The sequence below is a fragment of the Cupressus sempervirens genome, chromosome 2, assembly GCF_028749045.1.
Source record: "Cupressus sempervirens isolate cs-2001-9-10 chromosome 2, ASM2874904v1, whole genome shotgun sequence".
In the NCBI taxonomy this organism is placed as follows: domain Eukaryota; kingdom Viridiplantae; phylum Streptophyta; class Pinopsida; order Cupressales; family Cupressaceae; genus Cupressus; species Cupressus sempervirens.
Genome location: NC_143119.1, coordinates 728,156,488 through 728,286,078, shown reverse-complemented (window position 1 = coordinate 728,286,078; position 129,591 = coordinate 728,156,488). Strand labels below are relative to the sequence as shown.

General features: G+C 34.8%; 1 protein-coding gene across 1 annotated transcript; it reads left to right on the top strand.

The window, feature by feature from the left end:
• Positions 1-12,204: 12,204 nt before the first annotated feature.
• On the top strand, positions 12,205-57,355 carry LOC149575444 (2-oxoglutarate (2OG) and Fe(II)-dependent oxygenase superfamily protein). The gene is made up of 4 exons (XM_089815195.1): positions 12,205-13,018; positions 56,076-56,251; positions 56,648-56,718; positions 56,837-57,355. Exons 1-4 carry the CDS (start codon positions 12,275-12,277, stop codon positions 56,908-56,910), a joined length of 1,065 nt encoding a protein of 354 aa, XP_089671321.1. The 5' UTR covers positions 12,205-12,274; the 3' UTR covers positions 56,911-57,355.
• Positions 57,356-129,591: the final 72,236 nt, after the last annotated feature.

Here is a 129,591-nt window from a genome sequence, read left to right as displayed (position 1 = left end):
ATGAAGGAGACAAAAACACAATTTCTTTTCATAATAGTACCTTGCAAAACAAAGCCAAAAGTAAAATTACAAAAATCAAAGACCCTCTGGGCACTATCATAGAAAGTCCAAATAAAATAGCTGAGACCTTTGTTAATCACTTTCATAACATTTTAAATAACTATGACTGCTCAAATATGGTAGTACAAACAAAAATGCTTGAAGCCATTCCTAGGGTGGTCTCTTCAGGAGACAATAATTTCTTAAATAGCCCTATCTCCTTAGAAGAAGTTAGATGTGTGGTTTTTGACATGAACCCAAATAAATCCTCAGGTCTGGATGGATTCCAAGCTTTCTTCTACCAAAAATGCTAGGACATTATTGGTTTTGACATGTGGAAAGCCATCGAAGCATAAAGAAATGGTGGATCTATTTTATCCGAAATTAATAACACCTTTCTCACTTTGATACCCAAAAAAGAGGATTCTGAAACTCTAGGAGATTTTAGAGCTATAGCCCTTTGCAACACCATTCATAAAGTATTATCTAAAATTCTAGTGAATCATCTTAGACCTATCCTCCCCAAGATAATATCAGAAGAACAAACTAACTTTGTTCAAGGCAGATCAATCATAGATGGCTTACTCATAATTCAAGAAACGCTCCATTCAGCTAACAAAAACAAATTGGCAAGAATGTTCATGACATTGGACATCCAAAAAGCTTATGATATGTTTGATTGGAGGTTTTTATGTAACGTTTTAGAAGCCTTTGGATTTTTGCTCCAATGGATTAATTTCATCTACCAATGCATCTCTACAACTAAGATCTCAGTTCTTATTAATGGAACCCCCAAAGGTTTCTTTGGTACCTCAAGAGGTATCAAACAGGGAGACCCACTTTCTCCATTCTTATATATTATTATGGCAAAAGCTTTTGGATAGGCGTTGACCAAATCTCATATAGAAGGGAAAATAAATGGTATCATAGTTACTGGTAATGTCCCTAACATCACCCACCAATAGTATGCAGATGATACCATCTTACCTAGCAAAAGTTCATCAAACGAGGTCCTTAGTATAAAATCTATCATCCAACAGTATATGGAAGCCTCTGCTCAAAAAGTGAATGTTGCAAAATTAGAAATCTTTTTCATCCACACCAAGCTGAAAAGGAGATGCAAATATGTAACATCATGGGCTACAAAAAAAGGTACATTTCTATGCAAATACTTAGGAATTGAACTAGAAAAGGGCAATAAATCCAACAAGGCATGGCACAATATTATTAATAAATTGGATACTCGGGTAGGAGTTTGGAAAGATAAATGGCTTACAAAAGCCGAAAAGTCACCAAAATTAGAGTAGTTCTATCTGCTCTCCCTACCTAGCCACTTTCTTGTCTTCCTCTAGCTAAACATATCAATAAGCAATTCGAGACCAAATTTAGAAATTTTCTTTGCAATGACTCAATTGAGTCTAATAAACTAGCTCTCATTAAGTGGGACAACATATATAAACCTAAGGATTTAGGAGGATTAGGCATACAAAATTTAAGCTGGCAAAATGACGCACTTGGCACTAAACTTTCTTGGCATCTCTTTGTAGAAAGAGAACAAAAATGAGCAAAAATTATTTATAATAAATACCTTAATCCAGTAGACCCTTATTTAATTTTTAGGATGAAGTCCCTTCCTAAAGGTTCCGAGAGTTGGAATTTTATAGTTAAAAGTAGAGCACTCATTAGCAAACACCTTACCTGGGATGTTGGTAAGGGAGATGAGGCTCTATTCTAGGAAGACTCTTAGGATGGGCACCCCCTAGTAGATAGTATGGAGATCCTAGAAAATCTTAAAGAGCAATTAGTAATAGCTTGGGGGTGCAAGGTCTATGATTATAAAACTAAAACATGTATTGATGGAATTACAAGATGGGTATGGAAATCAGTGGAAAATCTGAATATAGATCTAGTTGCAAAAAAGCTATTCGAAAACCTAATTCGGAATAGGAAAATCAAGCAATTAGAGAGTAAAGATAAACTCATATGGGCTGCATCAAAAGATGGGAAGTATAGTGTCAAAAATGGTTATAGAGTTATCACTCATTCCCATGAATGGGGAGAGGTAAACATTCCTCTTAATCTTTGTTGGGAAGCATCCTGCTTGCCTAAGGCAGGCTTCTTTTTATGGCTAGCATTTCAAAATAGGATCCTTATAGCTAACAAATTATGCAAGATAGGTGTTGAAGGCCCTTCAATATGTGTGCTCTGTAGGCAAGAAGGTGAAGATACCAACCATATCCTTTATAAATGCTCATATGCACATCTATGTTGGGAATGGCTTAGACAAAAGTTAGGTTGGATAACCCCCATGCCATCATCCCTTATTGAATTCCTCAAGGGATGTCCTACGGGATATTGTAAAGGTGTATACAATAAAATTTGGAACATTAGTCTATCTATCCTTATGCGGGAAATATGGAAGGAAAGGAACAGAAGAATTTTTCGAAATCAAGATATGCTGACAGATATAATCCTTAATAAAATCGAAGCCTACATAGTTGAGTCCTTAAATTCTCACCTTAGAAAATCCTAGAAAGATGAGAGATCATTCTCTAGCTAGTTGGGATGGGTTAGTGAAGAAGAATTGGAAAAACCTAATCAATCCCCTACTCACGTATAATAAGAAAAATAAAGAAGCAAGGGAAAAGTGCAGATGGACCCACCCACCATTGGGGTGGAACAAGTTAAATTTTGATAGTACCTCAAGAGGTAATCTTGGTACTGCTGGCATTGGGTGCATCATTAATAATGATTCAGGTAAATGGATAGCGTGAAGAGCTAAATCCATAGACCCTACTATTAAAAACCTTGTGGAACGTAGCCCTGCAAGAAGGACTCCAAATATGTCTAGACTTAGGTGTATCAAAGATTATTATTGAAGGTGATTCTTAGATCATCCACCATTAGGAAATGCTCTATGCCAAACTGGGTCCTAAATTCAAAATTAGAAGAAGTCCTTAGAATCCTGGATTATTTCACAAACACTCAAATACTACATATATATTGGGAAGGAAACAAGAAGGTAGATCAGCTAGCTAACAAGGATGCTGATGGCGAAGATTTTTAAATTATCAATAATTTATAACTCCCTTAGCTACCTAGGATATACAAGTATAGTCCTTATACTTAATCTAAAATAAATCAATTAATAACCAAATTCAACCCCAAATAAAATTGGAAAAGACTTATTAAACCTCCTGGTAAGAGCAAATCTGGGTATTAGGATTTGAATATATTGCTTCTCCTTATCTTGTTTTATTTCCCTGTCCAGGCATATAAATTTTCTATATGAATAATCATGTATTTTAGTATGCTTGGTAATCGTTGGGGGAGATAGAGTATTAGCAGCTAGGCCCTAAAGACAAATAATTTAAAAACACATTTTAAATCTCTAATTTAGTAGGAATCCCTTATTGTTTCCTTTCTTATTATCCTTTCTTAAACTATAGGCCTCGCTTATTAACTTATTCTCTTAATCAGGTACTAGTCGAGCTTTTATGACCAATCATTTCAAGGTAGTATTGTTTACAATCATCTTACAACTCCCCCTTCTTCCACTCCAATCTTTCCATCATTAGGTGTCACTAGGCATCTTTTAGCCTCATCTTGAGTTAGCGTCATCAATGGTTGACATCATTGCTTCTAGGTTTCTCTAGATCCTTGTTCAGTAGTAATTTTCACATATATACCTAAGTTGTCTTTTGTTCCATCGTTGTCAATTTGAGCAATTTTAAACTTCAAGATGGATTCAAACATCAACCATTTTCACGTGACAAAGGTGGGGACTATGGCATTCCGAGGAAATGTGAAACCTGAGAGATGGAGCTAAGTTTTGAAGCTTGTTGATGATGTGACCAAGATTGTGGTTAGTTGGGCCATTGGAGAAGGCACTTTCAATTACAATTATACCTGGTAGACCAACAGTGATATTATAGGGACTTTTATAGGTTGTTTGGCCAGAGCTAGGGTGAAGTAGTGGGCTATAATTAGGCTCTGTTGCAACATCTTTGACCTAGTTTGGTGTGTGGGTCTAGAAGAAGCCATCAAAAGCATTGACGAGAAGCTCAAGATTCCTCTTCTTGAAGTGTACATGGCACATCCACTTGGTAGTTTCGACTTGGCTATTGTGATTCAACGCCTTTCTTTGGTCATTCGTGAGAACGTGGCTTTTTACAAGGAATGGCTGAAAATGGAGGCCAGCATCCAGTTCCTTCTCTAGTGGAGAGGGATTGTTGAAGACAACATTAAAGATTGGCTTTAAAACTATCTAAACATTTTAAAGTCATATATCCATCCAGGTGTGGTATTGGACAACCTAGAGGCATTGAATTTTTGCACCCTTAACATGGAGAAATCCAGCATGGAGAAAAATGCATTCGAATTCCCAATGACATTACAGATATCATTATGGTTTACTAGAAGTAGGCGTTCGAGCTAGGAGGGTTTTCTTGCATTGTGCTATTGGTTTGCTTCTATTTAGGCTCCCCTAATGGTTGGTTAGCATATCCCCTGTTTTAGTTCCCCTATTTTCGACAGTGTTCCCTCCTTTTTAGTATGTAGGCCTTTTTTGTTTCCTTTCTGGTCTTATAGTTCGTATGCTTTTACCTTATATGTTTTAGTTTGTCTTTATCCAGGTTCTCATGAAGTCTATCCTGATTTTGTATCAAGTTAATTATATAGTATATGAAAGGATAGTAGATATAGGATATACTATTTGCATCCTAGTCTCTCTTCTAGAAGGTGGTCTGTATATATGGCAATTTATTAATCTCACAAATTAACAATATGTAAATCTTACCCTCTTAATATATATGGCTATTTATATCTTCATTTTTGTGCTTCGATTAATCGATTATCCTTATCTTTTCGAACGTTGATGCTTGTGAGAACAAAATAATATCCTTTTTGTCATGCTCAATTTCTTTCTTTTCAGCAGTAGTAAAGGAAGTGGTTTCCATTTATCAATAACTGAAAATGAAAGCAAATGAAGCAAATGTGAAGTTCCTATCTCATTGTGGTTAAAGTTTAATTGAACTTTTCACACAACATCTTTCAGAGGAATCTTGAATAAGAACTAAAGTAGAATCAAATATTTACAGAAGATTTGCCTTCTCTAAATGATGCAGTATAGCTAGACTAAATACGCTTGGGAAGATTATCACTTTTTGTCAATAATTTCGAGCTATGGTTACAACAGTGATAGAAGAAATATTTGATTAGAATTAGACTAATGAAGATAATAAAAATAAATAGTTTTAAACGATTCAAAGTATCCTAGAAGGGTAATTAAGTTACTCTACAAGACATCCCACAAATACAAATCAAGAAAGAATAGTATATTAATATGATGTTATTGAATGACATTATTGGTATAAGTAAGACTAAAACCCCCCTTTTTCATATGTTAGAATTAATCACTAACAACTTAGTGGAATTTAGACTGACATATTAAAACCCAATTTTTAAGTAGGATTCTAAATTATCAAGCTGGTACCTGGTTTGATTAGAGAATGTTAGAACTATGTGAATATTTTTAATCAAATTCGGAAATGATCAATATTTTTGGATTGTTCTTGGTTAGCAAAGCTTGTTAGTGTCCCACCAGGAAAGCAATTTTCAATTACTCTTAACTAACAATACTGATTATTTCTTGTTAGTGGCTTAATGACCAACAAAATAGTAAGGCATGTGAGTTTCAAACAAAACAACAAAGAAGGGGTGCCTACTAAGAGTCTAAAAGCTCTGGCTAAAACGGTTCTCTTGGAACAAGATTATGTTTGGTTGGTGTAGGTTCCATCAAAATTGTCAGAATTCAGATTACGACTCTTGTTTGCTCCCTTGTAATAAAAATCAAATTGAAGTATGATAACTGGGGTATGCCCCTTTCATAATGTAATAATAAAGGACTATGGTCCCGAACGAGACTGGAGGTTTTCTTCTCCGTTCTTTCCTACCAGTGCCTATTTGAACAGAGATACGTTTGTTGTATCTTTATTTAAAAAAATATAATCAAAGGCTTCAGCCATTTATCGTTCCAAAAAAATAAATTATTTATATAATTATAATAAAAAATACTTTATTACTACAATTATAATTATAGAAAATTATAACTATATAATATTTTTATTAATTAAAATATTTCATATACTATAATAAATTTATTAAAATAAAACTAAAAACTAACGACAAGTACTAATAAAGTAAAGTTCCGAAGATTTTGTGGAGAATCTAATATGTAGGCATGTTCATTTGGGTTTTATTCATCACATCTCCACATAGTATAGAGTCTAGAGTAGACTAGGGGTGGAGGTAGGGCTATCAAGGGTAGGAATTCATTTATACAATAGCACTATCAGAATTTAACTATATAGTTTTGAGTCAAACTCATTGACCCATGTTTAATGAGTAGTGATTCAACATGAACACATCTGTAATAAGAATAAATAGAACACTTGGCACTCATTGGATCTAGGTGATGCTCAAAGAGGTGAAGTACTGGATGGGCCGGGACTTCCTGGAAAGTCAGATATCCCATTACTAGTCCCACTTGAAAGCACTTAACTATGGAGCTTCCTCCATGATTGATATGATATGTTATGATAGATTTCAATGACGTCCATGAGACTAAAGTAGTCTATGGGACCCATGCAATCACCCTCCCGAGTCAGGAGCAGAACTAGTTAGTTGTAAATTTTTGGTTAACTTGTCTCTCCTTCTCTAAAGTTTGGTAATCAAGTCCGTTGCTCTCTTCACTTGATCTTCCTCGAATAAATAGTTGAAGTCCTTGTTCTGCAATATTTTTGTATAACTAGATCTGATATCATTGTAAGCCAGGCACTCATTAACAAAGTGCTGCTCTATCTCAACTATTCCCATATTACAAAATAAACATGTTCTGTCTGCCCACTCTTCCTTTGGAACTTGCCATCGACCAGTTTCACATCGCAGCTAATGTGAACTAGTTCTAAGTTGTGCCATCAACATTTTTGCTTTCCAGTTAATAGGTGCTCTTATATAGGCCTTTTCATCATGACTAGAAGTGGGATTAAATTCTTTAATGTAATAAGATTTTTTTCGCCCTATGTGTCTTGTCCACAAAATATTGCGAAATTTTTCATTGACAATTTTTTTAGTTTCTGTAATATTATCCGGGCAAGTTTGGATGTTGATATCCCATTTTCAAATCCATTCGTCATTTTGCTTCATCCATGTGCTTTTCCGCCTCACAAGTTTTTCCTCAATGATCAACTTGGGCCAACAGTGTGTTTCCAGACCTTGGGTTTTCTTTAAGTAGCTTATCATCCGGACCAAAGCAACGACTTCTAATGGAAAGGAACCCACCTCCGCCAAAAGGATCTCATACGGAACTGTGGTCTTGACTTTAAGATTGCATGTGATGAAGTGTTTTTAATTCTTTCTACTTGCCGCCATTTCTGTTCAGACATACTACCTCCCCACACTTCACATCCGTATAGAATAACCGGAGTGACCAGCAAACCAAAAAGAGTTTTCATGGTCACCCAATCCTATAATTCTACGTTCTTGCACTTGTTTTGTAAAGAGTATAACGCCTTCCAGCCCCCTTGGATCCTTTTTGATCTGCAGGTATCCCAATTGAGTTTGTTATGAAAATCGATGCCCAAGTATTTGTACTCTTCCACAATCTCAAGTGGGCTATTTTCAAACAGAAACTCGTCTTGTATGCCCCTATTCTTCTTCAGCGAGAAGATCATAATTTTAGTTTTGCTAGTGTTAACTTGCATTCCTACTTCATGACAAAAAAATTCTAGTGCTGTCAAGTGCTCTTTCAAACCTTTAGCTATTCTAGCAAGAATTATGAGATCATCTGCATATAAGAGAAATCTTATCACAAAGTGGGCCAGCTGCACCCCCTCACCATTGGTCTTGTTTATCCACTCTTCTAACTTGTCAATATAGAGCCCGAATAATGTTGGAGATAGCGGACACCCTTGCTTAACCCCGATGTTGCTGTCAAAATCTTCTGATAGCCCTTCTGTCGTTCTGATTTTAGCTTTGACCTGCTCATATAATCTGTAAACCGCTGACCTAAGTTCTTTAGGAACTTCCAACTCTTCCATTCTATCCCATAATTTATTACGTGGCACTATGTCGAATGCTTTTTTAAAGTCTACGAAACAACAAAAAGCCTCGTTCCTCGGAGTGTCCCAAACTTTCTCAATCAAGTGTCTAAGAGTGTTGCCATGATCTATAGTAGAGTGTTTCAGTCTAAAGCCTGCTTGCCCTATTGCACCTTTGCCTTCTGTTTCAGCCCAGTTGTTTATTTTTTGTTCTACCAAGCTGCCAAATAACTTGCCAAATAGTGGATTGATCATGATGGTTCGGTAATTAGAAGGATTATTTATATCTCCACTTTTGTGGAGTGGGATCACCACACTTGTCCATTTTACAGGGAAACCTTCTCTATTAACACTGTTGAAAATTTTAGTGATGTGTGGTGTGAGGGTTTCAAAACCCCATTTTAAGTATTCAGCTTGAAGCTTATCTATATCTTGCGCTTTACCGGCAGCTAACCTCCTTATGCCTTGAATAATATCCTTTTCGCTGAATAACTCCCTTGTAGTCTCTGTTTCCATGGTTCTATGTTCTCCTAGATCACACTCATAGAGAGTCTTGGCATATTCCAACCATTTGGTTCCTATTATGTTGTTCTCTATCTGAGTTTTTCTCTGCTGAAGCTCTTTCCAAAACTTTTTGGGGTTGTTTTTACCAAGATTAATCAACTTGATTCTTCTCTTGTTTACATACTCTCCTTTCTTCTTTTTAATCAGTTGATCATACTCCTTTCTACTTTCTTTATTTATGTTCTTTTTCCAATTTCTTTTTGTTGTTTTGCATTCCTCATCAAACCACAGATTGGCCGAAAAAGTGTTCATGGCTTCTCTTGTGGCCCTAGATCTTTTACACTCCTCCAGTGAATGATAGTAAGAACAAGATTATCCTTGTCCATGAAATGTTGTTTATCAAACTCGGGATGGTTTCTCGGAACTCTAGACAACCGCAAAAGAGAGTTTTGGAAAGTAGCATGGTTTTCTTGTGTCATTAAAACTTTGCCAATCAGAATCATCTTCCTCTTTTGTAAAGGTTTTGGGACAATATGTTGATCTTTAAAGTGAGTGGCCACCCTTATCAAGATGGGGTTATGATCAGATTTTAGCTCCATAGGGCAATCCTCTATCTCAAAGTTAATTATCTTTGTTACATATTCTTGCGAGCATATTACATAGTCAACAACACTTTGTCCATTGTATCTTTTGCATGTGATTCCACCTGATTTAGGCCACTTTTCCAAACCATTACATATGACCATGTTATATAGGCAGCATAAACCTAGTAATTCAACACCAAAATGATTAATCTTTCCCATGCTATCCTGTGAAGATCTTTCCCATTTTTGTGTCCCTTCTTCTTCAAGCCAAACTGGGTCTCTGCTTTCATTGTAACTCTCCTTAAGATTGAGAGTTTGGTTGTTTGCTGTTCTAGCATTGAAATCCCCTATTATCATTATTTCCCCTAGAGAGCTAAAGGTTGCTATGTCTTTTTTGAGTGCAGCGAGTGGGTCTTCTCGATCCAATCTATGCTTTTTATACATTTTTGAGCCTTTTGGGGTGAAGTAACATATAGCCACCCTTGTAGAAATTTGATTCTCTGTTATTTTAATCCAAATATACTGCTTGTTTACATCTTCTTTCTCTAAGTTTACAAATCTACTCCAAGTTTCTTTTATTAGAACGGTGATGCCTCCATGCCCCTTACCATTATCTATCTTCTCATTCCACAGTGATACCTTCTTATACCCTTCAAAATCTGGAACCCTACATCCATCATGCTCATGAGTCTCGGTAAGCATAATGATGTCATTATCTTTAGCTATCGGCCCTAACTCAGGTCCTCTTCTCCAAGGATAACCTCTACAGTTCCAGCTAACTATAGTTAAATGTTCTTGGGTGGGCCCGAGTTCCTATTTATTGTGTGTGATTTTGTCGCTGATTTGAGCTTTTCCATTTTGTAGCCACGCCCACTTGCCATTTTCTCTTGCTATTTTCACTTTTTCCCATTCCTTCCTCCTTTCTTCTTGCCGAGTTACGGTGAGGTCATCATCGAGATATATGTGTGTGCCTCTAAGAAACTTCCTCTTGCTGAAAATGTTGTTTTTATCTCCTGTATTCCTCATTGTCACTCTAACATCTCTGTCTTTGCCTCCTCTAATCCATTTTCCGATTCTTTGTGCTTGTATGGTTGTTCCATGCCAGTCTAATTGGTCTTTAAAGAAGTCTTTAACTAAATCCATTGTTTTCTCCTGTTCTCCATAGTCTCGTAGCCCTTTGATGACTATATTTGCTGCTTTCTCATTTTTTTCTTTTTCCTCTCTAATCTATCTCTGAACTTGTTTTTCTATGTTGTCAATAGGAGTGTTTGCTGGTCCCTTTACTATGTTGGCCCATGATCTAACTTCTTCGATTTGTTCTCTGAGTTGATTCTCTTTTATTTCCATATTGGCCATGACATCTTGTATATTTTTCATTTGCAGATTTTTGTCTCCTTCCGTAGCCTCTCCTTCTCCCGTAGTACTTGCTGCTGTCCTCTTTTCTCCTGCGTCTTTATTTAACAATATTAATTCATACTCTCCTTTTTCCATATTAAATTGCAATTTTTGAATTTGTTCTCTAAGTGACTTGACCTCCGCTGCCAATTTCCAGTTATCCTCAGTAACTCTTTTCATAGTGATACTTTCTATCTGGCTCCTCTCTTCAAGTGCCCACACCCTTTCCTTCATAGCTACCAAATCGTTCACAAAGATGTCTGGATACCACATCATAGGTGTCCTTGTGGAGCTGTAATTATTTGGTAGCCCATCTTCCACTATGTCTATCATCTGAGAATTATTTGTATTCTCTTTACCGTTAATATCTCTGATATTATCAAACCGCTTAATTATTTCAAAGATTTCAGTCGGCCTTAGATTTATTTCTCCCTCCCTTGAGCTGTTTGAGGTATGTGGAATCGGTTTTGGAAGTAAAGCTGCTAACTTCTCTCTTTTTGCATTTTTAAACTTTCGTATCTTTCTCCGCCTAATTATTCTTTTATATTGCTTAGCATTCACATAGGTGTAGTTTCCTCATGTGGGTGATCCACTGCCTTGTGAGAAGCTCAAAGTGTTTGTGGGTAAATTACCATTTGTCCCTTCAGGATTGATTGAACTCACGTGTCTGGCTGAGGGCCCTGGAAGAATGAGGAAGCTCCCTTGATTCCACTTGATGATGCTGCTGTGCATTAAACTATCCTCGTATGTTAGGACCAAGCCACTGTTACCAGAGATGTCATTGTGTTTCGTAGCTTCTCCCAAATTAGTTTGTTGTTCTGCTGTTACAGGTGCCCTGACTATCAGATTCTCTGCCACCCTGTTACTGACAGTCCCTGTGTTTTGCAAGGTGGACCCACCTAGTTCTGGCTATGCCTCTATTATCTTTGGTTGATCAATCAATGATACTTGTACAAGTATCTTCTCTACAGATGTTTATGTGATTTCTTCGTTTGTTCCTTCCATGAGGACCATATCGTACCCATTGGTGCCTTGTTATAGATTCTTTATGTTGTTTTACCGTTGTAAATTTACCAAAGCCAGAAGAAGTAATAAATAAAGGAAGCCTGAACAGGTACAGACTGAAATGTAAGAGGTAAGAATAAGGGAAAAGGCATACTTGGGATCCCTGTCTGCCTATTGAAGTGTCTTCAAATGGAACCGGATTGGAGCCCACTGAAAGAGAAGAACACCATAGCAGACAAAATCATCATCTGGAAGCTCGCAAATATGGATCCACTAATAATAGCAAAGCCTTTAGCACTGGATGACTGGACCCATTGGTTGCCAAGATTGCCGACCAAACCAAATCTGCGCCTGCATTGATTGTCGCTGTTGCCGGCCCTACTGGCTGTTGCAGGCTCCACCTTCGCTTTTTATCATAAAATACTCTCCGACAGACAAAAGGTAAATCATTGTTGACAAGGTAAATCCGTCAACACGGGTCCAAGGTTCGACTCTCCCCTGAGATTAAACCACTTTGATTGCAACCCCATTATACAATACTTTCACATAAGAAGTCCTTGCACCTACTTTTACATAAAAGTGCCAGTTTAACAGTATTCCAACCTCCTCTTCTACGTATATATCTCTACATCCCCCCTTCTTGACCAAATGGCAGAGGCCAACAGTCTCCACCAGAAATTCAGCAGAGTTGAAAACATTTCCAGAGAGGGAGGAGGAGAATTGGGTCTAGTAAAGCTATGGGATGAGGTTCGAGACCTGTCTCTCGGGGCAGGTTCTCAGGTGGAGCGGGTGCGCGGACCACTTTCTCCCCTTAACTTCCTCCGAGATTATGTGATGCCCAACAAGCCTTGCATAATCACGGACTCAATTAACCACTGGCCCGCCCTGAGCAAATGGAGCAACCATTATCTCTCTTCCCTCTTGCAACACCAAACAGTAAGTCTTCACTTCACTCCAGACGGCCGAGCCGATTCCCTCGTGAAAAATCCTGATCAACACAATGACAATGGATGCCCTAGTTGCTTCGTATCGGCATACGTCGAGCGCTTGCCCTTCCCCGAGGCGCTGCAGCACATCTCGGGTTCGAAACACGGGGAGAGGGGCGTGGCCTACGCCCAGGAACAGAACGGCTGTTTCTTCTCGGAGTACAGTTTACTGGCAGGTGATGTGGAGAAAGACATACTTTGGGCCACGGAGGCGTTGGGTACGAAACCCGAGGCGGTCAATTTGTGGATAGGGAACGAGAGAGCCACTACATCATTTCATAAGGATCACTATGAGAATCTCTATGCCGTTGTCTCGGGACAGAAACATTTTCTTCTGATGCCCCCAACGGATGTGCATAGAATGTATGTTGGGGATTACCCTGCTGCACATTATACATTATCGCAGGTACCGTAGGCCCTAAATAAAATAAAGCAATTACATTACTCGGGATGTTGCGGCTTTGTGGAACTGAAATGTTTATGTCGATGGATTTGCAAATTATAAGTGAATCTTCCAATTTATACAGCGCAACATATATTTGTGGTACAATTGTCTTATACAAGAAGTCTATTTGAAGGTTTTCTCTTTTTATTTTCAGTCTGTTTGAGAGAGGCTTTCCATTTCATCTCTCTGATCATGTAAGGCTGATTGAGTTCCTTGAATTCGATGGGCAGCAGCTATAGTTGGAGCTACCCGGTGAGAAGTCAGGAAGTCCCATTATTCTATAGGCCCGCCCATCCGATATGCTCGTTGATCAAATTGATACTAGGATAGGCCCAACGCCCGGGAGGGTGGCCCTACAATAATCTGTCTTATACAAGAAGTCTATTTGAAGGTTTTCTTTTTTTATTTTCAGTCTGTTTGAGAGAGGCTTTCCATTTCATCTCTCTGATCATGTAAGGCTGATTGAGTTCCTTCAAATTTGAAAGAATAGATCGAATGTAGGTAAATTTCGTTTCTTAGGACTTGAGCCAATCACTAAACACGGCTTTTTCCCCTCCCCATATTTCCTCGTTCTTCCTTAAAGAGGACTTAACGAAACACAGATTTTTACAGTTAAGACATCTATCCTGCAAGGTTTCTGTTATTTTGTGGTCTTCAATTTCTGGGTTACTTGTGGCATACTCAACCCATGTTAACCCGAATTCCCTATCCTATTGATATATTTTGTGTGCTGAACACTTCAGAATCGTCTGCTGTTCAGCTTTCTGTTTTTTTTTCTGAATTCGAGTGTGCTACATTCTGCAATCAAAGGCAATATTTTATAGTTCATAGTGCTCCAAACTTGTGCCTTTAAACGCAAGCGCGTGATACCTTCATCAGTCTTAGTCAAGGCAGAATACCTTAAAATAGCTGCAGGTTATAATTTCTGATTTTGTTAGCATCATTATGATGGCGTTCGTATACCTGAGTCGGAAGACAGGTTTGTAGAATCCCATTTCATTTGTTTTGCATGATGAATGAATAGTTCGAGTCAGACATTTGAATATTTATGATGCAATACGGAATGTCCTCTTGCAAAAACACAAAGCTCAAACACTAGACCGTTAACAATGCAGAAAGACTCTGCTGGCAAACAGAACTCAGGTTGCAACACAATACAAAACAATTTTTTATTTAAGCAAATTTCTATTTAACGGTTGCACTAAAAAAAATAAAAATGCCACCCATATCGACCTCTGGTCTGTCCCACAAATCGTAATCTTCAACTTTCAATATCTTCAACACATCATGTCTCAACCATGGGCAAGCTTTTCTTTGTCCACCGCTGTAGCCTCCCACGCTTTTCTTCCTTTGCTGATACTCAGGCTCTTGCTTAGTTGAAACCTCACCACTTATTCCAGCAACCACCTACCCCCTCTTACCTGTCTTGCATCACTCCCTTCTCTATACAGCTCTCAATATTTTTTACTTTGGTCCTTGCTTTTATTCCTTGGATCAACTCAAAGTAAGCAAGAAGTCGAGAGATTTTGTAAAAAAATGTGTTACCAATATTCTTTCTTCTTAACTTTCAAGAAAGAATCCATTTACTCGTGGAGTGAGTAATGGACAGGTGAATCTCTAACTACACTTCTATCTAAAGCTGGAAACGGTGATACCAATAAACTAACACTAACTCAAAGGCTAGCTGAAAGCGTACTAGTTTGGCTCTAAGTCCGATCGTACTTTTATATGAAAAAACTTCACAATTAGGGCACAAAGGCTCCTAAAAGTTAAAATAATTTAATTATTTTGCGAATTAAGAAAGAAGTATAAGCTACAGACATTGCTTCTAGCTATATATTTCCACAACTGCTCCTATTCAAAGCTTCAGCTCCAATCGTTTTTTAACTCTCTTATATTCAATTACCAAGAACACAAGATAACATGAATCAAAGATAACGTATATGAATTACAGACAAAGCTTTTAATTCAGACAAATAAAAATCTAACTCAATTAAAGTTAAGTCTAAATTGATCTTTTGTATTCACTTTTGTCTCAAAATAGCGCTACACAAACAAAGTTCTGCTGGCACAATTTCTTCAGAGCTCTCTTGCATACAATAAAAGATGATTTTTACAAAGAGGGGGCACTCCTTTACATAGGTACAGGAGTTGAGAAAAAGATGGAGGAAAAAGTGGAAGCAACTCAACCAACTTTGACCCAGTCTAACTAGAAGAGAAATTATAGGGTTATATGCAACTGCACATGCAGCTCGTATTACATCTTTTCATGCATCGGTAACTCGCATTACATGTAATTACATCTTTTTGCATAGTGCATCCTCTTAGACTTACAAACAGAAATAAAAACAAAAATAACAATCTTAAAATTGTTTCTCAATGCCTTGTACTTGACGATGATATCACACACTGTAGAAAGATCAACAATCTCCATTCTCTTTGATATAGCGTCAATCTTCATTGCATCTGCATACGCTGATTGTACAACCTTGGAATTTGTTGCCAGAGAATCTAACAAGCGCTTTGTCGAGGATTTATACAAGATAAACTTGTTCATTGTGTGCGAAACAAACTCTTCAGAATCCACATCAGCATTGATTTCGATTGTCTATTCTGAACTTATCCTTTCAACTGCTATAAGATTACCATGTTCATCAAGAACTTGGCATCCCATTTATTCCAAATCACAAGTAACACTTGTTTCAACTGCTTGACAATCTCCAAGGGTTTGCAACTTTGTAATCAACTTCCTCAATGTTTTTTCTTTGTAGCCAATAAGTCTTTGAAATTTGAAGAATATTTCACATGACGAAAGAATGTCACATGAGACCAAGGCATCTAGATCAAATTTTGCCATTTCATCCCAATCATTGAGGATTTCCTTCAAATCATCTGCTTCTCGAGTCAAAGAAGAGATCAAGTTTCGCTCCATTTCATTCATCTCGTTGACACACTTAAGAACTGCAAATGTTTCCATGATGGCTCAAACTCCTTCAGAGATGGTTTCTCCTATCTAAGACTTGGTAGCTTTAATCAACTTTCTCTCCTTGGATGTCTAAGACATAACAATTGCACTCTGAGAAGATTGTTGCCGGATGATCTCATTCAGGTGAGAAACCTCCTGTTTGAGTTGATTTTTCTTCTTCCATAGTTCATGATTGCTTTTTGATACATTAGCTAATGCATCTTGAGCATCTTCTAAACAACTCAGGCGTGACTGTTTCCCTATTTCAACCCTAGTGAACTTGTAATCAGAATGAGTAAGTTCTTCAATAGGTTTGTCCACTAGTGGCTCAACAACTTCTACAAATTTGGTTTTTTCCGAATCAACCGAAATCTTTGAAACAATCTTATCCTTCAGAGATTTAGATTTGGTTTTCTCGACAGGGAGATTATTCAGAGGTACAACCACTTTTCTTCTCTTTGTTATGATTCTGCTCAACTATGCAGGCAAGCTGAAACTTTAATTTGCAGAAGCGGGCACAGTAGAGACCATTGGCATTGATCTAGATTGTATCTCTGTCATGACTAGACAAGATTCAGTTTGCACAATTGAAGGCATAGGAGCATGATGAGAGGACTCCGTCGTGAAAAGCTCAAAACCCATCAAAGATGTATCAAGTTGGGAAACTTGACCACTTTTAAGAGTTAGAAAATCCTCAAACACATTTCCCAAATGCTCATATTGTTCATTTGCTAGGATGAGAGGAGCAACAGAAGAAATATGAACAACCATTGTATTGACTTCCGAGACTAGGATAGAAGGTGTGAAAACGCTGGAGAATGAGTCCACATCATCATCTACTTCATATAGAAAGGGTGCCTCATCTATGGACGGTGCACGAGTTTGTGTGGGCGTTGGGGGAGATATGATCATGACTTCCCCTTCTTCATCCTTATCCTCTTCATTCGATTCTGTCTCCAATTCTTCCTCCGATTCTTATGACTTTTCTTCATCTGATTCCCACATTAAGGATCAACATAATGTCTCAAAACCTTTGTTGAAGAGGAAGATGCTCCCGACCAACAAAGTTCTAATGACGCAACAAAATCATAATATTTTCTGAGACTTTTATGGCTGTCTAGTGTTCAGGGAAAATATCTCAAGCCTTCTAAACAACATTCCATGGACAAGGATAATCTTGTTCTTACTATCAATAAAGCCTTGGAGGAGTGTAAAAGATCTAAGGCCAAAAAAGAAGACGAGAACATTTATCTAACCAATCCATGGTTTGATAAGGAGTGGAAAATTGTAAAAAGGAGTTGGAAAAAGAACATGACCAAAGAAAGTAGAAAGGAATATGATCAACTGATTAAAAAGAAGAAAGAGGAATATGTGAACATGAGAAGGATCGAGTTGATTAATCTTGGAAAAAGCAGCCCCATAAAGTTTTGGAAACAACTTCAGTAGAGAAAAATGCAAATAGAGAACAACATTTGAGGAACCAAATGGCTCGAATATGCCAAGACCCTCTATGAGTGTGATTTGGGAAAGCATAGAACCATCGTAACCGAGAGTACAGGTGATTTATTTAGCTAGAAGGATATTATTCAACGCATAAGGAGGTTAGCTGCTGGTAAAGCTCAAGATATAGATGGGCTACAGGCTGAATACATAAAGTGGGGTGCTGAAACCTTGGCACCACACATCATTAGGATTTTCAGCAGTGTCAATAGAGAAGGCTTCCCTATAAATTGGACAACTAGTGTGGTGATTCCACTCCACAGAAGTGGAGACATAAACAACCCTTCTAATTACCGAACTATCATGATCAATCCACTCTTTAGAAAGTTATTTGGTAGCATGGTAGAACAAAAAGTAAGTAAATGGGCTGAAACAGAGGCCAAATGAGCAAAAGGGCAAGTGGGCTTTACACCGAAACACTCTACTATAGATCACGACATCACTCTTAGATATTTGGTAGAGAAAATTTGGACACTTAGGGGGCTGAGGCATTCTACTATTTCGTGGACTCTAAAAAAGCATTTGACACAGTGCCACGTAACAAACTTTGGGATAGAATGGAAGAGTTGAAAGTTCCTAAAGAACTTAGGTTTGCTGTTCATAGATTATATGAGCAGGTCAAAGCTAAAATCAAAATGACGGAAGGGCTATCAGAAGATTTTGGTAGCAACATCAGGATTAAACAAGGGTGTTTGCTATCTCCAACCTTATTTAGGCTCTATATTGACAAGATAGAAGAATAGATAAACAAGACCAATGGTGAGGGGGTACAGCTGGCTCACTTTGTGATAAGATTGGTTCTATATGTAGACGATCTCATCATACTTGCTATAACGGCTAAAGGTTTGAAAGAACACTTGAAAGTGCTAGAAAGTTTTTGCCATGAGGTGGCAATGCAAGTGAACACCAACAAAACCAAAGTTATGATCTTCTTGCTGAAAAAGAATAGGGGTAGACAAGACAAGTTCCTATTTGAGGGTAACCCTCTTGAGATTGTGGAGTACAAATACTTGGGTATAGATTTTCATAACAAACTCAATTGGGATACATGCAGATCAAAAAGGATTCAAGGGGGCTGGAAGGCGTTATATTCTCTTCAAAACAGGTGTAGGAACGCAAAATTATGGGATTGGACGACCAGGAAAACTCTTTTTGGTTTGCTGGTCACTCTGGTTATTTTATATGGGTGTGATGTTTGGGGCGGCTGAATGTCCGAATAGAAATGGCGACAGGTAGAAAGAATTCAAAAACACTTCATTACATGCAATCTCAAGGTCAAGACCATGTTGCCCTATGAGATCTTGTTGGTTGAGGTGGGTTCCTTTCCGTTAGAAGCCATTGCATTGGTCCGGATGCAAAGCTATTTAAAGAAAACCCAAGGTCTGGAAAAACATCGCTGGCCCAAGCTAGTCATAGATGGAAAACTTATCGTGTGAAAAGGCACATGGATGAAGCAAAATGACAAGTGGATGCAAAAATGGGATATCAACATCCATACATGCCTAGATAGTATTAAAGAAATAAAGAAGTTTGTCATGGAAAAATTTCACAATATCACATATGGGAAAGACACATGGGGTGGAAAAAATCTTACTACAGTAAAGAATTTAACCCCACTTCTAGTCATGATTGAAAGGCTTATATAAGAGCACCTATTAATTGGAGAACAAAAATGTTGATAATGCAACTCAAAACTAGTTCACCCTAGCTGTGATGTGAAACTGGTAGATGGAAAGTTCCAAAAGAAGAGTGGGAATACAAAACTTGTTTATTCTGTAATATGGGGGCAGTAGAGATGGAGCATCACTTTATCAAAGATTGCTTGTCATACAGTGACATTAGATCTGGTTATACATAGATATTACAAAACAGGGACTTAGAACTACTTATTCGAGGAGAATCAAGTGAAGAGAACAGCGGCTTTGATTATCAAACTTCAGCGATGGAGAGACAAGTTAACCAAAAGTTTACGGCTAGATTAGTTACTCTTCTACCTTAGGGGGGTGATCATGTGGGTCCCATAGGCTACTTTAGCCTTGCGGACATCATTAATATCTATCATATCATATCGTATCACAAGTCCTTCACCTACTTTTACATAAAGTGCTAGTTTTAACGTTATTCCAACTTCCTCTTCTACATATGTATCTCTACATCCACCCCTTTTGCCCAAATGGCAGAGGCCAACAGTACAACTGGTCTCCATCAGAAATTCAGCAGAGTTGACGGACACATTTCCAGAGAGGGAGGAGGAGAATTGGGTCTAGTAAAGCTATGGGAAGAGGTTCGAGAGCTGTCTCTCAGGGCAGTTTCTCAGGTGGTACAGTTGTCTTATACAAGAAGTCTATTGGAAGGCTTTCTTTTTATTTTTAGTCTGTTTGAGAGAGGCTTTCCATTTCATCTCTCTGATCATGTAAGGCTGGTTGAGTTCCTCAAAACTTGAAAGAATAGATTGAATGGTTAGGACTTGAGACACTCACTAAGCACTGCTTTTTCCCCTCCCCATATTTCCCCGTTCTTCCTTAAAAAGAACTTAACGAAACACAGATTTTTACAGTTCAGACATCTATCCTGCAAGGTTTCTGTTATTTTGTGGTCTTCAATTTCTGGGTTACTTGTGGCATACTTAACCCATGTTAACCTGAATTACCTATCCTATTGATATATCTTGTGTGCTGAACACTTTAGAAGTGTCTGCTGTGTAGCTTTTTGTTTTCTTTTTCTGAATTCGAATGTGCTACATTTTGCAGTCAAAGGCAATATTTATGGTTCATAGTGCTCCAAACTTGTGCTTGTAAATGCAAGTGCGGGATGCCTTCATCAGTCTTAGTCAAGGCAGAATACCTTAAAATAGCTGCAGGTTATACTGATTTTGTTAGCACTATGATGGCGTTCGTATACCTGAGTCGGAATAGAGGTTTTTAAAATCCCATTTCATTCGTTTTGCATGATGGATGAATAAGTCGAGTCAGACATTTGAATATTTATGATGCAATACGAAATGTCTTCTTGCAAAAACACAAAGCTCAAACACTAGACTGTTAACAATGCAGAAAGACTCTGTTGCCAGACAGAACTCAGATTGCAACACAAGACAAAACAATTTTTTATTTAAGCAAATTTCTAAACAACAGTTGCACTACAAAAAAAATGCCATTCATATCGACCTCTGGTCTCTCCCATAAACCATAATATTCAACTTTCAATATCTTTAACACATCATGTCTCACCATGTGCAAGCTTTTCTTTGTCCACTGCTGTAGCCTCCCACACTTTTCTTCCTTTGCTGACACTTAGCCTCTTGCTCAGCTGAAACCTCCCCACTTATACCAGCAGCTACCTACCCCCTCTTACCTCTCTTGCATTACTCCCTTCTCTATACAGCTCTCAATATTTTTTACTTTGGTCCCTGCTTTTATTCATAATCGCACTTTGATTCCACTTTACTCAGCAATTTTTTCCTAATACCTTATCTTTCCACTTGTTCAGGCACTGCCTTAAATTAAATTTAGCTATTGCTTTTCCTGGGCATTGGCAGAGGTTTTGGAATTGGTGTTATACCTGTCATTCAGTAAATGTCGATGCTCTATTTCAATACTCACCCTTGCATGGTCAGAAAAGATGCTCCTACATTAGACATACCCGGCAGAAAGCTTGTGAGCACAACCTCTCAAAGGAGGAGTTGAGTGATAGAATAACCCTTTGAGATTGCAAAAGTCTCTGTGACAGTTTCACATGGAATTTCTTTTTTTCCCCTTCTTCCAACATCTTCTTGGAGCACTCTTCATCAGTCTTCACAAAATCTGCACTTCGCTCTTCTTTACCACTGTGGAATTTGACCCTCCTTCAACCACCTTCATATAGCATACTTCTGCACTACCTTTCAAAACACTTGCATGCACATCTGTACTAGCAAACTCGTTTATTGAAGACTTTATTTTTCACTTCTTTGCACACATCAAATTTTTTCTTATTAAATTCAAGAAAATAAGGTATTACCTCCAATACCACTGCTACAATTTCTGTTTTACCTTCTACCATAATATCCTCACTTCTCACATCCTCCGCTTCATTATTCAAATCTTTCCCTGTTTGTAAATCAGCACTAACAACATCCATATGTACCATCTCTTTTGTATTCACTACCCCATCGATCCTAACATGTAAATCATCTTTCACAAATACAAGAAAGTATAGTTTTACTTCATTCACTTGTTTCTCTACTACTGCTGCAGCAGCTTTCTTCAAATTATCCACTTCATTCTTTTCATCTATACAACCTCCTCTCTCTTGTTTTCATCATAATAATTAAAAATATTATGCATACTTTCTTTCATTGCAATCTTTTTATAAAGGGTGAGATCCCATGGAGGGCAACTTCTAAATTTTTGAGTGGGTGCTGCAGAATTTTTTTAGGAATATTTTAAACCTGATGGCCCCATGAATTTCTAATCAGCCCAGCTTTAAAATTTAAACTCTAAAATTGAAGGAAGTTTGGGGCTTATGAATTTTCCTTCTAAAATTTTATTGGTGGAGGATTTTAAATTTTAGAAATATTTTCGTAAGCTGGTGGAGCTAATTCTGGTCCCACCATTATTTTTATGCTCAAATAAGCAGCCCTATGCTATAGGAGTTCCTATTTTCAGGGAGAAGATTCCAAATGATCCTGTAGCAATTGCTTCTTCTTCATGAGACCTCTTCTTCTTTGAAAATAGAAACTTAAGCCCCTCCATGGGACCCCACCCTAAGTTCATCAAATTTAGAACCCTCAAAGTCCATCATCCTTCTTGGCTTGTCACAAAAACTCCCATATCTTCTTTGCATTTAACTCCAGGAATTTCTTTAATAACATCTTCATCGTCAAATGCATGACCAGATATAGTATTGTAATCACTCTCTACTACATTGCTTGAATCATCAACACTCAATGTTGTTACCTCTTGAAGATAACTCTCAGTTTCCTCTAAACCAAGCTTTGAAATTCTAATCTTATTTCTGTCTAGCTCGGTCAATATGGCCATTCTGTCATGAGAGCCTTCATCTCATTCTGCACCAGCTCTTTCATATCTGAAATCTTATTTTTTTCACTGACATTCTTCTCCTTTTTCCCAAAATAACCGTGCCTTTTTTTCAATCCTTCAAAAAGCCCTTCCATTGTTTCTTCTATCTCATCAAATCATTAGGGCTATTTTTCTTTTTTCTATTATCTGTTTCTGAAGTCTATTGAAATCGATTTTTTATTCGGTGGCCAGAATTTGGACCTTTGGTTCCACATATATTCGGTTAATTGTGTAACAACAAATGCTTACTTTACCTTGATCTTCTTTTTCTTTTCTCTTTTCTTACACCTGATGTGTAAGTTTCTCAGTGCAAAGCTGCTTCAAATGGACAATTCTACTTTCACTTCTAAATTCGTTATCTCAGTTACAGACTGCCTCTCCGCTTGGCAATCTACTTGCAGACAGAAGATACACTTCCTTTAATTCATTCCAAACAATCCCTTGCAAACTGCCTCATGTTTGACATCTGTTTACATGTTTTAGGGACTTCTCACAACTCCACCTTTAGGTCTTGGTGCAAATTACCTCCCTCTGACGAATCTGCCTGAACCCTCAGAATCTTCTAGCTCTGATACCACCGGTGCAATATGGAATTGCCTCTTGCATTTAAAACACAAAATTCAAACACTAGACCATTAACAATGCAGAAAGACTCTGGTCTCAGACAAAACTCAGTTTGCAACACAACACAAAACCACTTTTAGTTAAGCAAATTTCTAAACAACAGTTACATTACAAAATTAATGCCATTCATATCGACCTCTCCTCTCTCCAACAGAGTACAAACCATAATCTGCAACTTTCAATTTCTTCAATGCATCATGTCTTTTCCGTGCGCAGGCTTTTCTTTCTCAACCAATGTAACCTCCCACATTTTCTTCTTTGGCTGATGATACTCAGCCTCTTTCTTAGCTGAAACCTCCCCACTTATTCCAGCAGCTACCCACTCCCTCTTACCTCTCCCTCTTACCTCACTTGCATCTCTCCCTTCTCTACGCCGCTCTATATTTTTTGTTTTGGTTGCAGCTTTTATTCATATTCCCACTTGATAGCTCTACCTTAACATTTTTCTATCTGACTCCTAAGTCCTAAACCTTTCACTTCCCTTAGGCAATGTCTTAAGTTTTGTCATTACTTTTCCTGGGCATTGGCAGAAGTTGTGGAATTAGCGTTACATTTGTTATTCAGTAAATGTCCATACTCTATTTGAATACTCCCACCTTGGGACGGTTAAAGAAGACACTTCTGCAGCACTTTATATGAATGCTTGACAAGTAAATCAGATAATATTATTTTGTTCAAATAAACTGTGTGGAAGCATGTGCATGGTCTGTTGCGTAGAGATTTGATTTGAGAAAATTAAAGCAAAGTCAGCATTATCAATTTTACGTTGAATAGAGAAAATCACTGGTTTCATTTTGTTGTTCCACAACTTGTTATATGTCAATGGTATCAGAACTTGGCCTCCTGCAAGCCTGAGGGTAATTGATGGGTGAGAGAGAACATCATTGCTAGTTGTTTGAGAAAAAGGGAACTGCCATGGCTGACAAGGAGGATGATAATAATGAAGTGCTAGATCAAATATCCTGAACTATTGTTTCAAATCTGATTTGGATTTTCAATCTTTACCATGCTTTGCTTCATTTGATTGCAAAATAAAAACAAGCAAACATGCAAAGAAAATGATAAAGATTTCCAAAGAAATAAGCGATTACAAACACAAATATAAAACATGCATGGCAGTTACATCATATATACTGTTGTTATAATGCATAGACATGCATAAATTTTCCTCCAAATCCTGTTTAAAACGATGGAAATCTGCTCAATGATGAGCCCTGAGTGAGCTCACCTCTCATTTAATGTTGGGTCTCCATCCAACCTCCTTACATATGGCTGCTACTGTTAAACCAACAACAAGGGGAAATTATTAAGTATGAAATCAATGTATCATAATGCTTGGAGAAGGAAGGAAACCCCTTAAATAGATTCTCTAAACTGTCTTTGGACCTCTTAATAAACTTTTTCTCTACTTCAAGGGGTTCATCCCACTTCTAGAAGGCTTAATAAATAAAATAAATTCATTTTATAACTTTGTCTTCATGACAAAATCACTTTTTATTTTATTACCTTCTTAATAAAGTCACTCTAGGACTTCATTTCATAATTTAAGTCATTTTATTTTTATAATTTAATAACATAACCCAAAGCAAATTTTTTTTCCTTATAATATTATTTTATAGGCTCAAAATAATATTATTTATTTCTCCATCACTTAATAATTGACAATGCCCGCTCCTTATCCCTCATATCTCTGAAGTATCCTACCAAGATGACAAAAAAATAGGGTAATCAACACCTGAATGATCACCGAGCAGAAGGGGACATTACAGTCTTACCTTCCCAGGATTGCTTGCCCTCAAGCAATCTGCATCTGCATGTCTAAACCAAATACCATCAACCTTAGGAACAGTGCTCCACCAAAATGCTGCACTGTCTGATATCAATGCCAATACACCATAAACCGTGCAACTACATAGTGGAATCCATGTGAAACAATACACCCAACCGATCAATACTTGGATCCAAAACATAGAACCTCATGTGTGAGTTTTAGTAATCTAATACCAAAGAATCATCGTCAGTCATCCAACCACACGTGTAGACCAACCAAAGAATGTGATAAGCAACTCTCATATTCATATATTAAAAAATCAACAGATTAGGCCTCGAAATATTGCTGTTATATCTCAGACCAGCAACAAATATGATGGCAATGATGTCATCATACCAGGCAAAACTAGAAGCTCATGTCATGAGCATTTCCCATCAAGTAAATGTGTTCCCATACATTCCAATGCATAGTCATAGCTAATGTAGACCTAAACAAGTTTGAAAATTCAGTGAGCAACCATGTAGGACAGTCACTTGCCACAAAACAACCCATGTCATTTGGCTCAAAGACCAACTAATACGCAGCTGCACCAGCAAACTACGTGCCAATCAAATTTGGAATGTAGATACCATCGCCAACAGCCAAAGTCAACTCATGAGTGGCTGGTCCACTAATCGTAACTTCCATAGAGTCATTATGTTTGCCAATCATAGCAATCTCATGCAGGGAAATCTTGGCTTGTTGGCTATCAAATTAGCTTCCTTTGCTTTCTCAATCCAATTCTGAACCATTTCTTGGGGGATTGATTTGGTGCTGTTGTTCCAATGCAAATAAATTCAGGTCTCTTGGAGAATGCATCATCAACCAAAGGCTCATGTTTGTCTTTTAAAACTTGACCGCATTAACTTCTCCAGGATCATGGGCTGCGTTACTTCGAGGATGAAGAGATATATTAGTGCTATTATAATAATCGGCACAACTGTCATGCATTTGTGTCATGCCTTCAACTTTTACAGTCACCTCTTTGTTGGAAACTTCATTCTTAACACTTGCACTTTGAATGCCATGTTCTGATTTTTCTTCATGCGTATGAATTCTGTCATCATTGGAATCAACTAACACACTAGAAAATGCATTGTGGTCACTCAAAGAATCCATATCAAACTCATGTTCAACATCAAGAGAAGTCAATGTTTATCTCTCTTCAAGAATCCTCTTTGCTTAACCTTTCATATGTCTGAGGTGAACTCCTGGCTTCTTCTTCAAATGAATTCTCAGCATTGGGATAATCTATATGCTCATCATCAGTGACTTTGATGTGTTCATTGTTATTATGCCTCTTATCCATTTTTTATCTTCTTCCAAAAGCAATTTCTATAACAATAATGACATATCTGATTGATATTTTTAAAATGTTTGAAAGAAGACATTCATACAATTCATAACTTTTTCCATGTGTCAAGCATTTCTTTGTGGACTTTAACTATTTTTTCTATCCCTTTCTTTAGCTGGCAAGTCAGGAAGGAAAGTAGATAACAATCTCTTATTTTTAATTTTAGCCATTGATGTAACCTTTTATACCCCTATTGTAGATGTCTGAAATAAACATTGAATTTATTTCCTCTGTTCCTAGCAAAATACCTCTGAGTTCATTTACTATCACACGAGTTCAAATACTAACATGCAATGTAAACCCACCTTTTGGAATTGTCTAGAATTGCCATGCAATCAAATCCTAAGAATTGCACTGCTTGAAAATGGCACGCAAAAGAAAACCACTTCATTAAACTGTTTCAAAAGTAACATTCAACCATCTGGTTGTCCACCAAACTGTCATGCAACAGAAATCCACAAACCAGGACTGTTTGGATTTAACATGCAATTGTATTTATAAACTGCTTCTAAATTGGCATGCAATCATCTGGGTATTCACCAAATTGCCATGCAATAACATTCAACACACATGCAACTGCAAAATTTGACATGCAACTAAAAAAGCTGACAGGCACTACTAAAATCCTAGCAAGCTGGCAAGATCACTATCTCTCATACCATTGAAATATCCTGAACTAGGATATTGTTTCAAATCTGATTTGGGTTTTCAATTTTTGCCATGCTTTGCTTAATTTCAATGCAAAATACCAACATGCAAATGAAACGATATAGATTTCCAAGGAAATAAACGATAACAAATACAAATCTATTGATAATGATTCTGATATAAAACATGCATGGCTATTACATCATGTTGTTACATGCTAGAACATGCATAAGTTTTCCTCCAAAACTTGTTTAAAATGATGCATATATGCTCAATGATGAACCCTAAGTGAGCCCACTTCTCAAGTAGTGTTGGGTTTCATCCAATCTACAAATATCATAGGGTTTCCTTCATCAGATATGGGCTACTGTCAAACCAACAACAAGAAAAAAATATTAACTATCAAATCAACATATCATAATATACTTGGAGAAGGAAGGATTCCCCTTAAATAGATTCACTAAATTACTTTTGGACTTCTAATTACAATGTATGATTCTTAATCAACTTTTTCTGTCTTCCTAGAGGTTCATCCCACTTCTAGAAGGCTTAATAAATAAAATAAGTTCATTTCATAACTTTGCCTTCATGACTGTCACTTTATATTTTATTACCTTCTTAATAAAGTCACTTTATGACTTTGTTTCATAACTTAGGTTATTTAATTTTTATTATTTGATTTTATAACCCAAAGTGGTAGTTCCCTTATAATATTATTTTATGTTTATGGGCTCAAAATAATATTATTCTCTTCATCAATTAATAATTGACAATGCCAACATCTCATCCATTATATCTCCGAAGTAGGACTTGGAGTTGATCTAAATCTTGGAAATGACTTGATAAAGAAGAAAATTGTAGTTTTACAAAACAAAAAATTAATGCATTAGTGAATATAAGAGCCATAATTTAAACATTTCATAGAACCTCTATAGTTTACTACTACTATATATGATAAATTACATACATGGAATAATAATAAAGATGGCTTGCATACCAGATATGGAAGTAAAAGATACCTTTGGCTTTATTTGCTCATGATTAACAATGGGTAGAGTCTAGAAAATGACTCATACTCGGCAAACTCAAATTGGGTTTTTGGGGCAATGCCCCTAGTGGGATCAAGGGGTAGTGCTCCTTATGGGGCTTTGGGGGTAGCTCCCACAATGAGGGCAAGGGGCAGCTCCCCTCTTACGGTCCTAGGATAGTGCCCAGGGTGCGCCAAGACAAAATTTGACCTTGATAACCACATTGAACTCCATGGCGCACATCATTTTCATGACTACAATCTACATATGGCCTTCTCGGCAATAGATAATTGGCAAAAAAACCTAAAAGAAAATTGTGTTTTAAAGCTGCCTGGGTGTCTTCTGCAACATGCTAGAGTTTTTGGTAAGGACTTGCAAGTCTTGACGCAAGGCTCACGCGTGTCCAATAGAGACTCAAAAGGTCTCAAACTAGGACTTGCCTGGACTGGATTTGTGAGTCCATGGCAAGTGAACTCGACCAAGGGTAGGACTCGTGAATCTTGTTGAGTCCATGGTGAGTCCCACTAGTTTTCCAACTATGATTAGGAGAATTGAAGAATTCTAAAATAGCATGGTGAAATCCATAAAAGAGAGTCCCACATTTTGACTGATTATGATGTAGTTGACAATTTTGCTAGTTATGATGCATTTTGTTGTTGCCAAAACAACTTCTTTACTTTAATAATGTATGATTTTCATCTAATAATGAATTACATTGTAACAAATGGATTTTCATAACAAAATAAAGGTAATTTAGAAAGAGTTTTCCTCAACTAATTATTGAAATAAAATATATTGAAATAACTGTAATAATGATTATTTGAAATAACTATAATAACAATCAACTAAAATAACTGTAATGATGATCAACTATAATAACTGTAATAACGATCAATTGATATAATTGAAATAACGATTTACTATCTTTCCTTGCATACAAGTAAAGTAAATGCATAACATGAAATGGAAAGAAGAACATATAAGAAGTATCTGGTGAGTCTATAATTGATTGTGCAAGCCTTGACTTTCAGTAAGAGGAGAAGCATTGACTTAGGCTTAACCTCCCAACCTTGGACCATATTCATCCCCACACAATCTATTGAATAGAAAGGCCCTCTCTACCCCAGGATCAGGCTTGAGATACTTCTAGTCTAGCCACCTGAGCATTCCGGTGTTTAGATTGTCTGTACAGTTATGGACGGACATGTTTGAATAACTAACACTCTTGACATCAAGTTATCATAGATGGAAAACATGCCTTTAACGACCTTGGCCAAGGTTTTCTGATGGGTTCAATGACCCGATCACCATCACTCGACTTGACAACAGGGAAACAATAGTATGAACAAGCATGAGCTATTAAATGAAATTAATTTAGAATTATTATGTCATGTTTGACTTTTATTTCCATGTTATTGCAGATTCCATCTCACCTCTTCACCTTTTCCATGGCTATATAGCCGGTGAGTCCCAAGTGTTCGAATCTCAAAGCAATCGACTCTATCTTTTGATCCTCAACTAATATAACAATATTATATGTTTCCAACTTATCACATTCTGTGATCTGAGAAATGTAACTTTAAGACTTGCAGAATAAATATCATTTGATTCTGACTTTCAACGACATAATAAAGATATGATATCATGTCGTGGATACTTGGCTTTTACTCATCATAAACAGTTCTGTCTTAAAGAGGGACTAACCAATGATATTTTAAACAAAGATGATTTGCATCATAATCTGGAACTATATCTTACTGCTATAATATTCAAAATGCAGTAATATCTGATAATAAAAACATATTGCAATGCCTGGGATATGGACAACCACATAAGCTAGTAACATCTGGAAATAAAATGGAGTCTTGCTAGATGCTATCAATCAGCCCCGCCCTTCACGGAAGAAACTCTGAATGTAGACTTAGCGCGGTTGCAAATCTTATGCTTCAACAAGGAAATATATGGTGAATTGCTAATTTGCAGCTAGGAAATAAGTAGAGGGAATTTGGTTGTAAAATGTAGAGATATGCCGTGTGATATGTGAAGGAAATATCAGGTGATATGTATTTATACTCATGGTCTCTCTCGGCTTCATAATGTAAGAAAGTATTCAAAATCTCTTTGGCTTCCAAGAAGCCGTAACTCGTAAACAAGAGACTTGGCTCCTGATCGCCAATAAAATATGCCAAATGTGCATCTCAGTTTTTAGCAAGAAATTGAATAAATAAGGAAAAATATTTGGAGGTTATAAATCAAGGATAATTATAATATATATCTATCTACTTGCACGTAGATGTACTTATGAGGTGGCATCATATTATTTATTTTATAAAAATAATATTATGGTGTCACTTTTATTTCTATATCTATGTGCACGTAAATAGGTATACACTATAATGATGTGGTGGAAAAATCAATCAAAAACCATTTGAGGTACGCATTATTTTTAATTAAAATAATTAACGTTTTAAATGTTTATTTAATAGCGCATGTGGGTCCATCGATTATATCTTGATGTTCAAGTTGTTAGGTCCTTACCAAGGCAATTAAGGGTCATACTTGTCAACCTGATAATTGGAGTAAGCTATTATCCCATTTCATTGTTCTTGTTTGGCAATGCTTCTCCCCTTCATCTTCTCCTGTAATCACCTGTGCAACATTTCCACGACAATAACAAGTTCCATAATAATTCCATAATAACATTTAATATAGATAAATAATTTAATTATTAACCATAATTCCAAAATCAAGCAATTACTAATCATCACATGACAATTAATGGATAATGACCATCTTCATTAAACAGTTAACATAATGAATACAACGGATATATTTAACTACCCTCTTCACATGATTATGAAAGAAAATCCATCCAATCTAACGGCTATAAATAAATTTAAAATTTGGTAAAAAATTTGGGATGTAACATACATTGTATTGATTTAGATAATTGATAAGGTCGATAATAGTTTGTATATTCTAAATGTAGGTTTCATAAGACCAATATTTTGGATTTAATTTTCATACTTGGAGCATGAAAATAGAAATGCAACTAAGGAGTAAAAAATTATGGTGAATGGTGAGGGGAAAGGAAAAATAGCTTACTGATGTAACTAAGTTTATTGAGGGTATTGTTGGTCTTGCTCTTTCTGATTTTGATCTATACCATATTGTTTTAGATAAGTTATATGTAGAAATTTAGAATAATCTTACTAAACTGTTTGGACCAAAAGTAGTCAATGTGAATTTGATAAGATGTTTGGCAAGTGGTGTATTGCAAGGTCGATGAGGCATGTGTGTTGTTAGCTAGCCTTTTTGTTCCATGATTAATGATGTACCTGATTTCAATGCCCTTTTGGAGAGTTTGAAGGAGTTTTTAAATTGTGGTTTGTTCTGTGAAGCGAGTTGTAGAGTTTGGAGTTATTCATTTGGTGTTTGGGTTGAACAATAGAGGTGAATTTTTCTTTGAAGACAAATGACCAAATTCCCTCATTCATAGGTCCATTTCTGTAAAGCCATTGGGGAATGTTTTCAAGTATGACGAAGATGTCTTTTGGGAGGCTGTTTGTTTGATATTTGGCAAGTACCTAGAGAAAGATTGGCATTCAAGGTCGAATTTGGACATTTCGTCGTTGTTGTGGCTTTGGCTCTGTTGGTGGGTGAGAACAGGGCTAAGGTGCTCTGCGCTGCCAAGGCCTGTCTTGAGCTAAAGTAGGCTCTTGGGTTGAAGGACATTGTGGCTCGAGTAGAGGCTGGAGTCACTTTGCATATGGCTAGAGGACCATGGTGGTTGAATGGGGTGGTGAGTTGCAACCATTGGTTTTTTGGTCATCTTCTAGTCCAGAGTAGCTGCATTTGCCGAAGGTTCAGGAAGGGTGGAAAATGATTTTGGATTTCTTGGTTTCCCTCGAGCAAGCGTGGGGGTTGGTTGTGGAGGTTGGAGAGAGGTAGTGCAAGTCCACTCCTCGAAAGTCCTTGGCTCCAATTGGAGAGGATAGTTGTCCTGTGATTTGGCAAATTCTAGTTGCCTATCATGGTGGTTGTCGTTCAATGACTATTGGAATTGCAGGTGAGGGGTTGAGTGTATATCTGTTTTCGGTCCAAAGACGTGGTGTTGTGGTAGGTGTTGATGTGTCGTTGTTGGATTGCTCTGTTGGTGTGGAGGCGAGTGGTGGTGGTAGGCTGGCCGCATGCAGCTGATGGTGAAATTCCAAACGTCACATGTGAGGAGGTGGTTGGTTGGTTTAAAGAATGATGTGGCATGGGTCCCTACTTTTTTAGCATTTTTGGTTTGAATATAGTATGTATTGCTTAGCCAACATGACAACGGGATGTATGGGGGCATTTTGATTGTCTTTTTGACCAATGCACTGAGTGGTCTTTTTGAAATGTAATATTAGATTTAAAACCTTATTTCGAATATTAATAAAATATATCAATTATCGATGAAAAAAAAATAGTCAATGTGAATTTCTTCCTAAAACTTCAATTATTTAGGTTCAAAATGAACATGGAATCAATGCTGAATCATATAAGTAATTTGAGGTCTCTTGTTAGGCAACTAGTAGAAGTTAAGTCTCCAACAGATGATAATGATGCTAAAGCTAACTTGCAAAACGTTTTGCCTACAAAATACATTAAAGCCATGATTACAATCAATCAAATTACTTTAGATTGCAGCTCTTATAGTAGAAGAAAAGAAAACAAAAGATTATTCTTTGGATAAAGTACTCTATTCAATAAACAACAATATAAGATCAGAAGAAATGAAATGTTTTTATTGCAAGAAAAAGGGTCGCACAGCTTGGGCTTGTAGACCTCAAGCTAATGATGTTCTTAAAAGAAAATTGAAAGAGCAATCTAATAAAGTAAATTTGGATTGTGTTGAGGTTGAAGATACATAGGATGATAAAACTATCATTAATGATTCTTATTTTGACCCTAATCACAATTTTGTACTTTGAGCATTCATATTTGAAGGCTGGTGGTACCAAAGGATAAAGGAATTTCCATCAACTTAAGTTAGCTTCTCATGTTGAGAGTTGTCTTGCTTGAGAATTTTATCGTGTTTTCCATTTTTTAGCTTTTTTTGTTTGTGTTGACAAATTTGAAGAATACGTGTATTGTGAAGGCTATGTTTTAGAGGTAGGTTAGTGGTAGTCATGGATAGGAGGGACCTGAAAGAGATCAATCCACTTCATGGAGAAAGAGTCACACAATGGAAACAAGAAGAATTTATTGAGGGACAAGCAAAATCAGCCTTCGCATTATCAAAAAATCATTGCAGTGGGTCTACAACATGTAGTCTTAGATTCCATGCATTCATGCCTGATTATAGAATTGAATCCTTACTATTTACCATATGAAAACTTCAAGAGGTTATCGATTTATCATTTATTGCGAACTGCCTTCCTAAGGATCATTATATCAATATGTACAGCCTCACATATATTGAGTTGACTGGAAAGATCACATTCCCCAAGATATGAAAATCATATTACAAGATATAGGTCAGGACCCAAGTCATGAACTCCATCAACTATGAATGAAATGACATGCGATCCAAAGGACATGTCGGCCAAGGATCTAGAAACATCGTGATGTGTGCCATTAAGCTTTGTGGATTAGGTAAATGTTTTACAAGATCGGAAAACACAAATGGGCCATGAATTGTAAAGAACGAGAGTGTTTCACAAAGAATCCCAGAGATCTCAACCCATAAGCAATGGATTGAGGTGTGAAACTAGGTCAAGGTTCACCATGATGCTAGGAACATGCTACGAGGGACGCCTTGCCTACTCCTCACAGTGCTCTGCATGTTGAGGATTCCACTCCTATTTAGACTGACATCCTCAATGCTAACATTTCTCAAACTATGGTTTTTGAGAATTGGAAGGCCGTGTATTTGGAAAAGCTGAAGATAAGGGCTGCAAGTGACAAGATTAATTTGGCCATCAATGCTAAGGAGAAGGGTGATGTGAATTTGGATTAGAGGATTGACCCTTCCATGCTCATTCTTAGTGATGTGGACAGAGATTGTGGGCTTGTTGTTCTCCTTACTGCTAGGATTGGGGTGATGGATTTTTACATAGCTATTAAATGGTCCTTACATGAGTTCAAGGACGTTAATTTGAAGATCAGGGCTTCGGAAAGTAAGGTGGACATTCTGGAGGTGGCTCCTATTGCTAGGGATTCGGTGGAAGAGGCCAACTTGAACGTGGGGGACAATGCTGGTGTGATTGGGTAAGGGAAGGACATCGCTGGTTTTAAAGGGCTAGAGGATAGGATCTTGGCGCTAGAAGGTAAGGTTTCCAACATTTAGTTTTCTTTGAAAAGCATTGCTAATCAAAGCCACAAGATCTTAAAGGCTTCTACCAACCATATTAAGATCATCCTTGGGAAGTTGGGGAACCACAATATGGGAAGAGCTATTATTCACGTTGCAGATGATAAGTAGTGTCCTATTGATACTCCGTTTGGCCCTAGTAGAAGAACCATAACAAACACTAAGAAAAAGGATTCTACTGTTGCTGATGAGGCTAAAGAGATAAGGAAAGTTGCTGAGGTGATGGATAAGTTGGAGCTTGAAGTTGCCAAGTTGCTGAAGTGCTTGGGGTAGTTGTGTTTTGTTCTATCCCTCTGTGTTTTGGTTGCTGGTCCATTTGGTGGGCTTTGCCTTTCTTGTTTGTGCTGTTTTTTGTCTTGGCTGGCTTTTGTTTTTTGCCATGCATGTTTTTAATTTGTTAATCTTTTGTTATTGGGCTTTAATGGTCTCTATTGTTAGTTCTATATTATAAAGGGTTTTAGGGCCCCTTCTAAACCCATTTCACTAAATAAAAAATACGCCACGGGGTGTGCAAGGACTAAAGATCCAAATTGAAGGAACACCACAACAAACATTGCAATTAAGAGAACATGAACAAACAACAACAATCTGAAAGAAATGTTTTTGGTTGATACAAGATTGTCTAGAACCCAAGATGCTCCTACGTCATACTTTGAGTTATTGAAAAGTGAGCCTCTTACTTTGGTCTGGCTAGAGGAAAACCAAGATGATTAACCTCAGCGTGAGAAATCCATGAAGAGTCTTCTACTGGTTTGTCCTTTCTTTTGACAAGATATTCTTTGTACTACTTATTTTTGGTGCTTCTACTAATTATGCTGTCCCAAATCTCTTCTATATTGTTTGTCTACTTCTTAGGATAATGCCACTCAATATCTGATCCATCATTTTCATTGAAACTTGCTTCATGATTAGGAGGCTTGCAACACTGAGTGTAGGTGATATATCCATGCTTTTTGTTAGCTCCACTTCATATGCATTCCCAGAATCAAATCTCCTCAAGATCTTATACAGTCCAAACTTCATCTTAATTTGGTGTATGTCCCAAAAGGAAATATACCTTTTTTTCAAATATACCATCACTTAATCTCCTACTTGAAATTCCTTATATCCCCTCTTTTCATGTTCTCTCCTCATACTCCAATTCATTTGCTCCATATGCTCTTTCGCTTGAACATGTAATGCTTTCATGCATTTTGCAAACTCTTCTTTCGCACTCCTTTTAATCTCATGAAGGGTATCCCTCAATTTTGATACTTCTTTAGGACTCATACCTGTTACAATCTCAAATGGTGTCTTCCCTGTACTCCTATTCACTGAATTATTATACACAAACTATGCTTGTGCTAAGACTAAATTTTAATTGCTAGTCTTCTTTCCAACCAAACATCTCAACAAGTTCAACAAGCTTCTATTTACTACCTCTGTTTGTCCATTTGTTTGTGGATGAAATGTAGAATTAAATTTCAAATAAGTATTTATCTTCTTCCAGAGTGTCCGCCAAAAGTAACCAACAAACTTACTATCCCTATCTAAAACAATGGTTTTAGGTAACCCATGCAATCTCACCACATCTCTGAAAACAAGTTAGCTACATGCACTGCATTTGTAGTCTTCATACAAGGTATGAAATGAGACATGTTTAAAAATCTATTTACCACCACAAATATAGAATCATTAACTCTTTGTGTCAAAGGAAACCCAAATACAAAATCCTTGCTAAAGTCTTCCCAAGTTCTAGTTAGTACTACAAAGGTGTATACAATCTCACATTCTAGCTACTTCCCTTATCAACTTGACAGACTTTACAACTTTGAACAAACGTTTTGACATCCTCACGAATTTGGAGCCAAAATTATTTTCGCTTGCCAAAGCCACTATTTTGTCAATGCCAAAGTGTCCAGCTAATCCTCCATAATGCTTCTCCTTAATTGGATTATCCCTCATTGAACTCCTAGGTATACACAATTGATTTTATTTGAATAATATATTATCATGAGTATAAAATAATTTAACCACTTTCTTTGGCCTACTACAACTAGTTCCGTACAAGCTTTCTAAGGTTTTGTAAAATCAAGTTCTCCCTCATACAATGCCTTCAACTCATCAATTCCCAACACTTGAACTCTCATCTCATCTCTATCAACAACTTTCTTCTCTTATTCAAACCATCAACAACTCTATATGATTTACGGCTCCTGTACTTCAACACAAAAATATAACTTCGCAAGAACTCTACCCATTTCACGTGTCTTTGAGTCAAATTACCTTGACTATACAAATATTGTAACGCTAGATGATTAATGTACAACACAAACTCCTTAGGTAATAGATAATGTCTCTGCTCCTTCAAGGCTTGAGCTATGACATAGAATTTGTAATCATCAACTAAATACCTTCTTTTTGCATCATTCTAACTTCTCTTTGTATTATTCAACTTCTCACTGAAATAAGCATCGGTCTACCTTCTTGACACGACCCTGCTCTGATTGCATTCCCAACTGTATCACGATCTACTTGAAATACCTTAGTGAAATTAGTTAATGCTACCATTGGTTGTTCAATAACGTTTTGTTTCGACATCTCAAAGATCTTATTTGCTTAATTTGTCCACTTGAATTCTTTCCTTCCTCCTCTCATTACCCCATTCATAGGATTACAAATTGAATTGAAATTTCCAATAAACTTTCGATAGAAACTAACCAATCCATGAAATGATCTTACCTCTCCAACACCTTAAGGTTTAGGCTAGTCAACAATTGCTTTGACCTTCTCACGATCCATCTTTAATCCATTTGCAGATATCAGAAATCCCAAGTACATTATCTCCTCTTTCATAAAAGAACACTTCTTGATGTTTATCAACGACTTTTCTTCCCTTAATCTTTGCAACACTTGTCTTAGATGCAAAAACTGATCCTCTGTTTCTTTAGTAAATATCAGAATGTCATCTAGATAAACAATCACGAACTTACCCAAGAATTTCTTCAATACCTCGTTCATCAATCTCATGAAAGTACTAGGTGCATTGGTCAAATTAAAAGGCATTACTTGCCACTCATACAAACCTTCATTCGTTTTGAATGTAGTTTTCCAGTCATCTCCTTCTCTAATTCTAATCGGATGATACCCACTCTTTAAATCAATCTTTGTGATATATTGAGCTCCACTTAAACAATCCATTACATCATCTATCCTAGGCAAAGGAAACTTAATACTTCTTGATGATCCTATATATGGCTCTTGAATTAGTATGCATTTTTCACTCTCCATTCTTCTTAGATGCTAAGATGACGAGTATTGCACAAGGACTCAAACTTTCTCTAATCAAACCCTTCTTTAACAATTCTTGTACCTGCCTATTCAATTTTTCATTCCCTGTAGGTGTCATTCGGTGTACTTTTTTATGGCAAACTAGCTCCAGGGATTAGGTCCTTGCAATGACTAATACTCTTCACAGATGACTAATACTCTTTAGTAACCATTAAATACGTTATCTGAAATTATATCTTCATACTTTCTCAGTAACTCCCTTATCTCCTTAGGTTGTCCCTCTTTTGGTTCTAAATCAGACTTCTCAGGGATCAAAGCATAACACATACTATTACTCTTCAAACCATCCAAGAACACTCATCAACGAAGCAATCTCTAACACTAGCACTGTTTTCACACTGAGGGGTTTCAACTAAATGAAACAATACTTGTTTTATTACTTTTGCAAAGATAGTATACCTATTCTTGCTGCCATCATACAAAGCTTGTCTATCATACTTCCATGGACTACCCAACAAGATATGACACACATTCATAGGCATAATATCACGAAGAACTCCATCATGATAAGATCTAATTTTTTATTTTCACGAAACATTGTTCACTTACCAGTATCTTATGATCATCTTTTATCCATGATGCCGAATAGGGTTTGGGATGCTTTAATCTCTGCAACTTCAACTTGTCCACCAACTCCTCAGAGGTTAGGTTATCTAGACTAGCACTGTTAGTGATCACTTTGCAACATTTACCTTCAACTTTACATCTTGTCTTGAAGAAATGCTTCCTTTGCAATGGTGCTTGATCCATCTCTTCATCACATAGGGCTCTCCTTACCATAAATGCTTCTACATCTGTAGGTTGGTTCAAAGATTTAGTAGGCTCTTCCTCCATAAAAGCATATCTACCCTTGTTCTCTGTCCTCTCATGTGAATTCCCTTGAGTACATTGAATGGCTTGATGTCCTTCACATGCAAAACTAATTCCTGTAAACACTCTTCTGTTGTCTCTCCAATAGCTACTTTGTCCACTACCTCTATGGTAACTTCTGTCCTCCTTTTGGTATGAACACTCTTCCTTGAATATTGCCTTGCCCTTATTTTGATCCCCATAAAATCTTCCTCCTCTGGCAAATGTACACCCTCTCTGGAATCTTCCACCTCTTCCTCTTTGTCTTTGTTCTTGTCTCTTGTTCAACTGTTCCTCAGCTTTTAGGGCATATTTGTAAGCCTCTTCCACATCCTGTGATTTGACCAAACTGATCTCATCTTGTATTGACACCCCCAAACCGTTCAGATACCTTGCAATCCTTTCAACATCATCATATATATGATCAGATCTGATATCCAATTTGTAGTACTCCTTAGTATACTCCTTCACATTAAGATTTTTCTGTTTTAGGTTCTGGAACTTCCTAAACAAATTAACTTGGTAATTAGTAGGTAAGAACTTGGCCTTTAATTTATCTGCCATCCCTATCCCACAATTTGATTTTCTCCTTGCCTCTTCTTTGCCTATCAATCTGCAAATGTTTCCACAACAAGGATGCATGACCTCTCAACTTTGTGCAGGCATCTTTCACTTTCTTATTTTCACTCGTGCCTTCCAATTCAAAATACCTTTCCATCTCTGTGATCCAATTAAGCAACTCATCTGAATCTAACTTGCCATTATAGTCAGGTGGATTAAAGTGGGGATTTGTATTTACCCTAGTTAGGGCTCTCATAAATCTTTCATCTCTGTGCTCAAACAATGATTTTGCTTCCTCCTCTACTTCTTCATCCTCATTCGCATCATCAATCTGCCTACCTCTTCTTTCGGCTGTTTCGGAAGCTTCTAATTTTGCTGCTATTTGTCTCAATTTGTCCATGATGGTTGGATCTGCATCTCTCCTTGCACCAACCATCTTGTGCAAATCCTCTCCAATTGCAGGTTAGATCCTCTGCCAACTCACAGCAAATAAATCTAGGGCTTCGCAACCTCTGAAATAGAGATCAAATGATATTAATTGGTGCAGTTACAATGTAATAAGGGTGGGAGTGTTGGTGTAAGAGTGGTTTTACATTGCTAGTGATTATGATGTAGTTGATAGTTTGTTAGTTATATGTGTTCAGTAGTTATCAAAGTAACTCCTTCACCTTATATATGTGTGACATTTAACAAATAATTTGCTTTTTCAAAATAAGGCTGAAGGGAGCCATTTTGATGGAGCAAAGGTGTTAGCTAGTGGTGAGATTTTATTTTGTTAACACTAGATCTTTCAAGGCTGAATTCTTGGCAAGAGAAGGAACAAGTAGCAGAGGAGAACAGCCACCCAATTATGTAAATCAAATAGATAGACTTCATGATAAGTACAATGCCTAAGCATTCCCATATACAGTTATATGACCTTCAATAAAATCGATAAGATGAAAACAACTGGTGGGCAATTGTAGGTGGAGGTACGAAGAAAGGAAAGCCATTCATCATCATTTGAGGAAAATTGCTACTGCATTTTGATGGGATTGGTAGTTCATTAGCAAGGGATTGATTACATAAATTGGACACATACTTTTCAGTAAAGTTAAACTCAATGTTTGAAGAGAAGGCTATAGTTTTTTTACTTCACACCTTGAAGGGACAGCCCACAAATGGTGGTACAGTGGTAGATAAAGTCAAGGGAACAATTTCACAACTACCATTGAGGACATCAACCAGGGGTTGACTAAAAGATTTAATAGGAAGGATCCAAAAATTCACTTCAGGAATTTGGTACAATTGAAAAAAGAAGTTAACGTGGAAGACAACATTGCAGAATTTGTAATGGTTCCTGATGTAATCAAAAGATGACTCATGGTCCTAGATAAGGTTTAGTTGAGCCTCTCAAATGTTTAGTAAGGGCATTTTGCTAGACGACATCACAAGAGCCCTTAATTTGGAGGATTCAATGGTTAAGGATGACTTTATTACCAAAAGGGTAATGCCTCCCTTTTTGCATAATTGGTCTTTTCAGAAGAATATACCACTTGCAAAGGCACCACCTTCAAAGCCACCTGATGGCGCTCTAATTTTGCAAAGGATTAGATTCTCCATTTGAGAAATAATGTTGGAATTAAAAGCTTAAACCAGTATTTTGGCATTAGAAGTGGTGTATATCTATATCTGGAAGCATACACATGAATAAGAAGAGTGATAAGTGTAATGGTCCAATGTGTAGATTTATTCTGATGGAAGACAAGAATAGAACATCAATACAGAGAAAGTCAAATAAGAAGTCAGACTAGCAATAAAGAAATTGCTTCATATGTGAGCAATGGATATGATGACAACCAGGATATCATGAACAAACCATGGATAGCAGGGATAGATGTTTTACTATTGCATTGGCTTCCATTTTCTAACCTGAATGCAGATAGAAGTTCACTTGGTAAAGCCCCTTCTATGTTTCCTGTTCTAGAGACATGTCACACTAAAAATTATGTCCCTATTCTCTTAGATTCATTGGGTATGGCATGACTCAAATGACTTACCTCAGCATGTGATTGCACTGTAATAGAGGTGAAGGTTGACAGAGAATCAGTCTGATTGAAGGAAGTAATCAGAAGAATCTTTTCCACACGAACTAGAGACTGGGCCTCTCATTCGTCTTTCACATTCAACCTATAATATAATACACTAAAAAGTAGAGGATGTGAGAACCTATAGCACCTAACTAACAAGCCACTTCTCAAGAACATTACTTGTTTGCGGGCAGTAGTCCAATCTTCAATATAGCAATAGGAATTGATCTATATGGAAGCGATAAAAAGCACAAGCATGGTGGAAAGTAAAAAGGGAAGTCAAAGTTAGAGAAGTTGAATCTATTACTGAATATGGCGTCATGAATCTCCATGGTATCATGCTAATCTATTGTGTAGGCCTTGGACATGGCCCTAGACGTCAAGAATAGGCTCTTTCGAGAACCATGGTCTTGCAGCGAACAGACTCGCAGATGTTTGGAGGCCACAAAGGAAGTAATATCAATAGCGAATACCAAATATTGAGGGATTGACGGGACCATGCAAGGATGGTATTGGTCTGAAGATGAGCAATCTACCTAAGATGCACAACTCAGTGAATCTGAAGCAAAACTTCTGATGTCAAAGAAAAGGAGAGTGCTAGAGTATGAACGGCAATAGAGAATCGGGTCTATACAAACAATTATGTGTGAACATGAATTCTAGAGCTTTATTAAAAAAAAAGGAATTCGTGTGTCCGTGTGTAGTAAAAACTAATACGGGCATGCTATGTTTCCATATTCTATACGCGACTTCTGCTGGTTAAGAAGATGATATTGGTGATGGATGTGAGGTGGTTTCTTTCCCAGGCAATCTTTGACGAGAAAATACATACATATGCGCTATTTTGGAAACCTTTCTCTTCGACATTCATACCATTCGGAAGTACAATGTGCCCACATTTTAGTGATATAATATTCTTGCAAAAGGTCCGCTTCAGGGAGGAAATGTTTTAATTTACTATCCCCAATAATAATCAAGGAAAATAACACTAACAAAAAAGGAATGTGATTAATTAAAAGGAAAGCGACATGGCTTTTCATTTTGAAAAGTCACAATTTCAAACTTTATATATATATATATATATATATATATATATATATATATATATATATATATATATATATATATAAAGTAGGATATGAGAACATGATATATTCAATATTCGAACACTCTACATCGAGCAAAAAACATTTTATATCTACTTGTATGGAGGAATAAGGACTCAATATGGCTTTGTAATATGAATTCTATTATTTTATTTTTATAATAAAATAAAATGTCTTTTGTTTATTTTTAAATGGCATGCATATTTAAACTGCAGATGAATCGTCCTTTGTAAATTTTTTTGGAATTCATTATACAATTTAAATGTCGGATAAGTGGACATGGTCATTTAACATCTTGAATATGATCACCATAAATATAGTGGAATATATAATTATTTCCATATCTGTGTACAGTTTGTCTTCCTACCAAAGGAGTTAAAATTCAATCTAGACTAATTTAAGATTGCATAATATTTGGTCTGTTGCATCTTGATTATTTAATTGTTGGCATTATAAGTACTTAAAAGCTTTATGAAGTTGTACGTGAAAATTCATTGAAGTTGACTCTATTTCTGGGATGTGCAAAGACATTCGTCTCTCTATTATTGTAAGTCAGAAAATCTATAACTTCTTTCCTACAAGCATCAAATCCATTATTTACAAAAATATTATACAATTCAAACATTCAACATTCAATCCTATTTTGATCAAGTTCAAGGACTTTGCTAGCAGAAGAACTCCAAAATTTAAATTCGCTTTAGAAAATCTCTGAACCAAGGAATTAGGTTCAAGGAGAAGGTCTACTCGCCTATGTGTAGTGGAGCCTAAAGTGCAGGGGAATCAATAAGTATTCCCATTCGTTGGCCAGAATTGATTGTGGAATCCTATCAGAGAAGTGGTAGGCTCTTGGATTTCCACTCTGTGGTTTTGGGAACCAACACCACCGCAAGAAGAGGTATTCAAGAATGAGCTACGAAGGAAGAAGTTATACTTTACATGCAAAGAACCTTGGCAAGTAGGGCATAGATGCTTGGGCAGAAGGATAATTCATTACATAGAGGTAGTGTCCTAGAATATGAGAAGTGATTGAGCTGTATCTGAAAAAAGAGGTAGAAGTGATGGAGTAAGAACACCAAGGAGAGAGCATTCAAGAGGAACACTTGCAAAACTTTCAGCAGCACCACAATATAATGTTTTTTGTGTTAGAGAAGTCTTGAAGGGACAAAACATAACTGTAAATATTGATAGTTGGACTATTTGTAATTACATTGATGAAGAAGTAGTGAATAGATTGGGCTTAGAAGTAGAAGACTTTAAAGGATTGATCTTAATGTTGCTAGTGGGACCTTTGTTCCTTGTACTAAGAAAATTTCCTAAATGGAGTTCACGATGGGGGAATATAAAATGAAGGATGATTTTTATATTATCAACATGGATATGGAAGTGGTTTTAGGAGTTTAAGAGCTATACTTAACCGATAATACAAATAGAGCTATCAAGTCATGAAGTTCTCATTCCAACACAATGGAAAGAAGATAGTTCTAAATGGCTTATCCTTTAAGGGGCATATCAAAGTTTCAGCCAAGAGGATAGAGCAAGCTTTCCACAAGGATCAAGTGGCATAGGTAGTTGAATGTCTCATTTCAGACTTAACTTTGAAAGGAAAGGAGATCCTATGATGTTAAAACTCAGTCTATTTGGGTAAACACGCCAAAGTACTCAAAGACATTCCTCCTGGATTTCCACTTGATAGGGGTTTTTGGCGTGTAATTGAGCTTGAGGAAGGAGCCAAACTTCATGATTACTTCATATCGTCACCCTAAGGTATATAAGGAAGAGATTGAAAAGTAAATCAAGGATCTATTGGATATGGGGCATATAAGGTCGAGCTCTAGTCCTTTTGCATCATTAATAGCGTTCGTTAGGAAGAAGGATGAATCTGTGAAGATGTGTATAGACTATAGAGCACTCATGTAAAGGACAATTAAGAACTGTTATCCTATACCAAGGATTGATGAGCTTCATGGAGCCAAGTATTTCTCCAAGATTGATTTGCATTTTGGGTACCAATAAATCAAGATGAGACATGAAGATGTGGACAAAACACCATTTAGGTGTCATTTTGGGCATTTTGAGCTCTTGGTCATGCCATTTGGCCTAACCAATGCACCAATGACCTTTAAATCTGCACGAATCAAGTATTCATTCTAAAGGAAACTTGATTTGGTTTTCTTTGACAACATTTAAATAGTAAGACATGGGAGGATCCTTGGAAACATTTAGATGAGGTGCGAGGTATACTTGGGCAACATTCCTTTTATGCTAAGATGTAGGATGCACAACCTGTAGGCCAACTTCGGGTGTGGATGCACGCTTGGTGCGCTCCCAGCCCCACATCCCATCCGAGCTCACCCTATGCACAACTAGCCCACATTGGGGAGCATTCACATGCAGGAAACCAAAATATAAAGTAAAAACTTAATAATGAATTTTTTTTTTTTTTGGTGACGACAACAACGATGATGATGATGACCTTGAATTTGCTGCTGCTGAAAATCCAGTGGACAATGATGTTTTTAATAATCCTTTTGATGATTGGTGAATATTGAATCATGTTTCATGAACTAAATTTTGTAGTTTGGTAATTGTAATGATTTTCAGTGGAGTTGTGAACATAGACATTTATAATTTTATTTATATGGCTTATTTGAAAAATTTTCAACTATTAATTGGCATTGATCGAAGATCAAGTATCATACAACGAAATGATTTAGTTTTACACTTTGTATATTTCTATAATATTTTTGTATGTATAATATGCACACGTGCACACCCAAACACAACCAAACCCCTTATTTTTTTTTCATGTGTCCACATATTGGATTCACATATCGGCATCCATCCTCACGCCCAAACTGGTAACTTGGCTTTTATGTCGAAATTTCCGAGTGTGAATTTGGGTTGACTGAAATTTTGTACCTGGGATGAAAAATAGTGCAAAAGGTGTTAGTGCAAATGAGGAGAAGATCAAAGCAATCCAAGCTTGGCCTAGGCCAAGGAATTTGACACAGCTAAGAGGATTTGTAGGCCTATGCGGCTACTATAGAAGATTTATGAAGTGATACTCACAACTGGCAGCGTCTTTAACAAATTATATTACAAAGGAAGCTTTCTAATGGAGTACAACAGCTCAGTTGGATTTTGATAAGCGTATTTGGGTAATGATCCACAATGCCAATTGATTAGGAAGGGGGCAGTAAAAAATATTTGCCATAATCTGAAAAAAAGAGATCATAGATTGAACTGGTGTAACATGGGAGACCAAAGAGGAGCCATACCTTGAAAATCAGTTGGAGCAATAATGACTCCCTCCTCAATGTTTTGAAGATAGAACATCCACATCCTTAACTAAAGAATCAAGATTAGTTACTTGAAGAAAGATAATATGGGATTATGTTGTCGAATAAGATCTTAGGTGGCCTTTTGTCAAAGGCATTGCCCAGACCCCTAATTTCAAGAAATCACTATTAGTTTGCGCGGCAAAAAACTGAGAATCTAGTGTCTTAATGACACTTTATTCTGCTAGTGGTTCCCCTATCATCTTCACATTCTCTTGATCTCTCTTTCTCCCTAGTTTAGGGAGTTTATTTGGATTGACCTTATTGAGATTTTTTTAGACCTAAGGGAGGTGAAGCTTTCTTTTTAAGATCATCATTGACATCAAATTCTTGAGAAGCTTCTAGCATGCTGCAATACTCGACCGGCATAAGCGTCATCTCGAGCCTCTAGTAAAATGGGAAGAGCTAAAAAGATCTTAGAATTAATAGTATTAACATCTTGAGGTGTAACGGATCTTGCTATAGGATTGGTAAAGGTGGAAACCCACTATTTAATAATATTGATATACCAGTTGAGCTATTCATTCTTGTTGGGTCAGACAAGGCACCAAAATTAGGGAGATCCAAGTCTTGGCCAAAAAGAGGCTTTTCAAACATGGTAACCTCTTGTTTAGCAGTAGAAGTTTCGAGGATTTTAAACCTACGATTAAAGTTGCCTCTTGGGAGATCTTTTCTTTGACGGTTCCATTCTTTGCTTTAATCTAAGATTTCAATCTAATACATCCATTTGAATTTGGCTCCTCAACATTGGCCTGATCTTTCTCCTTAGTATTGACTGTCGTCGTGAAATTCCTTGAAATTTCTTGAGGCCTTTATTGAACAATTTATGTGTAAACGCCCATATGCATGGCGACATCTAAAAAGAAGAGCCCGATAATCTAATTGTTGAATCCATTGATTATTCCCTGATCTAATCCTTAAAGGATAAGCCAATGGGTAATTTAAAGTAATTTCAATCGGATAGTGTATAGGTAGTTATCTTTCTTTCAAGGGTTGTAAAGTTTTTGTGAAATTCTGATTTGAATCAAACTTAGATTATACCTTCTATGTGCTTGCTGTAGATAATCTTCAATGTTCAGTCTTGAATGAATTGAGAGATATAAATCTAGAAATGCTTTTCACTTCTACAAGTTGTCTTAGGGCAGTATTGATTAAGGAGCAGACTTTATTGTTTCTTGTGTGTCCTTAGACTTCAACCACACCCTTATTAAATATAGAGATCAAGGGGCATGTCCTTGCAAAGGACATGTCCCTTCCAAAGTCTCCTTTGAATCATCTTTTAAAGTCGGCGACTTTTCATGCAAATGTTAGTTTAGTATCTAAACTAACCAAGAGTGATTAGTAAGTTTGTAAACTAGTACTCCATGATAGACACCGATATCTATGAGGATAGTACAATAACTTCAGATCAATTTAATGCTAGACTAGATCAGTACGATCTATACTCAGACTGGCATGATTGAAAGTTACGGATTTAACATTCCCTCTTAACTTGATAATCATATTGAGAGATATCATATCTAGCAACATCAATTAAGATGAACAAGCAAGGATTGATACTTTATATCTATCTGAATCTTCTTAGCATGTGGTATCATTGAACACAGGATACAATATCATATTACTAAACCTGTGATATGACATATTACTGATACTATTGATAACAGTATTGCAAAGTATACAATAAGCAGGATAAATCCAAAGAATAATTAAATTCTTCATTTATTCAAGTTGTGACTCGTAAGTACTGGTATTCCTATATCACAACATGATCTTGAGTTAAGACCTACCATAACACATGATAAACTCCAGAGAATAATAAAATTCTTCCTTTATTCAAATTGTGATTCATAGACATAGCACTGCCCACTTCACAATGTGATCTTGAACTCATCTAGATCTTACAGTAGAACTCTACTGTTTAGCACATTATCTTAAGAGATCATCATCTCTTATAATGTCGTTCATACAAGTGTTCATTATCTCAGAGATCGTCACCTCTAAAATAATGAATACAAATGGTGGAGCCCATAACGGTCAATAGCTTGATAATAAAATTATTTTATTAATAATTTAAATAATACAAATGAATTACAATTCAACCATACCAAGTCTTTTCTTGAAGTGATCTATCTTCACTCTAGAGAGAGGTTTGGTGAGAATATCTGTTGTCTAATCTGTAGTGCAAATGTATTCTAATTTTACAGTATTCTTGTCTACCATATCTCTTACACAATGGTAAGGAATTTCGATATGCTTGGACCTGTCATGGAAAATTGGATTCACTGAAAGCTTGATGGAACTTTGATTATCACAATGAATAATCGGAGGATTCATGACTTGACCAAATAATCTTACAAGTAACTTTCTAAACTAAAATACTTCTCAAGAGGCTATCGTTGTTGCAATGTATTCGACTTTTGTGGAACTTTGTGCTACTAAAGACTATTTTTTGCATATGCAAGATATCATTGCTGATCCTAAACTGAAACAACATCCTAAAGTACTTTTTCTATCTTTAACACTTCCACCCCAATTTGAGTCAGTGAATCCATGTAAATCCAAGTCAACTTTCTCATATTTGAGCCCAAGGTTAAGCGTGCCTTGTGTCTCATAATGTGTTTGACTGCAACTAGGTGAATCTCCTTTAGCTCACACATAAATTGACTAAGGCGTTGACAACATAGCATATATTAGGTCTTGTATTTAACCAAGTATATAAGGGACCCAATCATCTGTCTGTAGAGAGTAGAATCTATGGAAGGTGATTTTCCTGCTACTTCTTTAAGTTTATGTAGATTAGTCTTCATTGGAGAAGACATAGACTTGCAGTTCCACATTCCAAATCTCTTAAAAATATCTAATGTATACTTCCCTTGATTAAGTACAATGCTGTCAGAATTTTGCCGTACTTCCAATCCTAAGAAGTAATGAACGAGTCCCAAGTCTTTCATCTCGAATTCTCTAATTAGATCTTTCTTGCATTGATCTACGAGATGATCGACATCTATTATTAGTAAATCATCAACATACAGTATCAATATTACCATATCATAGTCATCCCTTTTATGATATAGATTTGGATTGGCTTCATTTTTGGAGAATCTTAAGCCGGTGAGATATTTGTCAATTCTTTCATGCCAAGCCCGTGGAGCCTGTTTAAGCCCATAGAGAGCTTTCTTGAGCGTGCAAACAAAAATGTTAGGATCATGAGTTTTAAATCCTTCAGGTTGCTCCAAATATACCTCTTTTGTAATCTTTCCATTCAAGAATGTTGTTTTTACATCAATCTGATGTACTTTCCATCCCTTCGATGTTGCAATAGCTAGGACTGCTCTTACAAATCTGTATTTGGCAATAGGAGCAAAGGTTTCTTCATAATCAATCCCTTCTTTCTGAGAGAATCCCTTGGCTACAAATTTGGCTTTATATTTTTCAATGCTACCGTCAGCAGTATGCTTAATTTTAAATATCCATTTGTAAGAGACAACAGATTTTCCTTGAGGTATAGGAACAATTTCCCAAACATCATTCTTCAGAATGGATTGGTATTCTTCTGTCATAGCACCCTTCCAAGTTGTATGTCTAATAGCATCTGAAACATTGGTTGGTTTTGATTTAGACAAATTGTTCATGTTTGTTGTGTAACTAGATAAACATTTGGGTCTTTTGCTTTCGCTAATTGTTCCAGATGGTGCAGCGAAGTCTTGTGCTTCCTCTACTGTCTTAATGGCCCAAAGTGGTCTTTTCTTAGAATTTTGAGTTTCTTCAAGATTAATATTTTGAATTTCATCTTCAATTTCTTCAATGTTCTCCCTCTGAGACTCAGTTTCAGTATTTCTTTCAGAACTAAGTAAAGGGGAGGGTTCTTCAAAACTTAAGGCTTTTTTGAATGCTAAATGTTCTTCAAAAATTACATCCCTACTAAGTTCAATATTTTTCGGACCAGGTATGAAAATCTTATATGCTTTAGATGTTTCACTATACCCTACAAAAATACCTTTCCTCCCAGAGGGTTCTTAGTTCTATTTTCTTTTGGAACATGGATATATACAGGGCAACCAAAAATCCTAAGATGACTTATATTGGGTTTAACCTTAGTAAAGACTTCTTCAGGAGTTTTATCTGTAAGGTAGGAGTGAGGACTTTTGTTTTGAATATAGACAGTAGTACAAGAGGCTTCTGCCCAGAGATAATATTCTTGATTTATCATAGCTCTTGTAGCTTCTATAATTGTTCTATTCTTTCTTTCTGCTACCCTTTTTTGTTGTGGGTTATAAGGAGTGGTATACTCCCTTGTAATTCTTGTTTCTTTACAAAACCTTTTAAACAAATCTAAGGTGTATTCCCCTCCATTATCAATTTTAAGAGTTTTAATTTTATGTCTTGATAGGTTTTCAATTAAGGTTTTAAATTTTTTAAATCTCTTTAGGATTTCTTCTGATTCTTTGCATTTTAAGAAGTAAATCCAAGTTTTCCTAGAGAGTCATCTATGAAAAGTATATAGAACTAGAATCCTCCAAGAGAAGGAACATAGGTCCACATAAATCTGTGTGGATTAATTCCAAAACATTGTTAGTTTTTCTAGTGCTATCATAAAATGGACTTTTGGTGTTCTTATCTAGAGCGCATCCTTTGCATATGCTTGAGTGATCTTTATTCAGTTTAGGTAAACTAGTAACCATCTTTTCCATGGTTGATAAAGTTTTGAAATTTAGATGTCCTAACCTTTTGTGCCATATTTCATTTATATCCTTAGCTTCATGAATTAAATAGGTCGACTATGTTTTGAATTTAATTCATACAAATACCCTTTCTTTGACCAATTAATTTTGCTTTCTTAATTGAGGAGTTCTTAGCCTAGGTTATGACTTTACCGTCCATGAATGCAACATTATGTCCATCATCTTCAAGTGCTGTAATCGAGATTATATTCCTTTTTATTCTTGGTACATAGAGTAATCCTTTGAGAAGAAGAGAACTACCTGACTTTAGTTTCAAGGTGCAATTTCCAATTCCTTTGACGAAATGCGCTGAATTATCACCGATGGTGACTTTGCCATTAACCTTTTTTGATACAGAGTCTAGTGCTTCTTTGTATCCTATAATATGTCGAGATGATCCACTACCAATCACCCATGCTTTACTTGAGACTTCATTTGATAATGCCGAATATAATACACGATTCTCAGGATCATAGCTATCTTCTTCCCTAGTAATGTTTGTATAGTTCACTTGCTGTTTAGAATTCTTAGGGCAATTAGATTTGTATTGTCCAAACTTTTCGCATTTGAAGCATTTTATTTTGGATAGATCTTTCTTAGGTTTGTCATTCTTTTGATTACCCCTTTTCTTCTTGAAATGCTTCTTCTTGCCTTATAGGAATTTGTATTAAGAACATGAAGTTCTTCATTTTCTGTTTTCAATTTTTGTGCTTTCTTAAGTTTTTTGGATTCATATTGAAGACAATCTCCCTTAAGTCTATTGAAGTCAGGAAGATTATCTCTGGCACTTACTCCTTGTGGGAATGTTTGCCATGAATCTGGTAATCCATCTATAGCCATCAGTGTTAGTTCCGTGTCATTAATGATGGTTCCTATACTTGCAAGTTCATCTCTTAGGTTAGCAACCCTTAAGAAGTAAGATTTTCGTTGATTCTCCCTTCTTAATTTGTATGTGATTTAGTTGCCTTTTTAGTGCGAGAACTCTAGTTGCATTGTAAACCTCATATGCATTTAGCAATGCATTCATTATATCAAATGCTGTTTGATGTTTTGTTAGCACGAGTGCTATATCATTTTTTGCTCCATCTAATATAATTTGAATGGCTTTCCTATTTCCTTTACTCTAGATAGATTTATGAGGTTCAACAGTAGGTTGTCCAGATGCTGAATCAACAAATTGTTTTACATCATTTTCTTCAAGAATCATCATGATTTTGAATTTCCATGCGTCGAAGTGTTCTTTCCCATCAAACTTGTCTTGAGTCTAATTGTGTATGCCATTGAAGATAGGAGAATGATGCTAGATATATATCAAGTCTGATTATTTAGTTTGCAGAGCCTAGGTTCGACTTCCAGAGCTCTGATACCATGTAAAGTTTCTGCAAAATTCTGATTTGAATCAAACTTAGATTATACTTTCTATGTGCTTGCTGTTGATAGTCTTCAATATTCAGTCTTGAATGAATTGAGAGATACAAATCTGGAAATGTTTTTCACTTCTGCAAGTCGTCTTAGGGCAGTGTTGATTAAGGAGCAGACTTTATTGTTTGTTGTGTGTCCTTAGACTTCAACCACACTCTTATTAAATATAGAGATCAAGGGGCATGTCTTTACAAAGGATACGTCCCTTCCAAAGTCTCCTTTGAATCATCTTCTTAAAGTCGGCGACTTTCCATGCAAATATTAGTTTAGTATCTAAACTAACCAAGGGTGATTAGTAAGTCTTTAAACTAGTACTCCGTGATAGACGCCGATATCTATAAGAGGATATTACAATAACTTCAGACCAATTTAATGCAAGACCAGATTAGTACGATCTATACTCAGACCAGCATGATTGAAAGTTACGGATTTAGCAAGGGTATGATGTGAAAGACCCAAGTTACCCAAGGACAACATCAATGGATTGTAGAATGGCAGGTCTCCCGAATACCTGGGGAAGCCAAAGGAGGTGGATCTGAATAGGAATCTTAGACAAGAACACCTCCATCGGATCAAAACCGACATGTAAGGGTTTGATGAATAGGCTTGGTTGATTATGAAAGCATGGACTGGCCCAAGAAGCCATATTCTGATCAGTCATTCTAGAAAATAACCCCCAAGAATTATGCATTTACAACTGGAATAATCTCTATATCTCCTTCAGGTTGCCAATTTTAGTGAGCCCAAAATTCCAATCAAGGCAGTGAAATTCGAGTATGCATAAACCTGAGAATAATATTCAGAAATATATAAGACAGCATCAGCAAATTAGATCCTAGTTGATGTCGAACATGAGCCTATCGACACTCTTCTCCAGGCAGGCATTCAACTTGATACAATATTCAGATTTCTGATTCACCTTTGACTTTTCTTGTTGTGAGCACGCTAAAGACAACAACAATGTTATGCTCAGATGAGGAAGGCCCTTCCAGTCTAAAGAGCATCATGGTAGGAAAAATGATGACATCCTCCACATCCCCAACTATTGCCTTTCACTCAGAAATAAATGTTGATGTTTGGTAGCTTCAGTCGGATAAACCTATGACTACGTATAATTATATCTGCTATATATATATATATATATATATATATATATATATATATATATATATATAACTATGATTATATGTCAATTTAACGAATAGACATGTCCTGTTAAGGGACATGTCTCTTCTTAGCCTTTTCTCATTATAAATAAGAGGTCATTGTCATTTGAAAAACACAAACAAAATATTATGGCAGTGCTATTACATTTGCAGCGATCCGGAAAAGAATCATGGTATCAGAGTCTAGTTGCAAATGTAGAAAAAATAGTAAAAGAATGGTAGAAAAATTCCTCTGAAATATATACACTACAATCAATGTTTATAACACAATATTTTCTCTTGAAAAAAAAAAAAAGATTTATAACTGTCAACAGTTTAGAAAATCCCAAGGGAAAATAAGAAATAAACGGCAGCGAGAACCTCATCTCTAAGAACCTCATATGTGAATGTTAGTGTAGAGTCGGCAGTAATGCCAAGTTGGTCGAATGAAAGGATAGGGGTGGTTTCACACTGGCTGGGGCATAAGGAAAAGTCTAAAGGAGTGACACCAAATTAAAGGAATTGTGTTAGAAAATCGACAAATTACATTATTGCACATGCTGCCAACCGAAGTCACGGTATAAATGAGGCATATATGAAGGAGACGAGCGACATGCCATTAGGCAAGTGCTCAAAATAGAATCCATTTACTTGGCACCCACATAATTTAATAGACATGCGGAGGACTGAAGAGTGAAGGGAAATATCAATTCTCTAAGCGAAGTGTTTTATCGACACAATGTCAACATTCATTAAAAATTTCTCAAGGCACATGAGACTGAAAAAGTATACAATAGAAATAATGATTTAAAAGGGTGAAGCCCATATAATCGGTTTCAATATCTCATAAATGAAATTGACATTAGCAGTCGAATGTAACAAAGAAAGGAACAAATCATATGCGTTAGAACCATAGTATTCCATATGATCAGAAAATCCATCCTATGTGGACTCCACCGAACGTAGAGAAGGAAAATGATTGGAAAAGTGTGACAGCTAGTTAGTCGACCCTATTGCACACATCGAATGCCGATTTGGGGGAAAATACGCAAGTTACTTATCCCAACATTACCCTAGCAAACAAACAATACCAAGACACCATCCACATAGACAGTTACAAACAAAGGGTGTGTGACACATAAGAAAGATAGTGACATATTCCACCCAACATAGAAGAGGAAACATAAAAAAATAATATTTTGGGGAGACAAACATTGATAAGACCACCAAAAGGGACGTGTTTCTAACGCAGATCAAGTCCGAACACACTATAGGTACTAAGAAAGGTATGAATGTTACTTTGTGAAACAAGGTAATATATGAATGTTATTTTGTTTACATTTAAAGTATGAATCTTTTGGTGGTGTGATATACATTTAAAGAAGGTATGATATATAGTTAAAATTCTCGTTTCTATTATTATTAGTTATTTGAAGATATTGTGGTGTATATATATATAATTTTATTTTGAGATCTGGATTAAGTTAAAAGTTTTTTATGATTAATAATTAATAAGATTATTTCTTATTGTGATTACATATTTTTTAGGATAATTCATGTAATCGAAGAAAATTTATAAATTATTATTATTGAAAAGATGATTTTTATAATCTATTTAAATGGAATATATGTATATATGTTCAAAATATATATTTTATCTATGTTTTATTGGAAAGGTCTTATTTTGAGAACTACATTAGTCTCCCTCTTATTTGTATTTCACTATGTACTATAAGAGATATTTGCCTTGATCTTTTCCTTTGAGTATGTTCTTGCAGGAAGAGGAAGATTGAGATTCAGAGCGAGTTTGACCTTGGATTAGAGGCAACATTGGATGAGGAGCTCTGAAGATTGATATTCAAAGGGAGTTCGAAAGTTTGTGATTGTATGATTTTAATGGGCTACCCCCTATGTACATCACGATGAAGTGACGATTTCCAAATGATGTCACCTGTATTTGTAGAAGTTACTGTAAGGTGATGATCTTACAACAACTTGTATTATGAGATCAAACAAATTGAGTATATGGTAAATGTCTTGCATCTCAACATTCTGGAAGGCCATGACTCAATGAGTACTTGGTGAATATCATTGATATTGTGGGAGGTCAATACTCTTGATATCAAATGTGATATCAAAACCTTATTTTGATTACTTGGTGATTATCATTAATATTCTGGGAGGCCAATACTCTTGATATCAAAAACTTTTGAGTATTTGGTGAATATCATTGACATTCTGGGATGCAATACTCATGATATCAGATGTGATATCTAGCATTTTTTAGAAATGAGTGAATATCATGTTTTCTAGGAGACCAATACTCATGATATCAAATGTGATATTGAACCTTATTGAGTATTTGGTGAATATCATATGTTGATATTCTGGTAGATCAATACTGTTGATATCAAATGTGATTTCAAAATGATGGATATCTTCTGATCAAATATATCCTTAATCTTGCTAACTTGATATTACTTTGAGGTAATACGTGTGTTTATCCTCTTTGGCTAAGAGGGAGTGTTGATGTTTGGTAGCTTCAGTTGGATAAACCCATGACTATAGATAATTATATCTGAGATATAATTACATATGAGGTATAAGTTAATTATATGAGAGAAATAGACACACACACACACACACACACACCTATGATTATATTTAATTTTATATTAATTGTCAATTTAACGAATAGACATGTCCTGTGAAGGGACATGTCTCTTCTTAGCCTTTTCTCATTATAAATAAGAGGTCGTTGGCAAGCCCCACATAACAGCATTGTTTCTCAAGTAACCAAAGCAGGCCTGTGGAGGAAAGCAGGTCTGCAATCACCAGATAGCTGCACAGGGACACACAAAAACCCCTGCTGCATTGTAAATCCATAGCTAAATTTTCTTCCGCCTATGCTTGATATTCACTTTTTGGACAAGGATCTTTACTCTTATGCTTTGGTGCTTGTTATTTTTGCAACAATTGGCTATGATATATGGATTTTGAAATTTTCCTATAGACAACATGATATGAAGATTCATCTTTGCTCTTAATAGTTGATTCAGGGATGGATTACACATTACTTTGTTATGTAAGCATGTAGCCAGCAGGAACTTATATTGTAGTTGACTCCAATGCATTGCAGGAAAGTGGGGAGTTCAGCATAGAGTTAGATAATCCCCCGCAATATGTGCCATGGCCTAGTGTTGATCCGTACCCACCATCCTCAGAAGCTGAACAAAGCAGAATTTTGTTTCCCAGCTACTTTAATGGCCCAAAACCATTTGAATGTACAGTTCAAGCAGGCGAGATTCTTTATCTGTAAGTCTTTTCAATCTTATCACCATAACCATTTGCTTTGATTTGATCTGTGAGCTTCTGTTTTGTGAAAATTAAACACTCAGTCGAGATTTGATTATGCAAGGCAACATTCCAGTATGTTTATGCAGCACACAGCAACAAGTAACCTTTTATTTCTAGTGACTACAATTTTAATCTTCTCTTGTTTTATAAACCTGATTTCCCAACAAAGGGAATGCTCAATCTGAGGCTGTGATTTTAGTCTAACGATACAAATAAAAAGAATGGAGGTCTAGCAGTGTATGATTTTTAAAGCTCTTTTTGGTTCATTTCTTATGGGTAAGGAAGATTTTTTATTGTTCTTAAAAGACTTTATAACAGTGTATAGCACAATTGGACCATCATCTGTTATTCCAGGCCAAGCTTGTGGTTTCACCATGTTAGGCAAACTCCTGATGCTGAAGGACGCACAATAGCAATTAATTATTGTAAGTTCAAAACTACTGCTGCATGTTATATATATTTTTCTTGCATATTTTTTAATTTGTGAATGTCATTATTTGAACATTGTCAGCTCCCATCTAACATTTATATCTTGTCCGGCAGGGTATGATATGCAGTTTGACATTAAATATGCCTACTTCAATTTTTTGCAGTCCTTAAGTTTCCCAAATTTATGATCATCAGCTACTTTTCTTATTCATTAAGAGAAATTTGTGTATCAATTCATGTACTTTAAGAAAATCTCTATAGCAATCAATCAGTAATTCACAGGCCTTTCTTCAGGTTATGTTTGTAATTCTACAGAGATATTCTTTATGAGGTTGCTCTTCATGAGCCCCGATGAAATGAGCTCGCTTGAAAATTTTGCTAAATGAGCAATTTAATTCAATCCCACCAAGAAGTTTAGTCTAATGTGCATTGGATCAACCTCAGAAACTCTCATGTCTGTTCAATCCCCTAAAACAATTCCAGAATTCTCTGGCATTTTGTTACTGGACACATATCAACTATTCTTGGAGATGGCATTGTTATGGTATAATTGTTGAGGCTTATTTATTGTTCGAATTCTTATTGCTTCAAGAAAAGAAATTTAGGGGAGTACCCTGGTTTAATATAACCAAAGGTCTTTGGATCACTTTTTAAATGTCCCCCAATGATTTGATGGGGGTCCATTACTGTCCTGTTGTTTCTTTCCTGCCTTTCTTTACTTGGTTAGGAGTTTCCATGATCTTTGGATTAGGTTGGTGTAAGGGTTGCCTTGTTTCTGGATGTCTCCTTGCTGTTCTGTAGCTGTTGTTTGCTGAGCTTGTTGCTCTCTATTTGTACAAGGGATCATGGTCCGTTCAGAAATTGTACTTTTCAAATATAAAACTAGTGGGGGCCATAATGGAATAATTAATATGATATTTATTTAATTATTTAATAATAAATGTAAATTCAGGGAATATAAATCTTACCTGGGCAAGATATAGATAGGATGTTTGCCTTTGGATCTCATTTCCTAGGAGTTTGATAAGAAGGGATAAGAGAAGTTGGTAGGACACGGTATATGGATTCATATCTGTCCTCTAGCCATCTCATGTAATGAAGGCAAACCTCTTTCCTTAAAAGCGTACAAATATAGAAGATGATCTCCCATTTTTTATTGTTTCTTATTATAGTATGATGTAAATGAATTTCTTTTCTGGGTTATGGCGGAACCTTTTAAACATGCATGATATTTCCCGGCAGAATGAGTGGAAGAAACACCTCTTATTGGCAACGATGATGTTTCACTTAGCTTAGCAGTTATCAAGTTAAACCAGAATACCCTACCATTCTGCAGCACTAATATAATATTATCATAAAATAACTAACACATATTTTGGTGAAAAAGAGTGTCCTACGCTACTGAAATCACTGCTTAAGCTATTTTCCTAGTAAATGCTGACCAATTGTTTTATGAGAGGAAAACTGCCCAATTTTGGAAAGTACTTCAATACTTTTCTTTGGAAATCAAAAAGTAAATCAAATTTCTTTGCAGAAAATATTGAAAAAATGCAAGCTGGGTTTTATTTCTTGTTTATGTGAGTCTGCAAATGAAGAAACAATCAGAGAAGGCTGACAAACAAACTAATGCTAAATAATAGATTAATATGGAGACTGATTGTTTGTTTGTCAGCCTTCTCTGATTGTGACCAGTGAACGCTGGTGTGACACATCCTCCGGTACCACATGGGCTTGGGGAAGACTGGACCTCTTGACCTCGTGCGTCATAACAGGAAGGTCTTGCCAATTGAGCCCAGCCTCCAGCTCATCTTTATCAGTTCTCCATTTTATTATTTAGTGTGTGTTTGTTTTTTAAATCATGTATTGACAAGAACCAGAATTCAATATGACCTCCAAGGTATTCACAAATTATCAGCAGTTGAATACTCTAGGTACAAAGTTTAATTGCACACACAACAATGGAATGAGGTAACTGGTATAGAGTGAGAAGGATAGAAGAATTGCTTGGTAGATCACTCATATGAAGTATAGGAGCCAATTACTCAACAACTGTTACTGGTCATAGCATTTCATTAGGGCTGGATGTGTGATAAGAAGCAGAATCATATGAAAGTTGCGTACAACAATTTAGGCAGGTTTAATAGAGTTACTGCTAGAAATACCCATTATACTATTTCCATGACTATGCCTGTTTTGAGACGTCCTTGCTTTGATGAGATAAGCCAACAAATTTTTTCTTTTCTTCTGTCCATTCCCGAAATAACTCATTAAAATTGTGATTGAAGACACTTTTTCTCCTTCCTGTCCATCATCTACAATGTCTGCTTGTATTAAACTTATATTTGCAGGAAAAGGTGCAATGGTTATACCTATAGCAATTTATATATCTATGTGCATATACTTATATGATTAAAATGATTTCCACACCCAAGTGGGCAATGCAGTTAAGCTTTTTATCCTTGGTTTAAAATTCTAGCTCAAAGGACACAACAAAGTTTAAATTCTTATGAGTTTGGAATGATGCTAAATCTTGAAAACAAACACAGGATGGTGGTGTCAACACACTGTGATAGACAGGAGAATTCAAATTTGAATTCTTCCTAATGAGCAATATAGGGACATAGGAAACCAGTTTTTCTCCATTAACGGAAAGTATGCCTGACACACACCACCTGTGGAAATGACGTAAGTCAGAAGAAGGAAGACACAAGATGGATACAACTAAATTCAAATTTTAAATTCACAGATTAAGGTTGAATGCTGAATGGGCAAGGATGGTATATAGGCCTTAATTTCAAAGAAAGCCATGTAGATTGCAAATTGAGGGGCTGTGAAACGGTAAGTGTGAAGCTGTGTGCAATCTCAAGTGAAAGGTGAATAGAGCGAAAGTAAAGACAAAGTATGATAGAGAAGTGTTTAGAATTAAGCTAGTAAGCTGAGCGCACAGAGTGTAGGAGTGGAAAAGACCAGAAAACTGAACACGCAAGGGACTGTGTTAGAATTGCAAAGCCAACGAGGAGCAAAGCAAGCTGCAAGCTGACCAAATAAGCATAAAGGTAATCTAAACCAAGCTAAGTCTACAAGCCACTTTTTTGGATCAAACTCTTTGTTATTTTCTCACTACTACAACAACAAATCTTGTTGAGGGTGGTTTCTATCGAGTCCTATTTATTAAATCCCTTAACAAGGTGAGACATTTGTTTGTGTTTTAAGTCTTTTAATTAGGTTATCTATAATAGGATAAAGACCTTAACAAGTTTTCTCAAAATCCCTTAATCGAGTGGCATTTGGCAATGTCTTTGTAATCTTTTAACAGGGACAAGCTGTTGACCGGACACATTTTAGAAGAATGCAAGCTTTGTAAGCATTGCCCAACAACCATGGTTTTTGCCTTTATTAGGTTTACATGAGATAAACCTTGTGTTATGTGTTGTTACCTTTGTGTTTGAATGGTTTGTTGTTTATCTACTAACCAATGACCTTGAAGATAGGCATATTAGTAGAAAGGAGAAAGATGAAAATCTGAAGATGTAAGCATTTACTGATTCATCCCCCCTCAGTATAATCACTAGTGTGTGGAACAACATGTTTTATGTCTATTTTTTTATATTAATCCTATAGTATTTCTAGATTGAGCCTTTATGTATATATAATTTTGAATGCAATATTTCAACAACAACAATAACTCAGGTTTAGAGGATAGAAGTGGATAAAGAAAGAAAATATAGAGCGAGTTTGGCAGAATAATTCTTGATTATTTGAATCTCCAAAGACCAAACCCTAATGCATGAATCTTTAAGTCAAGATGTAAAATAAAATTCAGCTGTCACCGATGCAATGTGACTTTGCATCAATCACACAATTTGTTTGCACTTCAAATGATTACCACAAGGAGCCTCCAAAAGCTTTCTGATCCCAGAAGTCACAAGCTTGCTACCTTACAACCTATGGAGGTGAATTTAGAAACTATGTTCTTGCCCATGTTAAGTAGAACCGTGTTTGAGGAATGAGTCCTAATTTGACAAAGAAAGCAATAAATTTTATAGGTATTCGTTAAAATTGTTGGAGGATGCATAGCTATGAATTATTGAAGTTCAATTAACCTCCTGCTTGATGATTAAAGTGTTTGAATCTTTTTAACTTCTCTTATTCTTGGAGGTTAGAAAATTAAATTGAATAATAAGGGAATAATGAGAATATTTAAGTATTAAGAACACAAAGCTAAAAGTTGTGTTACTTGTATTATTAAAGGGGTCTATTTAAGTTATGTCAAACTTCTAGAACATTAAGCATGGTGGGCACTTAATTAATAAAAGGTAATATTGTTAAATGCGTGAGTTTAAACATAATAAATATTGAGGAGGTCAAATGCTTTTTGGGTGTAGATTTATTAAGGCACGGATGGGTTTGAATAATGCTTATGTATATTTTGAAGTTTATGTTCTTTGGAAGAAATTGAACCCACTTGCTTTTTTAGGATATAGCCGTTGGAACCTTGAGCTTGGACACAACTAAATTTAATGGTAGTTAAGTCCAACTTAACACATCAAGGGTTCGAAGCTCAAACCCTAAGTTCATAAACATGACCTTCAATAAAAATAATAGCTCCCAATTTATGCATTGGGAATTACATCTACAAGCAACAATCATTCAACTTTTTTGGTTGTAGCAACTCAAAAAGTTGATGGATTTCTTTCAAAATTATGTTGATCTAGCAACATTCGTAATCATCTCTTCAAAACCCAAGAGACTAATAAAGGTTAGATATTTCTACTTTATTATTTAGATACAAATCTCTCACATATTTCAATAAGAAGTTTGTATTGTGTTTCTATTGCAAAAAAACAAAAAAAAAAAAACAAAACCAGCTCTTATTATAATATGCACTCATCGATTATGATTCAAAGCAAAGTTTTGCAATTAATTGAGCGAAAGACAAAATAAAAATTCTACTAAACTTGTGGTTAGATAATTTCAATGGTAACAAAGCCATAAATCCTGCCAACTCTAGGGATTATCATCGCATGTTATTTTCAAGCACTCCTTATTAGTGTATTTGTGTTGCATGTCACTCTGAATTGATTCTACGTAACCTGGAGTGGTAGGAACACATTACACTAGGAGCATGCTACGACATAAAGTAGAAGGCGAGGATAACCCCATTGTTGAAGAAATGGATGAGAGGAGAGCAAAAATCCCACCAAGGAATATGAATAATTAGCTTAATGAATTCTTAACCACATTTGCCCAATAATAGTGGCAAATGGTACAATAATTTTAGGATTGTAGGATCACAACCATGAAGTAGAGTGTTATAAGTTGTTCCAAACACCAAGGAGTTGAATATCATTTGAGAATGGATTGTACTAGATCAAGCTCAAGCAGTGAGCAATGTGAAAAAAAGTGACAGCGGACATGAAAATTAAGGTCGATCACTATGTCCTACATTTTTTTACCTAGGCAAATGGGAAGAACAATTCCAAAGATGGACGAGGAAAACACTGATATTATAGTGGATGTCACGATGACCTATGATGAGTACAAGAACCCCCCAATTGATGTAAGATAATTGACGAATTTAAGTCAGTTTATTAATTAGCAAAAAGATAAGGCAAAGAAATGCAAGACAAGAGGCTTAGGGAGCAACCAATCAAGGTCCTCAACTTGCAAAGTTTAAGGATATAGTAAAAAAGGATTCTCTATTGATATTTGATGGAAGTCGAAAAATAACAGCTAGGTCATCAATACATAAATTTGATACATTCTTAGCACTAAAGCTTATGGAGGAAGATAAGGTTACACGGTTTGCTAAATGCACCTGGAGGGAGGGGCGTATGACTCGTGGCACTAGAGATTAGTATCTCACGAATATGCCATGATAAACTCTTATGAAAATTTTGTTAACAAGTTGATTGTCCATTTTGACAGGAAAGATGTATAGGTTTATTATTGGAAATTAACTTAATTGAAATAGGTGGGGCATGTGGAATCACACAGTAACGAGTTCTTGATGATTTCATACATGGTTCCTAATATGTCACAAGTGAGTCACATTGATTTTTGTAGCAGATTGTAAGCACTGGTCAAGGCTCATAAGGCTAGTACACTAGATGGTGCCATCGGGTTAGCTATTGATCTTGAGGTTATAACCTCTTACTATCAACATAAGAAAAGTTTTAGCTCATGAAAATTTGATAAAGAGTGTTGATAAACACATTTTCTAAAGTCTATCAAGAGTCAAGGAATGAACTGAAGAGGAAGCTATGCTTCTCTTGCAAGGAGCCATGAGAGCTTAGACATTGTTGCCTTGGTAGAGGCAAAGCACATTAGATTGAGGTATTATCTGATGATGAGGATTAGGATGATTGAGATGCTCTCTCTGATGAGGATGATGCACAAGGGGATCAACCCCAACAATTAAAATCGAAGGATACAATCGCCAAAGAGACTCTCAACATTGCCACTTTATTTGGAGTTCCTTGTAACCACCCTTTCCAGTTGAAAAGTGTTCTTAAGAGGTAATTGATGGTTTGTTTAACAGATAGTGGAGCCATACATAATTTTTATTAATGAGGAACTGGTGATGAAACATGCACTTCAGGCTAAGAAGTTTCTAGGATTAAGTTTATAGTTGAATATGGTTTTTGTTGAGTTGAACTATAGTGGTTTGCCAATTGGATATATAGATTAAAGGTTACATATGGACAAGTGATTTTTGTGTGCTTGGATTGAGCTTCGTGGGTGTCATATTGGGACTTCAGTAGTTATAGTCACTTGAGCAGTGCAGTTGGAATTCATGGTTGATGGTAAGAAAACTGTTTTGAAGGCTTTGATAGATGGTGTTCCTCAATTGGTTTTAGCAAGGGGGATGGAGCCTCTATTAAGGCATGATAATATGTGGTGGACAACCTAGTGTTTTGTATCCAATGAATTTTTCCCAATAACAAGCTATAGTATCATGTTGATATCTAGATAGTATTGGATAAACATAGTATAATATTTGGATATATTCTTCGTGATCGTCCACTTGATTTTGGGTTTGAGCATGTCACTGAGCTTGAGGAGGCTACAAATCCAATAATCGGTACACCCTACATATAACCACACCATTTTAAGGAGGAAATTGCAAAAATACAATTAAGGATTTATTGATTAATAGGTTGCATACATCCTAGCTCCAACCCTTTTGCTTCACCTATTTTGGTTAAAATGATGGATGACATTTTGTGTATGAGCATACACTATGAAGCCTTGAACTTGAAGACTACAATGAATCGATACCCTATACCCAAGACTGATGAAATTCTTGATAAGTTATATAGGATCGTGTATTTTTCCTGAAATTGATCTTCATTTAGGCTATCACGAGGTTAGTGTCATGCCATTTAGACCCACAAATGCTACAATAACATTTTAGTCCTACATGAATAACACATTTGTTGATCAGTTGTGGAAGTTTGTTTTGATTTTTCATGATGATATCTTGATATACAACAAGACTTGCAATGATTATCTACAACATTTGGATGCAACCTTGAGTATCATGGAGACATAATCACTATATGTGAATGCCTAGAAATGTGAGTCTTGGATGACAAATATTCCTTTTTTAGGCATGTGATTGGAGTTGGTGGTGTAAAGGTACAATTAGATCGTCCACCTCTAAGGAAAATATGTAAATTGAGAGGCTTCTTGTGTTTGTATTGTTACTAGATGAGATTTGTGTCAGGGGTCTCACAATTGGTATCAAATTTGACAAATCTCTCAAGGGTGCATTCGTTAGTGTGACGAGGCACATGGGACATTTGATAAACTCAAGGAAGTCACGAGCACATGCCCAATGTTGGCATTATATGACTTCACACATCTGTTTGTTGTTGAGTGTGATGCACTAGGTTAAGGAATTGCTGTAGTTTTTGTCTAGAATAAACTCCTTATTGCATTCAAGAGAAGAAAAATCAAAGATTTGAAGAATTCCATTTCACTTATGACGAGGAGATGCTAACTATCATATACATGCTAGCCAAGTTCAGATAATATCTAGTAGGTGCAAACTTTATTGTCTATAGTAATTAGAATTGTCTAGAGTAATTAGAATAGTATTTTCTAGAGCAAGATGATTTCAATGAAAGACAACAAAAGTAGGTAAGTAAAAAGCATGCATATGACTTTGATGTGAATTATTTTAAAGGGAAAAAGTATTATTGTTGATGCTCTTTCTAGGAAACCTACCCATGCTCTTACAGTGAGATTTCACTTAATTGGAAATTTCATTTGCTAGCTAAATATTCCAAAAGCACTTCTACCCATGATTAGTTTGATGGACGAGTACAAAATGATAGGTATTATGTTGTTGATAATGGCATTTATTATAAGAACAAATTGATCTTCTACTAGGTTTCAAGTTAAAAGATAAGATTCTAAGGGGGATAAATGATAACCCTCTAGTAGAACATCTAGCTTTCTTAAAAACACAATGTTTGATACGAGAGAGATTATAGAGGAATTGTTTACATGTGGTGTATTACAACATGTTAGAGTGTTTGTAATGTTAGAAAAATATGTCAAAACATATTTTTTGTGCAAGCCTACTTCAACCATTGCCTATACTTGATCAAAAGTGGGAAGAAATATCTATGGACTTAAATATAGGACTTCCACAAGTTTAGAAGAGAGATTGCATTTTTGTAGTTGTGGATAGGTTAACAATTATGCACATTTCTTTTCCATTTCTAAGATTATTTTGTACCTTAAGTTGCAAATTATTTTTCAAAGAGGAGTTGAAGTTGCATAGAATCCCGAAGAGCATAGTTAATGATCATAACATTTAGATTTCTTAGTATGCTTTGGTGAGAGTTGTTATGAAATGTAACATGTCTACAATGTATTCTACCTCAACAACTTTTTAGAGATACATAATTGACACCAAGCACCAACTATAATCCTCAAATTGATGACTAGAGTTAGATGGTAAATAAATGGGTTGAGGGTTTCTTTGTAACTACATTTCAAGCCAACAACATGCTTGGATTTGATGGATTCACTTAGGTGAGTTTTGTTACAATACCACCTTTCATATGTCGATTTGCATGTCTTCATTTAGGCCCTTGTATGGAAATGATGATCTATGGTTGGTGGATTTGGGTGTTGATGATAAGATTCCTCATGTGAAAGAAATAATGTAATTATAGACGCATCCTTAGGACATTGAAAGTTAACATTCAATATACCAAGAATTAATTGAAAGCACATGAATTCCATCATCATGAAGATAATTGTAATAATCAATAATCATTAATAATCCACAAATATAAATAATAATATCATTTCCTAAAATATTAATTCCAATGTCATGAAGATAATCGTAAACACTGAAAGCACAAGGTATAACATCATCATGAAAATAGCTCTAATCATTAACCAAGAGCATGTGACATATCACCATTTATAAGCAAGTAATCATCACTATTTGCTAGCATGATAACATCAATCACTCTATATATCAAAGTATTGTATTCCAAATATAACTAAGAAACAAACATGTTGAAAGAAGGGTCTAGTGGGCTTTAACAATAAAATTTGTAGTGATGGCAAAGCGACTGGTACTACATCAGTGCTAGTGAGATTGAGAGTGACTATCTCATAGAAGTAACCACTTATGAGGACAATAATCACTTTATTTCTAAACAAAGCAATCAACCTTTTGACACATGGGATGATGTTCACATTTTTTTTAATCATAGTGCAAGTATCAAGGATGGCATTGATGATTGTGATGAAAATCTTGAAACAAAACTTGATTTGTCTTTGTATTGGGTTGGTTTTGAGCAAAATTTTAGGAACTTTGATGATTTGGATTCATAATAAATTATTGGAAATGATAATGAGGATGCACGAGAGAATTGGGACACCTTAGCATTGTTGGTGAAAGGTATAATAGTTTTGATTTTGATATTCATCAGAGCAATAATTGCCTTGCATAAATATGATTGGAAGAATCAATTGTGGTGTTCAATGATAACCTATTGTCTGAAGTGGGTATAGAGAAGACACATAACAACCTATTCATTGAGTTGGATGATGGAATCTTGGTTGTAGCGTTGCACTTGGTGAAAATAGTAAGATGTGGGATCCAGGAGAAGATTCAAGGATATGAGTGGGAGTTTGGTTTTCTACTTGCTATAGAACTAGGTTTACATTACGAGATGATTGGTTATTTCCTAGGGAAACCAGTAGATATGAGACATGCAAACAAGGAGACAAGCTGAGAGTGTATACAAAGTGTTATTACACTAGGAGACGTGATTTCTTCATGAGATGTATTGACTCTTGGAGACTTCAATGTATTAGATTTTGAAAAGTTTCCAAATCTTATTCTCGAGCTTGCTGAAAATTTTAGAACAACAGTAAGTAAATGTAGTTTTTGATTTGTTTCTTATGTGCATTTTGGGAAAAGACATAAATATAAATATCTCCATACTTCGCAATTCATCATTTGTATTCAGTGATGTTATATATCATACTATAATCTTTCATTGGGATTGGATCTAAAGACCACTTTTGGTCCTTAACTTTAGTTTTAGATGCTTTCATGGATAGGCTACTAAGTATTAATGATAATGATGTCCATGTTGACTTGGATGACACTTTGAGTCTTGGTGTGCAACTTCCTAGATATGCAAGAGATTATTTTTGGTTGAGTGCCATGTTTGAGATTCTAAAAAAGAATTGGAAAAGACTATTTGGAGTTGATTTGATTTGTTCATTTACTAATGGACCAAAGAGAGATTTTAAGTAGAGATTGGAGCAATTGTAGTATGGCCTCTTCATAGTAATCTTCAACAAATAATATCACTTTTTTAGTTTCGAGCTTTCTTTGGGGTTGCAAATCAATCACTTCACTTTATGTTTTTCTCTCATTTAGCAGGTAAACTTTATTTTGTCAAGAAAGTAAAGATTTTCAATTGGAAGTTGTTGCGAGGATTTTTTCTAGCCACTCCCAAGTTGTGTTTGAGTATCGCAATGCTCAACTTTCATTTTTATACTTGGAGAATTCATTTGTATTACTAATGTCCTTTGTGTAGAATACTTAAATCATATTGTACTTCCTAGATTTTTGTCATATGCAATAGTAGTTCTTATTTTTTTCAGAGCTTCCAAACTGATTGGGTTCACCCTATGAAGATTCATGTTGTAAGCTTTAACATTTCACCTTTGAAGTTGGTGAAGGAGAAAAAAATTTCATGTTGTATGCATGAAAACCTAATATGTTAGGAGCACGTGTAAACAAGAAAACATTAGTTGTACATATATATCAAAGATTGAAGTAAATCGAAATACAACTAGTTCTACTTGAGTTCTAAAACTAGTGCAACTGAAAGATGAGTTACATAGCAACCTCAAAGCAACTCAACAAGGGTGCCCACAAGAGGCCTTGTTGGTGTGCTCAGTAATAAGGGATGTGGATGTGCTCTCCTCAAACACAACTATAAATGAATCCCTTCAAAACAGTTCAAATGAATGCCAATATGAATCTATACTAAATGTATATAGAATACCTTCAAGAAATGGCTATGAGTAAGCCAACCTCAAAGGATTCTAAAGGATGTGAATGTGGAAATGGGATGCGATGAAATAAACTAAAAACGCTATGCTACCATGAAAATGTTCAAGAACTAGTAATTGAAACAATGCATACTAACAACTACCAAAGGTTAGCTCTAAGCATAAAAATCTCTGAGAAAGCTCTAACACTATACTAGCATGATAACAATGTAATGGAGGAGATTGAAAAATGCTTGAGACAAGGGCTCTGTTTATAGGTTTGAGGGAGACCTTGAGGAGGTGACATCTATGTGGCATCTACTTAGGTGCCACAAGGGAGACACATGGGCTAAGGGACAAGCCATGCAATAGTCAACATAAGTATTTTATGATTAAGATGGCTCAAGGTGTGCTCACACATATGTGAGTAACCATGGGGAAACAAATAGGGGGACAAGGGTGTAAGAGGCTTTTGAAGGAATTAATGAAAGGGGGGCTTCTTGGGCTTTGAGTTGCTCAAATGTGTGAACAACCACTTACGGGCTAAAATGTGTTTAAGAGGATATTTAGGATAATAAAGTGAGATTAACTAGTGGGTAGGCTTACAAGGATGAGAGTGATGGGTGGTAGACTAGGTTTTAGGTGGGATTAGGATTAAATTAAATAGGATTAAATTTAATCATAGAATTATAGAATTTAATAGTGTAAGGAAATTAAATAAATTGAAATTTATTTAAAAGTGGATTTATAAAGCACTATGCATTAAATAAATTTAACACATTAGGGGGAAGTATTCAAATTAAATTTAAATACACTAGGGAAGTGAACCTATTTAATTAAATAAGTAGAAGAATGTGATAAAATATAATTAATTAATAAAAAAATTAATTAAAGTGTCAAGGGAGATATTAAATTAATCAATATATTGTTTAGGACAATTTTAAGTGTCTACACATGTCATGGTTCATATTTCATAAGACTTCAGAGTTGTAAAAATAAATGTTAGCATCATTGTCCATTCTTTGGTAAGATTACATATGAGTTCAAGTTACAATTTGTAGATGTGTGGGATAGTTTCTTTAGTCTAGAAAATAAGTAGCCCTTTCTTGAGGATTGATGGTAAATGAGATTTGATCATAAGAGATGGGTTTTTAGTTACTTCAATATTCATGAGTTCTATGTATCTAGCAAGATTTCTGTGTGTTCACTACTATCCTAACTTTTGCACATTGTTTATGTTGACCTCAATATTAGGGTAGTTTGATTTTGAACACTTGCAAATTTGAGTGTAACTAATTATGTTTGATCATCTAGGTATAGCTCAATTGTTCTCCACTTCTGCTTAGGAGAGTTTAGGTCATTGCAACAACTTCATGATTTTGGTATGTATGCTTCTAGATAAAAAATGGTTGATTACAGTAAGTTAGGTTTGTTGGTGTACTCAAGCTTCTTATCTTGACACTTCAAGGTTATATGATTCCAATTGTTGATTAAAAATATAGTATTTGGTTAGTTTCTTTAAGGGTTACTTGTATAAACATTTTTACTAGTCCCTCATTTGTAATAAGCCTGTTTCTTATTTGGGATTGAGATACACTAGAATTATAGCTTTGGTATGAGTAGATTTAAATTCCAATTGGCCAAGATAATGTTAGTTATTGCGATTGCATTTATGGATCTAACTAGAATGACACAATATAAAATGTAGACACACTGAGCAAACTTTGGCATGAGCGTTTTGGCCATGTCAACTACAAATATCTACAATAGATGAGTACACATGAGCTAGTGATTGGGTTACCGAATATCTCTTGTACTAACAATGTTTGTCAAGGTTGTGCACTTGGCAAACATCATAGAGATCCATTTCCATCAGGTAGATCCACATGTGCTAAGGCACCATTGGAGTTGATACACAATGATCTTATGTCATTCCCCACTCCATCCTCTTTAGGTGCTCAATATGTGCTTACCTTCATAGATGATTTCTCTAGACGCACATGGGTATACTTTTTGAAGTACAATTCTAATGTCTTTAATTCATTTCGAATCTCTAAGACATTTGTGGAGAAGCTATTTTGTCTTTTTGTCAGGCGTATATGCACTATCAATGGGGGGGAGATATGTGAATCAGTGTTTTAGATATTTTTGCATTAAGCATTGTTTACAACATCAGTTCACAGTTCCCCATACCTTAAGAATAATGGGGTTGCAGAGAGAAAGAACAAGACATTACATGAGATGTCCAATTGTATGATATAGTGTCGAGCTATGAGTTCTTCATTTTGGGTTGACACTATCTATTGTGCCGATTATATTAAGAATTAGATGCCTCACAAGACATTGCGACAAATGACTCCTGAGGAGGCTTGTACTCATATCAAGCTAGATGTTTCTACTTTTTGCATTTTCGGTCGTGAGGCTTGGACATTTATTCCAGATGCTCAGCGAAAATCCATGGAGAAGGAGAGCCAACTAATCATCTTTGTTGGCTACTGTGAGGATGTGAAGGCGTACAAGTTATTTGATCATGATTCCAGAGATGTCTTGTTTCAGTGATATGTTCAGTTTGATGAGCGTTATTCTCAGATGGAGCCACCATCACCAGCTTCTCCCTCACTACCTAGTACTTCCTCTACTCCTCCATAAGATTATGCATCCTCTGAGGAAGCTTTTGATATTGATCCCGCTTTACCAACTCCACCAGTTGTTTCGTGAGTGCCCAAGTGGGCTCATGATAATGTTGATGCAGTAGGACCTATGGTAGGCAATCCTGCAGATTCTCATCGCACTTGTGCTCAAACCACTAGTATTGGTCTCTTGAGTCATGCCATTCAGATGATCCATAAGTTTTTCACAAGCGACAAGACACTTAGAGTGCGATAGGGCTATGAATGAGGAGTGCTCTTCTTTGACGAAGAACCACACATGGGATCTTTGTCCTCTTCTGAAAGGAAGAAAGTTGGTTTAGTGTCGGTGGGTGTACCGTACCAAGTATGTTGTAGATGGTTTTATTGACAGGTACAAGGCACCTCTTGTTGTAAAGGGCTTTTCATAGGTTAAGGGTATTGATTACTCCGAGACCTTTTCTCCTGTTGCCAAGATGAATTCTATTCACCTTGTACTCTCTCTTGCAACTTCACAGGGATGGACAATTTTTTAGATGGACGTGAAGAGTGCCTTTTTGTATGGAGACCTTCATGAGGAGATTTATATGGAGCATCCTCATGGTTTTGTGCAGGACTCTTCATTGGTATGTAGCCTTCAAAGGTCTTTATATGGTCTCAAACAGACCCTTCCGACTTAGTCTGAGAAGACAAATTCCTTCTTGCTTGCTTCACAGTTGACTCAGTGTCATTCCGATCCTACAATTTACATTCAACGTCATGGGGTTGACTTATCGATACTTGTCCTTTATGTACACGATCTCATAATTACAGGTAGCTCACCCTCCATGATACAATATTCAACAAGCCTTGAGAGATTAGTTTGAGATGACAGACCTTGGACTTTTGCACTATTTTTTGGGCCTAGAGGTTGTTCAGTCTTCGGATGTGATAGTCATACTCCAACAGAAGTATGCTCTTGATATGCTTTTGAGATTCAACATGCTTGATTGCAAGCCTACTCCCATACCTTTTTAGTCGGGTGTTGTTTTATCTACCGCTTGCACTACTCCTATAGTGGATTCCACTTTATATAGAAAACTTGTAGGTAGTTTATTGTACCTAACACACACACACACAGACATCCTAATATTTCCTTTGCGATTGGACTTCTCTCTCAATTCTCACATTATCCACATGAGATTCATTGGCAAGCTTCCAAATGTATCTTGCGGTACATTCGAGGTACTACATGTGATGTCATTCACTACACATCAAGGGATCCTCACATTGTTGGTTACATATACTTAGATTGGGCTGGTGATATTGATGATCACAAGTCGACTTCTAGATTTGTCTTCTGTCTTGGTTCTGGTCCTATCACATGGTCTTGCAAGAAGCAACATCATCTACAAAGGCAGAGTATAGGGCAGTTGTGCTATCTAGTCAGGAGGTTTTTTGGCTTCGATAGTTGATGAGAAGGTTTGGATTTCCTCCTGATAGTCCCACCTTTCTGTGGTGTGACAATAAGAGTGCTATACACATTTCTCACAACCTAGTTGAGCATTAGCGGTCCAAACACATTGAGCTTCACATGTATTTCGTTAGGTATCTGATTTAGGATGATGCTTTGAGCTTGAAGTACATTCCCACTATTGAGCAAGTTGCAGACATCTTCACTAAACCTTTTGCATCCCCGCAGTATCTTCAACTACGTTCTATGCTTGGGGTGAAGGAATTTATCCTTGGGGGGTCTCAGTGATGAGTTTGTCCTTCCTTCTTTTCTTGCTATCTCTTTTTAGAGTAGGGTTTTTCTGATTGGATTTTCTCTATTTCTCCAGTTCATAGAGATTTCATTGTGATTGAGTACCTCATCAGGCCTTGTTATCGGGTCCTAAGTTTGCTTTCAAGATTGCATTGTAGTTTCCTTGCTCTTTCTACATTGTTTCTCATCTTAAGTGGGGGCGTTAGAGTAAAGCGTTAATTTAATTAAATGGGTTAAATTACCTTTACTCTCTTCTTAAGATTTCACTTTATGCACTTCGCATTTCAATTTAGTAATTAATTAGTAATTATTAAATGCCATTTACCTCTTAGGGTTTCCATTTTAGGTTTTTCGATCTCCTTCTATAAGGATTGATCTTTTGTAAATATCTCTCATTCTTTTCAGTCCAATAATACAGTTTGCATATTCTCAAAGCAAAATTCTTGCCTCTTCTTTGCTTTTTTCTTCTCTATTATAGGTTCTTGCATGCAGGTTTTCTTCGGGCTTTGTGGATTTGTATTGCTCAAATCCTTCACTTTCCACATAGGTCCAATTGCTACCAAATTTGCTTGCTATGTATGACTTATAATATAAGAATATAATGAACATATAGTTGAAATATTAAAATTATATATTTTTTATTACACAAATATTCATAAACTTTAATAATCACTTTAAATTTTAGATTATAAATAATATAAATTATACATATAAGAAAGCAAATATTTTCATTCCTTCTAAAAATCACATTATTTCTCTTAGTAAAAGAGGCCTAAGAAATTAAATACTTTCATTCCTACTTAAAAAAATATTATTTTTCTTGGTGAAAGAGGCTTACAATACACCTTGAGACCAAACGATAATTTGTTTATTATAATTTAATACTATAAATTATACATATAAGAAAGTAAATATTTTCATTTTTGTGCAAAATCATATTATTATTTTTGGTAAAAGAGACCTACAATCCACTTGAGACCACAAGATAAATACATGGTGTTTAATCAAAATGCAATCCATGATACTATATTTAAAAACTCCATATGATTTATATAGGTGTTTATTGGGCGTCCACACAAGTTCTTATAAAACTTGATTATAGTAAAATAAGCAATATTTTTCTTCTCAATAAACTCCATTTTAAAACAATATATTTTTTAATCAAAACAATATCCTAAACTAGAGGGACATGCCTGAGTGGGACTGATGGTCAAATCTTTGCATATGTTATGGTGGAGGTATGATCTAGAGGGACATGCCTGAGTGGGACTGATGGTCAGATCTTTGCATATATTATGGTGGAGGTATGATTTATTTTGGTCAAAATATTTTGAATAATGATTATATTATAATATTTAAAAAAAATAATATTTAGATTTTCTTTTAAATTTTATTATATTGTAAGTGGATATAATAGTAAATTTTTTAACATTTATTAATACTACTATTATAAAGCATGCTTTATTCTATTATCTACTAAATAGACTCCACTCAAATGATGAACAAGCAAAATGGGCCCCCTTGATTATCACTTTATTATCCCTTGAAAGACATGAGTGAATGTCTCGAGTGATCAATGCAAAGTACTTCACTTCACATCTCCCATCCCTTTAAAATATTGTTAGGTGAAGACTCTTAGTCATAGGAGGGTTCCAAGGAAAGAGAACACCCCACTTTTAATATCAAGAAATCAAAATAGATGTAGCTAAATATGAAGACTTTTAGTTGAAGAAGAGTTATAAGGAAAGACAATATGCCACTTTCAACAATTATAAATCAATACAAAGAAAATAAAACTTATAAGAACAGGTAAATTAAAGGACCGAACTTCGAATCTAGAACCCTTTATATCTTAAAGACGCTAGATTTCCACAATCCATATTGATAAGATTCAATTGTGTGCATATTTTTGTATCAACTTTTAGAATCTTCCTCTATTTAGTAAGGTTTTGGTCTACAATTTATTCAACCTCACTATCTTGATGTTGAAAAGACAAGAATCACAAAGTATGATTCAAAAAGTTGTATAGAAATATATACATAATAGACATAATTTCATGACAACAAGGTAAACGAGCCAATTGCCGCCCATGTTTGTATCACTGCCATGTCTACTTATACCTTTCCCCCCTAATTACCACTCATAAAAAGCCCCAAAAAATATCGCACATATACTAATAGCCAATCACACGTGTACTAATAGTTAATCATTTTTTTGTTTTCTTAGTTATTGATTGGTCCATTTGTGCAAAAGGTACTATTTTTTGGGTGAGCGACTATTGGGGGGTCTTAATGGCGGGGTTTGGGTGAAAGTTTTACAATGGAACTTCTAGACCACTTTGCACTTTACGAGTTCTACAGAGAACTTCTTAAATGTAGGAAAGCCAAAAGGTTAACTTAGAGCTCTACACTCACATACGAAAATTCATCGAAACAATTGGCAAATTTTGACAGAAGGCGTGAAGTTAGCTACTAGATCATCTTCTTAAAACTATAATTTTTTTATATAGTTCTTAAAATTAGTTTCACGTTTACCTCACAACTTTATGATTATATCTAAAACATAGTTCCATACCTCAACTATAGCTATATAAAAAGTATTATCTCTAATTTTAAAGCTAAATACTTGTCATATGACCTAACTAATTGAAAATAGTAGAATAAAAGAATTAATAAAGTTAGATGGAGGAAAATGCCGGACTACTTACGTGTCACATAATGTGCTTTGATGACATTAACATTTAAAATAAATAAAATAAATATTAGCCGTCTTTTCACAACCAATGAGAAGGCAGGATTTGTGGGCCTGACGGAGATTATAAGGTTTGCGATAATATTGGATATGGATGACAGCGACATGTTGTATCGAAGTGCTGAGCTGTCACATCAGTCATTTTCCAAAGATCGGATTGGAATGTCATTTATACAAACTGTAATTTATAACGTCGGCGAGTCCGCCGGTTGTCGCCGTCAAAAGATGCGTTGTTTTCTGCATATGCTTTTTTCAGAGTAATCCTTATCTATTGTACCATGGTTTTGGATTTTTTTTTTCAAGTTTTAAAATAAAATAAAAATAGATTTTTAAAATATTTATTTTATAATAGAGTAGTTATTGTTCCAAAGTTTAGTAGATCTTTATGTTTTTTAAAGAAGTAAATAACATATATTTTAAACTGGATTAATGTGAATGATGCATATATTTTTGTAAATATGTGTAAGATTTGATTGTGGAATATAAAAGGAGAGGAGCATGGGATTGGTCAAAGATGTATAATTATTCTATGTAGAAGTTATTATCTTTTAGTTCTTTATTTTATTTTGTTTTTATTTTATGTTTTAATGGGTATGACAAATCATACTATTATTTGTTAGATTGAAATTTGAAAAGGTATCGACGATTAAGAATAGCTAAACCTATATGAGCTCATGAAGGAAACCTAAATTCTGAATTAATTAATTAGATAATACATTTATGAAGAAGAAATTAGAAATAAAATATTTTTTTAAAAAAGAGAAAGAACCACGTGGTGTTTTTGGCAATAAGCAACGACACATATTTTCATCCCCCCTTCTTTTCGCATAGCTTATTTTCAATTGCTAAATAATAGCTGCTCCACTTAAATAGCGAGAGATTCTAAAATATCCTTTATAGACACTTTTACATTTCAACAAGAACACTTAACTGCTTAAGTATAAGCACAAAATGTACTTAAGAAACTGCACGAAAACACAAAGTAAGTGTGTACTTTTAATTGCCTTCATCATATCTAAGAAATATCTTAAGAGAAACAATATTACTACTTATTTATGTACACATATGTATAACCCAATGATATGATATGTGGGATTATGTGTACATTAAAAAGTATATATGAAAGTTAAGTCCTTCGTTATAGGAGTAAAGAAGTGATGTATTATATGTTTACAATCTATCATAGGAGATTATGCATCACATAGTTGAAAATAAATAAAGTACGCAAAATATTTGATATTAATATATTTGTGAGTCCATCTTCTATAAAGAACCTTCTTTGAACTATAATTATGTTGGATTTCCAAGTCCTAAATGATATTCAAACATGTATTATTAATACAATATTGAACATGACCACGTGCATTCTTTACCTTGTTTAAATCTTCAATTTTGTGTCTCTTTAATTGATCTACCTTTGACTCTTTCAATTAACAATTGCAAAAATAAATATAACAAAATAAATGGTTTTGAACAAGAATAAGAATATTAACTTGACTAAGAAGCATTCGGGCAATCAATATTCAACTGTGACAATTTTTTTTAGAAGTTATGTTGATATTTATTAAGAAGTAAAATATCATTGTACAAATTAATATGCCTATAACCTTGACTTATTTAGAAAAGGACACGAGGGAAATAAAAATCAATTGAACCCTTGGAAATGTTACTAGTTAAGAAAATAAAGCTAGATCTTGAAAACAAATTACATGACAATAATAATATGTACATAAAATATATACTATTATATTAACTATTTTTTCTTTTTATTTTATTATATCTCAATGAAAATATACTTGTGCTACTACTACTATTCGGCTCAAACATTCTTAATAAAAATATACTTGTATTACTATTCAAATAAATATTGTGTCACTATTGACATCAAAATTTTCTAAAACAACCTAATATTATATCTATAATCAATTTTCCTTTTCAAAGACACAAAATTCCACAAAGTGGTGGCTAATCTCCTAGATATTATTAAAACCTTCTCCATTCAACCTTTAGAAACAAGTCTTCAAGACCAAAGAAATGGTTTTGAACAATTATAAGAATGTTTAGGAAATACATCAAGGCTCTTAATGCATGGATATTTTTTAATATATGCCCATTCGAATGTATATGTAAAGGCCATATAATGCTATATCTAGTTACTAGGTTGATTTAGAGTGATAGAGATTTTAGTGAAAATGAATATCTTATCAGATAATTTAAATGATAATCTTTTGCACCTTCATATTAATATTATAATGACTCAAAACTTGAAATACATAGAAAATGACAATATAGAATTAAAAATCTATTTTAAACTAACTAATTATTCAAATGATCTAATTTTTTAAAAATAAATTACATAAAAACTACATATATAAATATAATCATATATTAATTATTATTTATCTTTATATTCAATCAAACATTGTCACTGGTGATAGCAATATCACAAATCCTAATAGCAATATCACGAATTGTCACTATTGACATCAATTCTTATGAAACAATCTGTATACTACATAATAATTTGTTTTTTTAAAGAAAACTAGATTACATATACTACCCATAAACTACTTAATGAGACCTTCTAACCAATGTTATTAAAATGTTCTAAATAATCTAGATATTATATAATCAAATGTTTATTGAATTCCATTAACTCCTTAATCTGGTAAATATTATTAAAACCTTTAAACCAAACAAATAATAAAATATTTAAAGGTCGTTAAACAGCCACCACTTAAAGGAGAAGTACAATCTAAGATAAGCTTTCCCTTTCCCCACCTAAATTATATATTAAAGAAGAAAAAGAGGCAAAACTGACTAGAGACCGTCAATTTCAAAGGGCATTGACAATAGTTATAGTTATCTGATTTAGAGAATAAAGTACGCGGACGTTAACGTACAAGGTTGACAGAGAAAGTTTTTGACGAAACGTCCAGAAACGTTTATGGGCCGTACGATTGTATCACGTGGGCACGTACTTTGCATCGAAATAAGCACACGTGGTATTGTGGGCCCGGAAAATGGATCTAGGGAATATTCTGTTGTCAGCCTTAGCGGAAACAGCGGCCTGTTTTTAGTTCTTCTGTTGTCGGCTTTGGAATTTGGGACAATGTCTATCCGAATAGCTGACCGTAAAAACTATTGATTGATAGAAAATTAAATTCTAGTAGTTTGGACCTAAAATTCTAGACAAAATAACTTATAATATTTATGCCACTTTAGAACAATTGAATTATAAAGCTTTTAAATATAGATGAGAGATATGGGTAAGTTTGGATTATATTATTATGGAGGAGTGTTGGTAAAGTTGAAAGGTTCTAAATAAGGCTATAGGTCTCGATGAGTTCTATGCTCTCACATCAGAAAATGAATAATCATCTAAGAGGTTAAGACTCATGTCCGCGCTTGTATTAGATAGCTAAAATAATTTTGTAAATATGTATCTTCCATAAAAAAAAAAGTAACAATTTTTTAACTATGTTGTTGTTATAAAGGGAATGACTCCATCGAGGAATCATATATGTTATAATCATATTCTCAAGAAATTTGAATCTTAATGAATGACGTCAATGAACATACCCTCATTGTCGTCATCACTGTCATCGTCATTGTCATCAATTGCATCTAACCAATTAAAATGTGACTATTTGATAACAAATTTTAATTTAATTGTTAAAAATACAATATTAAATGATTTGATTAACACAATTATAAAAAATTCAAGTGAAAGACCAAATGTTAGATGATCATCTTTGCCATTTTTTTGGTTTGTGATGAAATTAAATGCTTAATATAAACAATTCATCCATAGATTTAGGATCCAGGATTAAGATAATCAATGAATGTATAAAATTGTAGAATCTAAATGTAATCTTTAATTTGAATTTTTAATGGGGGAATATGTTATTTAATATGGTAGAATTAATTTACCATTATTTTTAATATTGTAAGGCTTGATTAGAAAAATATTTTATAATAAGTAAATTTACAATGCTATGTATTTTGTTTAATGTCTTGCTTGCAAATTGATCTCTACATGTTTGAAAATGATTTGACATGTAAAATTGAAATTGATTTATGAAATGAATTTGTAGAATTTTGGTAATTGTAAACTACTTGCCTAAATGTCTATATGATGAATATGGTGAAAAAATGTTTATAACATTGTTTGGGAACTATCTAAGCGAGTCACTCATGTTCTTCTTAGTCAACTAATTTAGTGACTTTGGAAGAACAATCAAAGATAATAAGCAAGTATGCACGACATTTTAAGATGATGCATGCTTTGATAATATTAGTATAGATGCATTGTAAAGTCTTATGATAATGCCTTGCTTAAACATTTGATGTGCTTTTATACATGAATGATATTGTTTTGTAAATGCAAGGTATCATAACACACAAACTTATACCAATGAGTTCTAGGTTGGCTCACAACAAGTGTAAATGTTGGCAACATTTAGAATTAAATTTTAACATTTAAAAACTTAAAACTTAAAATTATTGAGAACTAAAATGGCTTTGATCAATTTTGTATTGATTGTGTACTTTATCCAAGTCGGCGAATAGGATATCTAGAGATTTATATCAACTTATGGTAGTAAGTGACGACAAGATTAAGATAAAATGATGTCATAAGTTGATGCAAAAACTATTTCCACTTGCACACTTGTTATTGTAAGAAGGAGCGTTTGACTAGAGGATCCATAAATTAATGTGAACAAGTATGGGTGTGCTATTTTCACCATTATGTTTCACCCCTACATGTGAACCAAAATGAGGATGACAGTCAAAATTTGTGAAGTACATACTTTCAATAAAATAATTTCTTACAGTTCAATTCAATTTCAAACAAAAAAAAAATAAAAAAATTTCGTTCCTCTTCCACAATGTGGCATTTTGAAGAATAGTTGAAAACATCGGAGAAATGCAAATTTATATAAAACATGATTAGGTTCTAATGTATTGGCTTTGCTTCACTATTGCAACATTGTTCTTCTTATGTTGATATAAGGGTTTGGCCACATGATGCACACAATATTTTAAGTTTTACAAAACCCAATAAGGTCTTGTAAAACTATAGGTTGGTTATCCTCTTTAAATTTCAACTAGGTTTTAAATAAGTTAGGCTCGGTATTCACCAAGCTATAACTCAATTGGTTTATTTCAAATTTTATATACCCCAATCATGTTGCTGGTTTTTAGATATTTGTTTGACATGGTGGCCACTTTTTGGTACAACTTCTTTGTGTGTTGGTTGAATAATGAAAACAAAATTTTATATTTGCAATAGTTTTGCATTCAAAATTTCATGATGTGGATATGGGTCAGTTGGATATCATTCTTGGTAATATTCAAGGTTATAATCTTTGGCGATAATGAAAATCAACATAAAAAGTGAATTTATGAAAATTGGTGTAGAAGGAACAAATTTATAATACATTATATTATGTATGCAAAGAAGTAAAAAGGAAAATCAAGGAAGAGAAAATTAAGGAATCTTATGAAGATTGTAAAAATGAATTAGAAGAAAAGAAAGAGGGTCAAGATATTGAGATATGAGGCTCAAAAAATTATTTTATTATAGAATTACTAGAAATGGATGATAAAAAATGATGAAGAACCAGAGAAGATCCTGGTGATAGAAAATAGCGTAATATATAGGTATCCACATTATTAGGGGAGGAAACAATCATGGAGTAATGATATGGAAAAAATTAACAAGCTAATCACTATGGATCTACATGGAATCAAAAGAATAATTACAACAACTAGTGCTATCGTAGAATTAATGGCTACTCAAAGAAGAAAATGAAGGATTACTATGATAAGGAATGGAATCAAATAGGCAATGAGAAGATCAATACATTGTCAAGAAAAATTAAAAATCAATGATCAATTACAGAGGATCATATGATTGGTCATGACATCATATATATAATAACTTGGGACAATCATACTATTTGGCTTCTTCTTCTATTTCGACAATGAAACATGTCAAGGAGGGTTAAAATGTTTTTCTATTAAGGAAACTAGGGTTTTCAAAGTGACACATTTCTAGGATGGATAATCTCCAATGGAGATGTCCAACTAGGAAACAAGAGTAACACAAGGAAGAAAATAACACAAAGGAAGAATGAACAAAAAGATTCAATGACAAGTAACTTATAATATACCGGGAAACAAGGCCAACTCAGTTGCAACCTCATAACAACTGCACGTCCAACAAGCAGTCACTATGCTCACAAGATCTTGATTTCAAGTTCTTCCTACTTTCAGTCTCTTGTAGTATTTTACTAATTTCCCCTCATTGTTCTTCTTTGATACATGAAAGGTATTATATATCTATTCACTTTGATGCACAAGTCGACCTAGAAGTTTCACACTTCCCTATGATTAGGAAACATATTACACCTCAGAGATTGAACCCCAAAGATAGGATCAATAGTCAACATAAAAAATACATAAGAAGAACCCATCACAGATACAGGTCCTCACATGTTCCAAGAATCACCACAAAGAATCTCGAATGACCGCATGAAAGAATCACATAAAGCTTGATAGAATCCAATCAATCTATGAACACACCAACCAAGGACCACTACAATCATTAGACACAACAATCAAAGAACACTGTGATTAGTGAATACAACAATCGAAAAATACTACATGAGAACAAAAAATAATAAGAAAATATGGAAGATTGTGAAGAACCTTAGATGCTCCTACATCAAATGCCTAGGGTTATTTAGAACTAATGTCCACATCTGGGTCCATATCCAACCTGAGTGAAACCAAATAAACCCAACAACTATCTTCAACTGGTCTATTCTTCCACTGAACTAAGTACTCCAAATAATCCTTTCCTCTAGTACTATTCCAAATTCTTTTGTCCAAAATCCTCTTAAGATCATCCATCTACTTCTTAGGATAGTCTAGTTCCATGACTGAATCATCAGTAGGCTCATGATACTCATATAAATAAGAAATAGTGAAGATCGATAAAATATCCATGTCAGTATGAAACTCAACTTCAAAAGCATTACCACTATCAAATATCTGTAGAATCCTACATGGTCCACATTTCTTCATCTTCATTTTTCCATATGTTCCAATAGGAATTTTGGTTTTCTTTAGGTGAACCATAACCTCATCACCCATTGTAAACTCCCTTTGTATCTTAGTTTTGTCAACAAAATCCTTGCATTGCTGATTTCTATGTTTCAAGTCAAATTTGACTTCATCATGCAAAGTATTCATGAAATCTACATAGCCTTCTTCCTCAAAACTTCTCTTCTCCTCTTGGCTAATATACCTTAAATCTGTAATCCCTCTAGGATGCATACCAATAGCAATCTCAAAAGGTGTCTGACTAAATTATTGGAAGAAAACTCATCTTGAGCCACAACTAAATCCCAATCACCTAGTTTGTCTCCAACAAGGTATCTCAACAAATTACCCAACCTTTTGTTCATAACCTCTGTTTGTCCATCAATTTGTGGATGAAATGTAGAACTAAATTTCAACTAAGTATTCAACCTCTTTCAAAGTGTCTTCCAGAAGTAGCCAACACGTTTATTGTCTTTGTTTGAAATAATATTCTTTGGTAACCCATGCAACCTCACAATTTTCCTAAAGAATAAGTCATCTATATGAAAATGTCTTCTAGTAAGGTATAAAATGTGCTATCTTGGAAAATATATCAATAATAAAAAATAGAATCATTACCCATTTGAGTCTTAGGCAACCCAAGAACAAAGTCCATGCTAATATCTTCCCAAGATCTGCAAGGTATATGTGATGGCTTATACAACCCCACATTATGACTAACTCCTATAGAAACTTGAAAAACTCTGTGACTCTTGACAAATTTCTATACATCCTTATAGATTTGAGGGAAAAATAATTCTCACTAACTAGGCTCACAGTCTTATTAACACCAAAACGTCCAACAAGTCCACCACTATTCTTTTCCTTGACTACATTCTCTCACATTGAACATCTAGGTATACACAATTGAATACCCTTAAATAACATACCTTCTTGAATGAGATAATCATCCCATTTATCTTGATTACTGGTCATTGGGCCATCTTACAAACTTTCCAAGGTTTTGCAAAGTCTGTATCAGTTTCACACAAGGTCTTCAAATCATCAAACCCAAACACTCCCACTCTCATTTTAATCATTGAATTCTCCTACTCAATGCATCAACAACTCTATTAGATTGTCCACTCCTATGTTTCAACACAAAACCGAAATTATGAAAATACTCAACCCACTTCATGTGTCTCAGATTCAAATTACTCTAACTTCCCAAATGCTATAAAGCTTTATGATTGGTGTACAGCACAATTTTTCCTAGGAATCAAATAATGTCTCCAATTATTCAAATCTTGAATAATAGCATAAGATTCCTGATGATAAACAAAATATATTTTCTTAGCATCATTCAATTTATCATCGTGGAAAGTAGTAGGTCTACCTTCCTAACTTAATACTGCTCCAATTGTATTCCCACTTGCATCACAATCAACTTGAAATACCTTGGTGAAATAAGGTAAAACCAACACAGGTGATGTAGGGGCATCTAAGGTTCCTGAAGATTTTGATAGTTTTCACCAAGTTTTTGTGTTAACCTGCGGTGTTAATCGAGTTGCAATGTTAACCTGCAGTATTAACCAAGTTGCAATGTTAACTGAGTTGTAGTGTTAACCAAGTTACAATGTTAACTAATAGTGTTAACTGAGTTGCAATGTTAACCAACAGTGTTGACTAATAGTATTAATCAAGTTTATAGTGTTAACCAAGTTTTAGTGTTGATCGAGTGCCTATGTTAGCCGAGTTTTCCTTCATGTGCCAAGTGAACTTGATAGTTACTGATACTTGAAAGTGTTTTTTTGATGCTCGATCATGTCTTGGTTCTAGATTTTCTTGAGTTGTCTGTGTTTAGTTTCTAGTGTGAGCCGACCTTGGCATTTAATTTTGTTATATTTAATTTTTTTTTCTAAGTCAACTTGTGGCTTAAATGTGCATTTAATGCAAGGGTTTATTTAATTTGTAACATACTAGGCCGACTTGTGGCTTAGTTAGGTATAAGTAGGGGGTCTTGTGGAGTATTGAGTCATTATTCAGATTGGGATCCAACATGGAGAAGATCGAGTAGCTAAGTGAGTGAAGTTTTCCTAAGTGTGTGGACAGAGCAACGAATGTGAGCAGTTTACACCTGGTTCTTGGGTAAAGTTTGAGAAGGGCTAGTAGCTGAGGCTTGGGAAACAAGGAGATTGCTTGGTGGGCTTGCGAGCACAATTTTAGATCTTCCTTGGAGGTTTCTACCAGGGTGTGGATTTGGACTAGCTAGGGTTTGGAGTTGGATCTTGAAAAAAAATTGTTGTAATTGCTAATGTATTTGGTTGTAACCCGGAAGGCCTTACAGTTGGGCACATTGCATGTAAACAATTATTTAATGAATAAAGTGTTGTGAATTGGTATCAAATATTGCATTATTTTTGTGTTTCTATTATGTGGTTATTTGCTAGGATCTAGGACATCTCCTTTGGGGATTCTCCTACCTTGGAGTGCATTAGATGGCATTAGAGAATAGTTGTTCCTGAACGTGTAGTCAAATCATCGAAGTTGAGGCAATTTGTACTAGGACCTTGGGTTGGGAGAAGTTGGTCTGGGAGGATCTTGATCTTGTGGTGGATTTTTCTTTTTGGATTCCTAGATAACTTGGTTGTGAGGTGGTAGATCATTGTTCTGACTTGCAATTGTAGAAGAATTGTAGATGGATTGATGGATGCAAAGATGTAAGGTTGATCTTGTTGGAGCATGATCATAGAGAGTTTGGGTGATTTATGTTACATATCTGTTCTTGGACTTGTGATTTGTTCTTGGTTGTTCATGCGAGGTGGCAGGTTGTGATCTGACTTGCAAACAATTTGGGTTGTCACAAGGTGTGTAGGAAAGATTTGTTGCAAAGGTTTTGTGAAGATCTTGGAAGATGAATCTAAGAAGATTGGACCCTGAGATTGTTTCAAATCTCCATGATGTGGTGGAGAAGAGGTTTTTAAAGGCATCTACTTGGTTGGAAGCTAGTTGGACTAATCAAGTTAAGGAAGGGATCATTGAGTTGTCTGACTAGTTAGAAGACTTATTCAAGAACAAAGACAACATGGAAAGATCAAGGAAGAGGTTGTTTTTTTTGATAAGTTTGTGGAGTCTGATGCGAAACCTTTAGAGAAACTTGTGGTTGCTACTGAAGAGGTTCCTAACCTTGTTGACGCTAGGATGGAATTTTTTTTTCATGATTAGTTGGATGGATTTGACATGGAAATTGTAGAGTGCTTGGTCATGGATAATCAGGTTGCTATGGGTGATGATTTACATATTGCAAAGCATCTTGTGGTGAGCAATGAGATTTTTGGTGTTGAGAGTTTGGCACATGTTGGAGAGGGCTTTCATATTGCTATTGATTTGGATTTGGTTTTGGATTTTCCTATTGGTGTTGCGAATGTGGAGTTTGATGCTCTCATCACTGAGATGGATTGTGGTGATAAGATGCATAAGGATTGGTTGGTTGAGATTTAGGAAATTATGATGTTTGACAGAATGATGCAGATGTGGGTGATTTGTGTATTTTTCTATTGTCCTTGATGGAGTGGAAACCTGTGGTGAAGATGAAGATGGTTGCAAAACTTTCTTTGGGCATCAAAGTGTGGGACACACATTTATTTGTACCCTAGAAGTCTGATGCAGGGGCATCTGAGGTTCTTGAAGATAATGATAGTTTTAACTGAGTTTCTATGTTAACCTATAATGTTAACTGAGTTGCAGTGTTAACCTGCAGTGTTTACCAAGTTGCTATTGTATTTGGCTATAACCCAGAAGGCCTTACATCTAGACACATTGCATGTAAAAAATTATTTTATGAATAAAGTATTGTGAATTTGTATTAGATCTTGAATTATTGTTGTGTTTCCACTATTCAGTTATTTTTTGGGGGATAGAACATCTCCTTTGGGGATTTTCCTGCTTTGTAGTGCATCAATAGTTAATTCAACTACCCTTTAATTTGAAGTCTCAAAACTCCTATCAGCTCTACGTGTCCACTTGTATTGATTCTTATCACCTAATGCACAACCATTTGGTATTCCACTTAAGGGGTCAAATCAAATTAAGGGATTCAAAAAAAAGATTTAAACATTAGTGAACATACTTTTGAATAAGCTTATTTCCCAATTCTCACAATGGTTTGTCAGGGTCCACAATTGACTCTAACTTAGATACATGCTTCAATCAGTCCCTCTTCACCTCTCCTATCCATTCAAGTAGAATGAGTTTTAAATAGTCTAAAGATAACTTCCCCAACTTATTTTTGAATGATCTAATTGTTGGGTAATTTCCATCACTATTTTGCTGACACAATTTCAAGGGATAATGAAAAAATGAAATTGACATAATAGTTATTGCTATTTCACAGAGACAATTTAAATTGCAAATGAAATAGAGAAATCCTTCACATTGGGGTCCCAAACCATATAAAATCACCCTAAATGGGCTCTAGACCCATTCTATGCAAGTTTGCTAGTTCTTTGACCAAGTTTGACTAAAGGGCTTATAGTTTTGTTGCCCTAGAAAATTACCTTATAGTTGAACCTTATTACAACTTAATTTAGCTCTTAACTTTTCCAAATGACCAAAAAAAAAAAGGGTGTTAGAAAGTAAAGTCCACCGAGATAAATAAGATGAGGGAGGGCGGGTAAATCAATTATCAAATCAATATAAATTTTATCAACCTTATTAAACCTTAAGCATGTGAACAATATAATCAACAACCATAAGAAGATACACATACACAATAACACCATATATGTTAACTATGGAAACCCTTAATCAGAGGGAAAACCTTTGTGTGGATGGTTCCCACAAAATGATGTACTAATATAAAAGTTCCTTGTAAGAGGATGGACTTTATTAGGAACCAATCAAATACATTAAGTACATATCAATCCTTGTTAGGAGACTTTGAATCCTTTTTAGGAGTTTTAAAAGGCAAATGGACCCACTATCCAAACAACTTGAGGGGCAAGACCACCGAATGCATTGTCCAACTGGCCTTTGTATTATTCCTTTTAGAATAATAGGATTGAAATTGATCTTCACAACTCAAACTCTTTCTCTGTCCTCTTACTGTACTAATACAACACCAAATACCTTTCATATCTCAATACCAGATCTTTGAAGTCACATCATACTAATCCCTTCAATCACTTACAATCATTTATCAACTTTGCATATCACTTTCTCAATACACAAATATATTCACACTTCACACACACATCACACAAGGAAAATAACATTCCTTTATAGAATATCCTAAAATTAATTTACTGTTTCACCCTTGAGGCTTTCCCAATTAATTATAATAGGACATTAAGATATTACAATTCATTACATCTTTCCACAATTACACAACACTATCGGTTCACTATAATTGCAAATTCTCACATGTGCAACCTTGAACCTCACACACTCACTGATGTCATCATTAGGCTGTCTACTTTCATTGTCTAGCTTTTCTCATCACAATTCTATCCTTGTTAGGAGATATAACCCAAACATTATAAACCACTTTTTAGGTACTTTGTTTGCACACTATCTTCTGTAAATCACAATTAACTTTCACATGTCTTCTGTTCTTTGCACACACACTTTTACATATCATCAGGACATACTACAGAACATATCCTCAACCACGCTTGACCTCATCATCAATACATAGTCTGTACAACTTTGTTCTCTATCTGCTACTCTGCCAGTCTTTACAGAAACAATACTATGTTGACATCAATGAAAAACATAGTCATGAGTGCAACATGTCAATCATGCTAATAATGGGTGTTCAAAATACCCTTTTGGGACTTCTATCTAATGCCACAATATCAAACTTCAACACTTAATACAAGTACCTAGGTGTTACTAACTTGCAGAGACCTAATAGGCCCAATTATATCAATTTTGTGAAGCAATTCCTAGATTGAGATAATACTTACCAAAAAAAAAACTTGGAGCATCTTAGGGACATCAAATAACCTCTAAATCCAAAGTTTGGGCCTTCAATTCAATACCCATTATGAGTTATGGACTATAATAACTCTAAACAATAGGTGGCCACATAGAGATGTCCACTTAGGGCATCAATTTTCAACCATTTCCCTACATATATTCACAAATGGTTTTCAAAATATTAAAATAAATAGGCCAAAATTGAGATTCATCAAGAGTCATTGAAAACCAATGGTAACAATTCAAGATCTATGGCCATTTCTTTGTAAAACCCTAGCTATAAGAGTAAAACTAGACTTGTTAGCACAAATACTTGGTTATCTCTCGACTCCTAACACTTGAAAAATCTAAACCTAATACAAATTAAATATAATAGGGTACTCTAACTTAATCAACTAATTTTAGGTTGACACCAATCTAAACACGCACGTGTGGTGGCTCTGTTACTACAATTTTGTAGAAAATAATAGTTTTTCATTGTTATTTCAACTCCGAAGAATCCAATGTACAATTGAATCTTCCCCAAATCCATTTGAGTTACCACCTAAACAACTGCCTACTTGGCTTCCATCAATTACACTTGACATGACTGTTGGACTTCCAATTTTTCTCATTTTGAAAAAAAATGTCAAGTTGCATTTTTGCAACTTTGCAAAATTGACAAGAAAAGTTCTTAATGACAACATAATTTTTTAGATCATAAATTAGGCACTCCTAAGGACTCAAAACACCAAAATAATGAAAATTTCAAAAAATTCTCATACCTAATGCATCAACAACTCTATTGGACTGTTCATTCCTATGTTTCAACACAAATGTGAAAGTCTACATATACTCAACCCACTTCATGTGTCTCTAGTTCAACTTACTCTGACTTCCCAAATACTATAAAGCTAAATGATCAATGTAAAACACAAATTCCTTAGGAATCAAATAATGTCTCCATTTCTTCAAAGCTTGGACAATACCATAAATTTTTTGATCATCAAATGAATATATTTTCTCACTATGAAAAGCAATAGGTCTACTTTCCTGACTTAATACTACTCCAATTTCATTCTCACTTGAATCACTATCAACTTGAAATACATCCGTGAAATCAAGTAAATCCAACATAGGTAATTCAAATACCCTTTCCTTAAAAGTCTCAAAACTCCTATCAACTCCATGTGTTTACTTGAATTACTTCTTATCATCTGTCATTGTCTTTGTCATAACATTACAAACTAAATTGAAATTCTTAATAAATTTCTTGTAGAAAATAGCCAATCCATGGAAAGATTTAATTTCACAAAAACTCTTAGGTGTAGGCCACTCCATAATAAACTTATCCTTCTAATTTCACAAACAACATTTCTCCCTTTAGGAAGAAGATATACCAAATACAAATGCAAGAATGCTTTCAATTGTGGATAGGAAGATGGAAGGAGAAGAAGTATGTTGTCTCTAAAGTCTAAAGATGTGTCACCATGTCCTTGAATACTGAAGATGTCACAAACCAATCAAGAGCAAGTCCAATAGAAGAAGGTGATAGATAAGGAACCAATGGCAACTGCTCCATATAGGAATGTGGATCAAACTTCCAAAGACCAAGATGCCTCCTTAAAAGAAAAAGTAGGAAGAGAAACAAAGAAGCCAAAATCACAATTAGAGATGCAACAATCTTGCTCCTCACAACAAGTAAATTCTTCTTCTTCCAACAAGAAGGGAAACAACAAGAAGAAGGATAAGCTATTTTGTGAATATTGTAAGATACCAAATTCTTACATGGTATTAGAGCTATACCAAATTATTACAGGGATGAATCAAGAACAAATAGAACTTTATCTTTCTTCACCAATTAATTCTTCAGATAATATTGTGATTTAATTGCATGCATGAAAGGAAAGCAATAAAACATTCATAACACTTTGACACAAGATATGATGACCCAAAAACCTTCCAATTAGAAAGTAAAACTGGGGTGGGGATGATACCGACAAGCTTTATTACTACAATATAAAGTTAACCTGTTAAGACTTACAATTGACCACTTCTGGTGATTTGCCTTGTTAGGAGCAATAAGGACTGTAAGGTCCACATTGTTAAAGGATTTACAAACATATAATGAAGTATGCACTCAGTTAAGAGATTTAACAAAAGACTATTAAGTCTACCCTATTAAAGGATTTGATTGATACATCTATTAGGATGAACTAGTGGCTGATCTTTGATTTGTAACTTTAATTTGCTAGTTGAGATTCCTTCAATTACAATGATCATCTGATTGTGAGAGATAAATCTTTGTTGTCCCTTATACTGCCTGCTCATCATATATATTTTTTCATTCATATTTGGATATGATACAATGCATTACATATATAATAATCCAATTCACAACTTATAGGAGTCGGCTACAATACCAATTTCATCATAATTCAAAAAGTTGGCCCAACTATTGTAACTCGGGTTCTAAAGACAAACTCAGTGATGTTCTGATACATGACAAAAATTGTCAGTGCTCGACAAACTTTGGCACTTAGTTGAACTTGAAGCTTAGTCCATACTAATCACTTCCAAGAAGCTCGAACTCATTCAACATTGTGTGACTTGGTGAATACTGAGAAACTCAGTAGCTATTGAATCACTTGGTTGACACTAGATGACTCGATCAACACTAGATTCACATTGTTAACACTATGAGCTCGGTAGACACTGTTGGACTTGGTTAACAATACAGAGCTCGTTAGACACTATTGGACTTGGTTAACACTATAGAGCTCGGTTAAGACTACGATCTTCTTCACTTTCACTTAATCGCTTGGTAGCCTCTACTATGCTTGGTTTGCACTGAAATTTTCCTTTGAAGCTCGGTAAGCAATGTGTAGCTTGGCAAATGTTGCAAACTGACTCAGGTGCTCGGTAGACATTGTATTCCGACTACTTGGATTGAGAACAACTGAATCACTTGGTTAACACTTTAAACTAAATGATAAGCTCGATAGCAACTGTAAAGCTCGGTAGCAATGTAACCATTTGACTAAGTGTTGAGTCACTGATAGACAAATTGACCTTAATGTCAACAACCAATACATACTAAAACGTCTCGTAAGACCAAAGATGGACTCCTAAGACCAAATTGGCCATGGATTTGGCTAATTTTAGACATCTTAAGGGATTATAGAGATCATTTCAAATTAAAAATATATTATATAATTTCAAATTAAACATTGTATCAAATATAATAATAAAGGTTGTTAAAATGTTCTTCACAAATTATTGCATTTGAATCAAATATAAAAAACATGATCAAAATTAATGATATTCCATAAACATGAATAATACACATGATCCATGATAAATTGAACAATACTATAATAATTAATATGTATATCCTTGTGCACATAAATGACAATATATATATATATATATATATATATATATATATATATATATATATATATATATATATATATATATATATATATATATATATATATATACTTGTATCCATAGATAAATTATGCAAATATATATCAAAGTTCATTTATCCATGGACAAATTACATAGATATATATCAAATTACATAGATCAATATATAAAATGTGGCTGATCATGCCATTGAAATGTGTATAATATTAATGTTTCTGTATACAATGTGGCATATGCCATCTCAAAATGTCTCATGATGCATCCTATAACAACTCTACTATCCTATGCTGATGGTGGATTATCAAAATGCAACCTGTTCATTGAACTCGGTGGATCAGATGCCACCTACATAAACAAAAAGGGAAAACCCAAAGTTAGACTACTAAATTTATATGATTCTATGTATCTAACATTGAATTACTCGAATGCATAATGATCCTTTTTTAAATGGAGATTTATAGTTTTAAACTGTAATCATAAATACCTCTCTCATCGACCTCCTACAGTGATCATGAGTCCTCTCATATGTCATCAGAAATGCTGGAACCTCATTGATTGTGGTATGTATATGTTCAAGTATGGTTGTCATATGGATCTACAACTTAATCTATAATATTATAATTAATATCATACTAAATTTATAACATATAATCAATAATTCAAACTAAAACTTACCTCTGTTGACTCCTCCTTTGGATATAATGACTATGTGAGCAAAGATACAAAACTTTGACATCTAGCCTCATGTACACTAGGTGTTTCCGATGAGATACAAATGCCTAGTTTTCAATATCATGGAAATTAGTTTTAAATTTTCTTATGAAAATAAGGAAAATAACAAATAAATGATACTTATACATATGATGGGGCTCTCGCTGCAAATGGAAATTCTAGTGGGTTTACGCTGCTAAATCTTCTTAGACTCATCATCAGTAGCCACACCCTATACAATAAAGAATATAATTAAATTTCATTAGCACAAACATTTTACAAGAATGCATTGATATTTAATCACTTTAAAAGCACCTAATACCTTTCCCTTGTTAATAAGTTGCGTCTCACCCCCCACACTCTGCTCCCCACTGATAGGTGATACCTGCAAGAGAAAAGAAAGATTACAAACCATATATGTTCCAATATTGAATAAAAAACAATGAGAACACAACATGATGTATTGTAGATGTCTCAAGGCCAAATGAATTAGCTGAGAGCATGACATCATCAACCTATCATAGCTCCTCCCCAGTCATCAACTAAAAATGAATGAAGAACAGATACATGTATAAGTCAGTATGGGTTAAAATTATTCTATTATAAAGATTAATTTTAAATCATATATGCTGTAACAAAAACATGTATACATGTATTGACATAGAAGGATCCCATAGCTCTGCATGCCCCTCCTCTCTCATGTCAGGGTATGTAGTCTTTGTAGGTTTTTTTATTGTATCATCCTCATCAAATAGAAACTGATACTCAGAAAGATCACTTTTGGGACCCAGAAAAATATTCTTGCACATTATGCAAGTATATGGAACACAAGCATGTGATGAGCCCACTAATGATGATCTCATGCTAGTATCATCAACACAAGGAGGCAACACTGGCCTAGCCTAGGATATCAATAGGCTACTCAATCTATTGATGACTCTAATAGTCTGAGAGCTAGCCTCTGTAATGATATCAAGATGCTACACTAGATAAGGGGGGGACACATCAGTAGGGGGGTCAAAAATGCTACCTTTCTTCTGCTAGGAAAAGGGTCTATCTTGAGGAACTCCTCCTCCTACATCCATGTTGGACCTCATGCTCTAGTAGTTCACCTTGAAGCCCAACACAAATTTAGCATACAAATTTGTAGTGAAATAGAATGGCACCTCTAAATTGCTATGTGGAGATTTTTCAAAAACCATCCATCAACAATCTCAAAAGTTCACACACATAGCCTCATTTGTGCACCATTTAATTGATAATATGGGCTTTGTGCGGTCTACTTCTTTACCAATTTTTGGGTTTGCAAAAAAGTTAACTATATCATCTTTACTTATGTTTAGGGTCGTAACCTCATCATAGTCCAACCCATTATCAAACATGGCATGCATTTTCTCACACTAGTGAAGAGCAACATTTTGTTCATCAGTAAGTGTTTGAATATTATCCACTATAGTGTTTAACATGGATAACATGGGAGCCAATGCAGGTATAGTGTAATATTTGGTTAGCAAACCCTTCAGTTTGGTAAGGTTTTCTTGTGTAAAATCAATTCATGGAGAGTTTTGAGGGGGTAGGGGATTGTTTGGTGGACAATTTTGAGGAGGTATTGGATCATTTGGTGGAGGGCAAGGAACATTGATAGTACTCAAATCAACTAAGTAGTTGTCTTACCAGCAAGTAGCAGGTTTGACATCAATGACAAAACAATGATTGGAACACATTATCATACCTGTATCAATCTATTTTCAACAATCTCCCTCTTTGACATTAATGGAAAACCAGTACAACCAAAAATAAAATAATTCTTTGTATTGAAATATCTCCCTCTATCAACAACTTTCATCTTTTGTAAAGGTTACAAAATTCTATTATGATCAATGGAGAATCAACTCATCCTTATGACTCCCTCTTGATTACTTCTTATATCTCCCTCAACATCATCTCCTTCTTACTATGTAGATGTAATCTTTTAAACCATTTCTCTGTAGTAATCATCAGGTGCACTATCTCCCTCTCTGTAGATATTCCATGTTTCTTCTTTTCTAGATTGTTGGATTTTTCCCTTTTTCTTTGTCTTTCTCTTTGTGTCTTCTATCTTCCTATTTGACAAAAATGCCAAAGAATTATCATCTTAATATGTAGATATGATCATTTTCCAGTTTCTCCCTCAGTCACCTAGCCTGTGACTGATCTGTAGTTCCAACTCTTTGATTACTTTAGGCAACTCCTAAAGTAAGATCCACTGCATCAATGTCTAACATATGTCAATCATTTGAGTTGATGCAGGGCAGCTCTCATGCTTCTTAAATAGCCTTGGATAGGGGTATCAACCCTAGTTTAGCACTTAGATACTCATGAGCATCCTTAGGTAACGCTTTTGTGAAGATATCAACTATTTACTCTTTTGTATTCACATATTCCATCTTCACCTCTTTATCTTGAACTGACTCTCTCAAGTAATGATACTTGATTGCAATGTGCTTAGTCTTTGTATGCATCACAAGATTCTTTGATATATTTAAAGAACTTGTATTATCACAATAAAGTATCACAGGTTTAGTGATTTCCTCCTTCATAACTTTGAGTAGTTGTTTGATCCATACAATGTTTGTATAATTTACTATAGCAACAACATATTCAGCTTCAACAGTAGATTGAGATATGCAGTTTTGTTTCTTGGTAGTTCATGTAACCAACCTTTTTCCTAAGAAAAATGCTCATCCACTAGTGCTCTTTCTGTTATCAATATTTCTAGCCCAAATTATCATCAGTGTAGGCTCTCAATTCAAACTTTTCATTTTTCTTGTAGTATAGACCATAGTCTTCTATTCCTTTCAAATATCTCAATTTTCTCTTAACAACCATCAAATGATTCTCCCTAGGATTTATAGAGAATCTTGCAACTATCCCAACAGATAATGCAATATTAGGCTTGTTATGTACTACATATTTCAATTTGCCAATCATAGACTTGTACAATGTTTGATTAACCTTAGTTGAATCATCATTCTTAAACAATTTGTGTCCTGTCACAATAGTTGTGCTTACTGGCTTGGAATCTTCCAATCCAAAAGTTTTCAGTATCTATTTTACATATTTTGACTGAGTAATGCATATACCATATTTCATCTGATGTACTTGCAAACCCACAAAGAACTTGATCTCTCCAAACATAGACATCTCAAATTCTTTCTTCATTTCATTTGCAAAAGCTTTACATAAAGTATCTTGACCTCCAAATATGATATCATCAACAAAAAATTCAGATAGTAAAATACCTTTTCCATTTTTTGTCTTCAAGTATAGATTGCTATTATCATCAGTCCTCTCAAATCCAATCTTCACAAGATAATTGTGAAGCCTTTCATACCATGCTCTTGGTGTTTGCTTCAAGCCATATAAAGCTTTGTGTAGGCTACATACCATTTTTGTTTTTGTTAGCATGAACAAATCCTTCTGGCTACTCTATATATACCTCTTCTTCCAATATGCCATTCAGAAATGCATACTTAACATCCATTTTATAAAATTAAAAACCTTTGTTTGCAGAGAAAGCAAGCAGAGTTCTTACTCCTTCTAATCTTGCAACAAGAGAAAATATTTCTCCATAGTTTATCCCTTCTTCTTGTGCATACCCCTTGCAAACTAATCTTTCCTTATTCCTTGTGACTTCACCATTTTCATCTAACTTGTTTCTGTACACCCATTTGGTGCCAATCACATTTTTATCTTCTGGTCTAGAACTAGAGTCCAAGTCTTATTCTTTTCAATATGTTATATCTCTTATTTCATGGATTTACTCCAGTCCACATCTTCTAAGGGATCTTTCACTAATTTAGGTTCATGCATGGTAAGAAAATATGTATAATTTCTCAACTTGTTTCTTTTCACTGGTCTTGCATATTTATCTCCAATAGTTTGTGCAGTAGGGTGATGTCTATTTTCCTCATTAGGTCTATCATCTTTTGAATCACCATGTACTTCTCTATCAGGTAATTCAACATCTCTTTCATGTACACTAATCTCAGAATCAAAATGTGCCTCGACTTCATTCTGTAACTTGGCACTTGATTGTTGCTCAGTTCCTAAATGTAATTCGACATTTATTTTATGTGACTTGACAGTCACTGAAACTTACTATTGATTTGCAACATCTTCATCAACAAGCATATCTTCATAAAAGAGTCAAAATATTTGTATTCCTCTAGTTCCTTCATAGGTTCAACCTCATGTACTTCTATTCATCAAATTTCATATTTTCACTTTCCACAACTTTGTTAGTGTTAGTATTTAAAAACTTATAAGCTTTACTTCTTGTGGAATAGCCAAGGAATATAACTTCTTCACTTTTTGCATCTAATTTACTATTTTTGAAATCTTTAAGAATATAAAACTTGCTTCCAAATACCTTAAAATATTTTACATTGGGTGAATATTCATACCATAGTTCAAAAGATGTTGAATAAGTAAATTTCTTGACTTGCACACGGTTCAAGGTATAGACACCTATACTTATAGCCTCTCTCTAGTATTTCAAAGCAACATTTTTCTCCATCATGAGTGTCCTAGCATAGTCCATTACAGATTTGTTCCTCCTTTCAGCAATTCCATTTTGTGGAAGGATTGTAGGGGTAGATGTCTGTCTTTTGATTCATTTGTCATTACAAAACATCTCAAACTCATTTGATGTAAATTCTCCTCCTCTATTAAATCTCAAATATTTTAGACTTTTATCTATTTCCTTCTCAACTCTTTCTAAGTACCACTTAAACATATGGAAAACATCATATTTCTATTTTAGAAACAAAACTGTCATCATCCTAGAACAATCATCAATAAATAGCATAATGTACTTATCTCCTTTGTAGATTTTCACATCAATTAGTCCACATAAGTTAGTATGAAAAATCTACATAATTCCTTTAGAGGTATGGATCTTACTCTTAAAACTAGACTTTGTCATTTTGCCCTAACTGACATTATTTTCAAATTATATTGTCAAGTTTCTTCAATTTAGGAAAACCTCTGACTCTTCTCATGTTACTAATATTAACCAAGTTATCAAAATTAACATGACATAAACTCTTGTGCCATAACCACACATCATCAAATTCTACAACTAGATCGGTAACATCATCCATATCAAGGTAGAATAGAATACCTCTAGTTTGATGACCTTTTCCCATAAGTTTTCCATTAGTATCATATATCTTAGCAATCTTGTTCTCAAACTCAACCTTGCAACCTAAACTGTTCAGTTGTGACACACTCAACAAATTATAGTTAAGTCCTTTAACATAATAAGCATTGTCACATAAAATCTATTATGTGAGTTTGATAGAACCTTTTCTTTTTTTCAGATAATGTGCATCATTACCAAACCTTGTACTATTTCCATCATAATAATTCAAGGTAATGAACTTACTTTTATCTCCATTCATATAATGTGAACACCCACTGTCAATGATCCATTTGTCATTCTTGTCCACACAAGAAACTAGTGCAATTGCCTCATTCTCATTAGAATCATCCTTCATTGTAACATACACCACTTCATCATCCTGATCAACATATCCATCTTTGGTTTCCTCTTCTGCAATGTAGCAAGACTTCTTGCCTTTTTCTTTGTCATCTTTGTTGTTTTCATCTCTCCTAATTTTATACTTGTCTCCACCTCTGTAGTTCTTCTTCTCTGGACATCTAGTAGCAATATGACCAGCCTCATTGAAATTAAAACACATGATAGGTAACTTACCTTTGAATTTTCCTTTACCTTTATGAAATCTCCTTGCTAGTAGTGCTTCAAGTTGCTCTACATCTTCCTCATCTGTATCACTATCACCAAAAACATATTTTATGTTTTTCTTCTTCTTCTCATTAGGGTCCTTCAATGACAACTTGGATTTGAAAGCATATTCAACATTGTTAAATTTGAAGTTATCAAAATTGGATAACTCAAAAGAAGTGAGCCTACCTTTTGGACCTTCAAGAGTCAGATTAGAACATGGTATACATCTTAGTTCTTGTATTGCAGAAACTCTAATAGCATAGATGGGAAGAAGTGTTTTCAAAATTTTTCATAATACAGTCTCATCATCTATCTTACTAGTAGAGCCTCTTATAGAATCAACAACATCTTTTATCCTAGAGTAATATTGAGCAACATTCTCACCTTCTTGCATTCAAAAATCATCAAACTTGCCTCTAAGACTTTCAGATTTGGCTCTTAGAACATTTGTGTCTCCTCCATAAATGGTGTGAAGAGCATCCCACATTTTATTTGCATTGTCACAACCCTTGATATCATTGAACTTGGCATAGCTTAAGGCAGAGGCAATATCCAACATTGCCTAGTTGTGTTCTTTCTTATTTTTAGATTTTCAATAGTTAGGGCTCCAACAGGATTGACATGCTCAATGATGATGGTAGATTGTGCATGATCTCCAAGACCTCCTAGGTTTAGCTTCATTAGACTTTTCCATGTAGGAAAGTTATCTCTATTAAGCTTGGGTACCTCTCTTTTTGACATCTTGATCTTTTCCTTAGAGTACCTTCAAACTACTCCTCTTAAGAAGACGACTCTGATACCAATTGTTAGAATTCTTTAGAATAATTGAGAGGGGTGGGGGGGTGAATCAGTTATCCAAGGTCTAGATGTAAAAATAATTTTTTTTAGAGCTTAGTGAACCCATATCCATAAAACATATTCATGCATGCATACATTAGATCATACAATCACTTAACTTTGTCAGTTTTTTGTCAAATCAACTTTGTAGAAATGTAAGCATGAAACATAATAGATTCAATAACACATTTGACACAATGATTTTACATGGAAACCCAATTTGCAAAAAAACACTAGTAACATGCTACTCATTCTCACTCTTCTGAAGTGATGCTCTGTGAAAGGCCAACCCTTTTAAAGCTTAAAATGCACACTGTAAAATGTGACTTGCTTAGAGGATTTCAATCACTTGTTAGGAGTGAGCCTTGTTAGAGGACTTTAGATCATTCACTTGGAATGCAACCCAATTAAAGGTTAATTAATTGTTAGGTCAACCTTAATCCAAATGATTTACCCTAGACTGGTATAGTGATTATAAAGTAACAGTAAGGCTTGATATGATAACAAATTAACTTATAACTCACTTACAGATTATAGATCTCTATTTCAGTCCTGCATTCTACTTGACTTTCACACACTTCAGCTCTGATAGCTTGTTCACCCTTCAAGCATCCACACCCTTAAGCCTTCTTGCTTTTATTGCCAATAGCAGTCTCTTTAGTCTCTTCTATTCGGTCTTTAAATGAAGAAATACCCTAGACTCCTTGTCTTCCTTAAGTTCTCACACGCAAAAACCATTGATTCTGACAAACCATCTCTATAAATAGAAAATTAACATCTTTTTCTGTTCATCCTCTATCGTCCATTTTAGGGTTAGGTAGGATTAAGTAGGATTCAATGAATCTACCCATCTTTTCATTTTAATCCCCTCTAGAAAATTCTCCTTCAATCCTCTTTGAATTCACCTCAAAATGGTTTACCATGAATTCTGTGCCATCAACTCATCATAGTTATCTTCCACACACTTCACAAAATTCAAGAAAATAAAATAGTCAGCTCAAATTTGTCAAATCCATGATTTAATATGAATACTGGCACTCAAGATCAATATGTTGTCACTCGGCTTCCATACTATTCTTTCACTTGGCATCAACTAGATAACTTGACAAACACTAAAGTTTACTGGTGCTCAATATGACCTAAACTTTACTTAGCTTACATTGTATCACTCGACATACACTAAACTTTGACATTGCCTGGCTCCAACTGATTTCCTGCTTGGCTTGCACTAACTTTTCTTGGCACCTACTATCGACTTGGTCAAGCTTGGCAGACTCAATTTTTCTTAATTGTTCTTCTAGACTTAATTAGTTTATCCAACCTTTGCAATCTTAAGTAGATAAACAATGCACTATACCATCACTGTCTTAACTGATCTTTGTACTCCTTTTACATAACATAACTCTACCTTTTCTCTAGGTGCTTTTGTTATCTCATTTGATCAAAACCTCTTCATCAATCAAACAATTGATAGTACTTAAATTAACTAAGTAGTTGTCTTACTAGAAAGTAGCAGGCTTGACATTAGTGACAAAACAATAATTGAAACACATTCTCATATTTGTATCAATCTGTTTTGAACAAATAACTCAGATACTTGTCCTATTTTCTAGGAAAATTGGCTTAGGATTAGGATTTGGACTCAAGAACTATCTCCCCTCTTTAACATTGAGATACTATGATAGGGCACACTCATCTTTACAATTTAGGGAATTTGATGCTCGGTACTTTTAATTTGCATAAAAGCCAAACATTTACACATTGTTAGAAATAGATGATACTGAGAGGGGGGGGGGGGGGGGTGAATCAATATTCTACAAACTTTTTCCCACAATAGAATATTATTACTTACTTTATAACTTGCATATGAAAGTAAACTAGTAATGCTGAACAATAAAGATAACCATGCACATAGATAACTCATAACATCATTATTTGTTAACTAGGGAAACCCTCAGCAAGGGAAAACCCTGGTGGGGATGATACCCACAAGATGATTCACTAAACAATAGGATCTTGTGAAGGATATTGACCTTGTTAGGAGTCTATGAAATACATATAGTGTCTCAAGTCCCTGTTAGGAGACTAGGCCTTGTTATAAGCCTCAACCTTATTAGGAGTTGGTAGAACAAATACAATGTATGCAAGAAGAGCCCATTGCCCTAACATGCAATTATACAATTCAATTCTTCACAAGATAGGTATACATACAATACTTGCTTTACTATTGTAATTCACACTTTCTCTAATCAAACATCAAATCTTGTATCACATAAGGCTTGCAAACTTAGTTTGCATCACATCTATAACATCTCATGACTTTGCACCACTACTCAATAACTACACAATATAACATCTTACTTATACCTTGCACATTCACAAAACTCTGCTTAGTCGGCCTTCATGTGTTCACATGCTTGACATAATGTAAAATAACTTATGGATTAATATCCACATAGTCATCTCATCATAACTTAGTAATTATTTTGTAACCAAAATAATTCCTCAAGTCGTACAACTCTATTTACTAATATGCTCTATTCTACTTTGTTAAATACCCACACTGGTATTATAATCATAACTTGTGTTGTACTATCCATACACATTTGTACACTTAACCAAATCATCATGAAAATGTCACAAAGCTTTCTTTAACTATGCATAAGCTAACTCCCAACAAGTCATCCATACTCTGAAAATCTGTTCTTTGTATTGTTCTAAACTATCTAACACTTGGACAATTTTCTAACAATAGATGCATAAATGAAATACTGAATACATGTTGCCATAAATGAAAATAATCAAGACATCTACCTAACCATATTTACAAAAATCTCCCCCTTTGGCATTGATGGTAACATTTGGAAAAATTGGCTAAGTCCCAAAAAGATGTCATACATAACAAAAAATAAAAAATAAAGTAACTATGAAAAATGCCTTCAAAACATAACAATTTTATTCATGTTTTGATGGATTATACATTCCTTATCACTCCTTTACATTGATACATACATAAGCTCCCCCTTAGATATACATTTACATCTATACAAATTTCTCTACATAATACTCCCCCTTTGACATCAATGACAATGGTGTCAAAAACTGTATCACAAAACTTGCTGCCTGTTGATGATCAACTTGTCATTCTGGATATACAATCTACAAAATCAATCTTCATTCTATCTATGTCATTCTTCCAGTTTCCTTGGACTATATCTTATATATTGATGAGTGTGCAAAGTGCATAAGATGCCACCTCAAATGTGCTCAATTTAGTATAGGAAATTTTTTCATAGGTTGTCTTCGCTGCAAGACACTTCTCTAACTGTCTTTGCAAAATGACAACTTTGGGTGTCAAATATTCTCTAAGAAAAAGAATATCCTTATTATCTTGTCCTTATTAGACTCAATGCCTTTGATAGCTTTGAATCTTCTCAATTTCAATTCTATAATCTTCAATTCTGACCTCTGGTTGTTGCAATCTAGTAGTGAGTATCTAAAGCTCACTCATATGGCCCTTGATCTTTGCATCAAAATCTGATAAGTAATTTTAAGACACTGTGCCCTGTCCATACAACTTCTTACCAACATCTAATTTCTTCCTTATCTCCTTTATGAACACATCTAAGGTTTTCATATAATTCCTTACATTTGTGCATATTGTGTCAAATAGTGATGCATCATGTCTGTTCTTGCATTGCTATTACTTCAACTAAAGTTGTGAACTCCTTATCAAAGGTCTTCACCAACTCTTTTGCCTTAACCTGCAAGTCTAGATTTGCTACGGATGTGGAAAATATCTTCTACATTTGCTCCAAGACTTCATCAAGAGTCTTCTCCAAAGAATTTATAGATTTGTTTTTCTCAAACAACTTTCTCAAGGTGCCCATCAATTCTTTTTGATCTTCATCATTAGAAGGAATAGGTATTGCTACTAATGGTCCAATTGCTAATACTACTGAAGGTACAATAGCTTTTATTTCCTCAACTTTCTTCTTTTTCTCTTCCTCTTTTATTTTCTCCTCCTCATCTTCTTTCTTTTTGTTATCTTCTACATTTCTCTTCTTCTCCTCTTCTTCTTTCTTCTTATGCTCATTTTTTTTCTTTTTCTTTTTCTTTTGTTTCTTGTTTCATCTTTTCTTGTTCTTGCTTCTTCTTCTTTTCTTCTTCCTCATGATTTGAGCTACTGTATGTTGTGATATTGCCAACAATAAATTGGCCAAATACTGCAAAGGGATTTTCTTTGACATCTACTGTTATGTGCGTACTATCCACTTGCATGGATTCAATGCTCATAACAATGTGAGGCAGTGAAAGTGCCCATTGTATCTCCTCTTCATCTTCTTCTGTCTATACATATACTAGACTATTAGATTTGGTCTATTCACTAACCTTTGGTACTGAGGACATATATTTTACTATAGCCTCCTTTGTCTCTTACCTAACATCCTCATAATTGCCTCCCATTAGAAGAATTGCTCTTCTTTTTTTCCTCAGCAAGGGCTCAATACCCTTCAAAACTCTTTCTAATTTATCTTTTGATCCAACATCACATACCATGTTTATTGATGTGATCCTCATGTTCAGATCTTCTTGTAATACTCTTTTCTTCCTATTTACCAACCTATTGTATAGGTCTTCAGGAATCTTATTTTGTATATTGTCAAACCTTTTATTCTTCAAGATCATATTTTTAACAACATTATCTAACTGTCTTCTATCCATATTACTATACACATAATGTAAAATTTATTCAACTAAATAAAATTACCATCATTATTAATCTACATATTTAGATTTTCTACCTTTGGTTTCCATGCTTTCTTGCCTGCTGTTGTCCTTGCTTCCTGTACATCTTGTTCACTAGGTTTGTCTTCAGCATCATCCTATGAACTCTCAAAAATGCTTATCTACATGGTCTTTCTCCTCTTTCCAGGTCCACTATCACTCTACTTGACCATTTTCTTTGCTTGCGGTGTAGGTTCTTGCTTAACCTTCACCAATCTACTAGACTTCCTCTACAGAGAAGGTGCTTCCACCTCTGGCTATCTCGTTGTTTGATCATGTCTAACTCTTACTGGTTGCACTTGTGCAACTACTGCATAAGGTGCAATAGGATCTTGCGCACAAGGTTGTGCCACATTTACTCCTTCTGAAGGTCCTGCTACAAGAATGAGAGTGGCTGCCAACACTTTAGCTTGACCATTTTCTTTGCTTTCCATTTAGGTTCTTGCTTAACCTTCACCAATCTACTAGACTTCCTCTGCATAGAAGGTGCTTCCACCTCTGGCTATCTCGTTGTTTGATCATGTCTAACTCTTACTAGTTGCACTTGCCAAACTACTGCATAAGGTGCAATAGGAGCTTGCGCACAAGGTTGTGCCATATTTACTCCTTCTAAAGGTCCTACTACAATAATGAGAGTTTCTGCCAACACTTTAGTTTGACCATTGGCCTTCATCTCCAACAGAATCTCTTTGATTTCATTAAACTCTTCCCTTGTCATGCCAGATTCCTTGAGAATGGAATCTATCTCCTCTTCAACCTTTTTATTTCTCTCTTTTCTATGAAGTTCAAATTCAACTATTCTTGATCTCTCATCATAGGTTCCCCATCTGGGACATTTTGTATCCTGCTTAGATTTGAGTATGATCTACGCATACCCTTCTATAAGCTTTGGGCTCATCTCATAGCCCATAGGCTTAATGAATTTCACTCTGGGAATGATTGCTTCCATACAAGTGTTGTTAGTATCCACCATGAAGCATAAATCATCCTTGTACTTCTCCACCATAGAAGGAGGTGTCCTATACCTCAATTTCATCTCAGATTGGAAACTCTTCATCATTTTGTCTGTCATTGTCTCTAACACTTTTTGGCTTGGATTTGTAGCATTGATTCACTAAATTCATTGCACACTCATTGCTATCCCAATTAATCAATCCAAGAAACTTCCTTGTAACATAGAAAAATAAGTGAGTCAATAGGGACTCAAATCTAAACACTGCGCTCTTAATTATCTCGATCTTTGCAATGTTGTCCAACAATTGCAATCTAATAATGTCACAAAAATTTACTTTCCTTCCTTTAATATCCATCACATATGCCACATGAAGAAATCTAGCTGGTATTGAGTTAACCCTTGATCCATGGTTCAACTTGTACCCCAATATCTTATTTAACAACTTAACTCCTTTATTCAGATAGGTTAAACCTTCATATGTCTTCCATCAAACTTCATTTTTAGGTTTGTCTCAACCATTTTTATGATATTTTTCTTGTTTTGATGTGGAGCCTAATTAGACTCAGAGGTTTATTCGGTGTGATTTCCCTCCATATTATTTCTATGGGGGTTTGGGGGTAGCACCTCCAAGACATGGTCAAGGGGTAGTGCCCTTGTGGTGGTTTTTGGGGGCAACGCCCCCAAAGCCAAAAATGACCTTATATTGTAAAAGGTGCCAGCGACTATTTTTCTATTATTCTAGCCCTGATTTTGTAAGTGGCAAAAAGCTTGTATAAAAAGGCTTAGGGTTAGGGATTTTCATAAGGTGTGATGCAAAAATTGGTTCTTGTGGAGGTATTGAGCTATAAGGGATTACAAATTGTATTTAGGTTGTAATCACTAGATCATAATAATATTGGACTCACTGTTGGTGGACGTAGCCCAAGGATTGGGTGAACCACGATAAATTTTGGTATCTTGTGTTCTCTTTTATGTGATCTACTATTTTTTGGTATTGGTTATATTTGCATGTAGCTGTTATTTCTATCTGAGGTTAATCCTAACAAGTGGTATCCAAGGTAGATGGTCATTGTTTTTTTTTAAGCCAGATCGTCGTCATTTTTTTTTTGGCAACCCTCTACAAGAAGGCCTCACAGTTGAGTGGGAGTCTCACAGTTGAATGGGAGCTATGGTAGACGAGGGTAAGCTAAAGGTGGTGAAGTTTAATGGGTAGAAGTTTTAGTTAGGGAAGATGCAAATAGAAAACTATCTTTATCAAAAGGACTTATGGAAGCTGTTAGAAGGAAAATCCAAGAAATAAGGAACTATGTTAGATGAGGATTGAGAGATATTAGACAGAAAGGCACTTGGAAGCATTCGATTATGCTAGGCACCATCAATGATATTTAACATTACAAAAGAAAAGATGATAGAAGAGTTGATGGAAACCCTAGCAAAATTGTATGAAAAACCCTCCACTTCAAATAAGGTATTTCTCATGAAGCATTTATTTAATATGAAAATGGCAGAAGGTTGATCAGTTGAAAATCATTTAAATGAGTTAATACTATTACTAATCAGCTATCTTCTGTGGGTATTAATTTTGATGAAGAAATTAGGGCTCTTTTGATTTTCTGTTCTTTGCCTGAAAGCTAGAATGACTTGGTAATAGCTGCGAGTAATTTTGTTTCTGGATCTAATACCCTAAAATTTGATGATGTGATCAGTGTTATTTTGAGTGAGGAAACTCATAGGAAATCCTCAGGTGGATCTACATGGGGAAGTGCTTTGAATGCACAAAGTAGAGGCAAAACAATTGAGAGAGCAAATAATTCTGAAAATCATGGGAAATCAAGAGGAAAGTCAAAGGGGAAGAGGTCTCAATCTAGAGGACCAAGAGATTGCTGGTACTGTGGTAAAAGAGGGAATAAGAAGAAATATTGTTGGACTCGAAAGAACAATGAAGGAGATAAACCAGAAGGGAACAAGGAGGAAAATGTGGTAAGTAACAAATTTGAAGAGGATGCTTTACTTCTATCTTTAGAAAGTGTTGATGATTCATGGGTTTTAGATCTTGGTGCTCCATTTCATGCTACACCTCATAGAGCTTATTTTATTGGTTATGTCCATGGGGATTTTGGGCTTTTTTATTTGGTGGATAATGAACCCTGTAAGATTTTTAGAAAAGGAAAAGTTAAGATTAAGTTACAAAATGGGAATCATTGGCTACTACATGAGGTAAGACATGTTTCAAGGATGAGTAGGAATTTAATTCCAGTGGGGTAACTTGACAATCAGAGTTGTGTATTTACTTTTAATGATAAAAATTGGAAGGTTTCAAAAGATTCCTTTGTAGTAACCAAAGGTGTGAAAGTAGGCACCTTATATCTTTGTACAAGTTATATTGTCCCTTCTACTTTGATTATTTTAGAGAAATATGAATGTTTAGAAATAGTTGCTATAGTTGATCAGGGAGAACAAACAGTTGTAGATTCTGATACAGTGCTATGGCACAATAGACTTGGGTACATGAGTGAGAAAGGTATGAAAGGACTTCATTCAAAGAAAGTTTTACCAAGTTTGAAATGTGTCGTTATGGATTTTTATGAAAGTTGTGTGTATGGAAAACAAAAGAGAGTGAGTTTTGGGAAGACTAGGAAGGAAAATAGAAGTGAGAAATTAGAGCTTGTGCATATAGATGTATGGGGACCAGCTTAGGTATCTTCCCTTGGTGGCTCTCATTATTATGTCACATTTATTAATGATGTAACTAGAAAAGTATGGGTTTATTTCCTTAGACAAAAATTTGATGTATTTCAAACTTTTAAGAAAGGGAAATGCTTGGTTGAAAATGAGACTGGAAAGAAATTAAAATGTCTTAGATCTAATAATGGTGGTGAGTATTGCAGTTATGATGTGAATATTATTGCTCCACTAATGGTATTTGTAGATAGAAAACTATTCCAAGGACTCCACAAGAAAATGGAGTGGCTAAACACATGAACAAGACTATAATGGAGCATGCAAGAAGCATGATGTTGCATGCAGGGTTTCCCTTAAACATGTGGGTGGAGGCTATCAATACTATTGTATATTTGATTAATAGAGGTCCCCTTACTCCTTTAGGTTGTGGTATTCCAGAGGAAGCATGGATTGGTAAGAAGGTGAGTTATTCTTTTCTCAAAACCTTCAGTTGTGAAGCATTTGCTCATATAGATTCTGAAAATAGAACCAAGCTGGAAGCTAAGTCAAAGAAATGTGTATTTTTTGGATATGGCATTAATGAATTTGGTTATAGGCTTTGGGATTTTGAAAATCATAAAATTGTAAGAAGCAAGGATGTCATATTCAATGAGAAAGTGCTGCACAAAGATCTTTTGCAGCAACATGAGAATAAAGAAAATGATTATGTAGTGCTGGATGATACTCCAAAAGCTGATGTTCCAGCAATTCCTCATGATCTACAAAAAATGCAATAATAAATACCACACACCCTAGCGAATGTTAGATAGTCAACAAGGATGAATATACCTCACAAAAGATTTTCTCCTCCCTTGTATTCTATTTTAGTTATTGATGCCGGTGAACCTGAATGTTATGATGAAGCTATGAAGGTGGATACAAAGATTCAGTGGGAGTTTGTAATGAAAGAAGAAATGGACTCTTTGCTGAAAAATAAGACATGGGATTTATGCAAGTTGCCTATAGGTAAAAAGGCTTTATAGAATAAGTCAGTTTATAGATTGAAATAAGATGATAGAGGTAAGGAATGATTTAAAGCTAGGTTAGTTGTAAAAGGATTTGCACAGAAAAAAAGAATTGATTTTGATGAGATATTCTCTCTTGTTGTTAAAATGACTTCTATTTGCACTGTTTTAAGTATTGTGGCTACTGAAGATTTGCATTTAAAGCAGCTTGATGTTAAAACAACCTTCCTTCATGGTGATATAGATGAAGATATATATATGGCATAGACATAGGGATTTGAGGTCAAAGGTAAGGATAACTTAGTGTGAAAATTGAGGAAAAGTTTATATGGCTCGAAACAAGCACCTCAACAATGGCATTTGAAATTTGATAGGCTTATGCATGAACATGGATATAGCAGGTGCCATTTATATCATTGTGTTTATTTTAAGAGGTTGGATGATGAGAACTACATTATTTTATGTTTATATGTTGATGATATGCTTGTAGATGGGTCTAACATGGATCTTATTAACGGGCTAAAATGCCAGTTAGCACATGCATTTGTTATGAAGGATTTGGGGGTAGCAAAACAAAACCTTGGTATTAAGATTTTTAGAGATAGGAAGAATAGAAAATTGACATTATCTTAGGCTAATTATATATTGAAGGTGTTGCAACGTTTCTCTATGGAGAATGCTAAAGTTGTTAGCACAACTTTACTTGGTCATTTGAAGTTGACTAAGGAGATGTGTCCCAAGACACAAGAAGAGGAGGACAAGATGTCTAAGGTACCTTATGCTTCAACTATAGGAATCTTGATGTATGCTATGGTATGTACAAGGCCAGATATTGCACATGTAGTGGGAGTTGTTAGCAGGTATATGAGTCATCCAGGAATTGAGCATTTGAATGCAATTAAATGGATTCTTAAATATTTGAGAGGAACATCTAGTAAGTGTTTACACTTTGGGGGCTCTACTACTACTTTAAAAGGATATGTTGACTTAGATTTGGCAGCGGATATTGACCAGGCAGAGTACTATAGGTTATGTATTTACTGTTGGTGGGATAGTAGTAAAATAGGTTTATCGATTATAGTAGGTTAATGCTTTATCCACTATAGAGGTAGAGTATGTTGCTTCTATAGAGGCAACCAAAGATATTATATGGCTTTAGTTCTTCATGGAAGAATTGAGATACCCGCAAAGGGATAATTATTTGTTCATAGATAGCCAGAGTGCCATTCATCTTGCAAAGAATTCAGCTCTACCTTCAAAGACAAAACACATACAATTGTGCTACATTTCATTAGGTTAGTGTTGGATGATGGACAGTTAAATTTGGAGAAGATACATACAAATGAAAATCTAGTAGATATGTTTACAAATGTAGTGACAAGGGAGAAGCTAAACTCCTCTTCAATTTTGGTTGGTCTTTTAGATTGAACAAACTCAAAGAACAACATAGTCCAGGGTGGTTTAATATTCTAGTGGGAGCTATAAGTTTAGTAGTGATATGATCAGTCTCCAAGTGGAAGGTTATTATTATGGAGTCTAATTAGTGTCCAAGTGGGAGATTTTTGTGATGTGGAGCCTAATCAGAATTAGAAGTTTATTCAGCGCGATTTCGCTCCAAATTATTTCTACAGGGGTTTGGGAGTAGTGCCCTTGCGCAAGGTGCACTCCTTGTTGTAGTATAGGGTGGGGTCAAGGAGCAATGCCCCTATGGGGGTTTTAGGGGGTAAGACCCTCAAAGCCAAAAATGACCTTATATTGTAAAGGCATTGGCTACTATTTTTCTATTATTCTAGCCCTAATTTTGTAAGCAGTAGAAAACTTGTATAAAAAGGCTTAGGGTTAGGGATTTTCATAAGGTGTGATGTGAAAATTGGTTCTTGCGGTGGTATTGAGCTGTAAGGGATTACAGATTGTAATCAGGTTATAATCACTGGATCATAATAATATTGGACTTGCTGTTGGTGGACATAGCCTAGGGATTGGGTGAACCACATTAAATCTTGGTGTCTTGTGTTCTCTTTTATGCGATCTACTATTTTTTGGTATTGGTTATATTTTCATTTAACTATTATTTCTATCTAATGTTAATCCTAACATTTCTCATTAACATGATTACAACCTTCATTGCTTAATCTTGCAACCTTGTGAATTACGTCATTGTCAATAACAACTGGTGCATCACCTAACCAAAATATATCATCATGTACCCTACTCAATATGATATGGGTCCATTTATGATTGTCAAATTTTGTATATAACATATACTTCACTAAATTCAACTCCTCTAGGAGCGCATACTCAGATTTCAAGGATAAATCATTGATACATATATCACCTAAATATATGTGAATCTCATCATCACCAATGCTCTCAATCTTGTAGTGTATATAACTTCTAATATCTTCTATGTGCAACACATTTTCTGGAACTTGCAAAAATACACCTAACATATCATCCAATAAAGAAATAAATGGTGTTTCTTGAACTCATACCTCAGTCTATCACTAAAATCATACACTCTTTGACTAGCCATAGCTCTATAATCTATAAATACTAGAGTAAACTGGATTCAATATTCTATAAAATAACTCAAATTCATGATTTAGGGCTTCTGCAACTTTCAACTTCTCAAACTTTACTTCACACTTCAATTCGCTATCAAATTGCTCTTCAATTTTCTCAAGACACTTCGCATGAACAAATGGTACACTCAATCTTGCTTATGATCCTTAAATTATTTCAAATCATACTACACATTAAATGTGTATCTACCACAAATTTAAAATACTGTCTCTGTTTACCAGTAACCTTGTTTTCACAATTTCCACTTATCGCGATCATATCAAGACTTGCACACTTAAGCATAGCTTCCACTCTATGTCTTCTACCTTATGTTAACTGCGCAACTTCTAACTCACTCTTTAACATCAATTCTGACCAACTGAAGCTCTGTCTCTACTAGAACTACTTAATTCATGTAGGATGAGCCACAAACAATCTGTGACTTTAGCTTCCCACTAGGTGCATCAAAGAATTATTCCTCCAACACTGTGCAAGAGATTTTAGGATTATAAGCTTTTACAAATGCTTCCTCGAACTAATCAACATGTTCTTTAACTACTTCTTTCTGATTGTTATCACTTCCATTCTCATTCCTTCAGTTATCTATGTTTTGTTCCTTTTGTGATTAGGATTCTTGTTAAGGTTCATTCTATACATTCTACATAATTTTGATGTGTATCCAAAGTTATTGCATAACTGACATATAGGTGCATTCCTCTTCTGATTGGTTCTACTCTGATTCTTAGGTGCTCTGCAATTCCTTGCAATGTGTCTAGGGTTGTTACACTTGTAACACACAAACTAGTTCTTTTCTCTATTAGACATCTCTCCATTATTGGATTTATCTTGTGATCTTCCTCTTTCATTACCCACAGGGTTAGTATTCCTAGACATTCTACTATTTGCATTATTACCATCAAACTTAGGTTTCTTACATTCTACTACCTTATGTCCATAACCATGACAATTATAACAATATAAATTAGTAATGGGTTTAAAAGACTTACCTGTGCAATCTCTCTTCATATGTCCAACTTCATTAAAAATAAAGCATCTACCTTTGAATTCATGTCTTACTTCCTTGGATGATTAATCTTGCTTAGATTTATCAACTTGCTCTATTTTCTTAGGTTCACCAGGTTTAACTGTCAAATCAATTAACTCAACTTCATTTGATACTTTAGTAGATTTGCTTGATTATACCTTAGATCAAATTCCTTAAGGGATTCAATAACTAGATTTGGTCTCCTAATTTTAACTTTCTTGGCTGATTTCTCTCTAATCAGATATCCAAGTCCCGTCTTTTCATAAGAAGGTCTCTGATGAAATATTTGCTGATCTATCTTCTCACTACTAGAATAAAGTTTCTCTAACTATTGTTTAGCTTGTGTCAATTATCCTTTCACAATAATTTTTTATTTCTCTATCTTAGCATGTTCAATCTTGATAGTACCTAATTCACATGTAACTTGACTTAACCAAGATCTAAGATTTGCATTCTCAGTTTCTAGTCTTGGTTCATTAATGCCACCATTTTTCTTAAGACTTAACTTAAGCTCAATTATTTTCAGTTCATGTTTCAAGATCTCATTTTCCTTCTAGAAATCTCCCACTTCATCACTGTCACTAGTCTGTGCAATTAATTCCTTGCCAAATTTCAGATCATCAATCTCATGTTTCAGTTTGCCAATGTACACTTTTGCATCTTTGTATCTATCTTTCAAGGTGTCTCTTTCTTCTATAAGAAGATCAATTTGCTCAAGAGCTTCTTCAAGATTCTTCTTCAACTATTTCATATTTAGTGGGATCTTACTTAAGCTGTTAAGCCTCTTCAAAGTAACTAAGCTCTAATACCAATTTTTAGAAATAGATGATACTGGGGGGGTGAATCAATATTCAATAAAATTTTGCCCACAACTGAATATTATTACTTACTTTATAACTTTCATATGAAAGTAAACCAAAAATGCTGAATAGTAAATATAACCATGCACATAGATAACTCATAACACCATTATTTGTTAACTAGGGGAAACCTTGGCCAAGGGAAAACCCTGGTGGGGATGATACCCACAAGATGATACACTAAACAATAGGACCCTGTTAAGGATATTGACCCTGTTAGGAGTCTTGGAAATACATATAGTGTCTCGAGTCCCTGTTAGCAGACTAGGGCTTGTTATAAGCCTCAACCCTGTCAGGAGTTGGTAGAACAAATACAATGTACGCAAGAAGAGACCACTGCTCTAAAATGCAATTATACAATTCACTTCTTCACAAGATAGGTATACATACAATACTTTCTTTATTGCTGTAATTCACACTTGTTCTGATCAAACATCAGATCTCACATCACATAAGTCTTGCAAAATAGTTCACATCACATATATAAAATTTCACGACTTTGCACCACTACTCAATAACTGCACAATATAAGGTCTTTACTTATACCTTGCACATTCACAAAACTCTGCTTAGTCAGCCTTCATGTATTCACATGCTTGCCATCTATTAAATATCCATACTAGTATTATAATCATACCTTGCATTGTAATGTCTGTACAAATCTATGCACTTAACCATGTCATCATGATAGTGTCATGAAGCTTTGCTTAATTACTCATAAGCTAAATCTTAGTGAGTCATCTGTACTCTTAAGATTTGTTGTCTATACTATTGCAAATTGTCTAACACTTAGACAATTTTCTAACACTAGATGCATAAATGAAATACTAAATACATGTTTCCATAAATGAGAACCATCAAGACATCTATCTAACAATATTGCCAACACACACACACACACACACACACACACACACACACACACACACACACACACACACACACACACACACACACACACACACACAAACCAAACATGCAATGGCAAGGAGTGGTGCATCATGTAGATCCTGACTAGTAGATGAATACGTCTCCCTCCCTCAACCACATCAGAAATGCCATGCATAAAGTAAACCATACAAGTATTCCATACACATGCAAGTATGGGGTAACTAATCATAGAAAATTGCATATAAATCATCCATCTAACTTCATCATGAGATAAATGAAATCACTATATGAACATACAAAGAATCATCATCGAAAGGATAACATAAACACCTGAAATAACCAAGTATCAAGTAGCTTATCAAATATAAAATTGAGTATGAAATAACATCCAATCAAATCAAGTAACTGAGTACCACTAAATCATAAAACATAACCATAAAGCTTTCCTAAAAGAATTCAACAATACAACATGAAAAGTAAACTAGGGGTAGGCACTACAATAAAACCCCTACATCCAAAGCTTTTTGTATAATAAAAGTGCCAATTTACTTCTTCCTGAATCTTTCTTTTATTGTGATAAGGGAAAGCACAAAAACATCATTATAATTTAATATATCAGAAATAACCTTCTATTGAATAGTCTCTTTCAAATACCTTTTGTTTTGACAACCCATCACAAAACCAATGAAATCCTTGTTGATAACAATTATTCAATTATATATTGTAATTGATGTTACACAAATGTTATAGTCTAACATAGCACTACCAGTTGGAACCAAGCTCAGAAGACTCCTATGTTATCTGAGTAGAAGACGAGTTTGGTAATCTAGATGAAGCCAAGCTAGGTCAGTCACCAAAGGAGTTTAGTTGTGATCGAGTTATAAGTTCAGTGTAAACCAAGTCAGGTCCATTTCCAAGGAACTCAGTGGTAACCAAGTGATTCAGTTTGAGTTCAAGCCTCAAAATAATTTTCTTTATTTATTTTGTTTATGCAAGCTAACTCAATGGATGTTATTTTGTTTATTTGCAAGCATATTCAAGCTGACTTGATATTGTATTTCATATATATGAAAGGTCAAGATGTGGATTGAATAGTGTGTAAAGTGTTGAAGAAGATACAATGCGAATAGAGAAGGATATCTGGTTAAAGGCAGGATATCCAAGGATTTTCAAAGAATATTTTGATCAAGAAGGATCTAAAGGATAAACCAAAATAATAATTTGAATATGAAATCCCATTGCTTCATCAATCAGGTCAATCATTGTTACTCTCTAACAATTATAACAGTGAAGAAATCTCTTAACAGAGTTGACTTAATAGTCATTTTGTAAATCCTCTAGCAAGGTGGCATTTTTAGATTGAAGTGTATTAAGACCTCTAACAAGGCCACTCCTAAGAAGGTGATTTAAATCCTTTAATAGGGTCACACCTAACAATGTGTTTTGTAACCTTTAATAGGGTTGGCTCCTAATAGGGCTTACTTCAGAAGAGTGAAAAGTTGTAACTAGTTGCATTGGTGGTTTTCCCAAATTGGGTTTCCATGTTAAATCTTGGTGTCTCATGTGTTAATGTTATTTTCTTATTGCTTTATCTTTCTACAAATAAGTTACTAAAGGTTGATGCACATTAATATTTCAAATTACTTTGTTAACTGAGTTACAGTGGATTTCTAGCTCTAACTGAGTTGTAATTTTCAAGGAAGTTTTTGTTGACATCTAAGACATTTGGAATTGTTTTAGTGATAACTGATTCACCCCTTCCCTCTCAGTTACTCCTCTTATATTTCCAACAATTGGTATTAGAGTTGGTGGTGTTTGCAGAAAAGGTTTCAAGGACCTAAGCTAAAGATTAAAATGTTTTACATAAGAGAGATTCCCCAGTTGAACAAAGATAACTTCAAAGCATGGTAGGATCTCATGATCCTGCATTTGGGAGCCATTGGAGACACAAGCCTAAAATTCTTAAACACCAAGTATCTGTCACCTCCTGATCCTTTGGCTGTGGATCAAATGGTAGGAAAGAAGAATCAAAACACAATGATGATTGACATTGCTTCTACTCTCAATTATGCTAAATTTGATGAAGTCAAAGATTGTCCTACTGCTCATGAAATGTGGAACAAGCTACAAAATATCTATGGAGGAGATGAAAACGTAAGGAGAGCCAAAGCATACATTTTAAGAAGTCAATTTGATCAGATTAAGATGAAAGAAAATGAAAACATTGTAAAATATAATGACAAAATCAAAGTAAGTGTAACTGCAATTAGAGTTTCAGCTATTCAAGAGATAAGATGTGATCCCAAAAATGATATAACTTTGGATGCACTAGTGGGAAGGTTAACAAAATTTGAGTTGGATAAATGTGATAAGTATCATCCTCGATCTTAGAACATGGAATCAACTTTCAAATCCAAACTAACCCTTGGCAGAAAGGGAGGAAACTCAAAAGAAAAACAGTTTGAGAGTGAAGAAGAAGATGAAGAATATGATGATAATATTGAAGCCATTGAAGCTCTACTTGCAAGGAGGTTACTGTTGGTCATTTTTGCCTTCCCACCAAAATTTCCATATTTGAATTCAAATGTAGTAACGTTCAAAAATTCAAATATTAGGGCATGAAAATATATCTTTATAACTTAAGTTATATCTTTTCCCTAAATATTGTGCATTTTAATACTTCTGCGGGTCCATATTTTATCCACAGTTAGATCAAGGAGGATTGAGGGTGGTCTATTTATTGTTGTTAGAGATGATAGTCTCTTTTGTCATAGCGATAAAGTGACATCGTGCTGTGTGTCCAGGGCGGGCCTTCCTTCTTGCAGTTGTTGGAGTTGTCAGAACAAGGTCCAGCTGGTAGTTCCTATTTTGTGCTTCCATTGTTAGTGGGTCCTTTTCCTCTTGTGGGATATAGGTGAAGTGGACAAAGTGTCAGATGAGTTGGCCTAGGACCAACATTCCTATTGGTTATTATGCTAACAAGATTAATGATTTTTGGAGCTATCATATGGTGGTAGATCAACATCTCTTATTATGTCACTATGGGAAAATGATCGATCTTTAGTCATATCAACATAGCGAGGTCTTGCCATGTGTCCTTGTGGGCCCATTTTGGTAGGCACAGTTAGGTTGACATCACGGTTAAAGTTAACAATGTTGTAAGTCATCGCGATCAAGTTTTAAAGGGTGGTACAGTTAGTTAAATAAAGCAGTCAAACACATGAAGACTCCACAAGGTGGCAAAAAGAAATAACATGGTTGGTCCACGTGGCATTTTTTGGTTACAAGACCAAGTTGACCTGCTGACTTTGATAATTCATGAGCCAAGAACAAAGAAAGATAGGATTTTTTTTGCTAGATCTGATCTTTTGATTGATCCCAACCACTCTAGAGTTATTGCTATGCTACAAACAATGTAGGGGCATCACTTCCACCACCTGATTGTCTATTTTTAGGGTTCTAGCATTGATTGGCACCATTTCCATCACTTCAAGGTTTCTTCCAATCAAGGTTTCCATGATTTTCATGCCTTTGCAAGTGCACCAAATCATATCTTTTTCTTGGATCATCTTGATTGTTCTCGAAGACTTAATGACAATGGTTGATCTTGGCTTCTAAGGAAAGATATCTCAGTTATGCCTGAGCTATAGAGGTAGATTTTGTAATCTTTGTAAAGATTGATCTTTCTTTGATTCTCTAGCATTGTATCCCATACTTGCTACTATAATTTCCTGTGCCTCTGAGCCATTGTAATTCTCTATTGTATCTCTTTCAACCATTAACACACTATGCAAGACTTCTTTGCCTTTGGTTAATATTCTTGTCTATTTTTTGTAACTATATGATTGTATCTATTTTGACATTTGAATGATAATGAGTGAAGTTTCTTCCTATAGAATTCTAGTGTTGTCTGATCTACATGTGGTTGTTAGATTAAGCAAGGTCTGGATCTATATTCTTTGAGATTATAACTGGTTAACTATGCATTTATGGGCATAGATAAGGTCAACCACTCTATTTTAGTGCATCACCTCTTTAGGATAGATTAGGTTAATGTTTTACGCACTTCCTTCTTCCCCTTTTCCTCTAAAGAGTAGTTAGGTGCATCTTGATAGCAAAGGAAGACAACCTTCTTCGAAGACTCAACCTCATTGTTCAATTCCCACAACTTGGAGGTTGTTTCCATGTTTCACAAGGTTTTCCTTAGGTAAAAACTTTGGACATGGGTGCAAGCTTTTGTGAGAATAGTTACCAAAAGGAAAAGGTGAATATAAAGAAAAAATTCCATTGATTTGTTTTTCTTGTGAAGAAGTTGGTCACATTGCTACAAGATGTATAAACAAGGAAAGTAAAGATGATAGACAATCCAACAAGTTCAAAGGCAAGAAAGATTTCAAAAGTTACAAAGACTACAAAGAAAAAGGTAATAAATCTTGTTATATTGCTAAAGATTCTGATAATCATAATGAAGATGAAATAGTGTATATTTCTATTTAGGATGAATCTGATGATGAGGATAATGAAAAGATGGCACGTATTTATCATGTAAGAAAAATGACACATGGATAATAGATAGTGTCTGTTCTCATCACATGATTGGTGATAAAACAAAATTTGAACACTTGGAGCACTATGATGGTGGAAGTATCAAATTTGGAAACAATGAACCATGTTATGTGAAGGGAAAATGATACGTTACGTTGAGTGATGGAATTAGATGTGATAATTCCTACTGGGTTGAAGGATCGAGACACAGTCTTCTAAGTGTGGCACATCTAAACAACATTGGATTCAAGGTAGAATTCATGAATGGGGAGGCCAGGTTTCTAGATGGTAAAGGAAACCTAGTTGGAATTGGCAATCAGACAAAAGATAATATATTCTATCTTGATCTCTTTTATAGTTCATTCTTCTTGGCACATGTAGAGGAAAGTTGGTTATGCCATAAAAGGATTTGTCATGTACACTTTGATAATCTGGCTACTCTAAGAAAAACCTTAAGAGTAAGAGGTATTCCAAATCTGAAGAAACTTGAAATGACCATACAAAAACAATGTTAGATTGGAAAGATGGGTAAAACTAGCTTCAAAAGTAAGAATTACAACACTGAAGAAGTCTTGGAACTAGTCCATATAGATCTTTGTAGACCAATAGGTATAGAGAGCTATACTGGAGACAAATTTTTCATTTTGTTTGATGATGATTATTCTAGGATGATGACATTAATGTACTTAAAGGATAAACCTGAAGGCTTCAAAAAATTCAAGTGGTATCTAGCTAAAGTTGAGAAAGAAACAAGTAAGAAGTTAAAATTCTTAAGATCAAATAGAGCAGGAAAATTCATCTCTAATGAATTCAATGAATTTTGCAATGAAAGAGGAATCAAAAGATAGGCATTTGCACCTAGTACACCTCAATAGAATGGCATATAAGAAAGAAGAAATAGATCCATCATGGATTGTGCAAGGACACTGATGATAGAGATAAGTATTGCAACCAAATACTGGAAGGAAGCAATTAGCACAACAGTTCATACCTTGAACCGAATTCAACTAAAGAAAGGTACAAATCGAACACCTTATGAATTATGGCATGGCTATAAACCTAATGTTTGTTATTTCAAAGTATTTGGAAGAAAATGTTATATCCTGAAAGAGTCAAGGAAAGGAAAGTTTGATGTGAAAAGTGATGAAGGCATTTTCCTAAGATACTTCAACAAGAGCAAAGCATAAAAATGTTTGAATCTTGCTACTCATAAGGTTATAGAAAGTGCACATGTAAAAATTGATGAGTTTGCAGAAAAAAATGAAGAACAAAGCAACAAAGAACTTGAAGATTAAAAAAACTTTGTCTACTTTGAGCTTGATACATTACCCAACATTCAACAAATTACCCCACCCAAGTCACCAAAGTTTGGAGTGTTAAATGAGTTGTAGCCAGTGCAACCTGAGTTAGAAACACTTTGAACTGAGTGACAAAAAGAAGTGCTTGAGTCACAGTCTATGGGAACCGAGTCTCAAACAACAAAAAATAATTTTTTTTTGGAAATTCATAGAACCTTTGAGCATGGTGATCCAAGTGAATCCAGTACAGACTCTAGAAGTAAGATACTTGTATGTGCTAGATATGTCAGAAGGCATCATGCACCTGCAAAAATAACTAGAGATTAAAAAAAAAGGCACAATGACAAGGAACAAACTAAAAGGTACATGTTTTCTTATTGAATTTGAACCTAGAATTTTTAATGATGCATTAAAAAATGAAAGTTGCATAGAGGCAATGAATGAAGAGATTGAGAAAATTGAAAGGAACAATACTTGGACTCTTGTTCCTACACCCAAGGATAAAAATGTAATTGGTACAAAATGGGTATTCATAAATAAATTGAATGAGAATGGAGAAGTTTCAAGGAATAAGGAAAGGCTAGTATGCAAGGGATAAACTCAAGAAGAAGGCATAGACTATAGAGAAACATTTTCTCATGTTGCTAGACTTGAAGGTGTAAGGACACTACTTGCATATGCTACATTTAAAGGATTCAAAGTGTATGAAATGTATGTAAAATCAGCTTTCTTGAATGGAATTCTAGAAGAAGTCTACACTGATTAGCCTGAAGGTTTCATTGATCCAAACAAAAGAGACATGGTCTATAAGCTACAAAAAGCTTTATATGGTATGAAGTAAGCTCCTAGAGCATGGTATGTGAGACTACATGGATATCTGATAAAGATTGATTTTAAAAGAACCAATGATAACAACAGTCTATATATTAAAGAGGAAACACATAACACAATTTTACTACCATAAATATTTGTGGATGATATCCTATTTACAGGCCATGATGAATTATGCAAGTCATTCTCTGAAGAAATGAGGAAAGAGTTTGAAATATTAATGTTTGGAGAAATATAATTATTTATTGGCTTACAAGTTCATCAAATGAAGGATGGCATTTATATTACTCAGTCAAAATATATCAAGGAGATATTGAAGACCTTTGGAATGAAAGATTCTAAACTAGTTGGAACACCTATGTCTACTAGACACAAGTTATCCAAGGATGATGATTCAAATGAGGTGAATTAGACTACCTATAGATCTATGATTGGAAAACTTTAGTATGTTGTTCACACAAGACTACTATTGCATTAGCAGTTGGTATAGTTGTAAGGTTCTTTGCAAATCCCAAAGAAATTTATATGATCAAAATCAAAAGAATTATGAGATATCTAAAAGGTACTCAAGACTATGGTCTATGGTACAAGAAAGGAGGGAACTTTGAGTTGAAATATTTTACTACTATTGATTGGGCTGGAAGCATTGATGATAGGAAGAGCACTAGCGGAGGAGCATTATTTCTAGGAAAGAGGTTAGTATCTTGGACAAGTAAGAAGCAAAATTGTATCTCTTAGTCTATACATTGTAGGAGTAGCTTATTGTTCCAACATAATGTGGTTCAAGAAATTATTATCTAGAATGAAGGGTTAAATCAAGGATCTAATGGTTATCTATTGTGATAACACAAATTCAATCAACATATCCGAAAATCTAGTGATGCACACCAAGACAAAACACATTGCAATCAAGTATCATTTTCTAAGAGAATTAGTTCAAGATAAAGGGGTTAGATTAGAATATGTAACACAAATAAGCACGTTGTTGACATATTTACTAAACCTTTACCTAAGGATGCATTTTTATATCTAAGAGGAAAGCTAGGAGTCATTCCCTTATCTGATGCTCACGTATAAATTAGTGATGCATCAACCGAGCTTCATTAAAGAACTATCAAATTGATGCAAAGAAGTCAGAGCTCATTGCATATGAATCAATATATTAGGTACATTGTAAAAGAACTGTGTCAAGTATTTGGCATGTTATGTCAAAGAGGGAGATATTGAATCATGTCATATATTCATTAAGGGAGAGATTGATTAGAGGAAGTGATCTGCATATCAGAAAGAGGGAGAACTTAATCTGATGGATTCTGAAGATAAGATGGTAGAGGGAGAATATAAGAGGGAGTTCTCATAGACATATAGAGAATATGAATGAAACTAAGGATATTATAAAATCTTAAAATAATTTGATTACTCTAAGTTTACTTGCATAATGAGATGTTGTGTTGCCATCAATGCCAAAGAAGGAGATTTTTTATAAAAAATTATTCAATTGTATGTTGTCATTGATGTTACACAAATTTTATACTCTAACCAAGCACTAATAGTTGGAACCGAGCTTAGAAGACTCATGTATCAGCCAAACAAAAGCCAAGCTAGGTCAGTCACCAAAGGAGTGACTGAGTTAGAAGTTCAGTGTAAACCAAGTCAAGTTGGTTACCAAGGAACTCAGTGGTAACCGAGTGACTTAGTTTGATTTCAAGCCAACCTGCATGAAAATATTTTTCTTTATTTAATTTTAATGCAAACTGACTTAGTGTATGTTATTTTGTTTATTTGCAAGGATATTCAAGTTGACTTGACATTGTATTTCATATATATAAAAGGTCAAGATGTGGATTGAATAGTGTGTAAAGTGTTGAAGAAGATAAGATGCAAATAAAGAAGGATATCTGATTAAGGGTGGAATATCCAAGGAGATGCAAAGAATATTTTGACTAGGAAGGATCCAAAGGGTAAACCATAATAGTGATCTAAATCTGCAATCTAGTTGCTTCGTTAATTAGGTCTATAATTGTTATTCTCTAACAATTGTAGCAATAAAGAAATCTCTGAACAGAGTTGACTTAACAATAATTTTGTAAATCCTCTATCAAGGTGACATTTATAGATTGAAGTGTCTTAAGACCTCTAACAAGGCCACTCCTGATAGGGTGATTTAAATCCTTTAACAAGGTCACACAGGTAATAGTGTGTTTTGTAACCTTTGACAGGGTTGGCTCCTAATAGGGTTCACTTCAGAAGAATGAAAAGTTGCAACTAGTTTTATTGGTGGTTTTTCCAAATCGAGTTTTTATGTTAAATTTTGGTGTCTCATGTGTTCATGTTTTTTTCTTATTGCTTTATCTTTCTACAACTAAGTTACCAAAGGTTAATGCATTTTAATATATTAGATTACTTTGTTAACCAAGTTACAGTGGATTTCTAGTTCTAATCGAGTTGTGGGTTTCAAGGAAGTTTTTGTTGACATCTAAGGGATTTGAAATTATTTTAGTTGTAACTGATTCACCCCTCCCCTCTTAGTTACTCCTCTCATATTTCTAACAATCCTTTATCCTATTCCACAAACACATAAAATATCACATACAATAGATAATTCATGAATTTAGTGACATGATCAATAACATAAAATTGTCCAAAAGAGTTGGCAATGAACATGAGAATCTTATCACTCAAAAATTCCACCTCCAAGAGTAGACCTAGTAACTAGACCCAAAAATACAACAAAAAGTCCAAAGGGTTGAAAATAGGGGACCACTTTGGTAGACAAAGTCCATTTAAACCCAAGAACTAGGGTCCCTTACCAAGGATCCTAACATAGTCTTCAACACAAGGAAAATAAAATAGAAAATAGCAATCCATCTTTGGTGTAACCTTAACACTTCATCACAACTTCCAAACTTGAGAGGGCCATATTTTGACTATGTCAATAAGAAGAATATTGCCACAAAATTAAATTAAATAACTATTTTCATATAACACAAAATAAAAAAGGAAAGAGTTAGGAATGTCTACAATAATCTCTTGTTCAAGGAGAGAAACAAACTATTTATAAGGATAAGTCAAGGAGTTGTCAAATTGGACTCCACTTGCACAAATCTTATAGATGGAGTTGAAACCCCAAGTACTTCCCAACTCACTTTTAAATCTAAACAATTGAAAATATAATTCCCTTTAGAACCATCAAGCTTTCCACTATAGTTCCCATGAGAACCCACATGTAGATATATTATTTAAAAAATCATTTTGTTGAGAATCAATATTCTCTCCACTAAGATTCTTATGCAAGAAACAGGGGATGCTAGTTTATTAAAGTCTAATGAAGCAAGAGTTACTTCATTAGAAAAACCAACCAAAAGGTTTTTGACAAAGTTACAAACATCATCTTATTCTAAGACTTTTTCTCCTCCATGACATTAGAGGGAACCATAACACCCAATGAGAAGCATATGTTGACCCCAATATCACTAATGGGGGTCTTAACACTAGCATCACTATTCACACTAGTTGGAATTAGAGGGACATATAGATAACCCCTGTAAAGGCCAAGAACATAGGGGTATGAAGGAAATTGATCCACATAGATCCTAGTCCTTACAACTTCCCAACTGAACACTTTTATCAAAGCATCATGAACAAGAAACTTGTCCTCAGACCCACAATGCAACACATTGGAACCATTTTCAAACTCCAAATATATAAGAAGTTGAGAAACCAATAATTTTGAAGGAGGAGGTCATTATATTCTTCTTTAGGGTTAGTGTCTTCATCTTTGGAGTCACCATTATAGGCACCTGAGGTAAAAATAAAAAATTTAGAATGTTAGCAAATAAGTTTTTCTACTTCCCTAGCCCTTAACTTCACCCTCATCTCCATTTTTGTGTTTTTTGTTAGGAAGGATGACATGTTATGTACTTAGGGATATAATATTATAAAGTATTTGGGCTAGTAGAGATGTCAATATGTGACGCATGCCCTTTAGTTATATTGGGTCACATGAAACAATTATGCAATTAATTATTTTAGATGCTGAATAGGCCTACATTAGGATTATCCTTCCATTGCATTATATAAGGAGGTCTAAATATAGGAAGTTATCATCATTGTAAGATATATTGGAAGTATGATATTGTATTTGAGATCTCTTAGAAATATAATGTGCATTAACTTTTTTTCTAAGGAATACTGGTGTTACCCTACCTCAAGGGTAAAAATCTCTTATACTGTGTAAGACCTATCTTATGCTTTATATTATTGAACTATTCTATATGTGTATATTTTAAAATTATACATATTCACATGTTATACATTCAAAACTCATTAGATTGACATTCTATATATTATTTTCTCATCTTTCAATACATACATTTGCTTAATTTTTTCTCCCCTCTTTTCTCTCTCACATGTATCCATATATGATCTATTTTTCATCCTCTTCTATATATATATATATATATATGATACAAGATTCACTTATATGTATAACTCTTCTTTATCTTTCTTTTATTTTCCCTCTTATTTTTATTCATATATGATCAATTTCCCCCCTCTTCAATCTTACATGCATTACACATCATTGCACATAACACCTTTATTAGGTCAACATATTATACATTATATTTCACGTCTATATCATAGAGGATTTACTTAAACATCAGTCCTTTTTAATATTCTCTCTTATATTTACTCATATATGATCTTCTTCTATATTGCATTCTACATTTTGTTCGTATAAAAGAATGCATCTGTTGTTCCTAACTTTCTGAGCGAGTAGATTTTTCTGGTTATACTCTTCATGGACGTCTCCATCCTACCAAAAACCACCATAGAGTTAACAAAGTGAATGTCAACTAAATCTGTGACGATGATAGGATGTAATTCAAGTGGCATAATAAATCTTCATCCCCTAAACTCTTCTTCACTAATATGCCACTGAATTTACGTGAACAAACAACATACTTCTCCAATAAATTCAAGAAATACAATGTCAACTGATATTGATATCCATCACTTTAAATGGCCGGTGACAACACCAAAAATAGTGCCAAGATAAGTGATAGCACTCTCCCAATCAATTTTCTTCTCAGAAAAGTGGCCATTACATTAAAACCCATTAAATTCTCAATCAAAGAAAAGTCCATATACCCACCCATTTGTTTCATTGCACAAAATCCATAACCCTAAATCAACATGAAGCACAGGGCCACAAATTGTGAGAATAAAGATGATGGGTCCATCACTCCTTTCAATCGACCCTGTCAAAATTGAATATTACTGACAATGAGAATTGAAAGAAAACCAATTTGTATAAATTTATCACTGATAATATAAGAATAATTTTTATGTTTTTATCTTGGTTTTATTGTTTTTATTGACGTATCAGACTTTACCTTGATCTATTTCTCTATTGATAAGTTAGAAAACTAATAGAATAAGATGAAGCAAGATGCAACAACCTAAATTAATGATAAAACTAATATAACATCAGATAAAATTGACTAAAACCAGAAGAAGATCTGTAACATCAATATAAAAAATGAGGCAGAACCAACGATAGCCGGCTTGAGTCTGCCATCAAGATTTGGACGTGATAGAGATAAGTTCAGGTTAATTTGTTTAGATGTTACCTATTGTGGAGTAAGCTCATCAAACATGTCTTCTAGTGTCAATGGGAAGACATGAAGGTATGATATGCTTCTCAGTCCACCTCATGAAATGGACTGTTTTAGTCTACATACCAAGTATATGGGTTTTATCATTCTTAGATGGATATTAAGTCTTCCATTCGCATGTCCTACTAGATATCTATGTTTTCTATCATTGATTGTTTTTTTTCAAAGAAGCATGCATCATTTGGATTTTTGTTGAAAGGATTGGTCAAATAATGTCATAGATAGGAATGGTGCTGGCCAAATCTTCAATTGATGTGAGAACTATTATGTATGTTTAAATATATCTATCATGGACACAATTATTGTGTTTATGGTTAAATATTATTATTGTTTTATGTAGTGTGAATTTGATTACTTTATTATTACTATTTTGACATGTTAATGATATGATATTGCTGTGAGAGTTCAAATGTGTGATTTTTGTGTCAAACTCATTGACCTATGTTTCATGACTAGTGGTTCACAAGAAACCATCTCTTATAAGAATGAATGGCACACTAAGCACTCATTGAATATAGGGGAGGCGACCCACTAGTTGAGCACCCCAACTTCATGCTTCTATGTAGAAATTTCAGACCAATTTTTTATAGCAGCTTACATTGCAAGTACCCTACTTATAACTAAGGTTTTAGTGCCACATCATCAAATATAATGCCATATCAATATGTTTTTTCCAAGGTGTCTAAAAAGGTTCTCAGAAATGAGATCCACACTTGTGCACTAAGTCATGTTTTCTCCATGCACCGATTCAACATCACACAATCGATTGTGTTTTAGATCTAAGTAATACATTTCTTTCAGTCATAAGTATTTATCATCAATACTAACAACTTTAATGTCACATTTATTGGTGCAATATTGTCAAAAAATACTTGATATCAAACTAATAAATACTATAACAACTATTAGAACACTACTCAACTTTTAGGTCCTTTCCTCTAGGTGATGCTCACATATGTAAAGCATTGAGTTTCAGAGTACCACTCCATCTAAGACACTTATACATCTATACATTATTCAACATATTATACATTATTCATGATAAGTGTCTTAGATCAAACCCAAGACCACTTAGATAAGAGACTCACAATTTACCGTTGTGTTGTAGGCTCTTGCTTTAAAATGCTTATAAGTTGTATGCTATAAATAAATATACAAATATTCAAATTTAAGTTTTGTTTAAAGTAAAAAATATTAATAATATAAATAAAATTAGAAAAGGCAAAAAAATGCAAAGATAATTGATATTTATTTTTAAATTTATGATCAAAATAGTAAATATTTATGATCATTAAATTTCTAATTTTAGTTTTGATAATGATATAAAATATAATTTAATTACCAATTTATAAATTTTATGTAATTAAATTTAAAATAGTATTATTATGTACTTTCATTTGAACATATTATAAGTATTGAAAATAGTTATATTAAAATAAGATAAGGACAAAGAACATTGTCATTGATGCACAATAAAAGTACAACTTTTTATGTTTAAAATAATTTTATTGATGTCTAAAATAATGTTATTTTTGTTTGAGAAAATTGTTTTTTACTCCCTACAAAATTAGTACTGTCCAATAAAATTAATATCTTCATTTATAATTGTTACAGTCTTAATGTCTATAGTATACAAATTTTGAAACTTTTCTATTAGAAGTTTTGATAACATTAATTACCAAATTACAGGGAACATAAATTTCTCTATTAAAATTTTCCTTGTTAGATTACTTATAATAATTCATGCCTTGGGAGTTTTCCTTATGCCTCCTTTTGGGTAAGCCATGGATTCACACTACTCTTACTATCTTCGTCACATAATCATTTTCCTATATAAACCATAGATGAAATATACAGAGCAAACTATGAAATGTATTAAGAGACTTACAAAATGTCCTTAAAACTACAAATTGATCATTATTATATGGGTTACGTCCTTAGAGGGATAAATAAAATTCCATTACAGTACAAACCAATCTTCTACAAAAATACAATGAAGATAATGCATGTACTTCAATCAAATAGAGGAGGAAGAGGACATGGAAGAGGAAACCACATGAGAGATAGTTAACTACGTTGAGTGTATTAAAGCAGGATGTTATGCCACAAGATCTATTAATTTTTTTTTTGTATAAATTTAGACCATAACCTTGTAGTCTATCTTCATAATTATTTGATCACAAATTTAAGAACTTAAAAAAAACTAGTGGTTGTATCTACACCTAGAGGTTTGTGGTTGCACTCGACTCATGTTTACAATTTGATGCTAGTGACTAGTTGTAATACCAATGTCCATTGTTATAAAAATTTTAAGTTTCCTTTAATCGTGTTGGAGACTTACAATTGGAACAATTATTGTTTTGTCATTGATGTCAAATCTATTACTACAACATATTGCTGAGTGATGCTAGTGTCAACCGAGCCACAGTCACTGTCGAACAAATCTAGTGTTGACATTCGTTATTATCGACCGAGCAAGCTAGTCGATGCCAAGCTAGAGAGATTTACAACAATTGAGTGTTAAGTGATGACCGAGTGTCAAAACTTAGTAATTTTTGAGTAACACTGTTGAAGATGAATTTGAGGAAATCATGATTCCCAACTGACTTAGTTGATTTCTTGGGAGATGTAAACCATGTTGAAGATAATATTGATGAGTTCGATCATTAAATTCAAGGTATGGATTAGGTAAAGATTGAATAGACGTATTCTAGAGAAGTTTCTAAAGAAATATCAAGAAGATGGATAGATACAATGAATCGTGTTGAACCTAATCGTAAACCCTAAGATCTATGGTGATCATGGAAAATGGTTAAGAAAGATTTACCTATTTAAAGAGGTGCGAGTGCCATTACAAGTGTAAGTGTGTATGTGAAGATAAACACATAGAGAAAGGTGGATTAGAGATGCACAAATGTGAGAGTGAATGTGAAGCTAAAGGAGATTGCTTACCCAAATGTTGCTGATATTGATAAGTGAAATATGAGTAAGAAGGCTTAAGTATTTTCGAAGGGGGAAGATTGATTATTTGAAGGGTTGCCGAGCGAATCAAGAATAGAGATGACAATGGAGAGTTTATCAGTAAGTCAACACATGAACTGAACAGAGATCTAGACTTACAAAGTGAATTGTAATCACATAGATCAAACCTACTATTATCTTTCTAATTATTGTAAATAATTTGTATTGAAATCCTTTTAATAGAGGTTGACCTAACAACCATTTGAAGGACTTAGCAGTCT

What these genes read in the sequence shown, in the direction of transcription:
- LOC149575444 (XM_089815195.1), top strand. Translation starts at nt 12,275, where the DNA reads ATGGCAGAGGCCAACAGTCTCCACCAGAAATTCAGCAGAGTTGAAAAC. An exon ending in CACATTATACATTATCGCAG is followed by an intron (nt 13,019 to 56,075) that starts GTACCGTAGGCC and finishes AATGCATTGCAG; the next exon opens with GAAAGTGGGGAGTTCAGCAT. An exon ending in CACAATAGCAATTAATTATT is followed by an intron (nt 56,719 to 56,836) that starts GTAAGTTCAAAA and finishes CTTGTCCGGCAG; the next exon opens with GGTATGATATGCAGTTTGAC.